Genomic DNA, 121,896 nt, shown 5'->3' with positions numbered 1-121,896 from the left:
GTAACCTTAGAAAATCTCATTATTATGTTGAGATCTAGTTCATGTTGTAAAAGACTTCTCAGCATGCATATACAGGTGAGGTTTTCTCATGTGCCTGCACTTATACCACAGGCAGATCTCTTAACGGGGTCTGGCCAAGTATGGGAGGTGAGACTCTGCCATTTAAGTATGTGTTTTAGTATGTTTTCAGCAGTAGCTGTGGAAGAGGTGCCCTCGTGCCTTCCCCAGCACACATTCTCAATTCTAACTTACTCCAGTAATAATTCTAAATCCAGCCTTTGAGCATCCATCATCGCTCCTCCCCCCTTTTCTGAATGAGACCTATGATAATCTGGCATTTTCCCCTTCCTCATCTTTCCTTTACCATATTTCTGATGTCCTGTTTACATAGACTTTCCAATCACAAGTCCTTCATCTCTTTTTTTTTAACATTTCCTTCTTTTTTCTCCATTTGCTCTTTTTTTGTGTGTGTGGAAGAGATGCATGTTGGGATACCTTTGATAAATGCAGTTCTGCTAGAATGCGCATTTGGAATATTGTAGGAAAGCTTTCCTGTAAATCTAAAGCATTAGTAAAGGCCTAAAATGGACTCAATCTTTTTTCCTCCAGCACTGAGTAGATGCTGTTACAAAGAAGATTCTGGGTTCTTTATATAAGAGTTAACATTCCCCCAAGAATTAATCAGCATTAACGTCTTCCCTGTTTGCATCTGGAAATCATGGCAGAATAAAATAAAATGCAACAGACAACCTAGCTACTGGATGGTAAACTTTGCTTTTTGTTTGTAACACTAGTATGTTATGCTTCTAATATACCTAACCTGCAGATACTAAAATGTCCTGTGAAAGGAAGAAATAATTTGTCCCAATTTTAAAGCCTGGCAGCATTTCAAGAGTGGGGTTCATGAAGGCCCAACAGGAACGAAAAGCAAGCTGACTCTTCCCTGCTCCTGTGCAGACAAGATGTGGCCAGAGAGGCACAGTGCGGCGGACCTAGTTGGGGGCATCACTAACCCAGGGATGGAGGGTTGCATCCCTGGGGAGAGACACAGCCCTGGCTCCCGCCTTCCTTGCTGCTCACCTGCCCAGTGCAGTGAGGGAAAAGTTTCCCAGAAAGTGGGAAAATGGTGCTAACAGGAGACTACTATAATCCTTTCTTCTCTTCCCTTCAGGTCTCTGCTGTCAAAGCGCAGGTAAGTCAGGTGCCGGAGTGTTCTATACTGTTTAACCATCATTCATTTTACTGAAGTTAATCCCACTGTCAGCCTGGATGTCACTGCAAAACACTGAGTTTATTTCCTGGTTAAGACATGAATATACTCTTCAACTGATACTGCAAGCAATCGCATGTGCACATTCAGTATGACTTCAGCTAGTTTAGCTGTTTGATTGCAGTCACCTGGGATTGTTTGTATTGGTCATAAACTGCAAAGACCACGCCTTAGGCTCTGAAACTGCAAATTGTCTGGGCTGTAAACAGAATCCTTTTCTCTCCTAATCCTGACTTTTCAAACGTTTTGATGCAATTAGCAACATCTGTTAAATAAAAACAATTAGAAAAAAAATCTTTAAAAAAAACTATACCAATACCATGAGATAAAAATTTCTCTCAAAATGCTGATCATAACTGATCCCAGAGGGCAGACCTGTTAGAAAGTCAGTGGCTGAGCTAAATATTTGGAATTCTCATTATTTCAGGTAAACTAGAGAAACAAGAATACCAAGGCTGTTTCATTTTCAGGAGAGATCCACTGTATTTTTAACAGTATCACCTAAATGTATACAGACAAAAGGAATTAAATATAAACTATATCGGTGAGAACAGTAACTGCTGCCAACTGATGGAACAGATGAGAACACAATTTACACTATAACTTGAAATTCAGTCTATGTTAGACATAGACCCCAGTAGTCCTGGACTTGAGAAAAGCATGAGCAACCTATGCAGATCCTATAGCTGGAGCTATACTCAAGAATTCAGCTCTTTAAAAAAAAATCCAGGACGAAATTATTCAAAGTAAATGGACATGACACTAAATTCTTGTATAAAATGAACTAACAGTGTCTTGCTAACTTGGTAAAGTGGATTTTTGGCCCTAGTTTCTCACTTGTGCTGAGGCTTTTTTTGTGTCCTCCTTCACTGTATTTTAATGGCTAAGGAAGATTCTTGGAAATGCCAGAACAGACTGATTTACTAGTTTGCAAGATTACTTATTTATATACAGGTAAATGTAAGTGGTTCCTTACGCTTATGGAAGTTCTGACACATGATGTTGCATTAAATGCACATCCTCTCTATCCAGGATGCAAAAAGGAAAAAGAAATGCTTGTGAGGGAATTGTAGAAGGTTAGTCTTTTATATTCAAATACAGCTAAAGAAATTTCATGAACATGAATGAGTCTGTAGCAATTATAAAAAATAAGTTCTCCAAACATGAGGTTATAAACTCATCTGTAGAATGAGATGTCTGAGGAGCAGAGTAGCGCTCCGCATTTTACTCCCCAGCACCCATAAAGGCGCATAGGTGAACTGTATCAGAAGCATTAGCTTAGCACAGAAGCAGAATTAATCACTAGCCCTAGTTTGTGTGTTTGTTGGAAAGACACCAAACAGCCAATTGTTTACTGCACAAACAAAGACACCAAACAGCCAATTGTTTGCTGCACAAACAGATTAGGTGCTCCAGAATACTCCCAAATTATTTTCACTGAGTGCTGAAATAACTGCTTTCAAAATCAGATGAGTTCTTTGGGGCATCTGTGGGCTTGATAGTTACTGTATCAGGCTCATTCACTCAGCCTAGAACCTCAGTGTGCTAGAACGAAAAATCCGCATCTCAAAATACTGAAAACTCACTCTATAGGAGAGAAATCTCCTACATGATAAGGCAGGGGAAATTTTTGGATCATGATTTGCATTGTCATCAGAATGGTCAGTTCACACCTGCAAAAGCTGAAGAGGGTATCGCAATATTTTCTTTTAAAAGTGACAAAGAAAGGAAATGTCTTGCAGATAACACTTCAAGTTCTGTTTGTACAGTACCTAGCAGAAGAGAGCTCACATCTTAATTGACCTGTATGCTACAAAGACATAAATGCTAATGTATCTGATTATGAATATAACAGCTAAAGTACATTAATCGCTAACACTGACTAATTAAGATAAATGCACGCAATATTGATTTTAAGTCGATGGGCTGTGCTTCCAGTTTACCCTTCTAAAAGGGTAACATTTAATTAAATGTGCATTTAATTTGTTTACGTGGTTAATTAATAGCTGAAAGTGTAATAAAGAATGTAAATGCTTATTCTTATCCTAGCATGCAAGAATAGTAAATGTGAGCATCATAAAATGCAAGTATAACAAGACAGCAAGAATGCTAAAAATGAAAAAAAAGTGGCAGCCTACAGAATATGATGGTAGTAACCCAATATAAATTAGTGCCTGTCCTTATCTGTAGGCACCTGGTCAGCATTATCCTGTTACATAGAAGTATAACAAATGTGTCACTAAAACTCTCATTATAAAGTTTTTTGGATATAAATACAGATTTCTGTGAATGAAACAAAAAATGACGTCTGTTAAGCTTCACTGTCTGTTTTTCTGGGATGGCTATTTTGCATATCCAGGATAACCGATGAAAAATAACCACAACCACACACTGGTTACCTCTACTGTTTCTATGACTGTTGACTTCTCAACTGGAAGGCCATGTAAACTGAGCTGCCTGCAGACGCTTCCATAGGTCTTCCTTCCTCCCTTGTCCCTGCCCTGCCCCACCCCACTCCCAGCTTCTGTTGCATGAGATACAGTCACCATATTGTATTTGTTGTAAGCAAGCTTAAAACTTCTAATTTCCAGGTACATGCCTCTGCTAATTAGCTAACAGAATGATTGGCATGGTGCAGGTTTACTGCTCCAGCATGGGTGAGATTCAACAATGCTAAGTCCCTCCCAGCATCCCTTACCTGTGCCACTTCTTACCTGGCCCCTTGCCCATCCTTGAGGGTTTGTCCCTCCAGGCTTACAGTGCTAGGTCTGGTCCTTCTCTTCCCTTCCAGCTGGATGCATGCTGGTTTCTGTTCCTTCCGGGCCCTGTGTTGGGGCTGCCTCATTTAGGTAAAGCAGCAGCTGACTCTTCCTCCTCAGCATGCAGATGAGGGCAGTGGGGACAGGAGAACAGAGAGCGAGTCCTTCTCAGTTCTGGCATGCAGCATTACATTCAACTTGAGGGCTGGAAGGAGTAATTACATGGGAAGTCTCATTCAGTGCAAATCTAATAAGCCTATACTGAACGTATGCTTATTAAACCAGTTTTTAAGGTAATTTTCAATGAAAAGGAACATTTCCTGATACAAGGGCCTACAAACACAGACTTTGTTATCATTCTAATTTGTGAGCAGTAAATCTATGGGCGGTGAAATTCCTCAGTAATAGTAACAAAAAAGGAATATGCACAAAACAGCAGTACTTCTTAATCAAATTATTGGAAAGGCTGGATTATTTTTGCTGAAAATCTTAAAAGATTTCAGCCCAAATTCTTAGGATGGAAAACTTGTTCCCATGGTTAAAACCTGTAAAGTAGTATGCGCTAAAAATAGGAGCTGAAATTGGAAAGCAGCAGGCAACCTTACCCATGGGAAATGTAACCATCTCCAATTGTACAGACAAGAATGCCATGCCAAAACACAAATGAAATGGTTTGGGGTATTTGGGTTGTTCCACTGTTGAACTGTGCAAGTGCATGACCCTCTTACTGACAGCCTTCCTCTCACTCTTTCCTGCTCATGCTCACACTCAGTGAGCTTCATACACCTTGTCATAAATCAGTTCCTAAGCTCTTTGAGGTATCTGCTTCTTTCCTTTTCCCAAATACTGTTCTAAGGCAAAAGATTGACAATAATCTGTTCATTGGAAAAAACATAATTTAGACCACATTTGTTTTAAATTTATTTTATATTATTTTGTAATATTTTAAGCTCCATATGGAATGAGAAGGACATCTGAAAGAATTTTCATCTTAGATCTGAATTGCTGCATTATAACCATATAATTAATCTCTTCTGCAATGTTTGCTACAGTAATTTTTACACACACACCCACCACACAGCCTACTAAAATTCCCTCTGCCCAAGGGCCCTTGATCCCACAAAGACATGTGCACAGTTTATGCATGGGATAGCCCTTCTCATTTCAGTGGGCATACTTCTATACTTCATACTGAGTTTGTATTATTTCTTCACAGGTCAGAAGTCTGATGCTTACCAATCTTTCTGGGTTTTCTACACTACCCAGGGTAGGAATACATGCCACAGAAAGGTCAAATTGTTAATCCACACTGCTTCTTTTTCATTAGAGAACTGGAGACAAAAAATACCAATATAAAGTCCTTCTTTATTTCTCTGTAAGTGAAGCAAAACCAGTGCTTGAGAGCAGGAGGCTGGCTGTGGAAACACAAGTACGTTGCATCTGTGACCATATAAAGTGATTTGGAGACATCTATTTTGCAACAATTGGGAAGAAACTGGGTGGGTGGTGTAGAAGAGGGGGAACTGTGAAGACCAAATGTTTAGCTGTATTCAACTGTAAACAGACTGATAGTCAGTAAACAGTCTCTCTGAAGAGAGTAATTAATAGGCACATGTGAAGAGATGGAAAAGAAGATATAATCCTTCTCCAGCAGACATCAAAGAGCAGGCTGGACAGTGAGAAATTAAGCATACTCTAAGGAGGCCACGCAGCTGTATGTACATTCAGCTAGGAAATGTAATGCCATGTAATGACATTTCCTTCTAGGAAAAGGAGGAGTGAAGGGGTAAGATAGGCAGTGAAAAAGGAGTCCTAAAGTAACAAAGGAAGGAGCAACTTGCTCTGCAAGGAAGGGAGCAGTAGAGAAGCAGGGAGGTCGAAGCAGGTCAGCTCGTTCTGCGGAGGGGTCAAGTTGCAGAGAAGTTTTGCAGGATTAGAAAGAGTGATAAGATAACACAGTAGGTAGCCTCAAAATAAGATAGGGAAACAGAGGAGGAGCTACTGAAATGAATGGTTCTTCATTGTGATTCGCCTGTCTCTTGCTACATCTGAAAGCAGAACCCTGTGGCAGTTGGCCAGTTTGACAGGGAAGGCGGTAAAAATAAATTACATCCTCCGTTTCCAACACAGGCTGAGATGTTTCCAAGAGAATGGGGGAAGGGAACTTATTTGCAGGGAGGAAAGGTACTTACAAGATCCAGAACTCATTGTCTGTTCTCTATAAATTGGTGTCACAACTGACTCCATAACACGTGTACTTGGCTCCAAATGGGGGTTTGGAACATTCCACCTCTGGGACCAGCTGCTTTCACAAATGTTCAGCTGGAAGAAAAATCCAAGCTCAAAATGAAGGAAATACTCTTTTTTGTCTCTCAAAGAGCACACATGAAGCCGAGAAGAACACATTAGAGAAACTGAGGCCAAGCAGTTTGAGATTCCCAGTGTCCTGGGTGGTCTTGCCATTAAATTATATTAGTGTCATCTGTGGAGAATGTTTTCCTTCAAAACCTGACTAAAAGTGGGCTAAGATAGATTTTTCCCAACTAATATGACTTACATTTTAGCATAAGCAGAATACATGTATGTTAGCAGTGTGGTTTTGGCCTATTGTTGCAAACCAGGTTTTGTGCCCCCAATTTAAATAGAGTCTAAGGAAACAGTCAGGTCTTATTTGAGTTTCTTGGCACAAGTGGATATGCGTTTTTGCTCTAAAAGCAGCTTTCGCAAGGACAACTAAGCTCTCTCAGATAAAGCACTAAACGAGTATTTTTGCAAGAAGCAAAAGAAACCTATGAGAAGGCTGGAACCAGTAGTATCTAAGATGAAATGCTAGTAGGGCCTGTTGTGAGTGGACAGAGGGTAATGGTTTTAAACTAAAAGAGGACAGATTCAGACTAGATCTAAGGAAGAAATTTTTTACGATGTGAGGGTGGTGAAACACTGGAACAGGTTTCCCAGAGAGGTGGTAAATGCCCCATCCCTGGAAACATTCAAGGGCAAGTTGGATGGGGCTCTGAGCAACTTGATCTAGTTGAAGATGTTCATTGCATTTGATTCTATGAAATCCCCTTGCCTGTACTGTCCTCTTGGGTTTGATATGTGCTCTGTGGATCTGTGGAAACTGAGGATTGTCATGCCTTCTCTCATACTTCTGGCTGATGTGTCAGGTGACACACGGAGGGGAAAAAAAATGTGTCTTGTACCATGCAGGGACTGTAACTGTGGGTCACACAAAGCAGGGAAGTACTTTGCATCCTAGTACTCTGTGCTGCGCTTAGGACCAGGCAATTGCCCTGTTAGTTATCTACTATCACTCTCCCAGTGAGAAAGCAGTCCAAGTTCTTTGTTTAACCACATATTGTGGAGTAAGCCATCAGTTCCCCATGAACTGGAAATCAAAAGTAGATCTATCCTTGTGGATCCAGATGAATATTATTCATCTTACCTGGCTGATTTGTCCCATACCACTAGTGATTTTCCCAGAGAAAGATTCTGCATATGACTAATGGCATTTTTTGAGGGTTAGACATTCCAAAGTTGTCTACTCAAGGGAAGAAATTTCATGTTTCAACAACTTAGAAACATTGGCTGTAGTTACTGCAAAGAATGGAATTGCAGTTAGTCTTCTACAAGCTTTATAGGCATGCCTGAAAAAGAGAGATGGCAATATGGCAAGTCTGAGAGGTCAGCAAGGCAGTGTCCTTTGCTGACAGACAACAGACCATGCCTCAGAACTCCCACTTGCTGGACTGGTGGAGATAACATTTAGTGTGAGGCAGAGCAGCTTCAGTTTTAGGGCATGGGTGCTGCCTCCATGGTTCTTTGGAATCCTCTTTGTCGGAAAACAACCCTGTATTATCCTCCAGAGATCAGCCAGGGCTGGTCTCCCATCTGTTCATGGATCTGCACCTGTTTTTCATTTCACCAATAGTGGCCACATGGCTTAAGACTAGGGGGGAATACAAAGAAGAAAATGAATGTTGGATTCAGAAGTTCTGAGTTTAAATCCTGACCTTGGTGAGTCCTTTCATTTCTGTCTGCCTTAACCTCATCTGTAAAGGAGAGGAAGGAGTGATTAATATTCTGGCGTCTTCTCCTTACCTTTTTTTAAAAAGCAATTGGAGAAAATTTGGGTTTTCCTCTTTGCTTGTACTTCACCCAGCACAGAAGTCTTTACAGAAGTGGATCTCTACAAAACACATCACTGATGATTAGGAACATCAAACATGTCTCCCATCCATTTCCTTTGCACTCTGAAAAATAGAAGGGAAGTTCCTAAGAAAAGTTGTTCAGTTTCTGTCTGTGTAAATGACAATGCTGCTTGGACATAGCTCCAGTAGCACAGAACTGGTGTACAGGTATTTTGAGTGCTTATCTGCAACTGGTGCATGTGAATGGCTGAATCACATAATAGTTGCAGCCAGCTTGAGACATACAGAGGCAGCATATATATCAGTTCCCTGTCCGTCTCATGTCTTGCACTGGACATGCCATAGATTTGGCATTGTACATTTTATAGTCCTTACACTTGCTTAGAAAACAGAGGCAAAGTTGTTGCCACCCCCTGCCTACTCATTTTATTGCTTCATCAGCCACGCTCTGTGTGTTTACACTCCAGTACAACAGTTTGGCTGAAGCTTGTGTTGACAGCCCACAGATAACTTGAGGCTAAATAAAGAGGGTAACTGCTGTCAGGTTCCATGTAAGTTCTCAGCTAGGCATGGTAATGCCATGCTAACTGGGGACATGCTGACCTTGCCAAATGCTATCAGCTTCTGCAAGTGTCTCTTAAAGTGCTCAGTGTCAGAGATCATTGCAACTCACTCTTTGTGAGTACTCAACCCAGGCACCACTCATAAAGAATCCCCTCACTTTTTTTCTGTCCTACCTGGGGATTGAGTTGATTATAACTGTTCTCAGCGTTGTTTTTCACCTTGAGCGTCACTCAACTTCTATTGAAAGATGCTGGGGTTTGTCACTGACTTCAATGGCATTAGCCTTAGGCCTTTATCAGAAAGTTTGCTGTTTGCTGCAAGTTTGATTTTCATGTGATATATCTAGAAGCTTTCAATTATCATGCTGCCTTTGAAATGGGAAATTGACAAACTGTTATCTCTGCAAGCTTGTTGGGTTCAGATTGGTTCCCCTGGATCACAAGTGAACATGTGCCAAGCAAGGTTGCTATCGAGTTCTTTATGTTTGATCCCCAAATTAAAATTTACCTGTATGATTGTTTTGCACTTGACAGTATCACTCTTTGTTTTTGTCTGAAATTTGTGACAACAGAAAAGGCAGGTATTTTTTATGACCTATGGATTACGAGTTTTGTGTCAGCTTCAGAAAACCTCAAGAGGCTTGGGATACAATGTTATGCTGAATGCTATTTGCAGGTGCTGTGGCCAGAAAAGACAATTATGATAATTTATTTTGACCTTCTGCAAGCTATGAAGTACCTCCTGAAGTTTTTATAGAGGTCCATACCTCTCAATTTAACCATAGTCATTAGTTTCTAGGTTGATTTAATTACCTCCAGTTATGGGAATTTCACTGCAATCTAAGGTTACTTTTCTCAGTGGTTAAAATTTGTTCCTCATCTCTCATCTGAACTTGTTTAACTTTTGTTTTATGTCACCAGATGTTGCTCTGCTTTCACCTGTGCCTATTGTTGGACTCTATAGCTCTATAGGATCCCCCAGCAGTCAGTCAACTTTTAATTTTCTCTTCTTAACCATCTTCAGAGGTATATATTTCAGAACTCCATTCATTCATAACTCTACTATTTATATATTCAGAATTTGTATTATACCAATTTATCCAGCTTCTGGTGGCCTGAATCACTGTGCTATTTTTAAATGTTGGTGTCATGTTAAATATTATATTTCCATTGAAACTCCTGTGGTTCACACTCACTCTACAGTTTTGTAAGGCCTACTTATAAAATCAGTTCTTTCACACTCAGATGTATAATTCTCATTGGACTCAATGGAAATATCCATTTTACCTAGGAATGGCAAGATCAATGAGGACAATCTTGAGAAAGCCAACTACTGAAATTTTTCCTCTACTTCATGACTCAGCTTTCTTTTATGGCCTATTTTTAAGCTAATTCCATCCGATCAGTTTTTTCATAGAATGGTATAAATGAATTTGCTAAAAGATAAACTAAATCTGGACCCAATGCTATCAAGTCACAGAGTAATTGAAGTGGGAAGGGACCTTTGGACGTCATCCTGTGTAAATCCCCACTGAGAGCAAGGTGAAGTTTGAAGTTAGATCCAAGTGTACTGGTAAATACAACCATGACTACAGGTAGAGGTTGAATGGTCCACATTCACCTTTTAAAATTGACCATTCATAAAGGACATGACTTAACGAATGTTATAACAGATTATTGCAATAGGGATGCTGCTATTATATTTTGCTAGGCACTTTCTCACTGTGCATCCTTAATATATATTTTGGAGCAAAACTCTACTAGTCAATCTAAAATCAACATAAACTGTCTCAAATTACTTTGAAGTCTTCTCTCTCATCAATGGCCCAAGAACTAACCCTTTTGTTTAAGCACATAATGTACAACAAGGTGACTTAAAACCTTTTCTTTAGCTATATGCATTTGTATTTTCATTCTACTTTGTCAAAACGAATATGAAGAATTAGTCTTCCCACTTTTGGAATGATCTTAGTAAAATTAGACATTTGACAGAAATCTGTAAAGTTGGGTTTTTTTGTTTGTTTTTTTTTTATATAATATTTGTAATACTTAATATTACAAATGCTGTTGTAACATTTCCTCTTCTGGTCTTATTCTTTATTTACTACAGTTTTTTGACCTCTGTCCCTGTCTCTTTTCATCAAATATTTATCTGCACAGCTGAAAGAGCCTCATTTGTTTTAATTAAAAATAAGACCACCAAGCTGGGATCATTTCCCTAGCTCTTCCATGGCTTGCACACACAGTAGACCTTGTGAGGTTTTCCTGAGGGTGGCCCATTGACAGGCTTTCCCCCCCTCCCTATATCCTTTTCATTTGCAGCATGTTTATTTTTGGATAGAGAAATGTAATCAGAGCCACATTCCGCACAAAGAAACTTTTTACAGTTAACACGCATGAGAAGGAGGAAGATCATGTTGTGTTTCATTGTAAGAAACCATTTTCTGCTTTGTGGCTTCTCGAATGAAATTATCATTGCCACAGAAACATAGGAATTGTCATAGCAATAAGGTCTCTAATTCAGCATCCTGATACTGACATAAGCAGCAAGACCTTCAGGAAAAATCATAGAAATTCAGCTGAGGAATACCCTACTGATTGAAAACATCTTTTGCACTTTTCCTCATTGGCTAATATCTGTCTCGTCTTTTTTTTTTTGCCCAGTGTTGACTTAGGAAGAGGCAAAACCAAAGAACAAAGAAGCAACATAAAATAACCACTTTGCACATAGTATTCTAAGGTCATGGTACAAACTGATGCCTGTTGCTTCTAAAACTGTTCTAGAGGGTGTTTGGGACATGTTATTTTCAGTTTTACAGGTCCTAGCAAATATTTTTAGAGTGCACAGACAGACTACTCACAGCTTCTAGAGATGGTGAGATGTCTTCTGGTCTCAGGATCCCAATTAAGTTGCATAGCATCACTGATCTTTCTCAGCCATCTTGATTATCTTCATGTTCTTGTTAATGAGACACATTTTTTAATTAGGCTTTTATATTTATTTAAGATGGAGGACACTAATAAGCAAATCTTGTTTTTTTCATACCCTATTTTCACCTCATTCTTCATCTTACATGAAAAGTAAATATTAAAACAAGCCACCCCTGTGAATCACCAAATTAAAACTCACTTGGCAAAAATTACCTTCAAAAATGATCCTACTTCAGTCTCCCCTGGCATAAGTTACAGTAAAGTCATCCAATGCTTAGACAGATATTTCTTACAGTTGTCTGTAGATACAAAACATTGATTAGCTTTAAAATTAAAAGATCTCCTTTCTTTGTAGGTGTAATCAGTTTAAGACTTTACACTCTGATAGTTGGAGTTTTCTAAATTCTGAAAAAAATCTATCAGACTCAAAGCCTGACAGTAACTTGTGTACCTCTTAGTTTATTTTGTATGCAAAGTAGAAAGAAAGGTTGAGGTGATGTTACATATCAAAAATTACCTCATTACAGCATCTACATAAGAAAATGGGTTTAGGTGAGTAAAGAAATTTTTTTCCCTCATAATACACATAAGCAACAGGCATACATATAGCACATTTCAGAACATTTATATAAAAGTTGTTGACTTACCAAGAGGTCAAAGGAGATTTGATCTCAGCATCTTTTCCAATTCACAGTATTATCTCCCATTCCGCAGGACACAATAGTGCAGCTGCATAACATCCTCATGTAGATTGGTTCTGTATTTGAGACATATGGGTAAAACTGACACAGAATTTTAAGGGCAAAGTTTTCAAAAGTAGGCACATATATTAAGCGCACAAATTTAAATGAAACATTGACCCCCAAGTTGTCCTATAGGAATACTTTTACAGACAATAATTCACTATATTATACTTACAGTATTGTACTGTAACTTTCTAAGATCTTGATATTGGCATAAAGGAAAAGAATCAATTATGTAACTTGGAATCGGAATTTAATCCTTTCCTTGCAAGATACTGAGACAGGAGACAGCACCATTGCTGAACAATAGAAGGGCATTCAGGAACCTAGATTTTCTTTCCAGCTTTGCCACTGGATTGAGGGTGACCTTCACCAAATGCTGTTTCAACTCTGTAAAATGTAACTGTAAATTCTTTTTTTAAAAACATTTTAAATTATAAAGTACTGTAAAGTACCCTAGATTTGATGCCGATTGCTTACAATGGTAAGTGAAATCAGAGTTAAACTAATTTAAGGGAGACTATTAACTGGAAAGATTATGAGCTTGTCAAAAAGATATTAATTAAAGTCTGGGGACTGCTTGCCAGTGTCATTCTAAATTAATTGCTAATGAGTTACTCTTAGAAGTGGAGTGCAGCTGCAAGAACATCAGGCTCAAAGGAAACTTGATGTTGTTTATCATTCATTTTTACTTTGTTTAGCAAAGGATTTCTAAATACCAAAAAACTTGAAACTGTTTCTGGCAAGGATATTTTTTATTACAAAAATCTTTCTATAATCTAAATGGCAGGATTCACACACTCACTATAACTTTCTACACTTTTCTCTCTTTCTGTAAATCTCTGAGAATAGAAAAACCTTTAGAACTAGATCTTGTGTATCTGTTAAGAGGCAAAGAAGCCAAAAAAAGCCAACTAGCTTTAGAGCAAGTGGCACACAAAAAAAGGATTGATTGACATGAAATTAGCAGTGGTTCTATTAACCCCCAAATCATGTGTGGTTGATATCATGCTCTTCGGGGATAATATTACCTGTGAGAGCAATTCAGAACAGGCCAGAGATTTCTCCTGTTTTCAAGGTCTCCAGTTTACAGTTATACTGAAGGGCATGGGGTGGGTGTGGGGGTGGGAAGTGACCACTTCTGTCCCTATTTACAGGCTACGTGTTCTGGCTTTTTGTATATGAGTTTTGCTGCAATGTCTCACAAAAATAAGTGCTTCCGGAAGATGTGTAGTTAAAGAAAGGCTGCACTCTGATCAGACTTAATTGGTGCATGTGGGGAATATTCTTTGAAGACAGTATAGTTACACTGGTGTAAAATGTGGGAAAATAGAACCTGGAGATTGCAATCCCTGCTATCAGGCTGAGAGGCCATCCTGGCAAAAGGCCTGCCCTACATTAGAGCTCCCTTTCATGTCAGTGATAGAGATGCCCCTGCTTCTGACTCTAAGACAAGACTTAGTTAAGAGTGTCTTTTCAGTTTAGGCACGCAAGGGGCTTTTGCAGGTACTTTCTTTTTAGTTCAACAGTAGTGAGCAGGCACCCACAACAGAAAGAAAAATGTATCCCATCTGTTAAGCTATCTATTTCCTTATTTTATGCTACCCAATAGTATAACCATTTCATATCAGGTCACTGGGTTAAACAGAAACACAGATCACTATTTTAAAGGAACTTGAGAGTTCTGTGCTACCTCAGACAGAATTTTTTTAATTATTGGGAATTTAGTGAAAACATTTATTTTTGATAGAACTCTGTCACCAAAGAAGGAAGTGATAAACTGCTATCTTTTTTATTCCTACAGTTTCAATTTGAAAATATGAAAGCTATCACTACATATAATTCTACTAATTCAGGTACATTAAATCCTGACAAGACTGTCTGACCCAAAAAGCACAGTTCTGGCCTTGTGGAAATCAGTAACAAAAATATCAGTTGATTTTAAAGGATGCCAAAATTGTACTAAAGTGGTTTGGGGTTTTTTTACCCCGGAAAATAAGAATATGATTTACACCTTCCCATATTGATCCTTCTGTTCAGACAGTCATGATCTTCATCATACTGGGACATTTCTGTGTTTTGACTTTTATTTTGGATGCTGTCATTTTAGCAGCGCAAATACTAAGTGACATGGAATATGGTGCTTTGAAGTGCTGACGACTATTCTGTTAATGACTTGGGAATACAGCTAGCACAGCTGTCTCCATATTGCTTTGTGAACAGAATTCCTCTTCTGTTTGCTTCACAAAACTTGATGACAGGGTATTAGTAAAACTTTTGAAACTCTTTAATATACTAATTAAAAGTCATCTTCCTAATACTTTTGAAAGTATTAAATCATCCCAGGAAAGAGCAACATAGTACTATCACATTAACTGTCCCATTTGAAACATCTGGACTCTAAACCTATAGGTTCAGAAACCCAGCAGAATTTACCAGACATTTCTGCTCAATATTGCCATGACCAACTTAATAGCATTTTCCTAAGAGGGATTTGAACCAGAGCCCAAAGTTTCCCTCCCCATTTGGTAACCTATTTATCATCGCACCATTACTTCTCTACTCTTACACATGTATATATACAGCATATAGACAGTCCCTCTTGTGGTTTCATAGCTGGATGTGCGGTATGCGACATGTTGGACCAAGCAGGGAGAGCACCAGCAGCTGGAGAAATCTTTATCATAGAAACTTTTAGGAGTGCAGTACTAAGTCTCCCCTGGAAGTGGGATAAGCTAGAGTGACAGAACAAATTTCTGTGTGTGATGTGTGAAGACTCTGCACTTCCTAGTGAATCTGCTATTGCACTGAGAAAAAAAGAGGAGAGCCTGTAGTCCACCTTGTTCTTTGGGACTCAGAGACACTGTTTAACCAAAGCAGAATGCTTTGACAACAGAGTATGTCTTGTAAGAATGCCTTAAAAAAATGTAGCTGTGCTTGCTGATCATAATGTAATTAAGTAATAAACATACACTGCAAGGTGAATGCCATGCAATGTCTGGTTGGTATCAGGATTCCTTTAGTAACATATGGGCAAGGAAGCTTAGTGATTCACAGACCATGCTCAGAGTGACTATAGCACCCATGACTACATGAAAGCTAGCAATTGATTCTCATGGAGAAAAGCTAGTAAGTTCCTTAAAATTAAAAAATGTGTTAGAAAAGAAGGGAAGTCAGAGAAACATAGTTAGTATCCTATTGTCCTAGCATGAAAGTATCTTTGAATAATTACTACAGCAACTTATACAAACTGTGAGGTGTATAGATACTTGTAACTCTGATTCATGAGAAGCCTTACTTAACTAGATGCTCCAATTTAAGATTTCCAGGCATTGCATCTAATCTTCTAATCCAATAATCCTAAAATCCAGCAATTAAAGAATGTTTTGACAAAGCAACCTGAGGCTCATTCTTCTAATTATGCCACACAGCTTAAGCTCACTGACTTCAAATACATAGGTTTACCCATGAAAAATATGCATGCAGTGCATCTGAACTTACTAGATTAATAGACACTTCTGCAGAATGCAGCCTATTAACAGCTCATCCAAACTGAAACTAAATCAAGACATCTGATTGCTAAAGAAGAAAATGCTGGGGGAAGTGTTCACTTAAGCAATTCTGTTTCCTTGCTGAGAATGAATGCAATGATACCTCTAACACTAAGTCATATCTGAGAGCAACAATATTTAAAAAAACCAGAATTTAATACGCAGCTTCTAGAAATCCCTTTCATTCTGTCATGTGGGTTGGATTTCTCTTTAAGCTCTGCCATTTTGCTGGTGTTTCCTACCAGAAGGTGCAGAGTCTGATGTGTCAGAATGAGACATGAAATATTGATCAAATACTGAAGCCATGGAGAGACTGGAAACTTCACTGAGGCAGGGAATTTATACTATGTGTTGGTTAATTTAAGATAATAATGAAAATACTTCTATATATTCTTCCTATGGTAGAATTATACTTTATCAAGTATAGTTAATATTCTTTCCTGCTCCATTCCTAGACATGAAATCATTCCTTCCTTTACTGAGCTCGTTTTCTGAGAGGTATGAAAATTAACAGACATCTGACTAATCTCCAGAAAATTTCTCCACCATAAAGGACCTGGGACACTTCTTCTGAGGCATTAGTTTGACAACTAATTTGCAGTCTTGCCACTATACGCAAGATGTCTGAACTGCTGGACCCAATCTATACAGCACAAGTTCCCATGCTGGACTCACTCTCCAGAAAGAGATCCCAGTGACTAAGACCCACACAGAGTTTTTTCCTTGTGCTCCCCTTCATGTCTTGATCATCTACTTTGCTTGTCTAACTGTAGTGGTTCTGTGGGAGGATCCTTAGGGCTGCAGAAGGGACCAAACTAAAGAACAAATTAGGAACCTGACTACTAATATCTGAAATGGCTGGTAGCTGGTACTGGTGGGTGGCTACATTTCAGGCACCATACAAAAAAAGAGTAGAATGAGGGAAAGATGGAGAGGCAGATACCATGCCTCAAATGATACCCAGTCTATTTTCTTTCCCTCAGCTGAAGCTGCAGCTTGATGAGGTTGGAGACTGGCTTTGGAGTAGGGAAAAAAGTTACACAACAGGCCTGGGGGAAGCAAAAGCACTGCTGACCTTCTGGAGAGGAATGCAAAAAGATTTGCGCTATTTGATAACATGCGAGAGAAATTTGGAGTGTATAGGGTTTACCCCAGAAGCTGCAAGAGAAACTAAATGACATATTGAACCTGTTGTAGCAGAAACCCATAGTAGAATCATAGAACCATTTAGGCTGGAAAAGACCCTTAAGATCATCAAGTCCAACTGGGCTGTCTTTTCAGAATTCTAAATTGGACTCAGATTAAATATGAAGCCTGCACTCTGACAGTCTGACACAGTATGTGTCTCCGGTAAAGCTCTAGTTTGCTAGCAAAACAAATTACAATATTTTCTTTGTGAGTTCTGTTGACCTTGAATCTGGTAGGAGGATAAAATGTTAAAAAGCACGGAAATAGACAGGGTTTTTTACAAGTGGAACCTTTGTAATAGCAAGAATATGTCTGTGTGACAGGAAGGCTTGGCTTGTTTGTTGTTTGTTTTGGGGATTTAGTAGGGTAATGAACAAAGCAATTACAAGAAACAAAGATATGCAGCTTTTGCAGTTGTCCCAACAATCTAGGGGAATTGAATCCACTGGCTGACTGGAGTTCATTCTTGTAATCCCTTCATTAACACTTTCATTCAATGAGCCCTCAATTTTCCACTGCAGTTTGCTTGTGTCCATGCCCACATTTTCCTTTCATTTTTATGTTGGGCAGGAATTTTTCTCTGTAGTGTTTTGTTCCTTTTAGATGCATCAGTCTATTATCAGACCATAACCAGCTTTTCCAATGCTGATAGCATTATTATTAAAAACACAGAGTACAGTGACATTATTCAAATGACCACATTGAGTCTTTCCTCTTTTCCTAATGATCTCCCATAACTTCACTGACTTACAATTTTTGTGTTGACATTTTATATGCGCTTTTCACAATCCTTTAACCAGAAGCTAAGGAGTTAATTGGTTTTTATCATATATGTATTGTATGGGCTAAGATGAAAGCCATGGCTCAGCAAAGTCTTGGCTAAACATGCTTATTAGCATCAAACACTCCTCAGTCTAAAAAGGTGTTGCCATGCACCTGCTATTTTAATTCATAGTAGGTTATTAAAATCAAAACAAAATGTCAGACTAGAAACAGAGCAGTGCTATGATCTGCTAGAAGACATCAAAAGTAGACAGATTATAAAGTCTGATATGGCTACTGGAGTAATGTCTAAATTTAGACTATTCTTTCTGTGTAAAATTTTTAGGTAATATTCTCAGCAGAGATAACTGGCACTGAAGCCAACAACGCCATTAGTCTATCAGCAAGATCTGGATCCCTTTTATCTTGCATAAAACATGAATTACTAGCTTTTATGCAGTTGTCCTGCCCACTAGGATTCTCTGAAGAAGAGGCATGGAGGAAATAATTTTTGCAAGGAAATATTGAAAAGCATTTTCCTCTTGCAAGGCACCCACTCTTGACCACTGTTCAAAATAGGATACTGAGCTAGATGGGCTTTTGGTGTAACCCAGGACAGGTGCTCTTAACTTCTTCCATATTGTTTCTTCTTACCTGGAACAAAACCTGTTGTTTCTCTTTTGCTTTTAGTCCTGGCCAGCCAGAACTAAGGAAGTAAATGACTGTGCTACAGTAACTACTGAAACAGTATGCTGGGATCAAATCCCTTTATGTGAGGCACTGAAATGTATCCTTTCTGCCTGAATTTCCCAGTGAGAACTGGGTAAAGCTGGTATGCTTTGAATCTTCTCTCTGCCAACAGGAGAATCGTGCATTTTGTTAATTATAGAGTGGGGGATACAGTTAGCCAACTGGACACTTTGCACACTGATCAGGAGTTACTCCAAGAATACGGAGTGCCTGTTAAAATTGTATCTTGCAATGCTGCTGACATCCTGCTCTGTGTCCCAGAATATGAGATAGCAGTATGTGTTACCTCAGCCAGGAAAGATGAAAAAGAAAACATTGTTTATCAATAGACATGGACCAAACTGTTTCTCAGAAATCAGGTGACCCGAAACACTGCTATAGCAACTCTAAGCCTTGCATTAATTTTCATAATTTGAACAGCACATAAATAGAGAATTTTAAAGGTTTAAGATGAGCAAAGAAGACATTTCAAAAGTACAGAAGTATCAACCAAGCATTGGGATCCAACAGATGCTTAATTGCAATGAAAAAAGGAATGAAATATAAATGTCAAAGTACATACAGAAGGGTACTCCAGGAGTATCTGTAACTACTTAGTGAAAGAACTGAACAGATCAGATCTTCTTTCCAAGTCCAGAAAGTTTTTAGTGCACAGATGGTCTAGAATTCAGTGGAAACAAAAGCATCACATCATAAGTCAGTTGTTTAACATACTCTGTGTTTATATAAACTATGGGTAGACATAGCATTACTGTAATATCTTGGTTGAGAAATCAGGCACTCGGATCAGAAACTGCAGTACAGGTCAAACCACAATCATAATTCTCCCCTTTTCTTGCTTATGCATGAAAATATGAGATTGGATGTTCTACTGACTTAATGTCAGGGGGCCTGAGCGCACCAATAGGATTTAATGGCCCTGACCAGCCTCACCTGGGGCCTCCACCCACACCCCTGTCCCTGGGCCCAGAGGCTTCATTTAAGCTAACCCCGGGGCCTTCAGTCCCTGCCTGAGCTATGTTTTTAGGTATGCCTGTGCTTGGCCACAGACCCTGCTGATGAGATATGAGCTGGGCTGACTTGCCAGGTTCATCTCGACCCTGCCTGTTGCTATGGTCCTGTCTGATGATTCCTAGTCTGACCCTGACCTGCAGACTGCCTGCCTGCCTTGATGTTGCACCTGCCTTGCCACTGCAAACTTGCCTGGTGTTTGGACTTTGGCTTAACCCCTGCTGCCTCCCCTGAGCCTTCCCTGCTCTCTTGCTCTGGTACTGTGGGACAGGGCCCTGGCTGGTAAGGCCTCTGTCATGCTGGCTGTAGTATCATATTTGGCTCCTTTGGCAGGAGCCAGCCCTTGCTATACGCTGACCACTGATACTTTATGCTTCCATTTATATTTCTAAAGAGTGAGAGTGTGATTTTCCTATGAAGTCCTACCTCCCTTGGCAAGACTTGGAGGCTAAGCTTGCATTCAGACTTTGCAGTTATAGACCATTGGTTAAGAGATCAAAATCAATTATTAAAATCTTACAACTACTGCAACAGTATGATAATGTAATACTAATGAATTGTACATTAAACCAGATGTCTTTAGGTAAAAAGTAACTTTCTCAAACCCTTGAAGAATATTTATGTGACACTTTGTCTGAGACTTCACAGAACTATTTTTATTGGTCTCCTAATATTTGGCTATCTCTTTTTTTTTTTTTAATTTGTTTTCAAAAGTTTCTAGACAAGTTATGAAAACTGAGATTTCTTTTAGCAAAAATAAAATTAATTATTTGGACATTGTTTATAAATTTGTGTCAGAAATACAGGAAGTGTTCCACCTCTATTAGTTTTTCTAAGACCAATAGTTCCACAGAAAATATCAAGAAAAGGCTGAAGCATTTTCAAACTGACAAAGCATTGCATGCTTCTAGTCTTAAGTGGTTTTAAAGACAGGAGGGGAAAAATTCTGGCATCTTAGAATTCAGTAGCTCCTGTTGATTTCAGGTGGACCAACACCTTACCCAACAGTTAAAAGAGAGAGACCATTCTGCCAAATGAAATGTTTCTAGAGACCAAAAAAACAGTCAGGAGGTGTCTCCTGGCAAGAATTACAATGCATGGGAAAAACTTAACTGACAAAAGAGATACTGCTCAAAGGCATTCTCATGGACAAAGTATGTGCTTACTTTGCACAGCCAAGGAAACTTAAAGTATGTAAGAGTGTAGGGGGTGTGTGTGAAGAAATCTTAATCTGTTGTATGTTAGTGAGGTATGGCTAGAAAGCAACAATCGGTGGCATTGGCAGTGTGAAAACTTCAGGCCGGTACCTAAGCAGTTTCTAGTCTGTTAAAGTGCATTTGCCAGTTTCAAGATGAAAATGCAAAGACTTTTTCAGAGTTAGAAAAATTTGAAGTCAGAAGAAATTGAAGAGAAAAAAAAAGCATCAGAGGGAAAAAATTGGTCTTTTGACGTTTTATATGTAAGGAAAGACCTGGATTTGTGCCTTTAAAGCAAACCTTCCTGACATTACAAATCCAAAAAAACTCACTGTGGCCAAAAGCCACATTGCATATACTTATCTTTGAGAAGAAGGGGGAGGGAGATCAGTTCACAAGCAGGAAATGGCTTCCAGGTGTTTCTCTCCAGTGCACAACTTGATCACCACAATCCAGTGATGCCAGGCTTAGTAGTCCCAGCTGTCTTGCTTCTTCGCAAAGATTTGGATTAATCATGCATTATCACAGCCCTTCCGGTGACAAAGCACAACCCTGGCTCTGGAGCTGTGCTTGAACTGCTTACAGGCTGTGGGTGATTGAAAAAGTTACAGGTAGGCCTTCTCAATCAAGTATAAGCATGTGGAAATAAGCAGGGTACATACATATATGCCTTATCTGCATATGCACTCATGCCTGTGTGCACAGAAATTCAAACTACATCTGTTTCTGGAACTGGACAACAAAATTGGGTACCCTCCTTCTTGGTGTGTTGTGGAAGCAAGTGACTGAATGTGGCGCTCTCTTTCCATCTCAGCACTCTGTACAGCTGGTGAAGAGGAAGAAAAAGATCTGTTCCATTTATTCTACCTCAATGTTGTCTTTTTTTTTCTCCCCCCTCGCCCCCTGCCCCTACTTTCAGCTACGAAACACTTCCTTGTTGGGTATTATGCTTTCATTGTGCAAATACGGTAGGAGGAACTTTCTGAAGCCTCATTCCAGCTTGTTAGTTAAGAATATAACAAAAAATTAATTAGCTTATATATCTGACACAGTAAGGAAAGTTAGTTTTAAGGAGTACTGTTTAAACATTCTCCTTTGGCCTCTTCCTCATGCAAAAGTTTGAACTCGTAGCCTTAATCAGACAGAAAAGTGCTGCTATTCATTCTACTACAGTATTTACATCAGTATGAGACCATGTCATGATGCAGTAGAAGAGTTCCTTTTATTTGACAATGAAGTCGCACTCCGTGCTGGCTAACTTTACTGTTTCCTGGTTAACCAGAATCAATTTAATATTCAGCAGGGAATGTGACTTTTTTTTTTTGGGGGGGGGGGGGGGGGACGGGACGGGGGACCAAAAGTAATTTTAGTTTGATTGAATATATGGTGCCACAAAATAGCGAGCTGTGGAAGCAATGAATATTTCCATTCTCGGTGCTGATGAAAGCTTCTCCGTTGCTGTCCCAAGAGACATTGTTTTCACTGTGTTCTCTGGAGGATCATTTTGAAAAAAAATTCCTAAGGTCTGCATTTAAGTATAAAAGTTTTAGCGACTATTTTCGTTTTAAAGCTGAATGAAAGTATAGCAGTTCCTTAGCCTGGAAAAGGCTATACAGAATGATAGTTTTCTCAAGATACAGTAGCAGCTTCCCTGTGCAAAAGAATGAACAGATTAGTGAGAAGTTGAACTCTTACGTGTAAATATTTAAAAAAAAAATAAAAATCTGTCCTAGCAAAAAGCAGTCTGAACTGCAGGAAATGGCACCGTATTTTCATGTCAATGCAAAAGATGAGACAGATGGCATAACATCAGCCAGCATCACCCATACTCAGAATGTATCTGTAAGTTGTGGAATGGCGATTGTTACAAGCCTGTATTGTGGAACTTATAAACAATTCTTTAATGTGATGTATTAGATCACATTATATCAGACATATAAGGAGTCAAGTAACCACCTTTTTTTCTGTCATTATGTCTTCTGACAGTAACAAACATCCTGATGATACAATGCTCCTACATCATTGTATGCTGAGTACACCAGCACTCTATATTCAGCTGATGATTTTGTGAAGCTCTAAGACATTTCCACATTGGAGTAGGGTCATGCTTCTGTTTTTATTTTTCCACTAAAGCTTGTAATATTGTAACTTTTAATCTTTATTTCTCAGTGTGTGAGAAACCCTAAAAAGCTTGAAGTTGTAGTCCACATATTCTTTCGTCAAAACAGGAAAACTACATGACTCTGTATATCCAGAGTTTTATTACCCACTTTTTGCCTTATTGCTTAGCTTCTTCCCAGATCTGACTGTTTCAACATTAAGCATACTACTCCTCCACCATATGTTCAGATGCGCCAAGGGAGAAGAGAGTTGTTTTTCAATTGGCTCACTATCTTTTCATGAGGCAGGGGACTTGTGACCTCAGTGCATTTGTGGCTGATAAATGGTAGGATGTACCCACACATACTCGCAAAAAACCTGCAAACACAAATGAGTTGTGGGTAATCTCTAGCCTTTACTAGAGAAAGGCAATCTTGTGGGCAAATACTTAAGCAGAAAGCTAATGCTTAGTAGTATGTGATTTTAAAGCGCCAGTGCACAAGCCTGTCAACATTTATTCCAGGTTCTCTGATCCTCTTTATTAGTTTCCTGTCTTGCTTTCATCTTAATCAAGCCACAGAAATGTTTGTTTTTCTTCTGTTAACAAATACACGATTTTTTTCTTCAAATCTGTTTGCATTTCTCAAGGATCTGAACAGGTTAAAAATGTTGTTTGTGCTGCTGAAGGTAAAGTATGTTCTAAAACAAAAAGTTATGTAACTTATACAGAATAATATCACATGCTAGACCATTATGCTAGGATCTGATCTGATAAGTAAGCTTTGCCTTCATTAAAGGCTTTAATCTTGATTATACTTAGGGCAGCCTCTAAACAATAGCTCTGGAGTTTGCCTCTAAAGGATCTTTCATGCTATGGTCCAGAATTTTTCAAATAACTAACACCATTTTTTTGAGAAATCAAATGCAAAATTTCCCCCCTTTGTTTTTAAAAGGAACAGGGTGATGACAGAAGAGGTTTCCCTTGGCTTTCAACTGGGAGTTATAAATACCCAAAAGCTAAATCCTAGTCTGGGTTGATTTAGTTTATTTTTTTTTAATTTTATTTTATTTTCTCCAAGATCTCTTTTCTGGAGATGGGTTTGAGCCTTAGATCTCTTGCTTGCATTGCTAGAAAACTGATGAAAGCCTGAGATCTCAATCAAAGGCTTAACAAAACAATAATCCTCTATTGCCCTAATTCTTCTCAGAAACATCTCTGACAAGAACAGTCCTTAAGCTTTTACATCTTTTTCTGCTTAAAATTACTTTCCTAATTAGAAGGAATTGTTTCCTTCCCTAGTCTTTGTGCCTGAAGAACACTGGATTTATGGGAAAGCATCACTCAGTCTCTTCAGCTTCCTGCCCTCAAATACTGTGACAGTGATAACACTCTACATCCCTCAAAAATTCCAACTACCTCTTTAAACAAACAGAAGAATTCAATAACATTCTTCACAATCAATCCCAATTCCATTTGAAGCAAAAATCAGAAATAGCAGGAATAATCATGAATCACACAGATTTCATGCTTAATCCAATCACTAATTCTCAAGCACAACATTACAATTTAAAATTAATTCTCTTTCCCAGATATAGTTACTTTATATACTTCCATACTGATCCTGACTGAGTTTTTAGACACCATATTTAACAGGACTTAGAATCAGAATGTGTGAATGCAGTATAGGTAGAATTAGTTGAGTATTAGACATTGAGTAGAGAATGCAAAACAGATTTCCATACCAGAGGATTTGTTTAAATCTTTTTCAACTCAGCAGCTGCTCAATCTTACAGGTGATAGAGGCCCCATTTCAAGAAAGTTCTTATGCAGGAATAGTATCATTATCTTCAAGTAACGGAGTAATTCTGCCCACCTAAGTTGGACACCAGCTCAGATGCCATCCTGACTAGGCTTATAATAAATTTACCTGCATGCAAATTCTAGTGTGCTAACTGCTGACATGGACTACGCTCATGGAAGAAGCTCCTGACAAGCTGCAACAAGATTTGGGAAGGTCACGAAGAACCTATTAAAGCAGATGAATTTGAGTCCAGCTGAATACAAAATAATTCACACTGAATGAGATGACTGTTAACCAGTGTGGTTTGGAAGAGCATTGGAATGAAATTTGTTAGTGCCTTTACAAGGAAGAATGCAGTGTGAAGATATGATGATGGCCGTGGCTTGTGTGACTGGCTGTTATACCACCTAGCCGGTAGGCATGACTGCACTTGATTTGACACACTTTTGTCAGAAGTGAACAGAAATAGCTGTTCAAACAGCGGAATGTCTCTTCCTATGCCTGTGAATACTATTGTTTAAATGTGAGAGGAGTGGTTGAAGCTGGAGTAATGATCTCTCTTGCACTTACCAGTAACCCAGCTTAGAGAGGCTACCGCTGACTCACAACAAGGTCTTAATTTCCCCTGGTTATGGAAGTCTGGGAATAGACCATTTTTCCTCATTCAAATTCACAGCTCAGTAAGGATACTGCAATCACAGAAAAAGTCCAGAAGTTGAGAGTGATTAAAAACCATTTGGAGAGACTTTCATGTGACAAATTTGTGAAAACTTGTGCTACCGAGCTGAGACTGTAAGTAACTAAAATCATGAGGTTACATAAAGCAATGAATATCACTACAAATATTTTTAGTGCTGTCCTATTGGATAAGAAGACAGCATACAATAAAAAAGATCAGATAACAAAATAGGGTTTTACAAAATATCTCTTTCCCTCATCTATGTAACTAAATGCTACAGGATATTAATTAATCTAATGAAATTGAAAATATGGCTAAATAGTTAAATGAATTACAATATCTTCTTACTATATTCACAAGGCCAAATAACTTTTTTTTCCAGAAAAATAGTTGATTATTAGTTGGGAATAGAAAGAAAGTTTCTGCATACTTTGGGCATACATCACATTTTTAATTTAAAGAAAGACAAATGTTCTAGGAAATAATCTTTTTATTCTTGGGGTACTCTCCTACTTTTAACAGTGAATTACTCCTAAGATTGCCTCTGAAATCCTTGAATGCACAGATTTACACCCTGGAATTCAAAGTTTTGTTTGTATACCCTTCTCAACATAAGAAGATGAACATAGAACAGGTTGGTTTTGTTTGCATTGTTATTGGTCACAGTTCTATAAGGGAGTTGTATTTCTGACTAAAGTTCAATATCTATCATTAATGATGAATATAGGTGTCTATGCTCTAACAACATCTTCTAAATAAAGAGTCACCCTAGTAGCTTGTATAGTTTCACAGGTATGCAGTTGGAATATAAGAGAAGGCAGAGGAAGGATTCATTTTTCTCACAGTCTGAGTCTGCTAGGGGCCAGAAGCTAGCAGATTGAGAAAAGAAACTTGTGCATCTGGACAAACAATAGGATCAAAACAGAGAAGTGTTGAACTCATTTGAAAACTAACAAAATCTGTGAAACAGATCTTATTTTTTGAAGAGCCAGTGCAGACCAGCGGAAGTGACAGAGCAGAGAGACCATGCTGAAAACTCCAAGTGCAAACTGACTGCATCATCAGCAGTCACAGCAATGGGAAAACTCTCTGGATTGACAACAAATAAGCCAATCGGGCAAAATAAACTCAGCTATTCACAGGTCCACATGCAAACTTGGAGGAAGCTGAAATGCACAGCAGAGCCAGCTGGCTGTTTCTGAGGGTGGGCCTGCTGCCAGGCAGCTGTGACAGGGGGAGCCAGACTCAGTAGCCACCCCTTGATGACCTGGGCTACCCTGGGATTGACCGATATTCTTTACTGGGAAGGAAGAAGTTGAATACACTTTGTGCAAATAGCACATGTCATATTAACAAATGTGTTAATAATTATTTAAAGATATCTATACAGCCAGTGTCCCACAGTCTGTTGTTTCTATCCCAAAATAATCAAGAGCAGAAGAACCTCTCAGTAAGAGCACAAGAAAAGGTTTAATTCATTTTTCCCCCCAGAAGGAAGTTGGAAATGAAACTCTAAGCAAGAGCTCTGGGACATGGTTATCTTGCCAAAAAGAATTATAGATATTGAGAATGATCCTCTTTGCTGCCAATTTAAAAATTTAGGTTTTAAGCCTCCGCTGTGATGATTTTTTTTTATTTTAAATTTTCTAATGTGATTGTTTATTTTCTAAACATTTAATGCCTCAATTAATTCTCTAGCTTCACATATGGAAAAGTGCATGCCTGGATTTGGCTGGTCATCATTTAAGGACATGTTTCAAAGACAGGCTAACTTTCCGATCACAAAAGGCGGCTGTCAGAGCCACTGCATAAGCACAGGTCACCACATTTGCAAAATGAGATATTTGTCTTTCTTCAAAGATTAGGGGTATCTCTTCAGTGAAGTGTTAGAAGACACATAAGTGCAAACACTGCCAGCTGACCCTGCTATTGCAACAAAACTAAACAAATCATTTCATTGTACTCTGAAAAAGAAACATCACTGCCCCCCCACCACTCTCATGTTTTGTTATGGGGTGTCAAAAAACAGGCAAGCACAAAATATATATTAGGATGCCATCTCTCCTCACATTCCTGGATTTCAGAAAGAAAAAGATGAGTGTTTCCATACATTGTTTTTTCACTCTAGTGAAAAGAATGAAAATAATTTTCAGTATCCAGAGTGTCTGCACCTGGGGCCTAAATGAAGGGAAGTAAGTAAATAGTTCCAAGTAATTAATGTAATGGCTCTGAGGGGCCACAGAAGGAAAGGGGAGTTTCTCCAGTTTAAATGTTTGCATTCATGCTTTGCCTAAAGCAAAACAAGCTATCTGTCTTCTGGTTTGCATTTTCCCAATGAAAGCTTCCATTTGTCTTATTGTCATTCCAACATGTGCATCATTTACAGCTTTCACTGTTTGAAATATGCAAGCACTGTACAATGCAAGATTTTTTTTCTGTGCTTTTAAGATTTTCTAGAATTGTAGTGTGCTTTAAAAAGTGAACCAGTAAAGGCGGAATCAATTTAGAATGTGTTGGGTAATTTTTGTAAGTGGCTACAGGTTAGAGGCTTTGGTACTGTGATGCTTTGCTGCATAGTGGAATCTCCAACCCATACTGAAGTGCACTGCCTATTTCCACACTTGGGGGAAAGAGGATCTACCACAGAAATGACCAAAATTGATAGGTTACACCCAGATTGGCCATTATTAAAGACTGAAGAAAGGGTGATGGGTCTTGAGTTCCATCTCTTTCTGACATTCTGGTCCTTTAATGTGACCTGTAGAGACATGAAATTCTCCAAAATACATTTCAGAACTCTCTCCTAGAATTAATTTATGCCAACCTTTTCTTACAAAACAGGGGAGGAAAAGTATTATCTGTTTTATCTAATAGCTCAGGGAATAGATGATTAGTGATCAGCAGATCTCTGTGTTCAAGTCTTGACTCTTACGGAGGGTATTAGATTTGCGTTTCTAGATTTCCCATTTTAAGAACCTCAGTATAAGGGATGTTTTGGTGAGACACTTTCAGTTCCTCCTATGGAAGTGAGAACACTGCTCACCAGAAATACTGTGATAGAAAGAGAATTAAGCATGACTTTATCTTAATAGTTAGTGTACTCAAGGTTAGGGGAGGGTTAGGTTTCTGTTTGTTCAAATTACTACTTAATAATAAATCCTGACGAAGGAAAGCCCTATGAGACAAACTCCTTGTCTTCGACCTATCATTGTGTTCCCCTGTCACATGACTCGCATCAGAAATATTTTCCACCATCGGACCTCAGACAGTATTACCTCTTCTGTAGAAGAGGCTTGCCTGATGCATGGGGATAGTTAGTTTTGCTACCTCTCACAAAGACAGAATTTCATTTGACTATTCACATGGCAAGCCTGCAATCACAGTCCTAGGTAACATGAAGTCCCCTTCGTATGATACAGTGTACAAACGTGTTAAGGGACATAAAGTTGATAGAGTGATGAATTTGATGTGGAAACTGGAGATTGGAACAGGCCAAGTTCTCATTAGAAGCCAGCAAACATCTGTTAAGCTTGGTCTACACTTAAAAGGTTTCCTAATGTAGTGATCTTGGCAAAATCTCCCTGGAATAGTTGCTGCTCAAGTTACCAAAAAAAGCTCACAAGGCTTCCCCAGACAAAGCGTGCTGCACGGACTTCTATGCTCTAAACTGGGCCTACAGTAGAGCTCTCACAAAAGTGTTGTGAAGTGTCAGAGCCTTTGTTACACTCTAATATATAATAAATATCTTCTGTAGACCTGGTCTGAAAGAGGGTTAATCTTATATGATGTCTAGATCTCAAATGAGTGACCACTGGTGAAAGTCTTATTATCTGAGTTCATGTCTAAGAGTACCTTCTCAAGGTAAATACGCAAATCCTGTATAAGAAGCAGAGTAATTGTTGTTAGGAAAATTTTAGATTGGGAAAACTGTGCTTCTGCAGCATATATTTCATCTCCTCCCAGCATAACAACCTGTTCAAGAGAAAGTGTAGTTTTGCTGTTATAAGTGTATGTTATGGTATAGGCTTTTTTAGACGCAGTCATGTCAGTCAAAGATCACACCTCATCACATCCAGGACTGACAGAGCAGTACTGGAAGAAGCCTATAGCCTAGCTGTGGTCTCACAGGAAAGGTCCTGACCTCAGAAATGTTAACTCTCCTCACACTGCCCTAAAAGTTCTGATTATTAAAATAAAATTCTTATATTTCTGAGGCTTTTAGACTTTACCCTCTCTGGAAAGAGGTAACATTTCTCAAACATACAGAATTAACTCAATCACTTCTTGTCTGTACTGAAGGGAACACATAATTTTATATTAAAAATATACATATATTTTGTGTGGTTGAGGGAAAAATATAGCAGGACAAAGTTTGATTTAGTATCTAGGATTTTTTTCCCCCTACTAATTCAGTTAGAGAAGTATAAAAAACAGGTAGCTTGGGAGTATGGCAGAGCAATCAGCCAAACTACAGACAAACCAAAGTAAGAGAAATTTAAATCCTTCCCAACAGAATTCCAGATAGCACAATGTAGGAGCATCAACTTCATGTAACTAAAGAATTTTTGTGAATATTTAAATTACTTCTTTGGAACAATAAGCTCTTATCCAACTCTGAACAGCCTTGCAGCTAAAAATACACTCTATTTAGTATTTCTTTCAACTTGTTTTAGACAGCATCAATAGTTTTCTCAGAAGATATTATCACTGTTTGGCAGAAACATACTTGCAAAAATAAACTAAATCCAGAAAAGCTTCCAGGGATGTATTTGGATACAAATGTGCATAGTGAGTCTTGCCCACATCCAAAATAAAACACACTAGCTGTACAGCAACTTTCTTTGCTAAATATAAACATCCTAACATTGATAAGCTTTACAGAAAGAGAAACTGATTGCCATCTATTACTACCATCACCAGTATTTTAAGAGCACCCTCTACAGTCACAAAATACTATCTAACCAGGAAAAGCTCTTCTACCTAAAGAAAACAGTATTAACTGAAAACTGGAGTATCAGTTTAGTTCATCAGTATAGTGTCAAATCTATATTAACATATCTCTGTGAGTGCTATAAGCCCCAGTAAAGATGAGCAGACTTCGCATGAGTCTCATGCCAAAGACAGAACCTATTTCATCACTGAAGCCTCCATATTTGAGGATTTAAAACACCTTAAGTATTCTGGGCTGACTCATAATTAGGCTACAAACTTCTCTTAGACAATGGATGGTTGTGGGATCTGAAATGGAAACCTATACAAGACAGTGTTTGTTATTTTCAAAAGAAAGCAAGTAATAAACCATTGTAAAAGCCAGGATGAACTAGTTTTCTTGAGTTCATTTCATTTGCTTGTTTGCTCTTCATTTTAGTTCTCAGAATACTTTTTTGTAAGAGTTGTGCAAAACAAGTACTTAGTTCACAAGTGGAACTGAAAAATTAAAAAAAATTTTCATTCTTCATGAAATGTTTATTACATGCACGTACATTCTACTGTGCAAACACTTATGTCTTGCTTGATGTTGAGTTTTGGTTAGCAGTTCCCATAAAGCAAACAACAGTTCCTTCCTGGAGCTTCAAAGTGAGAGACAGGGTAGTGTGCCTCCGAGGTCTTCATACACTACTTTTCAGCAACCTCTCAATTTCATGCAGACCCTTCTACTGGCTCCTGACATTGTGTTCTATAGTAGTACAATTTGTTGTTATTGCAGTGTAACTCTTTTTTTTTATAGGTTAAAAGTCTGTCTTCTGTTGCTCATTTATTTTTTAAATATATACTGGATATATTTTTTTCAGTAGGGAGAGAGTTGACTTTATTCTGCTATGGTTTCCACCCTTCCAAATGAGTAAAAAAAAGTTGCATGTCTCTTTGCTACCTTTTTTCCCCACACACACACCCCTTGAAAAAGAAAAAGCAAAGGCTTTCCAGATCACTTATTCATTTTCCCTCCTTTTTCCCTGCTTCTGTCTCCAAGTGGTATGTTCAGCTCTAAATATTTTTCCATGTTTAATTTTGAATAACTGTTTATGTCATATTGAAATGAGCAGGATTGAGGAAGGCATTTTAAGTTAAGCACATGCTTAAGCAGTTTTCTGCATCAGTCCTGACAAAACAAACCTATAAAAGTTGGAAATTCCAACCCTTTAAAACCTATCTTTCTTAACCTGTCTTTCTAGCTCTTGCCTAGATTTGAAAAGATACAGATATTTTCTTAAGTCTTCAGTGCATCAGTAGTTAAAATACTGCAGGTGAATCAGAAGTGATGCTTTACCTTTAAAGTGGAAGGATCAACATCTTTGTAAGTCAATCCTCAAAGTTTCTTATACGGGACATTACTGAAATGTTTATATCTCTTCTAAAATATTGTTTCACAAAACTGTTCAAATTATATTACCTCACCTGATTAAGAAAAGTGGCTAGAGATAAAAACAATCTTAAGAATATTAAAGATAATCCTTTTTTCCTGTCTTTATTTTCAAGCTACTCAGATGTATGGTAGTCAAAGGATCAGAACGGTTAAAATGATTGTAGCCATCAGGTGGTGCTATTGCACAACATCATAAAAGTATACTGGCCAACATACCTAAACTAAGTTAGGAGAAAGGCTTTGGATCAGATGCTGCTTTAGACTTCCATCGGCTTGGAAATGTTTCCTTATCTTTGTCCAAAAGCAGAAAAAAAAAAGAAAAAGAAATAATTAAGATATCCATGCATGCCTATAAGAAAAAAATAATTTATTTTTACATGCGATAGTGAGGATTTTATCTCTGTTCCAAAAGTTACCTGGATCTAAACCCAAGAATATATTTAACATTTCACCTCTCTATTGAAATAATTTTATTTCAGTGGGAATTAGGAGCCTAAATTGTTTACTGGGTATTGGCCTTAGTTCTCATCAGACACACACACATTTTGAAGAAAACCGAATATAAGATGCAATGTCTGCATCTCATGTAACTAAAAGGATTAATTAATAGATACATTAAACTAAATAAAACTTTGTCCTGCTATATTTTTAATCAACAGTACATTTTAAAAAATGAAAATGCTAATTTTGTTCTTATGTGCTGTCTTCCTTGGTACACTAGATACATATTAAATTGCCAGCATACCCTAAACCAAGATAATCTTTGATATACATTGTAAACAAAAGAAAGCTACTTAAATAAAACAAGATGTGAAATTAGTATTTCTGAGAGAGACAGAATATATTCTGTCTCCAGGACATAATCTTTGGATGCCAATCTTAAGAATTTAGGCCTTAAGTTTGCAAATATTTATGTGTTAGGTTAAAGTTTAAATACATCAAAAATGCTTAATTTGCTTAACATTACACATATCCATGCTATTTCAGGATGAGAGACAGAATTGTTAAGTTATTCAGAAAGTCCCTGCATTATCTTGCCATGATACGCGTTTTTGGCTTCAGCATAGCACATTCTGTATTCTTTTTTTTTTTTTGTGATTAAATATTTTGTCCACTTAGATTGTAAAGCATTTTTTGGTGTGGATCTATATCTTCATGGAGCTCTACAATGCCTAGTACAATGTCCTAGTACTGAGGGTGTTATAAAATAGGTAAGAGCAATAGTTCTTAAGAGCTACATGCATAAAGAACATAGGAGCTATTTAATTTACTACATTACTATTTCTGTGATAAATTAATCAATGTGTTTGTTTGCAATGACTGAAACAATGCATCCTTTAAGCTTTCTTCAAATAAATACATTGACAATGCCACAAATTACTAACTTTATATATTTGTGAAAAATAGGTACTCACTCTATGCTATTCCCAAAATAATGGTTTGTTCCTACAGTGTGGGCACAGCCGAATCCTATCAGGCTGGACTTGACCAAGAGCAGCTACAAAGACCTCAGCAGAGCAGGTAACAGTTACAATGGTTTCTGGAACTTTAATGTAGATGCACTTTGTAGTACCTAGGATTTCTGCAGGCTCTTCTTGGAAAAACTTTTGTCATTGCTAGTATTACTTGAATAAGGCTAGTGGGAGCAAGGCTGTGTCATTAAGGTGAAGCAAGAAATGTGGTTATAGCAAAAAGTTGTCCAAGGAGAAGAATGGGAGGTCAGAAAGTCTCGTGGTGGCTAGATATAGAACAGTGTCCAAAACCTTGAACTAAAGTTCATATCAGTACTAGTTATTCACTTAATTACTAGTCTATATATTATTTGTTAAATGAATATTGAAACTACCATATTATGTGTGATCAAACTTTGTATTGTATTTTCCCCTCAAGAGCTTTTAAAGTCAATGACATCTTCTCTTCATCTCACCTTGTACCTTTGAATATTTTATCTCATTCTTGATTTCTATGTACATAAGTAAGATTAATAATTGTACAGTCTTATATTCAGTAGGAAGAGCATTTGTAAACCTGAGCTAACTAAAATGAAATTAAACTCCTTAGAAGAAAAGCTACAGTTTAAATCTTCATCTCCTAGCTTTTCCCTTACCATGGATTATCTAACATAAAGTAAACCCAGGTATTTTCCCCTCTTGAAGACATCTGAAAATACTAATCTTTCATTCTACGATTTCATCTGACATTTTATTTACCACATCTTATTCTCCTGCAATGTAAATATGTTCTTGAATAGCTACCTTAATGGCTGAGATTATTCAGGCTTTTTAAAATATTGTTACACACCTCTCCACATTGCGTGCTTGAGTTAGAGATAGAGGGAACCTAGTGCTCTGGGTTTTATCAACAGTACCCTGTGTGTTTGACAGCTGTATATGGAAGAATAGAGAAATGGGAGAACAAAAGATGACAAATGTAAAAGACAGGGGCTATCCCCAAAAAGAAATATAAAAAGGAGAGAGGAAAAAGGAAAGAAAGAAAGAAAGAAGGAAGGAAAGAAAGAAATGCCACTGTAAAAAGAGGGGAGAAAAAATAAGAAAGGTGGAAGATGAAGGGCCTCCCTTTCTGGTTAGTAGTCTTTTGAGGAAAACACAGACGTCATGCATCAAAAACCATCTGGTAAGGGTGTAAAATTATATTTCTTCAAATAACTCAAATCCTCCTCTGAAAATAAATTTACACTACTGTAAATTTACTATTTAAAATAGAACTGTTCCTTGGTGTTCCAGGAGAGCCAAACTGGCCTGATTTTTACAAAAGAGTACTTTCTCATGCCCATATGTAACTCAAAAGTGCTCTGATAAGTTTGTTAAAATGGTTGAGATCCAATTTTACAGATATAATTTTAGAATCAACTCCGTAAACATTCTGTTTAAGATAAAATGTTTTGAGAATACAAGTCAATGAAAATAATAGTGGAGACTAGAAAGACCTGAATTTTGAAGATTATGTTTCTTGAACTAAGAAATAGATAAAAATATCTATTCAATACCTTACTGAATACAGTAATAACAGGGATAATTTTATTTCTTAAGCTACAGACATCCAGTCTTTTATAATAATTTGAGAAAATTTGCAATATATATTGTAAAAAATTAATTAGAAGCAGTGTTTCAATGTAATTATATACTGTGAGAAAGACTTTTTTTTTTCCCTTCCACTGTGATTATTAGATCAGATCCTTTCCTGCAAGGAAATCAGGGGACTATAATAAGGTGTCAAAATTCAGTTCAGTGCGTAGAAAGAGATAAGAGATGCATCTTGCTAGGAGTCAAGCATAGCACTAATAAACCAAGCTTTTGATACAGCCTGACTCAATGCAAAAGGAGAGCTGAATCTAGGGAGTGCTATTCAGTACTGGAGGTGTGCTGCAATAGCTAGCAGCTGCAATTAATCTGCAGCACAAGCTGCTAGGGTATTACTGTTTGGTTTTGCTTTAGCTGCATACTCCATTTTGTATTGTATTTCACAACTGCCTGATAATACATTGCCTGGACAGAGAGACATTAATCATAGTGTCGAGCCAGTTTTGTAAACAAGGACTAAAGCCTTCAATTAAAGTAGAGGAAGAGAAAAGTGGATGAGGGGTGGGAAAGTAAATGGTAGCCTGCACAGAGATGATACTCTGTGTATGACCCAACTCTGTCTTCAGTGCAATTTTAGCTTATTGCTGTGTTTGTATACATTCCTCCGAAAAGTTCTTACCTCACTGGACAACCTTGTACTTTTGCAGTATTCCAGCTGGACTATGGCTCTTAGTGAACAAAGTATTAATGTTTGTAGCATTATTATACCAAGTACTTCTAAAACTCATGTTCAGGATATGCCAAAGATCTGTAGGAAACTGTTTGATTTAAACTACAGTTTTAATGAAAATTTAAAGGTTCTCATTAAAGTTTCCTCAAAGGCTTATAAAGTATAGGATAGAGCTTTGAATCAAAATCCAGTCAAAGCTCTCCTTTTCAGTCTGGGATGCTCACAGCCAATATAAAAGTATTAGCAGTTGTACTGGTCCCACCTTTTTCTCTCTTTTTTCCCCTTCCCTTTAATAGAAAAAATAAAATGAAATTAAAAAAAAAAGAAAGAAAAATGCCTTGGCCTAATTATCGTATGAAACATTTTTTCTGAAACACAATACAGAACAAGAGAACAGTTTTCTAAGCATTTTAATACTGAGCATGCCAGATAGCAATTGAATTGTGTCCTGACCTGTTACCTGATAGGTAATGCATCATGAAAAAATTAATTATAGACTATATAATAATAACTAGTAGTCATCATAGTCTGGTTGTTTTAGCAAGAAATTAATCTTTTATGTTTTTTTCTGGTTTGCTTCTAAATGCAATGGAAAGGTATTATTGTATAACATCATTGATTAACACCTGTTTTAATTAACCTCTAACAATAACCTGAAAATTATAGGTGTATACACCTCTTTAATGAAGTATTTGGTTTTCTATTAAGTTCAATATTACAAAACTACAATACAAGGCTGAACAAACTGTCAGCATATTTCTTCACACATTAATTGTAATAAAATACAGCCACATGTACATGTGTCTGTGAGTTCAACTGAAAACTTTTTGACACATAGCTCATGTAACTCTGAGAAAAAAAATTGTTTCTCGGTTTTACCAGTTAGAGGGGGTGGGAGGTAAACTTCCTGTGCTTTCTGAAAACTACACTGAAAGGAACTAAGCAAACTATGTAAATCTTTTACTTAAACAGCTCCAAGACTAGTCATGGCCTCTGGTTATGTGAAAAAATGTATACGAAAAGCAAATGTTAAATGGCAAAATATGTAGATCAAGATGGCAACTCAAGTTTGGGCTGTTCTGTCTCATGAGCATTTTTCTAACAAGTCAATTTAATACCAAAGGCAAAAGAATCCATACATCTATGACTTTCCTTTCAACAACCATTTTGAAGGAGAATGAATTTAGTACATTATGTAGAAGTGCATTTTTCCACAACAAAAGTCTTTATAGCTCCTGTCACATCTAATACTTACATCCTCTCAGCAAAGGAAAACATTGTTAGATGTCTGCAAACACCTCGCTAGCTGCCTCTTTTGAACTGTTTATTTGTCCAATTCCCACAGTTTACAGTGCTTTCTACAGATCAGCCATCAGTATAGTATTTTATCACAAGCTGTTGCTGTCAGTTGCTGCTTCTCTGTCTCCTTTGCATTTGACTCTTTCTTGCAGCTGTCAGTAGATCCTTATGGTACTGACTAGGAATACTACTGAAATACATGATTTTTAAAATTCTCAGGATGCACTTAGTTTTCTGATGTATCGTAGATTCATGTGAACTCTAACTTTTTTTTCCCCAGCACAGAACCTAAAACTGGATACAGTGCCCCAGAAGTGTCAATATTAATGTTTTATTGGGAACAGTTACTTTTCTGGTTGAACCTCTTCTGTTTATACAGCCTAATTAAGACAGGGTATTCTCTACAGAAAATCCACATGATTATATGCAATACTATAGAATAGTGTTTGCTAAGTGGGCTTGTTTTGAGAGGCATGTAACAGGTAGCAGAGCAGCTCTGACAGAAATTTGAGCAGTGATCTCCAGCACTACTGGATTTGGAAAGAGGATGTGTGCCTATCCGTACTCTGCCTGTAGAACAACTCTGTAAGTGGCTTTCATGGCTTATATACTGAATTTTTCTTTCTTGTGTTCACTGCCCTGCATTTCTCTGTTCTAGACATGGATCTATCACATTTTGTTGTGTTTTGCTCCCTGTATATTCACTATAACCTTTTTCCAGCAATGCTGCTCGGTTTAGGTGGTTCAAATCTGGAGAACAAATTTCTGACGGTGGAAGAAATTAACTGAGGCCCAATTGTTGTGAGATGCTTATAGTCACTGTATTTTTTTTGTATGACACTGGTAAACCACAAGTCCTTAGCACCTAGCTTTCCTTCGCACGCACGTCATGGAAGAGAGACATGCTGCAGTGCGGCAGCACTTCAGTTCTCACTATAAATGTAGAACATTCTGGAAATCTGCAAACACCTTGTTGTGGTATTTCCAGTCTAGCGGAAGAAAATCATCCAAAACGCTGCAGACAGCCTAGGTGTGCCCAGAGGTGCTCGTGACGTTGTTCTCCGAGCACTACGGGCAGGCTGCCCTGTTTGCTCCAGACTGCGCGCCGCGGCCCGGCTCCTCTCTCCTTCCCTCTTACCTCCACCACACGTTCAAAACCGCGCCTGCCCTGCCCCGTCCTTCTGCTGCCTCAGCTCTTCCCCGCCGCGGCGGGAGCCTCGCCAGCCGCCTCCGCACGCCGACGGGCCGCGCTCGCGAGGGAAAACAAACCCGACTGTCAAGCGGCCTCGAGCTGACAGTACCTGGGCCCGGGGCTGGGTTTCTTCTTCAGGCGATTGCTCTAGCCACCCCCTTTCGGCAGCGTTTGCCGCAGCCTGAACAAAGGAGGAGTTGGGTGGTTTTCCCCTCTATTTGTGGGTCATAAGTGTCTGTCGGGGGGGGGTGTGGGGTGTGCAGCCTGACGAGGCCCCCGCGCGCCTCCAGGTAGCCGAACGGCCGCGGGCGGGGCGGGGACGGGCGGGAAACCGCCGCGGCCGCGCGCGCGCGCGAGGAAGGCCCTCGCTCACCTGAGGGAGCGCCCCCCCCGCCTGGCTCCTCCCCGGCAGGCCCCGGGCGCGGCCCCGGCACCCCCTCCCCGCTGGAGGGGGCGGGCAGTCCGCGCTCAGCTCCGGCGGCGAGCGCGGCTGGCGGCGAGAGCGGCGCGAAGTTGACGACGATTCCCCCTCAGAGGGCGAGTCGGCTCGGGACGGGTGAGGAGAGCGGCGGCGGTTGCCGCCGGTCGCGACGGGAAGTCTGGGAGCCGGTGCGGGGGGTACCGCGTCGCCCGCTTCTCCCTGCCGAGATGGTCGGCGCCGGGCCGGCACAGGGCTGTGGCGCGACCTGGCCGGAGCGCGGTGGGCCCAGGGGACGTCGCCGTGGGGTGCCGCGGGGGCTGCCGCCCACGGCGGGAGGGCTGTGGCGGTGGCCCCCCGCTCTGAGGCGCCCTGCGTCGCTGGCTTTCCTCCTCCGTCTCGCTCCGTTAAACACGCTCCTCTCCAAAGGCCAAGGACGCCGAGTCCTCCCGGGCGTGAGGAGAGAACAACGCGGCTGTCCGTGCGTGACCGACTGGTAACGCGCAGGGAGGCTGGCGGAGCGCCGGCCGTGCCGGGCCCTTCCCCCCGAGCGCTCCTCGGGGCTGCGCTGGCGAGCGGCGGCTCTGCCGCCCGCGGGGCGGGCGGAGGGGGGAGCGCTGCCACCGGGCCGCGGAGGGGCGAGGGAGTTGCTGGGGGAACAGACTCCGATAAGGCCTGAATATCGCTTAGTTTTCTCTCGCGATTGTGAAGAGTGGGGGCTGTTTTCCCCGAGCGCGCGTACCGGCCTCGGCTGCCCCGAAGCGGCGGTTGCAGTGCCTCAGCCGGAGGTGCTGCTGCCGGCCTTCGCTTTCAAGTGAACTCGCGCTGCCCTGGCCGGGCGGGGCCGTTGTCCGCTGAGGGTCCGGCTCACCCCCTTCCCCTTCCGCCCCCCCTCCGCGGGCCGGCGGGAAGCCCCCCGCGGGTCGCCGAGATCGCGGTGCGTCGGGGGCGCCGCGGCCGCCTGACCGCACGCATTCCTCCGGGGATTCCTGGCATTCCTGAGCTGAGGGCGCTCCGACTTCTTCATCTCCCTTTTATTCCACAAATTAGCGTGTTTTTGCGAAAGGGTGTGTCCGCATTGTGTGTGTGCTTTTTCCATGGGAAAAGCTTATAATGGCAGTTCAGCCATTTATTCTTCTTCCCAGTTAACTTTGCATCTGATAAAATTTATATCCTTCTCATATGATGAAAACTTTATGGGGAGATCAGTGCTGAGATAAAACTTTTGTGGCGAGTCTGAATTAGCATGTGCGGTTGACAGAAGAATAGTTGTTATGGCTTTTATGTTTCTCCTGTTTTCCCTTTAGCGTGTCAGTATTTAAAAAAAATTACTGCAATGTAGTTTGAATAATTATCAAAGTAGAAATAGTGGAAACCTATCCTTAAAAGTAGTTTTATTTATCTGAACATCTACAATATGTTAAACTTGCACACGCTTACAGAAATTGAATCCTGTAGATGAATCAGAAACACCCTAGGATATAATGATTTGTGGTATACATGTATGAATTTGATAGATTCAGCTCCTGACGCTTATTCTGACAACTAACTGTCACATGTCTCATAGTTAAGGATCGCTTAAGAGCTGGTTTTAACAGAACTTCAAAATTTTTATAGAAATATAATTAAAATGGCAAAACCAAACCACTGCTAACTTTTTAAAGGTGCTTTGTAAGAATTTGTTTGACTAGCAATTACATTTTCTAGAAATGTCATTGTCATTGAATTGTCTCACTTTTTTTCTCATGTTAGACCCAGAATAAATTCACTTATGCTCACAGTGTGTTGTAAGCCAGATGTGGTTACTGCTGTATACCAAGAAGGATACTAAGTTGCTATAAGCTGCTTTTTTTTTTTTTTTAACAATTAGAGTGTTAGTTTGAACTTGCATCTTTTAGGAAAAGATTATAAATGGAAATAAAAACTTTTCATACAGTATAGGAATGCACCTTTAGTAGTGTAGTAAGCACCATGTTTTACAAAGATGAAGTTTGTCATGTTGTGAAAGGCGATTATGCTCCTTTTTATTGTATGATATTCTTTTTGAGACATAGCTATACTTTTTAAACAGGAAACTCGTAAAATTAGAAAGTAATGTTTCTAATTTTTATTAAAAATTCTTGTAGGATATTAAGATGGTCTTTCACATAGGGGAAGATAATTGTTATTAGAATATTTTTTCAGTTTTAATATTCAGATATATTTTAAAAAATTGATACAAGCTAAACAAAAAAAATGCAGTGCTTCAAATGAAGTATCTTATAAAGGGACTGATATTTTTACAGGAATATATTTACAATTTAGAGGTATTTTTGAAATGTATTAAACATTGGAAAAGAATTCCTAGCTGGTTTACATACAGCTTGAATTGCAGCTAACATACTGTTTCTAAATCCCACTTCAGTGCAAATACACACTAGGAAGGATTATTTTAGCAAATGTCTGTAATCTTGTGACACTAATGAAAAGGGAGGGCTTATCATTGCTAACCTCTTTGATTACAGAATTTGTGGTGATATTCCAAAGAGCCTGTCTTCTCCATGGGTGTATCACACAACTGTTTTTATTCTCAGCATCTGACTGTGTTTTGCTTTTCAATCTAATAAATGGGATGGCTGCTTAGGCTGCCTGAATTGCTTCCAAGCAAACCAGCTTATTTTAATATCTGTTAATTGCATTATTAGATCTCACTGTCACTAGTAAAATGTCTGAGAATGTACTTAGGTTCCCCTGACAGGGTATATATGGGGGATGTGGAATTTAATTCACTGCAAAAATAGTCTGTGGTATATCCTGTGTAAGGAATTTTACCTCAATAAAAGGATGAGAAAGCTGAACAGAAGAATTGGTGACAGTTCCTTCTTTTCTTCTGGTTTACCTTATCTAATAGGAAGTTGATCTTTCTGGGAGTATTGGTGAAACTGGTTTGTCTAGGCTTTGCAATGTCATCTGAAATGTGTAGGTAAGATGGCATGACCTCAAACTTGAATTTTTAAAATCATTTGTCATGGAGCAATGCGAGATGAACATATGTGCAAGGAATTTATTCAGCCTGGATCATAGTGGGCAGGTTATTATTTAAAAATAGCTACTTAAGTATTTTGAGGCCAAATAATTCTGATGTCAGAAATTAAACAAAAGTACACCAGCACAGTTTCATTCTGCATCCTGCTGTTTTACCATTTCTGCTTTTTGAAGTCATAGTGATGATGATGTCATTATTTGGCCTTTTTACTATGTTCATAACCTGAAAATGCATGTATTAATACCGAGCATGTGAGCCTGATTATGCAAAACAATGTTCAGCCTGTGGCAGTGTCTACCTGTGTTTATAGAGGGGAACTGGCAAGAATCTGGTCAAGATCACTGATGCTAATAGATTTCTGAGAAATGGGAATGAATGCTGAAATAATGGACCATTTTTCCCACTTCTGCACCCTCTCTGTGCAATTCTGAACAGCGGCAGAAATGATGGAGCTACCTTCTGCCCATGTGTTCAGATAAAGCAGGCTCACTAAATTTGTGTTTCTTCTGTCTGTCCCACTTCTCCTTTTTAGCGGTAGGAGGAGGTTATCTTCTACCTGATGAGTTCAGTGATACAATTCAGAGCCAGGCTTTACAAAGAACTACATCTTTGCAATATAGAGATTAACAACTGTGTCTTGAATGGCCAGGATGAAGTGAAGATGTTAGAATTTCTCCAGTTTTGTTGCCAGGTCTCAGCAAACTGCATACTGAGGAAGATGGTACTGACTTGATGCATCCTCACCTTAGGTTTGGCAGTTGACAGGTTTTTTTAATATATCTTGAATGCAGTGTTGGTTGGATGTGCAAAACCCCAAAAAGGTTGGTTTTGTCATTTCTGTGCTTACTTGGCAAAAGAATGGAGAATCCTCCCAATGGAGAATGCTACATTACCAGGTTATTGTGTGAGGGAAGGTACGTACGTGTTCATGGAGTGTTTATTCCAGCCACGTTTATCTGGAAACATTAACATGTTTCAGAAACTGCTTTGGCCTTGACTCTCTGAGTGGAGTTAACTCTAAATGGTAATATTTTTTAGTATAGCCAAGTATGAATATTTAATGTTTAAACATGAGAAATTAACACATTAGGAATGTATGTGCTAAAGATTTAGTGGAGTGGTAGTCATGGAGTCATCACTGTTTGGGATTAGAGCTCGGTGTATTTGCTGAGACCTTGTACCATCTCTGACAACAGACCTGGCAGCCTCCTTGAAGGAGTGTGTCCAAAAGTAGGCTTATAACCTTCTGGTTTATGTGAAATAGAGTGGATGACAAAATCCATAGCCAAACATTTTAGGTATATAATATAGTTTCTTCCATGAATACCTCAAATTTTTAGCCAAATGAACTCTGTTTTGAATTAAACTGATCCATCTTTTGTATTTCTGAGATGCATTAACCAGATTGACAGTTTGAGATTTAAAATGAATATTCTATAATAACCTTTTCACATTCTACTTGATTTTGGTACAGACAGAGAGCAATGAAGAGTAAAGGTGATTGGAGAAATGTCTCTTGGAAAGCACAATCAGGGAGATTGCTAAGACTGGAAGATGCCTCAATTACTGCCACAACAGACCCTTTCTGTGAGGGTCCCCAGGTGTGCTACGAGTCATTACCATTCAGATAGCTGGGTGACCCTCAGCAGTCTAAGCAATGACAGAGTTTGACTCCAGGCATTTGCAGAAGTTCACAATTCTTTAGCTATATGTACATTACACACACCATTTTAATGTAGCTACAATGTCGATGTGGAAACTGTATAAATACACTATGAAAAGGAGACTTATTGGCTAGGCTGCCCATGCTTACACATTCATATGCATATGTGCCTATGTATTTCTGTGTGTTTGTGTATACATAAACTTTCACAGACACTTGCAGAAGCCTTGTAAGTAATTACCAGCCATTAGGAATGTTTCAACCCTATTTTAAATTCTGTGGAAAGATACCTCTAAGAGCTGTTGAAGTTTATTAGAATGGAAGATGTATTTAATGTACATAAAAACACTCAAAAGTGGGTAATGATTTATGATCTATTTCAACATAAAGCATAATGCAGAAGTGGTGGGTAAAATTTGAGCTTTTATATAGAGATGGGAGAATGTTTTCAGTGATGTGAATCAAGCTCAGAATATTTTGTTAGGCCTTGTTGAAACTGGTAATGGGTTGGAGTATGCCTTCATACAGTCATTTGCACACCATTAGCTGTTATATGCAGGGAGCAAATGTTCAGCAGTAGCAGCCTTTATTTACAAGATCAGTCGGCATGTAATGTTACATTATAATTCCACAAACACTTCAAGCCTCAGAAAGAAGCAGCCCTACCTCTCTCATTTCCCCCCAGTAATTACACTATTCCATTGTGAAGGTGAGAAGAGTGGCAGCTTGTGGGAGCTGGTTAAACCTGTGCTCACTGTACAAGCAGGGTCCACACCAGGCCAGCTTTGGCTGCATAGGCTTCCTAAGACCTTTTAAGTGATGCATTTTGTGATGGAGCAGTCCAGCACACTATGAAGCACCCTTCCTCTGTGGAGTTATCTAGCCTTTCTCTTCTCTGCTCAGCTTATGTCTCTCAGACTGGGTGTGATGATATCATCTTGTTGTCTTCTGGTGGCTGGGCACAGGGCCTGCAGTTCTGACTGCATATTTAAATTTTAAAATGCATGGTTGAGTTAGTTGAAAGAAACTAGATGGGTGTGAAGCCAAGTGTTTAAAGAATACAATGTAATTAAGGCAAAGTTTAACAATAGAAAAATGGGAGCCATAATCAGCTTGAATACGCATGAAGCTGTGGCCTTAAGTTGGCTGGGTAAATAGGACTCCTAAAGTCTATGTTACATGTATTTTTTATACTTAAATGCTTGCATCTCCGTAAAGAATAACCCTTTTCTGTATGTCTTCATATGCGTGAGACCTTGTATGCAGTTGTAGTCATATAGCTCATCCTTAATTTTTTTTAGGAATAAGGTATACTTACATAATCAAGGTTATGCTAGTTGCATCTGTTGTTTTGCTGCAACTGTAATTTCTGTAGAGAAGATTATATTTTTGGGGGGGGTGGGAATATTGACAAGAAGGTCCAGTGATGTGTCGCACCTAAAGCCAAGGAGTAATTTTGGAGTAGGGAAACCTTTTATTTATTTATTTAAGATAATATTATAAATAATTTCGTGTTCTTGAAGCACTGGCAAAACTTTTTAACAAAGGTTGCCCTGTTTCCATTTCTTTGAGAAAGGCTTTCTAAGAGACTCTTTATTTTAACAAACTTGAGATTTTTGCCTGAGCCTCTAAAAATATGAACAGAATACTCTCTTCTATTTAAACAATAATGGTATCATTGGGATGTATTAAGATAATTTCCTTTGGAACAAAATACAAAGTTTCTAACACTGACAATTGGAGGAAAATGTAGTGAAACAACATAGAATCTCTTGTGGAGTGAGTGTAATGATATCAGACGTTTGGATACAAACCAGATATTGTATTTGAAATCACAAACTGGTTTTAGAATCCGCAAGTATCCGTGTGTCACTCAGCTGTTGTTTCTGTCAATACTTCCACAGATATGAACATTTAGATTTTGATAAACTAGAAGAGAGTATATAAAATAAAATTTCTTCCTGGGGATTTTTTTTTTTTTAACCTTCCTCTTTGCAAGTTTGTCATAAAAATGAAGAAAATTTGAGTGTGGTTATATCAGGTATATATAATTAACTCTGAGATAAGTATTTATAAGGTTTTGTTGTTTGCTTCCTTTTTGTATTTGAAGTTTATAAATGTTAACTGTACTGCAATGGTGTCAGGATACTTGAAGTGCAAGTAGATAACCCCAGTAGATTGGATTCTGTGTTAGTGGCAAAAAAGAGCTTGTACAGGTGTATACAAACCTGTGTAGGAGATAAAACAGGATAGTGCTACAAGTACACTTATGCAGGTATTCGTGTCTGCATAAAGCTTGTACCAACATAACTTAATAAACAAATGTAACTCTCCATCTTCCTCCAGTGACTTAACTAGTACCACAGTATACAGGACCTGGGACTAGTCGAGACAGATGACATGAATTAGTTTCTTGGAACTCTATTTCAGATACAGGTTGACTTCTGTTTTAGTATACTTTTAATGTGCTTTTTGTATTTGATTCCCTTTTGTTTATGATTTGGGAGAATCTGGAAACTAATTACTTCAATAGAGAAAAAGAGAGCTTTTTAATATATATTGCAGTGGTAATAGTATAGAATCTTACATGAGAAATTTGGAGTTTTTTAGTATTTTTATCATTAGCAAAAATTAAGGCTTTAATTTCTACTCAGTACACAAGGTTACTAGGTCATGCCATATTTCCTCTGGGGGTAAATCCTGTAAAATTATGACTATATGAATTCATACATAGCAGGTTAAGAAAATGGGATATATATTATGTCGTTGTCTTTACTCAAACTTTGGCAATTTGAGACCTGAGGATCTGCCAAAATGTCGTCTTGTTGACTTACAGCCATTGAAGCAGATTTTCCTTTTGAAAAAAAATCCCCCCCAAATAAACCAACAAAACCTGCTAGTTGTCACACAGCTCAAGCATTTGGCTGATCTGTCACATACTTTCATAGGACTAACAAGATGTTTTACATTTGAGACATTGAGACATCCTCACACACAACATTTTTCAGCCAGAGGGAGTATGAACCAAGCTGTAAGTAAGTGAACAGTATCTTTTGCTTTAACTGCTGTTAATAGTTCTTTCTGCTGATAGTCTTTATTAAATACAGTTTTCTTCCTGGCCTTGAAAGGGTGGCTATTAATACTCTGTTTTAGTGGCTGAGCATCTGAATAAGGTTGTTTAATATTTGGGCAGAACTGAAACTGAAATCCTCATCTCTAAGGCAGCAAATCCAAGAGTCGTCCACTTTGCTATACTACGTTTCAGGAGACATTGATAAAATAATACGTGTAATCCACGCTAACCTAAGTATGGCTGTTTGCTTCCACTAACAGCTATGGAAGAGAAGTGTTACTTGGAATTTTAATCCTGCAGGAAATTCTAACTTGTCATCCCTAGGCTGCCATCTGAAATCAGAACAGAGAATGATATTTTTCACAGAGCAGAAATGAAAGTAATTGATTTGGAAAGGTCGAAATACTCACTCCTAAAATGCATTACTGTGATGGCATGCTTCCTTCTGTCCCCAGAAGACCCTTCTGTCCCCATAGACCCTTCTCTGTGGGTCACTGTTCCTGGCTGGACTTCATTTTTCATTATGCACCCAAAACCATATGACTACCGTATTTAAACACAACTTGGTCAAAGGAAAAAAAAAAAACACAACCCACGTTGCATTTATGGAAGGCACAGACCTACATGGCTTCTGGTGTGGAGGCTGGAATTACTGCTTTCAAAGGGAGGCTTGAGTGACCCCACTTGCAGTGTTGGATGTGTGGTCCTCCAGCAGTTACTTCTCTACATGGGCACCATGTACACCTTGCGCTGGCAATGGGCATGAATTTCATTGCACGTAACAATGCAATGTTGGGTATGCAGTTGTGGGACCATAATGGAATACAGCAGATCAAAATATGGTCCTTTTCTCTTTGCACTGCACCAGTTAGATACAGTCCCTCCTTATACAGTCCCTGCATTCAACTAAGGTAGATGTGATCTAGTACTAAGTTTAGAAGTAGCTTGTGCAGTTCGTTTATATGTAGTGTTTTTGGAAGAATATAAATTGCTAGCTAACTTTTTATGAAATATTTAACATTATTTCTGCCTATAATAAGAGGTCAGCCCTGTCTTGGAGGCTGAAGAGATACCTTGATTTGGTCTTGTGTCTGTGTGATACCAAGCATAAGTCTTTGTGGTGTAACACTGGTATATGGAGTTCTGAGTAACACATGCCATATGGCTTAGGTTCCCTGCAACTCATGATTTTTTTCAAGCAGAGAATTTTTCACAGTCTCTTTCATTCCAGCAAGTAGGAAGAAGAGGCGGGACATGAAGCTTTCAGGCTACTTTTAAAGGGAATGAATATTTTTAAACTCAAGGTTCTCTTTTCCAGTTCTTCATTTGTAGAAATTTTAGGTAGGTCTTTGATGCTGACATCAGAAAAGCTGACCTATAATAAAATAAATCTCTCTCAAGGTAGTTTTTTTTTCCCCACTGCTGCCTGCAGAGAGCCTGCATATACTGAATTATGACATGATATTGTAGAAAATCCTCTGTATAGGCCTTTTGAAAGTTTTGAATTTTGACCACTAGGCAGAGTGACAGTATGGGGAGAAGAAACTGTTGTGGAAGTTTTACTGTGTTCTGTAACTATCATAATTTTCTTTCTAATAATTGTGAGGAGCGACTGCCAGATATGATAATGTAGACAAAAAAATATACCTCAAGTACGAAAAAAATCCTAAATGGGAATAAGGAATCTACTGGAAAGATGGCAGACTTGTTTCAGATGTCTTTCTGTTCCTGGATATTGTCAGTTTGCGCTTAAATGAGTTTCACTGTCCCTTTTTACAGTCCCACGTCTAGAACTTTAAAATTTTGCTTTTCCCCCTTCACCTTTCCTGTAAGCAGTAGATCAAGTAAACTCAGCTGCCCCAGAGCTATCTTCCTTATAGACTAAAAGGAACAGCAACATAGGCACATTTTCCTTTTGCAGAAGGCTCAGATTGTAGGTCGGATTGACGGTGCTGAAGTTTCCCCTCATGCTTGCAAGGCATGTTTGTGAAGTTGTGTTCCAGCAAGTGTAAAACATTGCAGTTTTTGTCTTTCCATGAATTCTCCTGCCTGCTTCCGTTTCTGTACCCTCACAGTATCTAGTTTTCCTTCCTCTTCTTTCCTAAAGTTATTTCCTGTCCTTTTTCCATAACATTGTCATTTATTATTGACCTAACACCCACTTTGTCTTCATGTGATATTGCTGGTACTTTCTGAATAGTCAGCTGCATAGAGAACCCATTATTTAGCTTGGAGAGCAAGCTCAATGTTATGTAAAGCTGGAGGACAAATTTTATAGTTCCTTCCTGGCATTTTGCTCTGCATGTGTAAAAAATCTGGAGTAAACATCCATAAACTGTTACGTGCCTTTTTTTGAAAAAAGGGCACTGATTAAATAATATGGGCAGTGACTTACCTTTTTTTTTTTTTTTTTGTGGTAAGAAAATTTGGAAATAAATTCCATGGAACCAAATGTAATTTGATAATTTAGCCTTTAGTAGCTTGAAATCTTCAGAATTCTGGAAGCTCACTCCTCCAAAGAGAGGGTAGTGTGGCATGACCTAAGCTTCCTTTAATGAAAAATCTTAAGCTGATTCAGTTTTAGGAGTTCAGGATTATGATATTGGATATGAGGGAGTTCTTGTTTTTCTGTCATCAAGGGAGCCAGGGAGGAGTCCTAGTGCCATAGGAAAAGTCAGATCATTTTTTTATTCTTCCATGTTCTTTCACTAGATGTATGCAAAAGAGCATACGTGTAATATGAGGCAGTACCTGTGAAGGACCTGTGGCTTTTTAAGGAGGCCAGGGAGCATATCCACTGGTGGGATAGTGTGTCCCCCCACATGCTGGTCAACATCTTTCCCAGTATTATTATATCCCAGGAGCCCTGTCTGTCCAGTGCAGCTAGGTGGCTCACATGCTGGAAGCAGAATGTGAGATGCTTTATGGCAGATGTGTTAGAGGCATGCTTAGTAATGAGGGTGTATGGACAGGATACAGAAGACCAAGCTTCATGTGCAGAGCATGGCATTTAACAGGATTGGGAACACTTTTTTTTTTAAATAAATCTGTCTTTTAGATTTGTCTAAAGAAGAACTGAAATGGATGAGTGGACACAATTCCATGTCTTTGTGATGCTGTAATGTTAGGAAGGCTGCAGAGCCGCTGAAGGGAACAGCTGCATCTGGCACAGGAGTATGTTTCTCAAAGCACTCTTTCTGCTTATGTTGGCAGGGAGAGCAGTTGGGGTTCCAAATTACGGGGGTTTTCTTTTTTGTAAGGTAGATCTTGCATAGCTCCTGGTAGCCAGCTTTAAGATAGCTGTGAAAGGAAATGTTTTGAAGGTGTTTTTTAAAGGTGTTTTTGACCTGTTAAACCTTCAGTATTCCTCTCCTGTGGTTCTTTGTAAAGTATCATATTACCACTGAAGAACAAACTGCTACAGAAGAACGTGCAGAGTATTGGATTTTCAGACACGAGAACCTCTGCTGACAAGTTCTTTTTATAAACAAAAATGTCATAGTTTCTATTTTTGGCAAAAATAAGTTGTTCAGAAAAATGAAACCACTTCTGAGTAATGATAAAATATGGGATTTTCATACCCACTGGAGTCCAGTATTTAAAATGAATGTTTCAACACCTTTATGAAGGCTTATTTTAAAAAGAAATCCCCAAACTGAAAGGCCTGAACAGCTTTGAGTGCTTATTTTGTTTGTTCACAAAAGTTTTTAAAGGTTTCTGTCCCTGAAAATGGAGTTAAAACACAAATTTGGTTTGGAATTTTGTGATTGCCTCAAGCAGTCCAAGGCCATGTTGCTGCCAAAATAGGTGATCCCATCATTCCCTGGTGCCTTACTTGTTGGTCTGATAGAAAACTGCTCATTTTTTTGCTGGATCGGTAAAGCTGTGTGGCTGCATGGTTGCTGGCTCACAAAAGGAGCAGGGAGGATTGTACAAGCTGAGATAATGGGGTGCTAGAACTGTTTCTTTTGGGGATAACGTGTTACGGCCTACATTTTTTATGTCAGTTGGTAACACACAACATTGAAGTGAAGTAAGACTCTTTCAAACCAACGTATTTGGAACTTTTTAAAGAACTTGATCCTGTAGCCTGGTGAAACTGGATGTGACCACACAGGGAGTACACATAGTTTTCATGGGGTTTCAGAGTGAGGAACTAGCTATGTAGATAAAAAGTCTTAGGCCTGCAGGCTCAGGGAGAGTCTATGGTAAACTCATTGAGTCAGTTTCTTTCAGCTCTTGAAGTTTTCAAGGAGATATTTGATTGAAAATTACTCTTCTGTTGAAATTTCAAATAAAATAACTTGTCTGGGGCATACAGTGAATACACTCCAATGATATTTGTAAAACAATGTGTTATCTAGTGGAGTGAATTTGCTTTGTTTGTGCCTGACTGTGTTTCCTGGATGTTTAATTATGTGTCCTTTTGGACTTGCTCTAGACGATGGCTGGATTTACTGAACTTGTTGATCAGAAAATCCAGCTGTTTAAGTTTATATGGTATAACTATAGAAAATCAGGCTACTTCTTTTCTGGACTGTTCGTAAGTTTTCAGGTGAAACTTTGCTGCTCAATAAAATTTGGCTTGGTATGAACAGCAGATGAAGTTATCAGTCAGATGTCAGTATACTTTCATTGTTCTAAACTGCAGCTGAACTTTCAGTCTCTGAAAGATATTGATGGTTGTTTGTCCTTGACTGTATTATCTGTTGTTTGAGCAAGTAGAATATTTTCAAAAGAAAATAATTTATTGAAGTAGTTATTTCTTATGCCCTGATTAATTTATATATGCTGTTGTGATAGTATTTGCTTCACAAATAGGAGATAAGAACTGATTTTATAAAATCATAGAATGACAGACTTCTACCTAATTAAAAATTTATGCAGTATCATTGCTTCTGTTTTCTGAAAACTGTATTTTTAAACTCCTCTGAGACTGCAAATAAAATTACTAGCAAGACTATATTATTTAAAATGAAAATTATTAGTTTGTCAGAAAACATGGAATTAGAATTTATATCACCTATTAAAAAATAAAAAAGCTTATATCATTTTTTTTTTTTTATAAGTAACTACAAGCAGCCCCACAAACAGGGAAAATCTCTTCCTAACTACTGCTAAAATATCTAACCTCTTTTTGTAAGCTTAGGAGTGAACAAACTGTTCTGTCATAACATTTGAGGGCTTCAGCAGACTTAAAGAAGATTAAAACTGGACAGTTGTAGCTGTCAGTGCCCCCAGCTGTCAGCTCGTCTACTGTATCAGATGTCAGAATTTTAATTGTTAATAGTATGGAACACAAGGCTGATTGTGTTTACCTGAGTATGGCAGTCTGCAAATTTTTGTGGCTGAGGTGTATACTCAACCATCAGAGTTTTCAGGTGTTCTCATTTTTGACATAGTGACATCCTTAAGAGGAGTGGGGCGGGCAGACAGGAAAGGAACAGATTCAGTCCTCATATCTTAATCTATTGCTTTAAGCCTGCTAAAGCCTGATGCCAACTGTACAATGTGTGTGTAGAAATATGACTGTAACTGTAATTAAACAATTAACATCATTAGAGGGTTTAGGTTTTCATCAGAAAGGCTGTGTGTGAGGAAAACCAGCAATGCTTTTTTAAATTTAAAAATGTTTAGAATATTGCAAAACCAGTGTTCTTGTGTATTGTAAAATAACTTTTTGATATTATGAAGTTCATGGGAGTATTATCCACTGTGGCTTGACATCCTATAAAATAGCAACTCTAAGTAAAGCCCTCAAATATTTGAATGGTAGGGCCAGCTGTCTTATTTTCTTGTAGATGCAATGGGGATTTATATATATATATTTTTTTCACAGTTCCAGGAAGAGAAAATCTTTTATTTAAAGAATTGTTGGTTTAGCATTTTGGTTTCTACAAGGTTTTATCCTTCTGTATAGTAAAATCAAGTGTTTTATTAGCATAATGCACATGAAGAAGACAAATACACTTATTTCTTTATAGTTTTAGAGACAAATTAAATACATTAATGGTTAATTTAAGGTAGGCTATTAACCAAAGTACTGTTTTCACTATACACTAGGGGTTTTGGTGTTTTGTGGTTGTTTTTGAGGGGTTTGGGATTGGGTTTTTTGTTTGTTTTTTTTCTGGTTATTTAATATTTTTAGCAACTTTGCAACATATTTGAAAGCACAGCTTTTGCAGTCACATTTGAATTTGACATATTGTAATTTATTGCTTATCTATTCTTTATGCTGATTGATGTGAATCTTTTTTTTTAAGTTTTAGGTTTCTTTTTATTGACCACTTTTTCTTGTGTTTGTTAATAGTTGCCACTATTGGCAAATTCAGCCGAACTTTACTCTTTTTATAGGTCTGCTAATACATACTTTAAAGTGTAGTGTAAATTTTCATATATTAAGTAATTCATCTAAATTTATTGGTGGCATTTCTAATCTTGCTAGAATTGCTGCGGGGAGAGCCTTTTTAAAGACATTCACGTATTAATCTACTGTGGATGTATGCTACCAGCTATGTCATGGGTTTTTTTCATTTACATGGTTACATGCAAATATGCCATGAGTGATTCTAACTTACTCGGAGTAGTATCAGCACACTGTATTCTGCAAACTAGATTTCTTTTTATAAAGTTAGAGTTTTGAATAATTTGTGTTTTCTGAAACTGTTGAGACGCTTTAAACAATTGCTTGCTCTCTAGGAGATACCGAATTTTGTTGATTTTTTTCATGGGCTGTTTGAAGTCTCTTTGTTAGTAATTTTCAGTTACAACATCATGTCTTGTTAACACTTTTTCTCTAGACAGTCATGCAGATTTGATTTAGCAGTCTGAGAAACTTTATTTCAGAATTTTTATTTTGCTAAAACTTAAAATTATTTTTTATTATTTCATTACCTACCCATAGTAGTAACTTCAGGTCAACATCATATAATATAACAGTAATAAAAAAATGGAAAGCATAAAAGCTTCAAAATGTTTACTTTATTTGAAAACAACTTTTGAACTTTTAAAAAGACTTCCTTTTTGTTGCCTTAAGCAAACAAAGAATGATTTTGAGACACTGATGAATGTAGCTGACCCACTCAACAGTTTAAGGAACAGAGTGGAGAGCCTGGTTTCTTTCCTACCTCCAGCAACCATTCATTAGCTTAGTGTGGTCTCGTTCCTTTGCAGTGTATATTCTAAGTTATAACTCTGTACAGTGCTATCTCTTTCTCCTTTGCTTTCTCAGCCACCAGCAGCGGAGCTCAGAAGCTGATTTCAGTGCCCTGGTCAAAAACCCACTAAATCAGTGACCATTGACTCTGGGTGATTATAATTGGCTTCTGCCAATTATATTTTATATTATATTTTTACTTTGTCATTTTTGTCTCAGCTTATACATTGAAACAGTGTAATAAATGTGAGATGTTATGAGTATTCAGAAAAGAAGGTAAAAAAAGTATGGAGAAATACATAGAATGGAGGCCCAAGATAGTGAAGTGTATTCGTCCTTGCTCTTTCCTTCCATTGTTCTTGGTCCTTCGTTTTTCCACCTCCCTTAGTCTTCTCTGGCTCATCTTTGCTTTTCCCTTGTTCTGTTTCTCTTTCTACTCCATGAGGTCTTAAATGGAGATCAAATTTGTGGTGTCTGTTTACTTCCCTTTACTAAGGGAACTTAACCCCAGAGTTAATTTTGGTGAATTTAACTTGTTCACAGAATCTTTTAATATCTAACGAAGACTTTGACAGTGAGACTGCTTTTTTTTTTTCATTAAAACAATCACTTGATATCTAGCATTGTATTTGGAGAAACGTATGCTGATTACTTCAGATGAAGCAAGCCTGCTGTTGAGGAGGAGCTGGAGTTGGTTTTCAGGGAGAAGAGTAGATTTTTTTGAGGGGAGCTGTCCTGCTAGAAGGAAGATTTGGGTGGAAACTAGCATACTATGAATATTGAACCAAACTTTTTAGTTTACTGTCAGGAAAAAATGATAATTCTGCTGTTGATTGGAGTATTTGAGGGAGATGTTCCGTGCCGAGATACGCAGGAGGGTGAAACTGGCTTGCAGAGGTTTGCTTTTCCTTGAGACATCCTGTTTTTGTGTCCTCTTGATGACTATTCACTGTCGTTTAGTGATCTTGGTATTGTCAGACTTCAGTAATGACTCAACCTTCCACCTCAGTTCTAAAGTTTATTCCCTCCAGGTTTTGCATCAGTCTGACAGAGTCTTGTGTTCCATTCTTTTATAGACACAGCTCTTACTGCCACTGCCTTGCCTCTGCCACTAGACAGTTGGCTCATAATATGCAACAGACAGTAAAGTAAAACTACCCACAAAACCAGCTCTTACAGAAAGAAAGAATGGTATTTAACATTAAAAGTGCATTTATTGTTTTCTAGAACTGTAACAGTTTTGGCACATATAGGCTAGAGTCAGCATTCCTGTTGCTACTGAAAAAGGTACTATCAGCCTTGGAAATACTAGCAGTATTTTTCCATTTCTGTTGCTCAGCAAAGTATCTGTTTTAAAATAGCAACCGGAGTTTTTTGAACAAGCCCACAGTTGGGGGATTGTTAAATTAATCTGTAGGGAAGTTTATTATTATGGATGACAATGAGATAATAAATGAAAAAAGTTTATTTTCAGATGTCTTTGCAAACAAATGTTGAAAACCAGGTACATAAAAGCGCAACTCAAAGGTATGAGGATATCGACCTTCCTTGCAGTGCTTTACTTACCTAAAACTCTTAACCTAAAACTGCCTGGTTGTATTTTGCTCTTCTGGGTTTATGTTTAAATGTTAATATGGCTGGCTATAAAATGATCATTGATTTGTGAAGGGTACAGTCTTTCAGTAAATAGAGTGGAGATAACCAAAATAAAAGCTGCTTTGACTCAAAAAAAAAATTATACTAGAATTACTTATATTTGAAGTAATTTGATTTCAAAGCAACTAGCACCAACTCTGTGTAGGTAATCTTAACCGTTGTTATTTCTTAACGTTTACAGTCATAAACCAACATTACATTGATCCAGAATCAGTCAGTCAGACGTTTGTCTTTGTATCACAATGCATTTGCTTTGAGCATTGTATAGCTTGTATATTGATTTCTCTGCATATTACTGTTAGTCTTCATAGTTACATTGAATGGTGGAATAAAGTAATTAATGAAATAATTGGAAGTATTTAAAACAATGACATTTCTGTAATTTTTCTTCTATTCAGCTATAATCCTTTGATAATCATGGAGCCATATTTTGCTGGATTTAAGCACGTGCAGCAGGAGTATGAACTCACTCTTGAACTTGCAAGTGAGGAGACTCAAAAAACTAGAAATGCACAAAATTCTAGGACAGGTTCTTATGGTGTCAGTATTAGAGTCCAAGGAATTGATGGACATCCTTACATAGTACTAAACAATACGGAAGGATGTTTGTCAGAAAATCCTCCTCCTTTTGGAAAAGAACAGCAAGTAATTTCTCAGACTGTAAGCAAGCAAGCTACAGACTCCAATACTGCTTTTAAGTTGGAGGACAAAAATGGTGAACACACTAAGTTTCCTGGAACACAGCACATGCAACCCTGTATGCTTAAAAGCCTAAAGATAACCAGTCTGGATGAAAAGGAAAATGGAGTATCAGATTTTAAAGATGGAACAATGAAATCCTCCAATTTGTTGAACTTTCAAAGACATCCTGAACTTTTACAGCCTTATGATCCTGAAAAAAATAACTTGAACTTGGATAATTACCAGTCTTCTGTGTGCAGTAAATCTGAATCTTTTGTGGATGAAAAAACTGAAGCAAAGCCTTGGATTTCCTCATCTAAGGTACTGTCCCTACAAAAAACAAATACATATATTTCAGAGCCAACCAAAGCAAATTCAAAAAAGGTGTATTTGAATAGGTCATTAGAAGTAGAAGACCAAAATAAGCAGCTGTTGGATTGTCCCAGTAGCATGATCGGCCTCAACAAAGTGTGTGTTTCAGAATCATTTTCATCTGCAGGAGGATCCCCATGTGTTAGTCCCACTGCTTATCCAGAGACAAGAAAACCTAGACCAGATGTTCTTCCCTTCCGCAGACAAGATTCAGCTGGGCCAGTATTGGATGACTCACGAAGATCATCGTCCTCATCAGCTACTCCCACTTCTGCAAATTCCTTATACAGATTTTTACTTGATGACCAAGAGTATGCCATCTATGCAGACAACGTCAATCGGCATGAAAACAGAAGATACATCCCATTTTTGCCTGGAACTGGCCGTGATATTGACACTGGTTCACTTCCAGGAGTAGATCAGCTAATTGAAAAGTTTGATAAGAAAGTTGATCCTCACAGAAGAGGTAGGTCAGGAAAAAGGAATAGAATTAATCCAGATGATCGTAAAAGATCAAGAAGCGTTGATAGTGCCTTGTCATTAGGGCTTGATGTAAATTCAGATTATTTAGATGAATTCAGTAAAAGCTTGGGTAAGTCAACTGAGCACTTGCTGAGACCATCTAAAGTTTGCCTTTACAAGCAGTTAGCCAGAGATCAAAAGTCACCTTCCAGAGAGATGAAGATTTCTGCTCGAAGTATTGGAAAACTGCAAATGCCTGATAAAGCCACTCAGAGCAGCAATTTCAATTCTTTGCAATACCATAAACAAAATGGAGCTGATACCAAGAGCTTGATGTTCAGGTCGTCTACACTCCCAGGACAGAATAAAAGAGAGGAAGTTAGAACAGTTACTTCTACTTTGTTGTTGCCAAACCGAATCACAATTCCATCTGATTCAGGAGCCAAGATGATTTCTGCAAAAACATTTTCATCCGTCCCTAATATACAGGTAATTTTGAATTTACTCTTTAAGTTGTGTTTTGCACTCTAGCGTACTAAAACTGTTATACTGTTAAATGCATATTTTTCTGCTCTTCATTAGAACAGTCTCCTAGCACACAATACTTCCAAATGGGATAGCAGAATTGTTCTGGAGAAATATAAATGCAAAAATTACTCCTGTAGTTGCATGTGTAGAAAATGTGGTTTGTAAACCAGCTTGTTCTTGAATGGTTGAAGGTAGATGGTGGAGCCAAAGAAGATCATTGTAAATGATGTTATAATGATTCTTAACCATAAATGCACAAAAGTGGACTACTGAAATGTATGTAACTCCATGCAAAATTATGTTTTCTTTCTTTTGGTGTGGAGTACACTTTATTCTTGCAGTAAGCCAAAACTCCAATGGATCTTTGTGAACTTTAGGTCCACAGTACATAAATGTTTTCATAATAGAATAGAGAATGTCAGTTGTACAGGTTGTATTTAAAATCCTCATAGAATTATATTTTTTGTCATTTTATCTTGTCCTTTTAGGCAACTCCTGATCTCTTAAAAGGCCAGCAAGATCTTGCACAGCAAACGAATGAAGAGACTGCTAAACAGATACTTTACAATTACCTTAAGGAAGGGTTAGTAAATGTAGCTAACTTTCAGAGAGGAGACTTTTCTCAATGTTTATTTTCTATTACATTTAAAATGTGAAACTGTAAAATCAAAGCTATAATTAAACAAAATGTCTGTTTTATAATTCTGTATCTCAGCTGTGTCCTTTAAGGCATTATAGGATCTCAAAATACCCAGGCAATCAGGACTTACATAAGGTATTGTACAGCATTTGATTAAATGTACTTGAAATTTGTGAATCAGAATATGTTTTGTCTTGTTAAATACTTCTGGAGTTAAACTTCATGTGATATGGAGCTTCATGAAGAATTCAAATCATACCTCATGCGAGTTTAAGCTTGTGGATTTTTTAAACAACAGAAAAGTGTTGTTTCTTAAGGTTTGACAGAAGCTTCTCTTGTTGCTGTGTGCATTTAATCCTTTGTCCATCTGTAACTCTTTTACTTGGTATTTTCCAATGATAACTTTATTGAAAGATGAAGGAAGGAGAAATGAATTAAAATACACATGATGCACTTAAATTTCTTTGCATTCCTGATGTAGCAGGTTCTGGGAGCTGTTGAAGTGTTATTTTATGGTGCAGTAGTTGGGACTTGAAAAACCTAGTACTAATTACTCCTAATTTCAGTATGTTTGAATAATATACATGCTGAATACCTGTCCTTCCACAGCTATAGTCTTGTAGAAGACAGTTGCAATTAAAAGAGTTCAGTGATTATTTTTTTTATTCTTTAAAATTTTTTTTAGAAAAAAATTGGATTATTAACAGCCTCTTTTTAAAGTGTTTAATGAAATCATACTTAAGATAATTTCTGACTGGTTCATATTATTTTTATTTTTTTTAATGTTGGTGATTTCCAATAGTTTGGACATTCTTAATTTGTTTTGATGTTAACAAAATAGTACCTTTGATCATATCATTGTATACTTGTACTGTGTTTTAGAAGTGCTGATAATGATGATGCGACAAAGAGGAAAGTCAACTTGGTTTTTGAGAAAATTCAGACTTTAAAGTCAAGAGCTGCTGGAAAGACGCAGGTAAACAGGGTTTTTTTGGCTTGTTTTGTAGTGATACAGTGTTCAAACAGGGCTTTAAAAATTTGAATCCCCTTACTGACTTCAATTAGACTATTCTTGTAGTCCCTCAGTAGTATAGCTTAATTTTAATCATGCACTGAGGTGACTTATGGGAAATCTATTTGTTAAGAATTAAAAAAGAATGTAAAGGAATCTACCACAAGAGCTACATTTTGCTTCTACATTTTAGGAGACAGATGCAAACTTAATGTGAACATCAAAAGGTTGCTGGATCAAAGAAAAAGCTAACATATGTAGCTTTAAAAAATAATGGTGGAGTATCTTCTCGTTATAGTGATATAAATAGATATCTAAGTGGAGAGAGTATTTTAATTTAATTGTAATTTAGAAAAGCAGTAATCTATGATATTGTTTAAAAGCCATATTACAATAATAGCATTTGACAATCTACCTACTGAAGTTTTTGTTTCCTGCTACATGGTGCACTGTTTTTTCAGTTCTAAAGCAAAGTGAAGAAATGCCCAGTTGTTGCAGTGATGGCATAAGAAGAATTAAAAGCTTACTTTTGATGATTATTTTATCCTGGGCTATAATTAGTGAAAATGAAAATATAAAGCACATCTTAAGAAATTACCAAAAAACAGTGTTTGAAAATCTGTCTTGACATATAAGCATGTGTGCCTTTTATGTCCATTTTGTGTAATTGGTGGTATCTCAGTCAAATTTGGCCCCAAGTACTTGTGATTTAATTCATATGTTGCCTAATTTGAATTTTTCTTTAGCTTTGTATATTTTCTGTATTATTGGCAACATGCCTTGAGCAATTACCAAGGAGTTTTATGAAAATCAAATCATGGTTCCTTTGAAAACATTAGCTTGGCTTGACCCATATGAAAAGTCTCTGGTGAGCTCAGGCAGTTGATGCTACACTTTATTAGCCTTGCTTGTAGCTTTACTTTAGATTTTAAAAAACAGTTGTCAAAGAATATCTTGGCTTTTTGGGAACAAATATCTCTAATTGTAGGTTTTGGATTCTTCAGCTGAAGTAAAAGCATTGGTGGAACAAAAAGCAGAACTTGAAAGGAAAGTGGAAGAATTAGAGAAAAAACTGGATCTAGAAATTAGGGTATGGTGCTTCGTTACTATAAAGCTTTTGCCTATTTCAAATATACTTTTCTAAGTAAGTGACAACTGAATCTTTTTTGCTTCATATTGTTTTTATTGCAGATATACCTGTGGTTTTACAGACGACTTTTTGTTTTAAGTGTAGTTGCTCATAGTGTTGTTATCATTTTTAAGAAATCTCTTTCTTCTTAGTATTTGAGAAGTTTGAAACAGTGAATAAAAAAGTTAGGCACATGCACATAAAATTTCCTAGGTATCTGCAGAGGTAAATGTTAATCTGTTGACTGTGGTGAGACAGACATGGAGTGAGAGACTCACTGTATTACTCATGTAGCTGCTGTTTATTAATTACAGCATTATTTTTGCAGTGCTGAATTCAAAGTAATTAAGTACAGCCATGCTCTGAAGACATGAGAACAACAGCTTAGCATCTTTCAGTTTGCATTTTGAGTCTGTGTTAAGAATCAATGTACTTGAAACTGATTAGATAGTACTGAGGAGACTTCACTTCTCACATTTCTAATAAAAATTGAAAAGCAGTGCTTTGTGTGTTTTAATAAACATTCCAAGCTTTAAATATTCATAAATTAATAAGGACTTCTACAAGTGAAAAATACCAAAGTCTTGAAATGGCTTCTTTCATATAATAAAAAAGAGCCTTTAATTTATTTATGATTAGTCTATTATCTTGCTTAACTTTTGGTGTACAAAATTCAGAATCAGCAAAATTCCAAAGAAGAGATTGATGCTACACAAGCAAGCCTGAAAGATCTTCAGTTGCAACTTGATGAAAGTATATGTGAAAAAGAAGCCTTAAAAAAGCAGCTGGAAGAAAGTGAGAAGGAACTCAGGCAAAACCTAGAGGAGTGAGTTAATTCTAGAAAAGTTATTCATTGGAATTTGTACCTTTTCTTAAACCTTTTAGATTAAAAGTACCTGTGTCTTCAGAATATGTTAAGGGAATCAGACAGTGACATTTGTTACTGTAGGAAATGTTTCTACCATTCAGAAGAGGCATGTTTTTAGAATATCTGGAAGAGAAAGATTGCTGAATTTATAGTCTTCCTCTTAGTGCAAATTGCTTTTAATATTTCATGGTCATAATACATAGTTCAACTCTTTAAGGAAACACTTGAATACTTTAGTCAAGAACATAGTACCAGGTTTGAAATAAAATACAAATTTCAACTTAAATATCTACTTTAGAGTTCTCATTTTTACCCCTCTGACATTTTGATTTTCTGCCTCATTATATCCCATTCCCTTGTGGGGAACATGGGAATAGATACTTGTATCTTTTTAGTACTTGAAAGAACAAATTAGTATTTTTACAAATTAAAAAATCCTGTCTGATTTTTCCTGTTGAGGCTTTTTCAAGTGAAGATGGAGCAGGAACACCACCAGACTGAGATCAGAGATCTTCAAGACCAGCTCTCTGAGATGCATGATGAACTGGATAATGCCAAACATACTGATGAAGGGGAAAAAGAGGTTCTGATTGAGGTTAGTTATAAAGTACCAGAAGAAGGATGAAAAAGTCAGAAGAATTGCATGAAAAGTGGGAACTAAGGTACAGGTAGAAGAAATACATGCCTTAGCTTTTCCCATTCTTTCAGTCCAAGATGGTATACCATTATTAGATGACCTAAGAAAGCATGTTATAATAACTACATTAACACTAAAAGGAATACAAAGTACAAGTACCATTGGTTTATAGAATAGGAGAACAAATAACATAATGCTTGAGGGACAGCTGAGTCCTATTAGCAGATAATCATCTCAGTTTTAACAATTAGATAGGATTTTGGGTCAGAACAGGGAAGATCAGTTTAAAGAAGGTGTACGTATTAGCAAGGCCAGGTGAGATTCAACTAAGAAAATTAAAAGAACTCACCAAAGCAGTCTCAAAATTGTTGACTCTCTATTGATGGGACCAGGGAGAGAAGAGAAGGGATAGAGTCTGAAGAGGAACAAAAGAGTTACGGGTTTTCTGTCACCTTGGGATGAAAGAGGAATTGGCTGTAGCCCTGGTTATAGTAATATACTGATGATGAAATAGAGAATACGGCTTATTAAATTTGTTGATAAGGGTGTGTAAGAGCATCAGTGTATAATGGTTCAAAAGGAAGATTAGAATTCAGAATTATCTTAATACTTTGTAATACCGAAACGATTAACTTTGCTTAATACTAGTGCAAAGAACTAGCTTAAGAAATGAAAGCTGAATAAATAGGGAGCAAAAGCATAGACAATAGATCACAGGAATATTAAAGATGTTTCTATGCAAGACATGCTGAGTAGAATAACTACCTTATTTTGTGTAGGTGAGATTTGATTACTCTCTTAAATTACTGTTTTAAATCTCAGGCACTGCAGTTGAAAGTTGTACATAAGTAGGCCAATATCTGGAATGATGGTGATAGTACTGAAAAACATTACCTCTGAAGAAGGACTTGAATCTGAATGGAGGAGTGAGGGAAGAGTCAAAAGCACATCTTATATAATGTTGCTGTAAAGGAGATAGTGATCAATTTTTCTATGTTGTGTGTGGATAGAGTAAGAAATGAGAGACTTGGCTGCGGAGATTTAAAGTAAGCATTGTAAACATTTTCTGTCAGTATGGATAATTAAATAGTGGAACATGGCCATCTGGGATGGTAGTAGAATCCCTTTCGTTGTAGGCTTTGAAGGACAGAATAGATGATGTATGTCAGGAATGGTTTAGATGTACTGATCCTGCTTCAGTGCAAGGGGAGTTTACATTCTTTTTGAAAGTGCAATTATTCACAACTTGAGAAATACCAAATTAGATATTTCTTGAAGCTGTACATTTTTGATTGTTGCTGTTATTTTATTCTGTGTTTGTATACATGCATGTATGTATTTATTCTTCAGATGCACTGACTGCCCACTTCCTTCCCAGCAATTTGGAGAGGGGAAATGACTTCTAGGGTGAACATGGTGGGAGGAGGAAGGGTGTAAAGGCATGGACTCAGTTGGGAAGCACTTGTTTTGTCTTCAGCACTTGCAGAAGCAACTTTCTTTATTCTTTCCAGCAGAAAAGACAACAAGGAATTATCATTGGGTTCACTTCTCTTGCAGTGTGGGGGAAAAAAGGTTTTTCTTCTTATCTACCTCTTTGCTACAGAAGGTAGGACTGGGGGAGTTATTAAATTACAACTTTAGTTTGACTCCTGCTTTATTTACAGACAGCATAACATACACCATCAAAATCTTTTCATAGTTCTACAGCATCAGATACGTTGACCCATTACATAAAACATAGCTATATGTTCTACATCTAATACTCTTAGGATTTAGTAAATTTTTAGTTTACTATAAAAGCTGCAAAAAATACATTGGTGTGAAGTTGGCCTTGGGGAGCTTGCATTTATATGCTTTCCTTCTCTGAAACACAAACTGAACATCCATTGGAGCTATTTGTCATGCAATCGTGTTTAATTTTGTTCTTTAGGAGCTGATGCAAATGAAGCAGGATCTGCAAGAATTATTAATTGCAAAAGATCAACAAGAAGAGATTTTGAGAAAGAGAGAAAGAGAGCTTACAGCTTTAAAAGGAGCACTAAAAGAAGAAGTATCTAGCCATGACATGGAGATGGATAAACTTAAAGAGCAACATGATAAAGAATTGCTCAATCTACAGCAAAGCCTGGAGAAAGCTACAGAGGTGAAATAAGTGATTACAATTAATATCTATGGAAAAATCATACCTCTCACAGATGTTGTGTGCTAGACGCTTTCAGATACTGCTATTTTCTTGGCAAAATAAATAGGTAAAGATTTGGGCTAGGAGATTATTAGCTGCTGAGAATAGGTTTTATTTCATACACTTACATAACGTTTTGATTGTTTGTCACAGCTGAAGTTGTGGCCCTTTCTTCAAGCAGTTATTTACTACGTTTGCTTCATCGCAAACTTTGAGCGAGAATAGATGGAAGTATAGTACAGAGGACTGTTTGCTTGTCTTGGGTTAAATGGAATCACTGAAACCTTGAGGATGCCCTGAAGAGTGCCAGTGTGCTTTGCCAGTGATGCTGTTGAAATTACAGTTTTGGAGCTTCTAGGAGTTCTCTGCAGTTCTTTGCAGCCCACTGTTCCTACCTTCAGCTCCTTGTGTCACATCCTGTTCCCCTGTTAACGTTGTCCCACCTTGTCCCTTCAACTACTTACTACTAGGTTTTTTTGTTTTATTTTGTGTCCTTTTCATTTACTGAGCTTATCTTGTTTACTGAACGGTCAAATGAGTGCCAGCAGAAGGGAAACAGCAGGGATTGGGTGTCTGGAAGCAGACAGGAGGAAAACAGAACTGAAGGAATGCCTCTTTCAGCATCAGCAGAAGGTTTTTGTGAGGGAGAGAATGGGAACAGTTTGCAGATGTGCATATCTGTTACTGTTTTCCAAAAGATGTCCTTTCTGAAGTTATCTTTGCAGAGACAGCAGGTAGGAATTTATTGAAAGACTTTTTTTGTAAGGGGACAGATCGCATAAAATTTTGAGCATTATTTTCACAATGACAGTAATTTGTGTCTTTTTGGTATCCCCTTTCCTCATTTTATTTCTGTTAAATATTTGAGAAAATTTCTACAGACAAACTGTGCTTGACCAATTTAAGTCAAAATTGTAGGCCCCCATTTTGCTTAGAAATATCCGTCCTAATTTATATCTTTTACCTACACCTCATTGGTGTTAGGTGAGTTACAGTTATCCTACTCGTTATGGCTGAAAACATGATGTAGATCTGAATTAAAATTAAGCTTGAAACTTGAAAGAAGTTTCCAAAGCTTTATATGCTTTATAAGCAAAATAGGAGCACATATGGAAGATGCTGGATAGATATTGTATGACTGAGTTCTGATAAAGACTATTCTTTTAAAGGACTGTTTTTAAATGTGCAGTTTTCTTCAGTGGTTAGAAAAGTTTAAATACACTGATTTGTTTATGCAGCCTAGGACTTCCACTTGCAATTGCTTGGCTTTGCTTAAATGTGTTGTTTCTCTTTGTTTACATCATCATGAAGGTATTTGATGCATCTGAGCTGCTTGAGCTGAATTATTTTTTTTCCTTGAGAGAAAAGTAGAACATTTAAATTATTTTTTATTATACAGTAATTGTAGTGACAGCTTAACCTCAGTGAACCATCTTTCAAAGTTACTGCATGGTAATTTACTGTATTTCAATTATGGAACTGTAATTACAACTGACAAGAAATGAAAGAGTAGTCTGTTTGGCATAACAATAAGAGTCTGGGAAATGGCTCTATGATTGGGTTGCTGTGGCTTAGAGATAGTTATAAATAGCATTTATTTACTTACATGACATAGTCTATCTAATAGTAAATTTAATAAGATGTTCAAAAGTGAAATTTAATTAATTAATGTTGCTCTAAGCACCAGTTCTGCTCTTCCAATTTTACTTCAAGTGATTTTTGTTGATTTTATTTTAAGTAAAACTTTTAAAATGCCTAATTGGAAGGTGGTTGTCTTTGTGTTTTTTTTTTTTTTAAATCTTGCTAGTATTAGTACCCTTAATGATTTTTTTGAAGCCCAGCATTATCTCTATGCCTGCTGGCTGAGATTAGTTGCTGAGTTTGATATATCATCTATCAGGAAAGTATAACCAGTCTCTGCAGGGAGTTAGATGAGTGACCTGCTGTGATCTTACGTATGATGTTAATTATTGGGTTTACAATTAATCTCAAATACCCAACAGTGTGTGTCAAGATCATGTTTTATAAAACTGAAGCTGCTTGACCTGTTAAATTATAGTTTTTATATCATTGCAAGCTGGAAAGATTCATACTGGATGGTGGGATACAAGAAATTTACATCAAAGATTGGTGGAAAGGGCCATTCTGTTGTATTTAATGAGGAAAATGAGTGTGTAAATGCTGTAATAGTGGTTTGTCATACAGAAAATATGCATAATGATGTTTGATAGATCAGGGTGTATCAGAGTCTGTATGTACAAGGTTGGTTGTTCTTAGGTTGCTTCTATATCATCCAACTTGGTACACTGAATAAAGGTGTTTTGTGATATGTATTAGGCCGAAAAGGAAGTTTTTGCAGGGAGAAAAAAAAGAAATTTTTGTGCCACTGTTAAATCAACAGATTTATTCAGCTGCTGGAGACGTCAGATAGGTTGGCAAGTAATGTGCAGTATACTTAGTCTGTGTGATTAGAATGCCACATAGATCTGTTTTGCAATCATGTTAGAAACATACTCAAGGTTTTCTGATGGGAGAATAGAGTGGGGTTATTTGTCATGTGTGATTCTGTTCTCATCATGCTCACTGCTGTGGTGGTAGGTTGGGTTTCGTTTTGGTTTTTTCGTTGGTTTTTTTATGTCGTGGTTTCAGCCCAGCCGGTAACAGAGGACCACGCAGCCGCTCGCTCACTCCTCTGCCCCCCTCCGGTGGGATGGGGAGGAGACGGAGGAGAGAAAAGAAAAAGAAACTGGAACCTCGAGGGTTTAGGTAAAGGCAGTTTACTGGGACAAACACAAAGAAATTACAACAACAACAACGGCACTAATGAAAAAGTATACAAAAAGAATGATGCACAGTGCAACTGCTCACCACCCGGGACCTGGTGCTCTGCCATTTCCCCCACCGAAAAACAGAGACCATCCCCCGGCCCGCTCCCCATTTATATACTGAGCATGATGTCCCATGGTATGGAATAGCTCCTTGGCTAGTTCAGGTCAGCTGCCCCGGCTATGCCCCCACCTCCCAGGTTCCTGTAAAATTTAACTCTATCCCAGCTGAACCCAGGATATTTTAAAATAGAGATTTTTATATAAAGCCACAGATATTAAGATATTAATTTTCTTTGCTACAGTTTACCTTTTTAAATTAATTTTTGTGTTATGTCTTTTACTTGTGGTGGTCTTGAGATGGCTGTGATTGTTCTTAACTTCATTGCTTGTTTATTAAGACTGCCATAAAATTTTCTCTTCAAGGCCCAGAATAGTGTTCTGGGCAGTGGCATGGGACACAGGGTATGTTTCCAGCCATCCAGTGGTCGCTTCCACTATTGTAAGCACATGGTACTTGCCTTGGCGTGTTCGTGGGAGTGTGATATAGTCAATCTGCCAGGCCTCCCACTGTTTATATTTCAGCCATCGCCCTCCATGCGACAGGGGTTTTTGCTGCTTGGCTTGCTTAATTGCAGCACATGTTTCACATTCATTGATGACCTGTGCGATAGTGTCCATGATCAAGTCCACCCCTTGATCTCGAGCTCATCTATAGGTTGCATCTCTTCCCTGATGGCCTGAGGTATCGTGGGCCCACTGAGCCATAAATAGCTCACCCCTACGTTGCCAGTCCAGGTCCACCTGAGACACTTCAATTTTGGTGGTTTGATCTGCCTGCTGGTTGTTTTGATGTTCTTCAGTGGCTCGACTCTTGGGTACATGAGCATCTACGTGACGTACTTTTACCACTAGCTTCTCTATCTGAACAGTGATATCTTGCCACAGTGCGGCAGCCCAGATGGGTTTACCTCTGCGCTGCCAGTTGCCCTTCTTCCATTGCTGTAGCCACCCCCATAGGGCATTTGCCACCATCCATGAGTCAGTATAGCGATAGAGCACTGGCCACTTTTCTCTTTCAGCAATGTCTAACGCTAGCTGGATGGCTTTCACCTCTGCAAACTGACTCGATTCACCTTCTCCTTCAGCAGTTTCTGCGACTAGTCGTGTAGGACTCCATACAGCAGCCTTCCACCTCCGATGTTTTCCCACAATGCGACAGCACCCATCAGTGAACAGGGCATATTGCCTTTCATTTTCTGGCAGTTTATTATACAGCAGGGCCTCTTCAGCCCGTGTCACCTCCTCCTCTGGCGACATTCCAAAATCTTTGCCTTCTGGCCAGTCCGTGATCACTTCTAACATTCCTGGGCGACTGCGGTTTCCTATGCGAGCTCGCTGTGTGATCAGTGCAATCCACTTACTCCACGTGGCGTCAGTCGCGTGATGTGTAGAGGAAACTTTCCCTTTGAACATCCAGCCCAGCACTGGCAGTCAGGGTTCTAAGAAGAGCTGTGTTTCAGTACCAGCCACTTCTGAGGCGGCTCGAACTCCTTCATATGCTGCCAAGATCTCTTTTTCAGTTGGAGTATAGCGAGCCTCGAATCCTCGATACCCCCGACTCCAAAACTCCAGAGGTCGGCCTCGGGTCTCCCCAGGTGCTTTCTGCCAAAGGCTCCAGGTAGGGTCGTTCTCCCCAGCTGCAGTGTAGAGCACATTTTTAATATCTTGTCCTGTCCGGACTGGCCCAAGAGCTACTGCATGAACAATCTCCCGCTTAATTTGTCTAAAGGCTTGTCGTTGCTCAGGCCCCCATTTAAAATCGTTCTTCTTCTGAGTAACTTGGTAGAGAGGGCTTACAATTTGACTGTAATTTGGAATATGCATTCTCCAAAAACCCACAACACCTAAGAAAGCCTGTGTTTCCTTTTTATTAGTCAGTGAGGACATAGCTGCTATTTTGTTGATCACATCCGCAGGGATCTGACGACGCCCATCTCGCCATTTTACTCCTAAGAACTGGATCTCCTGCGCAGGTCCCTTGACCTTACTTTCTTTTATGGCAAAATCAGCCTTCAAAAGGATTTGGATTATTTTCTTCCCTTTCTCAGAAACTTCTTCTGCCGTGTTGCCCCATACGATAATGTCATCAATATATTGCAGGTGCTCTGGAGCTTCACCTTTATCTAGTGCAGCCTGGATCAGTCCATGGCAAATGGTGGGGCTGTGTTTCCACCCCTGGGGCAGTTGATTCCAGGTGTACTGGATGCCCCTCCAAGTGAAAGCGAACTGAGGCCTGCACTCCATTGCCAAAGGAATGGAGAAAAATGCATTAGCAATGTCAATTGTGGCATACCTCTTAGCTGCCTTTGATTCCAGTTCATATTGAAGCTCTAACATATCTGGTACAGCAGCGCTCAGCGGTGGCGTGACTTCATTCAGCCCACGTTAATCTACTGTTAGTCTCCATTCCCCATTAGATTTCCGCACGGGCCATATGGGACTATTAAAGGGTGAGTGAGTCTTGCTGATCACTCCTTGGCTCTCCAATTGACAAATCAGCTTATGGATGGGGATCAGGGAGTCTTGGTTGGTGCAATATTGCCACCGGTGCACCGTCGTGGTAGCAGTTGGCACCTGTTGTTCTTCAACCTTCAGCAACCCCACAACCGAAGGGTCTTGGGAGAGACCCGGCAGGGTAGACAGCTGTACAATCTTCTCCGTCTCCAATGCAGCTATACCAAAGGCCCAACGGTACCCTTTTGGGTCCTTGAAATACCGCCCCCCCCCCCCCCCCCCCCCCCGAGATAATCTATACCAAGGATGCACGGGGCCTCTGGGCCAGTCACAATGGGGTGTTTATGCCACTCATTCCCGGTTAGACTCATTTCAGCTTCCAACACGGTTTAGCTCTTGGGATCCCCCTGTCACACCAGAGATACAGATCGGTTCTGCCCCTTTATAACTTGATGGCATTAGGGTACATTGTGCACCAGTGTCTACTAGAGCCTTATATTCCTGTGGGTCTGATGTGCCAGGCCATCGAATCCACACTGTCCAGTAGACTCGGTTGTCCCTCTCCTCCACCTGGCTGGAGGCAGGGCCCCTGTAATCCTGGTTAGAATATCCGTTACTCACTTTCTGCACACATGAATCAGAAGACCCTTCAAGGGGATCAGAAATAAGATCAGCCCATCTACTGCGTCTGGGGGACTGCTCACGGAAAACTGGAGCAGCAGTTTTCCAAGAAGAATTCTCTTTTCTGGTTGCTCTTTCTCGCAACTCCTGTACTTGTGCATCCAAGACTGAGGTGGGTTTTCCATCCCACTTCCTCATGTCCTCTCCATGGTCACGCAGGTAAAACCACAGGTTAGCCCGTCGTGTGTACTTTCTCTCTCCTCTCTCTTGGGCAGAGGAATGCTTACTCCCAATAACTGCGATGCGGACCTGTACAGGTGAGGAAGAGGACAGATCCACTTTGAATTGCTGGAACTCTCGGGACAATTCCTCTACAGCTGAGACACAGGCCCGTAGGGAGGAAGAGAGACTTCCTTCGTATTGCCGGAGTTGGACAGCCAATTCATCCACCGTTTGTCCATAGCCTTCTTTCCAGGACATTACTGCCAATGAGTTGGCATAGGTTGGTGGTGCATTTCGTAGAAACTTCCGCCACGTGGGTTGTGTGCATTGGACTTCATCTGGATCTGTGGGTGACTGTGCATTTTCTGGATCATTATAAATCACCTCCAGCACGGCTAATTCTCTCAGGTACTGGATACCTCTCTCCATGGTGGTCCACTTGCCATGGTGACATGTAACTTCATCCCTGAAGGGGTATCTTTCCTTTACACCTAACAGAAGTCGCCTCCAAAGGCTGAGGACTTGTGTTTTTCTCCCAATCGCCTTGTCGATGCCCCCTTCTCTAGACAGAGATCCCAACTGCTTAGCTTCCTTACCCTCTAATTCCACACTACTAGCCCCACTATCCCAGCATTGGAGCAGCCAGGTAACAGTGTGCTCACCTGGGTGGCGGCTAAAATCTTTTTGCATGTCACGCAACTCACTCATGGATAGAGATCGGGTAATTATTTCAGGTTCTGCCTCTTCCTCCTGTTCTCTTGATGACCCTGGTTCATCTTCATCTCTCATTAAGTGAACTGATTTCTTTGTGTGTTTCTTTTTCTGTACAGGGGCGACTGATACTGGCACAGGTTGGTTCTCTGGTTTAGCTGCAGTATCTGTCACCGGGGTAGGGGCAGCCACGGTGCCTGTTGTCGGGGGAGGGGCAGCCACAGTGCCTGTTGTCCTGTTTTCCATCTTTCCCCCTGAGGGTGCTGCATAATAACAAGCAGTGTTTGGTAGATACTGGCCAGTGCCCAGCACAGTGCAGTGAGTTGTATGTCTTTGGCATAGCCACAGCATTTGTCTTTCAAATATTCTACCACTTCATGAGGGTTCTGTAGTTGTTCGGGAGTGAACTTCCGAGTCACTGGAGATGAGAAGTTCTCTAGATACCTGCCCACATCCTCCCACATGCCGTGCCACCCATGAATATCCAGCTTTGGGACAGATCTCTGAGTGGTACTCTTAAAGAGCCTTTTTGTAGCCCTACACAAGACCTGAAAAATATTCAGGAGGCATAGCACTAACAGCACACTGGCTTGTGCATCCCAAGGATGTTCAAAATTCTCGAAAGCTGTTGTAATTAGTCAGAAGGAGAAAAGGGAGGCGAACGGATGGGGGGAAGTATCCCCCCCTAACTTCCCCATGGATGGGGTGTAATTACCAATAAAATCCGACAGAAGGTGCCCAAAGTATGGAATTGATATCACTGCCTCATACAGATACCAGCTTAACCTCATGACCAGTGATGTAATCATTTCACAAGTCGACATTGCCCAGTACAGCAAAACGATAATCCCAGTCACTCCCAGAGATGAGATACGCAACTACAGGCAATACATAGAGCTTATAAGAGCTTACAAAACGCCACCATGTAAACAAATGAAACAACATTGTGACTAACATGTATTTATCTAAGAAATGCTTTTGACAAATTTGTTTCAACATGCTCTGGCCAGATCTGTCGTTATCTCAACCCTTCGTGCCCCACGTTGGGCGCCAAAAAGGACTGTCGTGGTTTCAGCCCAGCCGGTAACAGAGGACCACGCAGCCGCTCGCTCACTCCTCTGCCCCCCTCCGGTGGGATGGGGAGGAGACGGAGGAGAGAAAAGAAAAAGAAACTGGAACCTCGAGGGTTTAGGTAAAGGCAGTTTACTGGGACAAACACAAAGAAATTACAACAACAACAACGGCACTAATGAAAAAGTATACAAAAAGAATGATGCACAGTGCAACTGCTCACCACCCGGGACCTGGTGCTCCGCCACTTCCCCCACCGAAAAACAGAGACCATCCCCCGGCCCGCTCCCCATTTATGTACTGAGCATGATGTCCCATGGTATGGAATAGCTCCTTGGCTAGTTCAGGTCAGCTGCCCCGGCTATGCCCCCACCTCCCAGGTTCCTGTAAAATTTAACTCTATCCCAGCTGAACCCAGGATATTTTAGAATAGAGATTTTTATATAAAGCCACAGATATTAAGATATTAATTTTCTTTGCTACAGTTTACCTTTTTAAATTAATTTTTTGTGTTATGTCTTTTACTTGTGGTGGTCTTGAGATGGCTGTGATTGTTCTTAACTTCATTGCTTGTTTATTAAGACTGAGACCAGACTCTTCCCGTTTAATGATAGTAAAAGTGTTACTCTTCCATAACATACCTCTGTGGGGTAATAATTGCCTTTAATAATAAATGAGAAAATTCATGTCTTTCTAATTAAAAATGGATTTCTCCATAACTGCAAGTGTTAGAGCAGAAATGAATATGAATCCTTTCCTGGTTTTAAATGTAGTATGAAAATTTATATTATTTAATCTGTTCCTACAACACAACAGGCCAGAATTGTACTACGTGGCCATGAGTGCTCTGTCACTGTAGATGAAGTGCTACTATTTCAGTAAGATTTGGAAATAGCTTTTGGAATGTAATACTGTAGGTAAAAGGTTGTAGCAAATTGCAACTAATACTGTTCAAATTCCACTGAAATTGTATCAGCTTGGAAGTACAGTTGCAAACTGCACAGCACTGTCAAATTTGTCTGTTTTGAGAGGCAGTCTGCACAAATTATGTTGTTTAGAAAAAGCTGTAATCATCACATTATGAAGAGGCTTATCTCAGCCTGACCTTGACTGATTTATTCAGGGTTCATCGTACTTCTGACCTTGTCCTCAAAATGATAAAACAGACACTCAGGTTTAGAAGCTGATTCATTTATCAACACATTCTTATGCAATGAAGCTTGTGGTCATGTGAGCTTTAACTGCCACGTATGTGTTAAGGCATGTGATATGATTAAAAAGAAGGAATTTTACCAGAGCGAGTGGTAGCGACAGCAGAAGACAGTGGTTACCTTCTGCACATGTTATAAACTAAAAGTATACTCCTTTAAAATAAGAAAGTAATATAAAATTTTGAACATTGTAGATGAGAAGAAGCTTTGGGTTTGTTTCTGGATTTTTTCCCTATCTGTATGAAGTGATTGTGAATTTAGGTGAATCTAACACAGAGCTGTAAAGAACTTCGAAATGCAAGTGAATATTGAATCTTTTTCTACCTAACCTGATAATATGGTATTTCTTCTTCAAAGCTAATAAAAATCTCCCACATAGAGCAGAAGCTTAACAAAAACTAGCTTAAGCATTGTAAATGATATTGATACATACTGTGCGCGCCTTTTTTGTAGAAATGGCTTGGCATATATTTTTTACATGTAAAATGTATAAGTTTAGTATATTCCAAGAACCTATTTTGGAGTAATGCTGTACAAACACCAGACAGTGGTCACCCAAGTTACTCAGGGTAAAGTGAAGAAGTAACTGATTGTGAAGCATCACAGAGACACTTTAGTATGTAAAGTGATAGACAAATTGAATATATATAACTGTAAAATTATATATATGGAGAAAACCAATAGGATCCCAACTAACTTGTGCCACTCTAAGGTGAAATCTTGGGGTTATAATAAATAGCTCTATAAAAACATTGTCTTGATAGCAGTAAAAGAAACAAATTATATGATAAGAATTACTTGGGTATAAGAACAACATTATGCCCTTGTGTACATACATCCATAACATCTGAATCTGCATCCTGAATGCTATGTCTGAGTGTAGTCCATTCACCTCAAAGAAGATATACAATAATTGGAAAAGGTTTAGAGAAGATGAACCAGGATTTCAGATGCCACTGGTGAGTTTTTTCTTTCCTCTGCTTGCCTGAGGCAGCGTTTGCCATGTTGAAATAACACTTTTTTTGTTTCAATGGTAGAAGCTGATTGGTAACTGATCTAAACTGTATACAGACTCAAAGAATAATGGAGTGACTGGTCCAAGTCAATGTTTCCTCTTTCATGACCTGCCCCCTCTCCCCTTTTCATTTTCTGCTCTCCTTTACCAGCCTTCTAAAAGCCCAGTATGTTTTTTATTGATTTCCAGTGTGGTCCTACAAACACGGAGTTGGGGAAAGAGAAGGAGGGTGCACAGACGGAAGCGTGATGGCGGAAGGAAGGCTGCAGGCATTCCTTAAATAGACATTGTTACTGGAAACACATATTTTAGAACTGTATATGGAAAATCTGGGAGACAGATTTGATTTGTTTTTCTGTAAGTGTCTGTTCTGAGCATGGAAAGGAAGTTGTTTGGTAATGGCATCGTGCATGTTTTTAGCCACCCATTATACGAAATACCAAACAAATTATGGAATATTAGCTGTGTTGTCAACAAGAATAATAAACATGCCTCCAAAGCACACTGAAAATGTAACTTGGTGACTTTGTCTTTGGTGCTAAAGTAAGCTTTTTAAGTTCCAGCTCCTCTGGTCTTTCATTTCCATGCAATTTACTCCTGCATTTGTTTAGTGGGGACATGTGTGTGTTTGGACACAGGCAGTACCATGGCACTACAACTGAGTGGGTTTTACACTGTGTGTAGAGTCAAGAAAGCCTCTGAGCAAAACTGTCCTGCAAAGTCCTATTTGAGTTGGATTGGATCACATCTAAACAAGACAAAATAAATCTGTTTTATCTGTAATAGTCATTTCACCATTGTGAACCTTATTCAGCCGGGACTATTTCAGTTAGTCTGCGTTGGGAAGGGGGGTTGTTTGTCTGTGGGTTTTTTTTGTTTCTGAAAGTTGGCAAGAGCCTGTGCAGTCAGATATGTCTTTAATACCATCAGAAGGATCTCTAATCCTTATCAGCAGAAGTCAGTATATGTATGTTCAGGTGGTTTGTCCTGTGGAAGTGTAGGTTTGTTTGTGTACGTGTGTTAAGTGTTTGAATGTGTAAGTCCTTTCAGTTGGGTACAATGTGAACACAGAACTAGTTAATATTTTACTCTAGTCTTTGCAACAACTTCTGACCTTGAAAAAACTGTTAGTATAAGCCAGTTAACTGGGAAGATAATATGACATTGGTACAGCTACTGGTTGAGAGGTTATACTTATACTTTCCTGGCTCTGGATTTTATAACTGTGGAAATGTTAGGTCATTCCCCTATATTGGGAAATTTTGTTTAATATGCTCTGTGTAAAAAAAAAAAAAAAAAAAAAAGGGGGGGGGCGCTGTGCATTCTTATTTTTAAAATGTAGGCATGTAAATCTTTCATTACATCTCATAAACGAAAAACTAAAAAGTTTTGGAAATAATATTAAGAATACGATATCGTTTAGATCAATGAAAATGGCCTTGCAAGAAAACAAGTCTTGTCTCTAAACTGGCACAAGTGAATAATTTTTAACCAGTTAATAGAATGGCTCTAGCTGAAATGGAAGGAAAGATAGTCTGACTTGCTTGTAAATTTATGCACTTGCTTACTGAATAATCTCTTGAAGTACAGCTGAGGATTTAAATTGGTTGCAGTGTACCTCACTAAGAAATAAAAACACGCTGACTCTTTTAATAGGTAATGGCAATGGCTAACTTCTAAAGGCGTAGCCACGTGCTGAAGTAGGCTAGGCCTCATTTTGAGATGATGGAACGAATTAAAATAGACAGTGTAAGGTAGGAAGGCAATGAGTAAAGCTATTTAGCCTCTTTTCCAGAAGCTTGGGGGAGGGGGGTTGTTTGGGGCAGGGGAGAAGTTGGTAGTTTAATGCTTCATTTTGCTTTTAAGGAGTTTTTGCATTCCCTTTTTTAGTGGTATGAGATTTTATTATCCATGCTATCCAGTGTTACTGTGTTATTCATCCAAGGGCTTCCAAGTGCTTTAAGAAATAGTGTCTGAGGTTAGAATTGCCTAAAAGTACACAGTGGGGAAAAATACCAGAACTACAAACAGAGCTACAAACAGAAATAAAGACCTGGTTTTTGCTTTCATAAGCTTTAAAACTTAGATGACTATACCTGAATAATACTGATTTCAGAAGCTCTCTTTACTGAAGAGCTAGTAAGGATTACAGTTCAAGGGCTGTGCCTATGTTGAGACTCACTATGTTTGTCTTTTTTCCTTGGGTGTCAGTCTTTGGGTGTAGGTTGGTTTTGGTTTTTTCTTTCTTTGGAAATCATCTGCAGGTTACCTAGGGAAATCAGTGTCTAGTTGTTTATTTAAACTTGATTTGTTTATATACAAAAAGGAGAGGAAAAAACAATAGAAAGGGATTTGGTATCTGCATCACTGCTAGCCCCTCAGGATCATCTGAGGGAGCTGCGTAGATCTGAATCCTTGAAGCCACATGAAACTTTTTACATGTAGTTCAAGAATTTAAACAACTGGTCCAGTATCAACCTAAAAAGGTGGCCCATGAGACTTTAGAGTTGGTTTCAGCAGACAGTATCTTCCTTGATACCCTTAAGTGTTCCACACCAGGAACAGAATGAAGTGAGCAGCCACACCGTTCCCTTTATTTTGTAAGGTTTTGGAATACTATCCTCATAGAATCATAGAATGGTTTGGGTTAGAAGGGACCTTAAAGATCATCTAGTTCCAACCTCCTGCCATAGGCAGGGACACCTTCCACTAGACCAGGTTGCTCAAAGCGCCATCCAGCCTGGCCTTGAACACTTCCAGGGATGGGGCATCCACAGCCTCTCTGGGCAACCTGTTCCAGTGTCTAACCACCCTCACAGTGAAGAATTTCTTCCTTGTATCTAATCTAAATCTACCCTCTTTCAGTTTAAAGCCATTACCGCTTGTCCTATCACTACATGCCCTGGTAAAAGTCCTTCTCCACCTTTCTTGTAGGCCCCCTTTAGGTACTAAAAGGCTGCTGTAATGTCTCCTTGGAGCCTTCTCTTCTCCAGGCTGACCAACCCCTACTCTCTCAGCCTGTCTTCATAGGAGAGTGTCACTTACTTTGATTCCACAAATATGAATATGGAAAGAATATTTGAAAGTCTGTTAGTTCCATTTAAAAAACTTCTATTTGTGCTTTAGCTCATTTTGAATGGAGATTTATTCTTTAGATTTCTACTTCAACTATGGCAATTAAAGGACAAACAGTTAATTGGTTGAATTCAGTTTTACTCAGTTGAACTTGGTTCTGAAAGGAAGTGTAAAGGTTTTTAGAAAAATTGGCTGAGTTGTGCCTGATAAATGACGAATCTAGCCAAAATTTAATAATTCTAATAAGCTGTGAATGAACTACTTGGCTTCCCCTCACTTCAGCTCTTTCTGTATTTTGTAAAAGGACTCTAAAGGTCCTGTGCTGTGCAGTCACTGCCAAAGGGGAATTTCACCAGCTGAAACACTGAGGTCAGCCAAAACCATTTTTTAATGATCAGTTACACAACCACTCTCATGTCTTTGCCAGTGTTGAGGGTGTGGTAAAAAAAGGTGTGGAGCCACAGAACATTTTCTGCATTCCTATTCAAGAGATTTTTCTGCTGTATTCAGGTTGAAATAGAATATTTCATTTGCATCTCAAGGACCCTGTTCGTATGTTTTCTCCAGTTTCTTTGGGGTTACACAATAATGAGTGGTGGGAAGGGTTTTGATGCCTTTTGTACTAACTGAGCTTCATCTCCGATTCTTTAGATCTGTTCACTGCTTGCACCAAAGTTGAGTAGAGTACTGAGTAGAATAGTATATAATTGCTTTACTGAGTTTTTTGCAGCAAAGCAGTTGAAACAGTATTTATTGCTTTATTTAAACTTGGGTTTGACTAATTTTAATATATTTTAAAATATTTCTGGACACGTATGCAACTATATACAAGGACACAAACCCAAACTTTATTAGAATCATTTCTTGTTAAGCAAAACATCTGAAAGGAGCAGGATGAGAAGTGAGGGAATTGGATTTCACTGCTGAAGTTACCTTGTGGGAACTCCCTTATGGAGATTAGTCCCAAAGCTGAAAACTAAATGGCGCATGCACATGAACTCCAGCACCTGTGACTTTGTGGGCTCAGATAAGCAGATCTGCGCTAGGTAAAACTTTATAAATCAGATGTACATACCAAATCCAATAGTACACATATGTATGTGCATGCATTCTCTCACTTTCTTCTCATCCATCTGGTATGAGTTAAAAGTAGTTTTGTACTCACTTAAACACAATGTTAGAATATTTCATTTATCAATGTTTTTCAGACTTTGGTCTGTTCCTACACTCAATACATGCTATTAAAAACTTCTGAAGAAAGAATTTTATTGATTGTTTCACAAACTTTAATTCCTTTTCTCAGCATAACTGCAAGCTTATGAGTAATGTTATTACCTGTATTAAGCATAAGAAAGTAAGAGGTAGAGTGATTACTGTCAAAAGGATCCATTAGTTGTGCATGTTCAAATTGAGGTGTCTAGGTTAACATAAAGTTAACCATTATATAGTCCTTGATATATTCAGGGTACAATTTTTGCTGACTTTTGTTGCAGCTGTGCACTCAAGACTTTGGAAACCAAGCCCTAGTGCTTCAAATCAAGCACAAAGGAAATTAAAGAGCATGCAGTTATTGATCCCCTCTGGAAAGTTTTGGTTGAGTGACTTGCCTCAGGAGTTCTTTGGCAGAGACAAGAATAGACTCCAGTTCTCTTGGGCTGTATTTGGGTACCTTAGCTATTGAATTATCCTTTCTCTTACTGCCTCACTTATTTCTGCAGCACTGCTTTATTTCTGCAGCAACAGCCTCTTTCACTGTAAATTCTTGACTTGTTCTCAGGCCAATTGACTCATCCTTTAAGCTTCAGAATTAGAACGTATGAGAACTATTAAAAGATTTCAGTGGTGATTGACTGCCATAGATTATTTTCCTCCATGTATGATCATTTTTTTGTGATCAGAAACTGATTTTTTGCAGTGGACCTTTCTTTTAGGATTTGATAACTTTAGTTCATGGTGGTCTGGTCCACTGCTGGGTTAGTAAGTAAACCTACTGCATGTGCACTATGGCATAATGACAATGTCAGAATACAGAAGTTTAACTTCAAGCAGTCACAGAGGACTTTGTATTGTGGGACCTCATCATTACAGCTATGTTTTTTTTTCTTCTGGACAGGCTTCTTTTTCTTTTTTTCAGCTTTGTTCAGAAATTTGCAATCTGTTTCCAGCTTCTTTTACCTAACCTCTACAACTTAAGTCTGCTGATAAGTCTTGCTGAGTCTTAAATCATAAGTTTAAACATGATAAAATTTGAGAAAGCACAATAAAATATTTCATGTATTCAAAAATAATAAATCAGAAGAAGGTATGAGTGTGTTTAAGTAGTCTGCAAGGTTGTGGATATCAAGAGGGAAGGTATTATTCCTTCAGAGATTGAAGAGATGGAAATCTGAATGTGAGACAAGCTAGGAGTAAGGAATACAAGGCACTGAATGCCCTGGAGACAGAGTGAGGACAGACAGATTGAAAGGAACGATGAAGCAAATGCAGGCAAACAGATGTAAGAAGGAAAATGCTATAGGGATTTTACCTTACATAAATATAATTCCATAATATAATATAGTAAAAAGTTGGTTTACTAAATCATACTGCTACAACTAGCAAGTGGGAGTAAAAAGAAATAAGCATGTTTTATATATCATAGTGAAGAAACTGCAATCTTGGAATTGAGATATGTTAATTTTAAGCTCCAAAGATCCCACTTCAATGCTTGATACAATTCCCCCCCCCCCCGCCCCCCTGTTTTTTGGGGGGGGTTGGGATTTTTTGTTGTTTCTTTTGAGTGTTCTTTTGGTTTTGGGTTTTTGGGGTTTTTTTTTGTATGGCAAATATGTCTGAATATACAGTATTTTATTCTAGCTTTTGTCTTCCAGATTCTTGTTTAACCAGTTTTGTCTGTTATGTGCTCTGTATGTGTTTGTTGTGGTTTAACCCCAGCCAGCAACTAAGCACCATGCAGCCGCTCACTCACTCCCCCCCCATCCAGTGGGATGGGGGAGAAAATCGGGGAAAAAAGAAGTAAAACTCCTGGGTTGAGATAAGAACGGTTTAATAGAACAGAAAATAAGAAACTAATAATGATAACACTAATAAAATGACAACAGTAGTAATAAAAGGATTGGAATGTACAAATGATGCACAGGGCAATTGCTCACCACCTGCCGACCGACACCCAGCTAGTCCCCGAGCGGCGATTCCCTGCCCCCCCCCACTTCCCAGTTCCTTTACTAGATGGGATGTCACATGGTATGGAATACACCGTTGGCCAGTTTGGGTCAGGTGCCCTGGCTGTGTCCTGTGCCAACTTCTTGTGCCCCTCCAGCTTTCTCGCTGGCTGGACATGAAAAGCTGAAAAATCCTTAACTACAGTCTAAACAATACTGAGCAACAACTGAAAACATTAGTGTTATCAACATTCTTTGCATACTGAACTCAAAACATAGCACTGTACCAGCTACTAGGAAGACAGTTAACTCTATCCCAGCTGAAACCAGGACAGTGTTTATGTACATAATCTCATTTCAACTCTCTGAAGAGGCTGATCCACAATTCTGTGAACTAAAGATCATGTTATATTAACAACATGTTTGTTAATGTTTCATGTTCAACTTCAATCATTACTTTGTGACCTTTACCTGGTTCTGTTACCATGGGTTAAATTTATATAAACTTAGTTAAAACGATTGCCAAAACTTTACCAACATCTCCACATATTAAAGGTAGCAATGTAAAAGATTTATGAATGGGTACTGACAGGAGTCAGTAATTGATGTAGTATCATTAAACCTTAAGGACCTTTTGTTAATTCACATTGTTTATGTACAGCACCATTACAAATAAGTCATGTGTGGACTGAAGGATGTGGATCCACAGCACAATCTGTACATGTGAGTTCTCCCTGTCTGGTTTTCTTCCTCATTGGTACTTAATTAGCACTATAGTGTTCAGTTACCCTTCTGCTGTCATCCTCATCACTCTAACCCACTCTAATGCAGTGCTTTTGCAAAGAGCTTTCAACTTGTTTTTTGAATGTGTGAGCCAGTCACTGAATTTTAAATGAAAGCTGTGCCTTCTTGCTCATGTAGACAGAACCAAAGAGAATAGGATTACTGCTGGCTGTTAGCAAATACCATCTGTTGTACAGTTTAAACTGTCTATGCAGTTGCCACTTTCAGTTTTAGGCTATGAAGTGCAATAATTGGCATTCAAAATTTATCAATGTACATAGTAACTTCTCTGTAATTTCAGTGCAGTAGTTTTCATTTCTTCTACTGACATGTTTTATTAGGGGAATTTTATACAGAATATAGTGGGCCATCTCTAATGGCAGAGTGGTAAATTTAACATATAGTGTCAACATGAGTAATATTGCCTTCTAGTTGCTTCGGGCTGGTTGAGTATACAGCCTGTGGGCTAGGGTTCCATGCTCAAAGGGCGCAACAATCTATTCTGCTTCAGCAGTGTCCATGTATGATTTGACAGCTGCTAGCCTGAACTTTATGTAACTTCAATATATGGATTAGGATCTCTCTCCACCAGGTTCTCCCCTAATGGTGTTGCTACAAGGTCTGTCAGAACTACCTTACAGTGCTTGTTTCCTTTGCATATCCTTTCTAATGATACCTGGGCTCTTTTCTATCATGTTCACCTGTCCTCCCAAGAGAAGACCTAGAGGGAAGGTGGAAAGTGATGTGGCGTGCCAGATAAGACTAACAGTGGAGAATAGGAGAAGGGAAGAGGCACGGAGTTTTATTATACCCTAACTTTCTGTGGCAGTATGCTACAGGATATGTCATGTATTGCCAAGTGCTATTATAATCCAGAAGCGTCATTTATGCCAGTGAAGAGCTCTACATGCAATTCTGATTACAACGGTGATAAATGAATATAGGCTTTTTTTCTATCTAAACCCAGCTGTGTAATTTGACTCTTTGGAGAAGTGAAGCTATGTGTGCTATTTTCTACTCAACATCTAAATTGTATTTGTGCAGTTTGACTTTATTTAAATTTCACTATCAAATTGAAGATACTTGTGTATTGTTTTTTCTAATATCATCCTGAATGATAACCTGAAGGTGATCTTCCATGCCTTATGTGTATAGTAGAACTGTGTAAGGTAAACTAACAGGATAGATACTCCTTTGTTTCTTTTCAGTCTTATCTGAAACAAGTTGAAAAGATGTTGAGACAATAGTGTACAGACAAATGTGCATTGTGAAGAAAATTTCTCCTACTCTCCCCAGAAGATATGTAAGAAGAATGTCCACTCTCCAACTACAATACAGTAAAGCTCCCCATACATACTGAGAGTTTTCCTACCATCTTGAAAAAGAGTGTGTCTGTGACTGTATATACTTATTGTTGGTATTTTTTTAAAACATACTCCTTCCAGGTGAAAGAAGGGAATTTTGTACTCAACATGTTAGAGAATTTGTTTGGGAACGGTTCATTCCTGTGAAGGTGTAACCCTTGTAATGATGCCAGGGTCATCGGAGACCTGTGGAGATCTGCTGGTTAAGTGCTGGTCACTCAGGCAGCTGGAACTTTAAGCAGGTTGTACTTACATACCCATTTATTTCCAAGATTTTAAATCAGGTTAATAAGGATAATACTTGTAACTTGCCCTCTATATTTCTCTACCTTTTATATATATTCACCTAGCATCTTGCTTACTTACTGAAATATGTAGTCAAAAAGGAGAGAGAATACCAGTTTAGTTTTTAGTGGCTGGAACAGTATCCTAAAATACATACTGCAAAAGGCAGACTGGTACAGATCTCCAGATACGACTGCATGAGGGTAGGATGAACTTAATTTTGAACCTGTTAAGTATATACATATATGTATGTATTTATGGGTATATTTATGTATGTAGATCTGGGGGTTTTGTTTGGTTGTTTGCTTTTGTATGTGTGTGCATGTGTACTTCCAAGTAAATAATGAATGCTTCCTGTGTTGGGAAAGTAGAGCAAACCATAATAGATGAGATAGTGGAATCTTCAGGTACAGTGTGGGTCTGCTGCAGTCCTCTTACTGTGCAACCCTGTGTAGGCGGTTGGATGAAAAAGAACAGACAAATCAACATTCCTTTCCCTGAGCTCCCCAGCATGCCTCAGCTGCTTTCACTCAGCTCCAGAAAGAGGAAATGAGACAAAACAGAGCCACTGGTGGAGTACTTGCTAATTAGTAAAACTGCTGTATGCAAAAAGCAAAAACTAAAGGAATATATAAATGCTATTGAAATTTTAGTATGTGAGAACTTAAAGCATCAACAGAGATTTATTTCAGAGCTTTTAACTAGTCGTGTACTTAGAAGAACAAGTTTTTTCAGTATTTTCAAAAGACCAGAACTTGCCAGCCTGCTTATGCTGCCAGTTTTTGTATAATAAGTTCATTGACCCTGTAGACAGTCTGAGTGTTTTCTGAGTTACCACTTTATCAAACTAATTTGCATGATTTTAAAGCTGTTGCTTGCTAGGAAATAATCTAGTGAGGGCGCACTTTGTAAACACCCTTTTATATAACTTTGCTTATTCCTTTTGGGGGTGGGGAGGGGAAAATGGGGAGCTACAATCAAAAATAGCGTAACTGAAAAGTGATTTTCATGCTTTCATAAATTATTTCACAAAACAGTTTCTTACCAAACTACTCTGTAGGATTTCTTTTGTTTTCACCCACATAAACACAATTTCACATGCAAAAATGTTATGCTTCAGTAATTAATGTCCTATTAATTAATTACCTGTTGTCACCAGATAATGTAGAGGCCAAAGGTATAAATGGATTCAAAAAGGATTAGAGAAATTTATGGATGATACATTCATGGAGGAAAAACAGTCAGAGCTGGGAGTGTTTAATGGAGAAAGGATTGCCCTGTAGTTGTTCTTCCTCTTTTTGTCCATAAACATCAGCTATGGCCCCTGGAGAGAATACTGGTCTGGATTGACTCCAATGTCTTTTCTGGTGTTCTTACTATTGTTTAAGGTCTTAATGTAGAAGGCAGTGGGTCTATACATGAGAACCAGATCTTTGTACAGAGTATTGCTTTGTATCAGACCCTGAATGCCCAAGAGCAAGAAACACAACTTACATCTCGGATTCTTTGATGTTCTTTGGAGTCAATGAAGAGCAAAGACAAGTCAATAAAGAGCAAAGATTAAATCCTTCTAGCTCTTTACTCCACAGAATTAAATGTTTACAAATACATAACTGGTCTATGTTATAACAGTATAGATAGTACAACAATACTATACTTCCACTCTTGGTTTCCGCAATAAATGGTAGGACGTTTTGGAGAGGGTGAGTGGTGAGACTAAGGTGGTGATTAGCTCTGAAAAGTTATATGCTGTAGCCAGTTGCCCTGCCAGACAAATATCTATCACCACGTGTGATAAATTGTGATGAGTAGTTTATTATAATTTGTCTTTGTGCTGTATATTGATTTGAGTTTCTGAAAAAATACAAAGTGTATCTTTTTGAACACAAGTTGAACTCAGTAGCTAAACTCCTTCCATCTGCAGGCAGTAACTGAAAACCAAGCAGAACGTCTACTGAGTAAGTAGAGCCCCAAGTGTGGGTCGTATGATATGCAGGTAGAGCTGCACCAATACCATGTAAGGTACTTCTAGTCTATTGCTTTTTCATGCCTGATCACTGTCTGCTTTTCTGTGCTGGCACAGCACTTTGTGGCACCATGTTTTGAAAAGGATTGGGGCTTTTTTTCCAGTAACATCCTCCCTCCCCCCCCCCCCCTTTTTTTTTTGTGTCAAGATCTCTTTATATTTATCTGTGTGTATCTATATTACAGTTGATCCTGTTCCCTGAGTTTACTCTGCAGCCCCACAAATAGTTGCATGGATGTAGAGTGTTGTATATTAGTGCTTGGAATAAGCAGTGGAGTGAGACTGCCTAAATTTGGTGTTTCTGTGGAAGACACTCTTCATCAATATGTTCTTCCTTAAAGATCCATATGGCTTCTGATGTCTGTTAAGTTTTTTAGATTACTTGGAATTACCTAATAATGGGATTTGGTAATGAAAATATTATAGGGCAATAAAGAGGAAGATGTTAAGGTGAAAATATGTGATGGCAGGCATGAGACTGTTCAGGTATTGTATGTTACTCTAGCACATATGTATGTGTCATGCCCAGCCAGCAACTAAGCACCATGCAGCTGCTCACTCACTTCCCCCCCCCCCCCCCCCCCCCTTCCCCGGGATGGGGGAGAGAATCGGGAGGAAAAAAAAAAAAAAAGGTAAAACTTGTGGGTTGAGATAAGAACAGTTTAATAGAACAGAAAGGAAGTAAATGATAATAATAACAATGATCAAATTACAATAATAATAAAAAAAGAATTGGAATATACGAAACAAGCGATGCACAGTGCAATTGCTCACCACTTGCTGACCGATGGGCAGTTAGTCCCCGAGCACTGATCCTGCCCCAGGCCAACTCCATCCAGTTTATATCCTGGGCATGACATCACATGGTACAGAATACCCCTTTGGCCAGTTTGGGTCAGCTGCCCTGGCTGTGTCCCCTCCCAACTTCTTGTGCCCCTCCAGCTTTCTTGCTGGCTGGGGATGAGAAGCTGAAAAATCCTTGACTTAGTCTAAATGCTACTTAGCAACAACTGAAAACATCAGTGTGTTATCAACATTCTTCTCATACTGAATCTAAAACCTAACACTATACCAGCTACTAGAAAGAAAATTAACTCTATCCCAGCTGAAACCAGGACAGTGTGCCTGAGGAAAAAAAATGCTCCTTGTGTGGTCTTTCACAGTAATATGAATAATAAAAATGCATGGTTGTAATGTATACAGACTCGAAGTGAAATTCTTTGTTGACATTTTGATGTTATATCCTAGCTATATTTGCTGTGGTGTCATGTGAAACTTCTGTTGGAAAACAGCATCAATTGTTACTATTTTTTTAAACATGACATAATTTGTTTTCACTAGAGTGCTGCTGTCCTTGCCAGTGAAAGAAACGCTGCACAAGAGATGCGAAATAGTATAGAAAATCAAGTCACAGAGCTGACTAAGGAAAATGAACAGTTGAAGAGAACAGTTGGTGAGCTAGAGAGTAAAATTGAAGAGTTACACAAACAAATTGATAATATGAAAGGAGAAGAAAATTCAGTGAAGGAAAAAATAAAGAGATACGAGGTAAGTTAAGAAAACAGGCCCCTTAAGTAGTCTCCTTCCTGTTTGCAAAGGATACATTGTAGAACAAAAACCAACAAAGAGGAGAATGGGCAATGTCATTGGAAAGGCTAAGCAGAAACCAGCAGGTTGTCAAGAAGCACGATGCAGTTTGCTTATGTGTATAGGAAAGATTTCCCCAGTGTACAACCAAGTCACAGCTTGGAACTGGGGAGATCAGTGACGGGCCAGAGTGAACATACTTTATAGCTCAGTTTACTTGTCAGATTAAAGGCCTTGCCACTATTTCTAAATGTATCAAATCGTATCATTGCAGGAAGAGAAGCAACAGTTAGAAGAAGCTTTGAAACATGCTGAAAAGGAGGCAAAAGAATTAGTAGTGTTAAAAAGTTCTATGGAAAGTCAACTAGAAGATATGCAGGTAAGAATGAGCAATTTGGAATATTTGAATTTTAAATTTCCTGTTTGTTTACCTGAGTCACCATCGCTTTCTGCAGAGTAACATCGCATTCTTTTTGAAGTATGCTTTGTTTTATATTCCAGACATCACTGTGATGTTCAAATGTTTCCTGAAAGCATAGGCATAGCATCATCTAATTAAAACTATTTTCTTGTTAAAGTGGTCCTTCCCCCCCCCCCCTCCCCCCCAATGAGTCTAGCAAAATTACAGGGAGATGAATCACAAAATAAGGTGCCTAAGGTTTTATAAATCTGTTTATTATTTTGAAGGGTCATTCAGCTCTGGTTGTGTGTAGGTATTTACATGTAAAAGAATAAAAAGCTGTACTTGGACATAAATAAAAATATTGGTAGTAGACAAATATCAGGAAATTGGCTTCTCTTTTTTACAAACCTGTTTGTTGTCTCTGCAAATGTTGCATGAAACTGGTATATTTCATCACAAGACCAGAGAAATTTTAACATGTATCACAAGGACTTGCAGCCTCTTAAAACTCTGTATGAAGTCCTCTTTCCACCTTGCTCCTTAGTCTACTCAATATCCAGGAAAGGATATGCTTTCTCCCAGATTAGCCCAGAAATTAATTGTGTGGAGAATGCATATACTTCAGAGCAGCAGAGAGGGGTGTTGGCAATATTGTGTATGAGTAAAGTTGGAATTATTCAGATGGAATGAAAGTTCAGATCTGTTTAGTAAGGAGATGAATGTCCTTAAATCTTAAAACTCTTCTTGTTTACATCATATTCTGTATCTGAAAAAGCTGCAAACATAATCTTTCCTCTTTGTAATTCACCTTTTACATGTAGCAAAGAAGCATCTATTTCTGCAGTATAAGATAGTTTAGAATGCTTAGTTTTGCATCTAGAAGCAAAGTTTTTAGATGATTCTATCAAGTCAGACTCAAAAGTGAAGTACATGTACATTGCTAGCGACCCTTTTTTAATTGAACAGATCGTTTCCCTTGTTGTCTTCAACAAAAATTTTACATTACTGTTCTGAAAATCTGAAAATGAAACTTGGCTATGAGTGGATGGTAAACCAAGGGAAAATAGTGTTAACCAGCATGTTCTCATTGCTCAGTTAATTATGGTAAAAAGAAAAAAATAACAACAACAAGAAAATACTACTATGTCTTTAAAATGGAATGTGCTTCAACAATATAAGGTTTTAACAATATAGGTAAGGAAACTTTATTTCTACAAAATTATGTTTTTAAGCTGATGTTCCTTGTAGCTACATCAATAAGTGTTTTATCTGAGGCTTTTGATTGGGTGTTTTTCTTTTTAAATCTGTTTACCTGTTCAACCTCACTGATTCTCCAAATTTGCTTGTGTGTATTGCTCATAGCCTGCACAATCACAGTAGATGGCCCATTGCTCATCATTGGCTTCATTTATCACTGTTTTCTAAGAACTCCCTTCTATCACAGTCTGGCTTGACCTTCCTGCACAACATGAATAATGCACCATATGCATCTCCTGCATCTCGCTTAGCTTTGGGTCAAGATGCTTGAAAAGTGTGTTCTTTCTTTTCTCTTTACGCATCCTTCAGGGCATCATGCCAAGTAATGCTGCCTCTGGTCTGCGTCTCCAAATTCAAGAAATTTAGGAAAGGTGATAGATAGAAGAGACTGTCTTGTCATTTTATTCATAATTTATGACTAATTTGTAAATCAAATTTAATCCCCTTTCCGATTCTGAACTCTTCTTGTCCACCGGATACCAGCACTAATGGACTTCACAATGTAATCAGTGGTCCCTTTTGTTTAGAAAAATTCAGCCTTTCTGTCTTTAGATTTTTCCTTGTTTTAATGAATAATGTTGTGCAGTAGGCTGATTTGGCCTTGTTTTACCTTTGACAATTTAGATGACAAACTTTGGCACGGTAGTAATGCTTATCACAGTGGAAACTTAATTCCTGACTGGCCCATCTTGCTTTTTACATAATACAAATTACTTTTAATGGTGGACTAGCATAAGAAAGACAATGACAGTATGAACAGAATTGTAACAGTTACTGTAAACATAGCCAAATCTATTCCTCCTCCATCCCAGATTTTTACTCAGAAAAGTTAAAGCTGGAATACCCTTAATTATTATAAGCAATTTATTTTAATGCTTTTGTCTAAACCCAACCTCAGTATATATTGAAATTTTCTTTATGGATGGTCAAGCAAGTAGTATTTTTTGTAGTGTCTCATGCTGTCTCCTCTATGTAGTCCACTGTTTCAAGAAATGAGATACATCTTAACATTTTTGTAACATTGAGAAGACTTTTGGAAGGTGCTTGAGAACTTTCTTGGGAAAGGAAATAATACAATTATTATGCACCTTAACCATAGCATGGATGGTATTCCAATATATTAAAAAGTATCAGGTATACCAACATTATGAATGGTAGTGCCAAGTATTCTGTGCTTTTTAAACTTAACAATCAGAATACAGGATCCTTTTTGGTGGAAGAATATGAAACTTTTCATTGTGGTAAATAATGGTAGGTGCATAGAAATAGTGTTGCAGAGCACTCAAGTTGAAATATGTTCTCAATTTTCAGTTATCAGTTGAAAGAAATTATTAACTTTGTAAAGAGAAGATGAAACTAATTTTTTAAGAATAAGGAAGTATCACAATAATCTTATAGGTTACTATGAAAACAAGTTACTACTTTTGTTTTCCTCCATTTTGTTTTCTTTTCTTCTCTGGGTATGTGGAAATGTGAGTGTGTTCTATTGTTATTTTATGGCTCCCTGTCTTCTGGACCACTGTCTGTCCACCAACCTGAAATTGAGAAATACTGCTGTGGAGTTAGCCTCAGTTGTGCTGAAATAACACTTAAGCTTCTTCACAAAGTAATTAATTTTCACTACAAATTGGCTTTAAATTGGCAAATGATAAACTGTTTACTTGATCTGTGGTTACACTGTAACTGACAGGCCAGCCAATTCCAGTGAAAAGCACTCAAGGATTTGTATATGTGAAGGGGACTCAAATTAGAGCTTATACTTGAGTTGAATTGAAGCTGTCCTATAGGACATCCCAAATTTCAAATATTGAAGTTCAGTATAGTGTATTGAAAGGCTAGATGCTGAGGAAACTGCAGCATTTGGATAGTCAGTAGCAACATTTCCATGGCATCATGTTTTTTAGTACCCGAGTTAAGTGATATAAATGGAAGTTCAGTTGTTTCTAGTATGACATATTAGTCTATCTCAAATATTAATATTAAGCTAGGCATGCTAGTTTTTACCAGTTTTTTTCTCTTTTATCAGCTAATCTAGGAAAGGGAAATACCACATCCTAATTTGTGTTGCCCAGGAAAATGATTGTTGATGAGAAGCTACATGTAATGTGTTATTTCCCCTGAATAATATTACAAGAATGAAGTAGTATCTGTTGTAATGCACGGTTTTTATTAAAACAAAGATAATTTATGTTACAATGCTCAGTTTTCATGAAGAATATATTTACCCTATATCTATGTTACCAAGTTTTCTGCTGGCTACACTTTAGCAAAATGGTAAGGACCTTATTATGCTTTAGTGGTAATTTCACTATTTGAAGAATAAATGATTCTATGGCATAGCTACTCGCTAAATAATGCAGACCATAATGTGGACACCTATTAAATAGATTTTGAGAAGAAAATTATGCAGAGTGGTGGGGTAAGAAAACCACTGTTTCCAGCCAAGTAGAATTCATCAATCCCAGAGAACAATCAGCTATCGCACACTTTTCCAAAGAGAATGGTTGTGCATGTGAACCATCTGATCGTGCATTAAAAACGTGTTGATTTGGTAAGAAACAACACTGCTGTAATTTTTTTTTTCAGTCTTGTACTTTATATGTACCCAGAGAAGCCTTTGCTTTCTCCAGTCACTAATAAATGTGATCACGGTAGAATCTTTATTGGGTCCAGGAAGTGTTTAGTCTTGTGATTCTTATGGCATATCAGGTGGCTCAACAGATTCTGATGCATCCCAAGAGGGACATGGGCATGAGACAATTTAACAGATGTGGGGGGAATGAGTGCATGAAGCACCTGAACTTCAATTCCCATGATACTCTGAAGCAGCACTGCCACTGTCAGTTTATTGTTGAACTAACTAAAAACAAACTCAGGAAAACTGCAAGTTCTCCTTGGAACAGGTCAGTTATCTAGGAATTGCACATTCTATTAAAATAGTTATTATCACAATTTCACACCACTTTCTAATTTTTAGTAATGTACTTAGTATTTGTTTTATCATCCTTCTTGGTAACAAACAGTAAAAATATGTTGATGAAAATATGGAGATGCAATACATGAAAAGAACAGATTTTTCTTTTCAGGGTGCCAGAATATAACTCAAAGGAGAAAAAGCTAAATTTCAGTCTCTAGCATCTCAGTCTGCTACATATCTGAAAATCAGGCAAAAGTTAGCGTGACCTGATGAAAGTGAGGTGATCCACTGCTTGCATCAAGCCTGCTATTATTATTTTCCTTCACTATTGTAATTATTCATACCTGTTATTACTTTGGCAATTATCCGAGTTAGTAGATGAAATTTCTTCACATATTAGTGATTGATTTTTTTGTTTGGTTGGTTTGGGGGATTTTTTTGTTGTTGATAATTCTGAAGTAAAGAGAGTGACCAGATTTGCTCTGGTGTTTACTTCCCTTTTCAGCACACTGGAAATGCAGAACAGCATCCTGCTGGCACAATTATTCTCCCACAATATATTTCACTGATCTGTGTCTGTGCAGTTTGTTTCTCAAGGATGTGTAAACAAACAGTAAAGTTAAATGATCTGTGAAAGGCTAGTGGAGGGGGGCACACATGAGATTTTCATAACTTGTTAAATATGGCACATTAGCAGGCTCCCAAGATTTCAGCAGCTTTTAGAAATGAAGTGCTAAAGTTGAACCTTTTCAAGGTTTTTAAAATCCTTTGGTGTCAGCTAAACCAATTCTGGTGTAGAATTAGACTTTGCAAAACAACATCTGTTAGCCCCCAGCATGTTTTAGGGTTATGTATACACTTAGGCATCCACCATAACTCCTGTTTGTATCAGTGATGTCTTTTGTTGACAGGTTATACAGGAATGTGAGAGAGAGAATGAATCTTAAGAAAACTGTAACTTTTAACTTTTGATGATGTTCTTTCTTTTCTCTCATAACAGAACAATTATTTTTGAGATTCTGATCTATATTGCCTACAGAAATACTACTGTGTTTTCACATTTAAAGTTTTTTGAAGTGTAATTAAGTATCATGGGTATTAGATATTCAACAAAGCTTTGTATTTCCAATATTAAAATGTAAAACAATGTTTTGGAATGCTTTTTACAATTTATGGTGATTTTAATTATTTAGATTTTTCTGTCTGAACAATTTAAACTGTCCATAATCTGGTTTTAATTAATTAATGGTGCCTCTCTGACTTCATAAAAACAACCCCTTTTTCTAGTCTTGTAGTGCCTATTTAGAGTAGGGCCATTACAGTATTCTGTTACAGAAGGAGAAGGAGGGGATGAGAGTCCCAACATGCAAATGGAAATTAAACTGCTTTTCTTGTGTTGGAATGAACTAGTGACAGTCAGTTACTCTGCTGATGGACAGTATTTAGAAGTTGGAGGGTGTTAAGTTCTTGAACATCCTGAATGTGACAGCAGAAACATCTGGAGCTCCTGGTAGTTGAACATACAGTATAGTTCCAGAGTTCATTCAAAATTTAATCCAGATAATGAAGGTCTGGTTTGAACATTAATGGCAAAAGTTCTTTCAGGAAGGGGATTTCTGTGCTAGGAGCTGCGAAGTTCTGCACAGCATCTGTCACAATGAAGCATTGTCTTGATTAGGGTTTCTGGGTGCTATAGGAGCACAACAATGGGGGGGGAAAAATCCCCACTAGTTATTTCTCATTCATTGTAGGAACAGATTTGTATTTTATTTTATTTTACCTAGGAAAAAAGGTTGTTGTTGAGAAGACTTTTAAGGGAGCACTAAAGGGAGCATATAGGAAAATGTGAAACCTAAAAATGGGTATTGAACCTTGTACAGGAGGTAGGATTTGCTGACGTGTGCAACTGCAGAGGAATGTATGCTTTGCATGTAACAGAATCATGAAAAGGGTCTATGTTTGGTCTCATGAATGTTTCAACAGTGGTTTAGGTATAGGAAGGATAAAGCACTGCATCACTAAAATAACGTTTGTCCTATACTGGCTAGCAAACTAACTCCATAAAATTTTTCTTTTTTATTTAAGTTTGTCTTAATATTACAACAGCTGGTGGTATTACTGTTGCACGGAGTGTTATATAACATTCCTTTAAGGCATTAGAAAAGAGGGTCTACATTTCATTATATATATTTTTTAATCTACTTCAGGAGAACATCTGTTGTATTTTGCGGGAACGGCAACAGTTAACTCAGCAGTTAAAAGATGAAACTCACCAGAAGGAACAGTTAAAGGAGATAAAAAATGAAATGGAGAATGAACGATGGCAACTGAACAAGACTGTTGAAAAGTTACAGGAGGAGGTATGAGTTCATTCCAAAGAGGCTGCGGGAATCTAAATATCTAACAGATCAAGAAGAGCTTTCAGCTTAAGCTGAAACAGTGGTTGGAACACCACTATCTCAAAATACTGTTGTAGAACAGTTCTATTTTGTTTAAACAAGATCCCAGATTTGAGTTCAGTTCTAATGTACGCTATAGCAATATTTCAGAGTTTTACAGCTGATTCTCAGAACGCTACTGCATTAGGCTTATTTTGCCGTGTGTGTAGACCATACAAATTAATATTGATGTACTGAAGTGTGACTGTTCAGGTCATTATGTCAGTCAGCTGGAAGAACTGCTGACAGACAGAAAGACAATAGTCTTGCCATACATACTGTTAGAAAATAACCTTACTGTTTTGTGTTTTCACACTTCTCCATAGAAATTAATTTGTTTGCGAACATGTTTGATCGATTTCACATTTGAAAATACTGAGCAGAATATTGAAGCTGGAGAAAAAACCTTTTGGTGTATTAAGCCTGATAGAACCTTTTGTAGCAGTATTTTACGAAAAAAAAAAAAAATGTACTTTTTTCCCAGATGTCTGAAATGGTAGAGGTCTCAAGAACATCAACTCTGGAGCTTCAGAACCAGCTTGATGAATACAAGGAGAAAAATCACAGGGAACTTGCAGAAGTGCAGAGACAATTAAAAGAGAAAACCCTTGAGGTAGAAAAATCACGCCTGACAACCATGAGAATGCAAGATGAGGTAATGACTCATAAGTTCAGTGACAAATTCTAACCTTTGACCTAGAATTCAGCTCAGATAGTTTTCATGACAATCAAAGTTTGCTGTCACGCTTTTGTGTACTTCATCATGAGAGACTGATCTCAGTCAGCGTGCTTTTGAGTTTCATTCTTCATGATGGTGATCAGCATGTTACTTCTGCCAGAGAAATGGGATTTCCTGTTTATGACAGATAAATACAGTGTTTGACAAATTAATGTATCTTCAGTGATATGACAAGGATTCCACTGATGATCTGCTGCTCTTTTAATGCCTGCTACTGAAGGAATTGAGAATGTGGAAACATTCTTGAATTAGGAAAAAAGACCCCAAAACCAACAAACCAAAACCGAATTCTGGCTCTGCAGGAGTTGAGATATATTCTCTTCTTCCTTCGCGTGAGTCACGTTGCAGATTTTAATGACGAAGGTGTCTTTGCGACCAAGAATCAACCACAGTCTTGAAGTGTCTGCCTCTTAGCATGTAAATTTTGTTGTAAAGACAATCCAGTATTTTAAAGATCTGCATATACTTGTTCTGCAATTGAAAAGCTATGAGAATAACACTGGTCACAGATGTTTTCTGTATGTAGAATATTTAATATTTTGATTTTTCCAGTTCAGAACTGGTCTTACATTGCCCTCTCCCCTTAACAAACTTGTTTTAAATTCAATTTAAAAGAACAGCAATAGAAGAAAGTATAGTTCCTGTATATTACTCTGTCTTCCTTCTATATTTATTCCATTTGGGGGTGGAGAGCCTTTGTAAAGGGATGAAGACTCATAATGAAATGTGAATGATAAAACTGGGGATATTGAAAACATGGGTCTTAAGTTGAATAAAAGAATAGACAGCTTAAATAAAAGATGTATATGTGTGTGTATGTAAATATGTATATGAACTGGGTTTACAGTTATGAAAAATACTTCTAGTGTTATCTATTATAACTACAAAACAAATACAAAGAAAAAATTCCAGAACAAAATAAACCTTCATTATTTGATAAAAAGATAATCCAAAAACCATATAAAGGACAAAATATTACTGGTTATGGAATTCCACATCTCCATGAGGCAATATGTAAAATCCTAGGGCTCTAAAAATGTAGTGTGGCAGCTAAGTGCAAAAGAGGAAACAAAATCTGAAAATACAGCATAGGCAGGTTAAACAGCAGACTTTCTAGAGGGACTAAATATTAAGGACAATTGGAGGTCTTTATTATCTCTTCCTCTCTTGGGTTTAACAAGAAGTACAAATAGATAGTCCTTCCATTCAACGTGAAAGAGTCTGTTTTCTGTCAAAATCCTCTTGGGTAGGTGTCATAGTGCACAAAACATTCTTTTTTAATGTCTCATCAAAAGCCAATGTAATGATCATGGTAACACAAGTATCATCTTCCTGTTCTAGCAGAAAAATTATGAAACAGTCTTGCAAGGCAGTATGGGAGTTCTTAATTGCTGTGTCTCTTGTAAGTTCTCTGAGGATACGTAAAAGATATCAATCTTGAAATCTGTCACTCTGATGTCATTCTGAAACATTGAATGCATATGAGATGCTATTACTATACAGACCTCTGCACTTAACCAGCTGTTCACCAGGTCATGCAGATGTCCAGTGTTTTGTTGTCAGGACTTAGCAATAGGTAGCAAACTCTGTAAACAGTCACTAGTACATTATTTTAGCTTCATCACTAAAATAAGAACTTGACTAAACACAGGAAGAATATGAAAGACTGTGTGCTGAAGAAAAAAACTCCTCATCGTATGTTATATACATGTCATGAGTTAAGATAAAAGTATAAGGAATGATCAGAGTCTCACCTAAAACCCCTCTCACTACTTATATTGTTTTTTTTAAAGTACTGTGAACGTTTTAGATCATTTTATTGAGTACACGCTGTTGTTAGAACAGGAAACTTTTATCCTCAGCACATAGCCATACTATATCTAAAAGTTATACCGAGAGAGAGAGAGAGAGATATGTTAGCAATTGTGTCACTGGTAAAATGCTGTCATTGCAGTGCCTCAGAAATATAAACTACATAATCATGTAAAAGCTGAAATATTGGTAGTCCAAAAAAAGAAAGGAATAGTATTGCAAAAGTTGCAAAGATATAACCATTTCGAAAACTGTAAAAATTTTGGTTTGCTGTAACTGCGTAAAAAGAAATAAATAAAAAACCTGCACCATGTATAATTGTCACTGTAGAACCTGTAGTGTGAAGCATCTCTTACAGAGCTGATATTTAATCCAAGTTTATTTTCTTGGTGCCATCTTGTGGATAAAACAAATTACTGTGAAAGCCTGTAATTCAATGCAGTTCCTGTCATGCTTCCAGATCTGTCATGTTTGTAGTCAGTCCCCTTTACTGACATCACTTATTTATAGAAAGTACACTATAAAGTGTATTACCATAATCTTATTGTTTCAGGTTCGTTTTATGGAAGAAAACTTGAGGGACTACCAGAGAGCTCAGGATGAGGCAATAACAAAAACTCAGCTGCTAGAACAGACTGTGAAAGGCTTGGAGTATGAACTGGAAGCCAAAAACCACTTAAAAGATGATCGGGCAAGACAAATCAAACTAATGGAGGTAAAAGATGTTTTTGAGGGTTGGTCTCTTATTAGAACTGATGAAAATAATTTTGGTATTTCACATGGATGCTGCCTGGGAAGAAGCAAAAGAACTTGATGTTGTTGAAAATCCATGTAGTACTACTGCAGGAATTATTCTGGTATATTCTAAAGGTTATCTTAACATATCTAATGTAGCATGATGTGTTCTAAATTGAAATTATTATTCTATCATTTTAATTAATTTTCTCTAGAGTTTATCAGGCAAAACTGTATTCTTTTCGTTCATAGGCCCATCACACAACTTAAAAAGTATTTAGAAGTGTAAGTTCTATTTAGCATCTAATACCAATTCATTTCAGGAGCCTAAATAACATTGTTATTCTAACTGTGTTGTTACAGGGTTAGCTTCATAACTGTTCAGTTCAACTAAGCTGTCATTTGACTTTCATAAACAAACACTTTTTATGCCATTGTATTCATGTGAAATTTGTCTTCCAAATGCATAATATAACTTAGACATTCTAAAAAGTCTCTAGAAACATTACAGATTTTCTCTTATTTTCTTGAAATTTGTGGGAGTGATTAAGAAAGGAAATGAAACTTCTATTTTGCTTCTGTCAGACACACAAGTTCACATTAAAAGCTTATCTACCTGCCATCTCTTTTTCTAGATTATGTGTTTTCAGAGACATTTCACTTTCCAAGCCAAGTCTTTCAAGTAGTTTGAATCCTTGAAGTTTAAGGAAGAATGCCCTGGTAGCAGTCTGAAGAGGATGGGAAAGAAGTGTGTTGAAATTACTTTTCTTTGTTCCACTTAGGACAAGTTATCTCACCTGGAACTTGAGCTTGATGAAGAAAAGACTAATTCAGATTTGTTGTCCGAGAGGATCAGTAAATGCAGAGAGCAGGTACTCAAACAAGTTTTCCAACTGTTGTATACTGTTGAGGAAAAAGTGTTATTAGGATCACAAACAATATTGATTAACTAAATAATGATTAGCAATAGGGTTTATATACTATACTTAAGCAGAATATGTAAATCCAAAAAACAAGGTTCACAAACGTGATAAGATATGATCCTCCACATCATCACAGACCAATTTTTTCCTGTTTTCCTAACTGGAAAACTGACAAAGATTGCATATGAAGACTGATAACCAGTATCATTCTCTGATATTCTTGATGCAGTGAGCTTCATCAAGTAATCTTAGTTTTAGGTGGTGAGGCTATCAGAGGAAGCCTGTTGTAGAAAATATCTTAGATTGAAAGATCACAATTTTTTAACCTTACTGAAAAGTAGGCCAGCATAATAGAGTCTTGATTTCAAAGGAGGAAGAGCTTAGGAAATTGTGGAATTAATTAGTCTTGTCAGCTGAACTGAAGATGCTGGCCAGTTTCAATGGGGAGGAAGCTTTATTTTCATTACAAGTGTAAAAACTGATTAAGGTATATCAAAGATAAGACAGATCGAAAGTGTTTTCCACATAAAAACATCAGTCATTAGTTCCAGAAGTGTTATGTGAGTAGATAGCCCAGAAAGAGGGGAAAAAGGATTTATTAACAAGGTTGTATCTCATAGGGCAGAAAATGTAAAGATGAAGTGGGATTTGCCAAGCTAAGTGAGACCTATCATAGTAATTCAAACAAGTAACAAAAACGTTCTTGACTGCATAAGAAAGAAGTTGTGGAAACTGTATGATGAGGTATCAATCAAGATAAAAAGTAATCCAGGTATGCCTCCTCAAATAAAAGAACATTTTGCCTCTGTCTTCAATAAGGCCAGTGAATGTGCAGGTGGGTGGAAGTGGGGTGGGCTAATTGAAATGAGACCATTGAGCTGGAAATCACCAAGTCTAAGACAATTAGAAGTTCATTGTTCTGAAGAAGGAGGCCTTAATGATATTATTCAAGATTTCGGAATGAAATGACATACAAAATTATAGGTGCTGTAACAAAGATTTATAATAAACCAGAAAAGTAGAGAATAGGGCCTGATGAGTGAAAAAAGTAAGCAGAGCATCCATGGTCGAGTAGTCAGTATTATGCAAGTTCTTGATTAGTCCACAGAAAGGCATATGGTGAGGTCATCATGGAATATCACAGCCTAGACAATGTTCTTTGCCTTAGTTTTACATTCTGAAAGATGTGAAACTAATGCATAACTTATTACAGCATGTCTACTCCCGTAGCTGTACATTAAGTACTATACCTCATTAGTAGTTTCCTAGAAGTCCAGGACACAATTTGCATTGAGGTACCACCCACAATAGTCTGTTCTGTTTTCATTTCTCTTTCTTTCTCCAGAAAAAGAATAATTGCTGACATTTTTTTGAATAGCTTTTAAGTTCAGAGGGAGAACAGAAAGTAAAATCTTCATTTCTATGTCTTTTCAATGAAATTGTATATTCCACTGAGACAGCTGGAGAGTTTTAAGTGAGTTAGAGGTCAGCTTTCTTTCAGCTTTCTTTCATGCATCCTTGAAACACCAACGCACCATTACTATTTTGCTGGGACTCAGGTTACTGAGATTCTGTTTGATTGCAATATAGTCTTTTTGCTATTATTCCATTGATATTGTACACACTCTGAGTCAGTGGGTGAAATAGAATGTAAAGGACCCATAATAATATGGGGTCATGCTGTTGTTAAAATAGGAAGCCTTTAATACTGTAGTCTATGCCTGTGTTGTAAGCCTGGGATAAAAGAACCTTAGTCATAGCTGCATTAGTGGGTACTATAGTAAGTTAATTTGCTACCTGAATGGAAACCTAAAATACAGATGGGTGACCAAAATGTTACATAATGTGTAAAAGAGGTGTTTATTTTGAGGTCTGGAGTTTCTCGTTTCACACATGAGTTACAAAGGTTGTTTTGATTTTATGCCAGAATGGCTAAGTAGTCAAATAACTAAAGAGTATTTCAGGGTCTGCTAAGCATTTATAATGATATGAGAAATTATAATGGATTTGTTTTGGTAATATCTGTATTTCTGTATATTTTTTTTTTAATTATAAATGTGCTATTTTAATATACTGATAATGAACTATAATACACAAGTTTCTAGTAAAAGCACATTGAAACAACTGGTTCCATTTTACATAAAGCTAAATGTTTGAATAAACATTGGCAAGGGTGATAGTTCATATTTCATTTACCATGAAATGTTACCCTTTTTTAATTTGAATACCCTTTGAATTTGAATGTTACCCTTTTAATTTGAATCTGGGAATGGCTGTATGAGACACTGTTCTCTTCCCTACCTTGCTCTTGAGAAGTACCACAGCAAAGTGGCAACAGTAAAAAAAACTTGAGGGAAAGGTGGATCATATCCTATTAGTCTTTAAATGGTAAGGTATTAACAACTCTGGAAAGAGCAAAAACCACACACATAGAGAAAGCTAGAGCGCTCAGCTGCCCTTTGAGTCTAAACAGAGCAGGGCCAGGGCACGTTTTAGTACATGATGGTTGTTTTCCTACAAACAAGTGAAATGAAGTACCTTTTGCCTTTTTTTTTTTTTTGCCAATATAATTGAAAAATACTTAAGATACCTTCATCAATTCTTGTATTTTGTGAAAATGCAAATATGAGTCTATTGACTTCAGAGTTGTTTCCAGTAAGTGTGAAAAATACACTAGTTGGTTTCCATGACAGTTTTAGAATAAATACAGAAGGATAAAATTGCATTGACTGCATCATTCGCTTCCTTTTGGTAAAGCATTCCCAATGGATAGCTGTATAACTGCTCTTTAGCTGTCACCAGGTATGGGAAGCAAACAAATGATAATGTGGACGTGAAGGTTGCTTTTCAATTATGAAGGATCAAAGGGATTTGTTTGGCTTCAGCTTGTTCATTTGTTAAACATTGTTTTTTGGGTCATGTACTTGAGAGTTGTGTATGTAGGTCAATATATATAGGCACATACATGTATATATATATTTTATTTTTCCCTGTTAGGTATTAAGAAGAAACATAGGCTGTGAACCTAGTGCAAGATGTTAAATAGTGGTGATAGCATCTAAAATATTAATAGAAATCAAATTGTTTTCACTAGTAATGAACTCAACAGCTGCTTCTAATCCTAAAGCTGGCACAAAATGCAGTTGTGTCTAATAAAGTTTTGTAAAATCTGATAGTATTGCTTTTGTCAATTCTTTGTTGTTAGCATTCTTCAAATCCAGCTGTGATAACTGTTGCCTTAAGCTGCAGAAATAGTTTATTCTTTTAACATAATGAGAATATATTAGATATAGGAAAGTTAGACTGTGAAGCACAAAGCTCTGCATGGTACATACCCAGAGCCTATCTAAACTGCCCTGAAATAAGTGAAAAGTTTGAGTACATTTTGGCAGACAACTGCTTTTTTCTTTTGTGCATGTTAATTATGTGTTTATTAATGAAAAGTGCAAGGAGGTAAGTGAAAAACAGTTTCCACCTCCCCCAGCAGGAATTGTCCTGCTGCCCTTCTCTTTTTACAAGCTCTTGTATATATTTGCACGTAGCTTTCTGATCCTAATCAGATACAGTACTTTTCCTGTCTCCTACTGTTTTTCTGTAAGGTTGCTTTTACCATGAGGTGTCTAACAACTGTAGCAGTCATCTTGGAAATAAAATAATTTTCCTCTAGAAAATTTCTTAATTTGAGATCTTGGGAAGGTTGCACAAATTTGTCACAGCCTTTGAGCACAGTAAGAGCACAGCAGAACTTCAGAGTTGTCCATTAAGCAAGTTCCTACATAAAACAAAAGCCTTTTCTTCAGTTAACAGTTGCATTTTTAATTAGTCATTCAATTTATTACAAATTTTGCTTTATTTTTTTCTGTGTCTGTCTTCATGGCTAAAGCAATTACAGCAGAATAAATTCTATGTAATCCCTCACATTATAACTTTTTTTCATATATTTCATGAATAAATGCAGGTATTGTGTATATGGGTGATTCTAATTTTTATATATAAAATAATATTTTAATATATAAAATGTTTTACTATATGATGTATAAAACATTATTATTTTTATTAGGTTTCTATGTGACAATGAGATCTTTTAGGAAATTACCCAGCTGTTGAGACCACAGCCACGTGCTAACATTTGTACTCCAGTAACTGTTATGACCTTAGTTTTCAGGAATGCCTTCTACTGTTCTGAAACTGTACTGTGACATAACATAGCAACTGCATGCGTTGCTACTATTGTTTGTGTTCATATATTCATTTCAAAGCTACAGAAACAGTGTAAATGACTTCTTTTAAACATGTGATTAACTAAAAAAATATATTTTAATATTATAATGTCGTTAAAAAAAAAAGGCCTAAGGTAAAATTTTATGTGCTGTACTTGTTTAACCTTCACATTCTTAGCATTGCTTTTGGATTTTTTTAATGCAAGAATTCCCAATGGTTTTTGAAAGATCTTTAGTGAGATAAATCTGTAACTTTGAGCTGCTTAACTGTGATGGTCTGTTTATGCAAGTTCATATGTAACTGTTGTAAAGCAGAGAAGAATGCTGTGGCTGCTGCAACCTTTGTCAGTCTTTTTGCAGGTACAGTTATTGGCATAGATGTTCACTGTGTTCCCCAGCTGATATTCATCATAGTAAACATTGTGCAGGTAATAGCACAAATGCTGTGGTAATGTTAGCTGTGCCTGCAAAGGCGTTTGTAAAGATTTGAGGGCAGTCTCGGCAGGAATGAGAGGCAAGAAAAGTATTTGGGTCCTACAAAATTTTACTTTAGCCCTGAAATTTCAGTAGCAGCTGTTAGGCAGTTTAGAGTTTCTCTTTGATCCTCAGAATTTTTTTTTTCCAGTCAAGTCCAACAGTGAGATAAAACAAACTAATTCTGTATTCTTATCTTGATTCTGTATTGATCAGATAGGTTTTTTAACATCTTGCATATGGAGAATATACTTTCCTTTTGGTTATTGAATATGCAGCTGAAATATTTACAGAAACTGTAGCAAAAGTTGTGTTTTAACAAAACAAACAAAACCCACCCTTTCCCCAAATCCAGAAGACCGTGCTTTCCTGCTATGACAGACATAAATAAAATTGACTGGAGGAGGGGAGCAATATACATATCCAGTATGCATCAGAGTCTGTGGAAAAAGAGCTTCTACTATTTCATAGACACAGGAAACTGTAATTGTCTGTAGAGTGTCTCACTGAGTTCTAGGCCCTTCTCTGAAGTTACCAGTTTGCGTTTAATGAAGTGAAGCTCTAAAGTAGACTAGTCACCAGCTTAAAGGTAAGGTGCCGTTTCAGACCTTCAGACTTAAGTATGAAGAAAACAACTGTAGAAGATGTTTGAAGACTGATGTGATGTTCCGGAACTGAGTTCCCTGCCATGTGATATGCCTCTCATGCTACATTTTAGAGTTCAGTTCCCTGCTACAGAATATATATACTGAACATCAACAATACTCAGTGTGGCTGGAAAGTGCCTAGAATAAGCACTAGGAGTAACATTGGCTTCCCGAAGCAGAAAATTTTGTTCAAGATTGTAATTGTAAACTTCATCTAAAATTATGCGTATGTCTTGAGTTCTAAGAGAGCAAATTTTTTCTCATTGTGTAGGTATATGTACTTTATGTGTGTGTATATATACATTCACACAATATCATATAGATAAATGTAAATTAAATCTTTTATTAAAATTTCTGTTCTTTCTATTATAGATTGAACAAATGAGGACAGAGCTACTTCAGGAAAGAGCTATAAAGCAAGATTTGGAGTGTGACAAAATTTCATTGGAAAGACAGGTAATTATGGCTGGAATATCACCACACTAGCAAGATAACAGGCTGGGTATCTACCTTCATTAGGAAATTCAAATAAACATTTAAGGAATACAGTATTTGGTAGCTGGCACTATCCCACCATAGTGTGCTGCTAAAAGTATGTGTTAGTAAGAATAGATTAAAACCCATGAGTATCTTAATACTGATACTCAAAAGAAAATATTATAATATTGAATTAAGTCTTCTCTTAGTATTTATCTTCTTTCCAGACCCCTCGTTTTAGCTTGAGGTTTGTCACAGTTTATATATTTCATATACCAAACACTCATACTATGCATACATCTGTTTATATAATATAAGAAGACATTTTTGTTGTAGTGAATGTAGGCGTGTCTCTACCACACAAATTCTGTCTATATATTTGAGGATCAAAGACATTAAAAATAAGAAATGTCACAGTTGATATGGTACACTTGTTTTAGAATAAAACTGAGATATCAATATAGAAACTTTTAAAAAGCATATATACAGCAAAGACCATAGAATATCAAAGACACTGTTATCTAGTTTAGCTGTAAACCCTTTGACCACTTTTGGAGGAGCTGTTCTTCAAAGTCTTAACAGTACTTCAGGAACACTGTTGAAGGTAGATTATAATTTCAATGAATAGTGATTTTAGTTGAGTATTTTCTTTTGTAGGAGCAAACAAGTGAAAAAATGACATGCCTCTGGAAAAAAAATACGGATTTGATAGAGAACTCTTACTCTCTGTTGTCTAGGAAGGAGTATGACTCATATTTTTCAGTATCTATGATGGAAAGTACATTAAAAATACTTTCTAGCTTTTTGCAACATTTTATTCTGCAGCTCAGTGGTCTTTGAAAGCAAGATTACTATCATAGCCCCTAACTGAGATCCGGAGGAAAGCTATCTTAGCAAGTCATAGTATTACTGACAGTCTCAAGAATGTAAAACAGATAGTAATGAGTATTTAGAGAACATGTTTATACCGGACACCTGATTTGGTGCCTTAAATTATGTGAAATGAATCCCATATTAATTGTTTGAGAAAAAAGAATGCCACCTGCTGGTAGATCCCATGCACATCCTTATATGTTAGTTCTGACTTTTCTGTCATAGCTTTTATAGTGTTTGAGATCTGAGATCACAGTTTGAAGTTCTGTAATAAAAAGTTTTATTTTCTGTTCCTCCTGGTTTTTTTTTTTTTTTCTGTTAACTTTATCACTAGGTCCCCACTGAAAACTGGAATTACCTAGCCTCCTAAAGTCTAAATCTGAGTAAAATTCTGCTTTTTCAAATCATGGAGCTTGCAAGTTTTTCATACTACTTATGTAGTAGGAGTAGCATTGGATAGTTAAGAAAGGAGGGGAAAAAGCCCACAGTAACAGCTTTGATAGAGTAAAGCGATACTGGATGCAAGCAATTTCTGTCTACTTGTTTTAGCCATACACCAGTGAGTTACTAGGGAGGAATACAGAGTTTTAAAAAGGATTGTGTGGAGAATAAGACAGATCCAATGCTATTTGAAAAATTTTGGCATATTAAAAAATGCTGTTGGAAGGGGCTTGCAACCATCTGAAGTTCAAGGGTCCATTTAAGCCTAAAATTTTAACTCAAGCTTAACACTGAATTCTTTTTAATAAAGCACAGTAATAGAAGATTTGTTTGTAGTAAACAGTGAAATCTCACTGACTCTCTTTTTCCATATTTACTAAATTAAAAATACACTGGTAACCTTGTGTTTGCCTGGAGAAGTTTGTTTTGTGTTAAGGTGATATTTGTTAATACCAGCATATATGTAGTAATCAAGTATGTTCCAACTATAGAACAAAGACTTGAAGAGCCGAATCCTTCACCTGGAGGGTTCTTATCGATCCAGTAAAGAGGGACTTGTTGCTCAAATGGAAGCAAGGATCACAGAGCTAGAAGAACGACTTGAAAATGAAGAGAGGTAAAACTACTTAAGTTAAGATCAAAACATGCATGTTTATATTTGTTAATATGACCTCTTGCTAATATTATGTCTCTGATACAATGAACTTGATTTATTTTTTTGGTCACAAACACCAAATTAAAATGGTTACTGTTTCATACAAGTATTGCAAATTTTCTTTTTGACTGAAAGCACACTGAAAGTTGTCTTATAAGTTTAAAACTGGCCACAGTGCTAACATGGTTCCATACCTCATTATTTTATCAATGTCTAATATAGTAACAGACTTAGAAATATTAACTATAGTTTAACACTTCCATTTTCATGTTCATTTCATTGTTTAATCTTGGAGGAATGTATTTTTTTTCCCAAATCTTGCTCTGGAGACAGAAGAAATTCCCCTTAGTTGTTCGTGCTTTTGAACAAATTTCTTAACATGTTGCATGGAATCAGTAAATCAAAGCAGGGGCCGTTAGTATTTATTTAATTCTTAGAAAATTGCTAAGAAATTATGTCAGCAGGATTGGAAGTATTTCAGTTCCTTTTTAAAAAAGCCTGTCTTTTGTTTCTTTTGTTTTTTCTAGGGATAGAGCTAATTTCCAACTAAGTAACCGCAGACTTGAGAGAAAAGTGAAGGAGTTAATGTTGCAAGTAGATGATGAACATCTCTCACTGACTGATCAAAAGGACCAGGTAGAGGGAAAGACTATTATGCAAATATCTGGTATTAATCCTCCTAGCATAAATCATCATATATAAAAGATATGAGAAGAATATAGCTAGATACTGATTACTCTATTGTTTATGAACTCCCATTTAGTGAGATTTGCAGTTCCCGTTGTTACCATGTTTCTTTGTCTAGTACTAAATTGTTATTAATTTCTAAAATTATGAAAAGGAAGCGCTTAGAGGAGCAATGCTATAATTATTTTAAGAAATAAAGCCAATAACAGTACATGATCCCATAAATATATACACCAGCATATGATTCTATAAATACATACACCAACAAATAATATATTCTGTTTTGCCACCATAAAATTTTGTTTAAAGAACGAAGCTATTTATTATAGCTATAATAATATACCTATATAGGCTAAATATAGGCTATAAGTATTAAACATACGTTGATATTCTGATAGCAATGTGCTCTACCATTCCTGTGGTCTTTGTTGATTCCTTGCTTAAAACATGGTTTGTTTCAGTACGTGAGTCAAATAGTTAATATTCTGCCTAGAGAATGAACAGTATGTTTCAGATTGCAGACATCTGTTAAAGGAACAATCTTTTAAAATCCTATGGGTTTTTAAAACATGTTTTGTAGTATCTGTCTGGTAAAGTTGCTTAACTTAGATACCCTAATAGCTCCAGACTTCCCTTATTGGTAACCAGCTCTTGCTATCACTGCAAGAGTGTCTTACTCTAGCAAAGCTATGTTTGCTTGTTGCTGTTTTTCCTAAAAAATTGTATCGCATCACTTTTCCCAAAGTCTAATGCTGACTTTCAGATATTTCTGAAGCACAGGATTACAGTGTCACTACACTGGCAAAGTTGTGTCTTTATTCTCCCTCTCATAGATGCTGGAAGAATATAATTCCTTTATTAAAATAGTCCTCTAATCAGCTGACATGTAAATATTTCAGTTGAGTTTGCGTTTGAAAGCAATGAAACGTCAAGTTGAAGAAGCTGAAGAAGAAATAGACAGACTGGAAAGTGCTAAAAAGAAACTCCAGAGAGAACTGGAAGAGCAACTAGACATGAATGAACAATTGCAAGGACAGCTTAATGCTGCAAAGAAGGAATTAAGGTAGGATGACTTGTCAGACCTTACAATTATGTATCATACCACCACTCACAAGATTGATCTCTTGCTCCTTTAGTCCATAAACTGAGGGCTTCCTCTAACAAACTTCAAGTTTTTCATAAGCAGACAGAGTTTAAGAGACAGACCTGTGAAACTCTTCTGCATTTCCTTTCTCTACAAATGTTCTCCAACTCTTTCCAGGGTGCTCTAGGTGCCCAAACCTTCTTTCCAATAGCTGCCTGCTGAATAAAGTAATTGAGGCAGGGAATAAAAAATGGGAAAAGATGGTAGGACTCAACAATCTTATCTGTAGTAATAACAATTTCCTGCTAATGACTAAGAGGTACAGCTATCTTGTGTTAGTTTTCGTCAGCCATCTTTGAACATCTCAGTGTGCAATGCTTACAGTTTCCCCTCTCTGTGACTTTAATTGGAGGTGCTTGAAAATACGATTGATTGATCTTCATTCTCTTGCATGTTTCTTTCATGTATGATGCAATCTATGATAAACTACTGCGATTAGAGCACAAGTTTCTTTGACATCCTTTAAAAATGTAAATCCTACCTGTCAATGTTTTAAGCTTTGCGTAAGTGTTCTGCATGTAGATGTGCAGTTTTAATAGCAAAGATGTGTATTTTTGTTTCAGTAGACTGAAGAAGTCGCCAAGTAAAGTGTTGGCTGATTCTGATGATGATGATTTCAGCATGGATGGTGATAGTCTCTGTGAAGTACCTTCAGGAAATAACTGTTCAAAAGATGATGACACCAAAATCTAAATAAGTATTGTATCTGTGATTCCTCGAAAGTACTGGAAGAGTAACAAAAATTATCAAGAAACTGGATATTCTAGAAATCAAATGACATAAAGGGACTTAAGATTTAGGGATATAATGTTTCTATCCATACTGTGCCATTTTCTTATTTAGATCTCCAGTGTTTATTATAGAAAACAGGATTGCATTATAAAACAGCTATAAACCACGGAGATAAATATATATATATATATATATATAATTACTACTGAAAATGCGGGGATAATGTTTCACATTGGAAATGTGATTTTGCTAAAATTCCGTTTAAGTAAAAAGCCATTTGAAAGTAATTCAAAGTTAGTTTGTAGTTATTAAAAACCTTCCCCTAAAATTAAGGAAACCACAGAAGATTATTTAATAATTGTAAGTAGGGGGAAATGATGTATAAAATGTAAATATTTTAAACATCTTTTAATTGGCTACTTTAGTACTATTTTGTAAAGTTTCAAATATTATATAAATCAGTTTCATATGTAAAGTACTTAAATTTATACTGAATGCTATATCTGGGTTTTAACTAAGAAGAAAACAAATGAAAATTAATACATTTTGTACATTACAGAGCAGATTCACAGTTCCTGACCCAGGAAGTACATTCCCATTTTAAAACCAGTGCAAGTTTTATTGTATCTACTGTGTATATTAGAGTTCAAATGTTCATCCTGCCTGTTGACTTTAAAAGGACCATCACATATGCATGATGAGTGAGGCTTGCCTACAGCTTTCTTGTAAACTTCAGGAAGCTTTCTGTTAGGGAAGAGTGAGAATGAGGTCAGTTATTACTTGGTATCTTTCATTTCCTGAAATGGACTCCATACTGCCAGAGGCAGAAAATTATAGGCCTGCTGATTTGAAGGCATCAGGACAGGCTTATCTTGAAGTCTCTAAGGAGTCCCACTTGTTCCAGCAAAATTACTCGTGGTCTTTGAATTAAGTACATGCTTAAATCTGTTCGTTAATTGATCCCAAAATTTTATGCACCTGGCAAGAAATTGCACCAAAGAAACACAAATCATATAATCTGATTTTAATTTCTAAGCTGTTCTTGAGCATCTATTTGTGATATATTGCAAGTGTATGGTCATATATGCAGATGTATATTAGTATTTCAGTTTACAAAAGTATCTGCATTTTGGGTGATCCATCTGTTCAACAAACTTTGCAGGAAATTTAAAAGAAAAAAAAAACAACTGCAGATTTTATTTTGGAAGCATTTTCCATTTTATGGCAAAAAAGTTTTTTTTGCCATTTATATTACATGAGACCATTTTTGCTCCTTTGCAAATCTAGAATTCTAATGAAGGGGCACTACTACATAATTTTGTTAATAAACTATAGCTAAGTCCTGTCTGATTATTAGGATTTGTCCCCACTTACAGGTTAGTGAGTACTTCTTCGTTGAATGGACCAAATAATAGTGTAATGTAATTGTAAAAAATATTTCAGACTGAAGTTGCTTGGAGCTTCCATTACTCCCACAAAGACATCTACTGAATAGAACAAATTTAACAGCTCTGAAAGTGAGGCTGATAGACTTGGTTAAGGCAAAAGTCCTGACAATGGCAGTATCCATTTTCGTACGATTACATGAAATGAAACTCCTGCCTGCGGGATCAGAAATATATTCATGCATAGCAGATTGCAGACTCTTTTGCCATGTAATTCCCTTCCACTTGATTTTGATGTTTTGAGATATGTGGGAAATAATACGAATGGTGTAGTTGTAATACTCTGAATCTTGTATATCTTTTCAAGTGCCATACATCATATAATTTTTTTGTAATACTAGCTTTACTATTCTGACAACATAAACAGCCTTTTCTCCAAGATCTGTGCTATACTGTACTGACAATCATCATATAACCTGCTGTGATTTATTTTTTGTTGTTTCATTTGAATGTTTATGTAGGCTTAACTTTAAACAACTGATTCCAATCTCCAGTAGTCTGTCCTAATGTTCATAGGTGACTATTATTTCAAACCACTGGAAGAAAATATTGCATCTACCTCCAGTTACACTAAACTGTAAAGGAAAAAAATCACTTAAAATAAACAGTCAGTCAGCTCTTTCAGTTCTACTTTGTATGTTCACATACCTTGATATGACAACTGAATTTCATATGGAAGATGCACGTGTTTAAGATGTAACAAGAAAATAATTGTCTGGGAAATACTGATGCTGTAAACAAGTTTCTGCATTTTCTTCTTTTTGGATAGCTGCTTTCTTTGTAACTTGTAAAGCAGGTGGCAGGTATAATATCTAAAAGACTCCTTTTCTCATTTGAACTTACAGTAAGTTAGAAGGAGGGAGACACGTTGCGGACTCCTAGTGGGAGAGATCCTTCTTATTAGACCTTCCTCCCCAACGTGTCTTCATAAAAAGAACTGGTATTTAGTTTGTTCATTTAGACTTGGAAATGGCATTTCCTCTTTAAAAGTCTCAAATGGTACAACTAAAATCAAAGAAAATCTTAAGATGTTGAGAAGGGTATTTCAGCTCATTCACAAAACAGTTGGTAGCTCTGTTTCTCAATATGTGCTAGCTATGGTGAGGGTAAGGTCTAGATCTTGATTGCCACAAAAAACCCACTGATAATAGTTTAAGGACATCCAATTTGTTCACTCCACCTCATGGCAGTTTTTTATCAAAACTCATCTTAAGTCAAGGTTTAGTTTAGTAAAATTTTCCCAATATTTCCATCTAATCTATTTTTAAATGAGTTTCAGAAGAAGCTCTTGACCCATAAAAGGAAGCAAGAGGGAGAATATGAGAAGAAACATGGTTGTGAGACGTTCAGTCCCTAGAAATTTGTACAAACATCAGAGTTTCTGGTGTATTACAGAGACATGGCTTGAATTCTGAGCTGTAGAGACCTCCAGTTTTCTTCGATGATACCATAATATCTCGTAAACAAACAGACCCAAGCTAAATCACTTTTGATATAAGCCTAACCTGATGACTTATATAGTGGATGCTTCTCTCTCAGTGTAAGTCATCTATGATGAAGAATAAACTTTTTGTCCTCTCTGGGATTAATAGCATTTCATATCCCACTAAGATTTTGACCATTTTTATGTGGTGAAAGACTTTCTATAAAAACAATACTTCTTCCCATTAAAATTCTATTCTGCCTAAATATGCATGTTCTTCAAACAGCTGTGTAAGATTAATATTGCCATATTCAATTCCTGACAACTTGTGCCTTAAGAGGACTCATATGGTCATTTATAATTCCTGCTTTTGAGAGTCAAATCCAAGTTCTATTTTGAGCATTTTCACTAATTCATTATACTCTGGCAGATCCTCTTGGTTTTCTGAGCCTACTTTTATAGATAGGAGAATACAAGTTAACTTCTACAAGTGTTTCGATGTTTTAAATCACTAATATTTGGCAAGTGCTCCAAGATCTTTCAATGGCAATTGCTACACAATGCAAAATATGTAAATGTAAAACAAACAAGTGAACAAAATCCTCCTGTCCTCCATAGACTCTTCACTGTCCAAGTACTAAAATTAAGGATATGTGTCACATGTAATGGATTTTAATGCCCTTGAGTTTGGAAGGCATCTCTCTTCATAAAAGCATTAAGGTCTTTCAGACATTATTATGTCTTTTTAGTGCATGGAGAAAGAAAAAGGAAAAGTTGTCATCTTGCTGTCTCCTGTACCTGTTCCCCTGTTCCACTTTATTTAAGGAAAACCCTATGCTATGCAAATACTTTCTTAGTTCAGCATTGTCAGTTGCTTTCTATTGTTCAATCACCAGGCAGGTTCCCCCCCCACAACGTACTCTCTTGATGATGAGACTATAACTTGTTGATTAATCTCTGTATTCCTCTGATTTATCCTCATTCTTCTCAACTTAATGGTTCCCTTTCTCCTGATTAAATAATCTGTTCTGATTTATAGCTGATTTTCTAAACTACTCCAGAAGCCATGTGCATTCCTAATTTTTTTACAGACCAGCTGTGTGCTTTGCTGAGTGAACTATGCAGTGCAATAGCTTCAGTGTTAAGGCCTTTTCTGGATCATGCAGCATATTTCAGTAATTAAGTATTGATGCTTTTAGCTTACTGGAGCTTCCTATCCTATGAGTAGAAGCTACACATTTCAGCTGCTTAATTTCTACCAACTGCAGTTATCAAGTAACATTGCAAAATGTTCAAAGACTTTGCTGAAAGAGCAATATTCTTTAGAGATTGCTAGGGTTTGTAACATACTTAATTTATTCTTTTTTGCATAACGTGCTGATTAGGTCACATATTGAACCCTCTGACCCTACTATGTTATACTGGGGAAAATTTCATTGTTATTTCAAATTTTATTTGTGAGCACTGGGCTATTGAGAAAAAGGTATAGAAATGAAAAGAAAGGGGGGGGGGTTGTATTATAGGTTTTTCTTTTAACATATAAGAACAGAAAGACTTAAGAAGGGGAGTAAAGTTCAACAGACAAGGTCAAGTGCAGTAGTGAATTGGGCTCACCTACCTCAGTAGAAGCATGACAGCCCTTTAATGGTTAGTACCAGCGAATCTCATGTGAGGTCAGCAGAGACTGTATGTTTTATGCAAGAGGGAATATTCGATCTTTTCTCCACTTCTAATAACAATTTGCTGTTTTATTCAGATCCTGAAGCTTCATGCCATTAGCAGAAGAACAGGCAATAAAAAATTTTTTACTTAATTTCTGAGCACAGGTGAATGATGAAAGTTTAAGCTCTCCCAGTTGCCAATAGGAGAATTATAGGAACACTAGATGAGTGCAGAGAAGAGACTCATTACAGGTAACTTGAATTTTCTATGCTTTCTGTGTACTTCTCCTTCTTAAGCAGAATGGGCTTTCTGAACAATGCTTTATTTATTAGGTTACGAAGTTATTTTCACTAGTTCCCATCAGTTCTTTTACTTAGGTTGCATACAGTCTGGCCAGGACAAAACCTACCAATGGCATAATGTGAAGTAAGGGAGGAAATATAGACAGTAAGAAAGATCAACACAGGATCCAGTTCTGTTTAATTTGATTTTGATCTTCCCTTCGCTCCTCTTAAAGAGCCTGGCACTGAATGTTGTTTAAGCCATCTTAAACCTACAGATACTTAACTTAGGCTGGGATGAACGGAAGATTTTATTGCCAGGGAAAGACTGTAAAGGTATCAAGATCAGGATGGTAGGGAGCACACTGAAGTAGTGCATATTGAAGTAGTGCTAGGAAATGCCTATTTCCTGTATGCATTTGCACCAAAGGTTCTCAAGAGAGTCCAGCTGGGACAAATGATAGTGCTGAAAAAGGAGTAGCATATATTTCTGATATTTCTGTGGATGCACTGTTAATGGAGACTGAGTTGCATACCCCTGTGCAGCATGGGTAGTTCCGTTTTGCAGAAATGCTTTCAGCATCTTTAAACCTTGGATACCCAAGTGCCTGCCAGCATCAGAAGGATCTATTTGGTGTGATTCACATTTTATCTTATTCTTTTTCCCAGAAAGAAATTGTGAGTATAGTTCTGTGTTTTCCCTTGGATTTGGCATTTTGTCAAAGATGTGGTTTTTTGTGACAGAGAAAGAAAATATTGCTGCCCTCGGAATAGAGAGATGAGACTGTTTGGGACTCAGCATAGGAGAGCTGATCTGTTGACTAGAAGTTTACCTCTCACACACACAGAGCTGATTCTCAAGTCTTTTGGTTAAAATACAGCAAATACTATTTAAGGAAAAAGGACTCATTGGGTATTTGTGACTAGAGCATGTGAGAGCAAATACACTTGTACACACACACATTCTGAAGGCAGAGAGAGATGGGTGTGCATTGCTGCAAGTGCTGTATCATTTGATTTGGTGCCTGCCTGAAAACATAATCTTGACTGTTTAAAATTGGTACACAAAGTCAGTGGCTATGGTCACACTGTGGTTACTGTAAATCCTTCCCAGTGCAGACCACCTTCATCTGAGCTCTGGCATTTTCTTGGATAACTGCTGTGTAAAAGAGTTTTTTGATAGAGCCCCAACAAGCCTCTTAATTTGTCTTTTAAACACTTTACCAAAAGGAAAACAAAGGAAGCTGAACTATCCAGAGAAGACAGGGTGGTCTAATAGTTAGAAGTAGAGCACTGGGAACCAGGAGGATTCTGGTTTCTAATCTGTTTGAGCTGCTGCTTCAGTCCTTGACCTTCTCGTACTTTTTTCAACATGCCTAGAAAATGGAGCACAAAACTAGACCTTGAAAACTTGATAATGTGTCTGCGTTGAAACTTCCTTTATAAAAAATGTTAGGAGGAAATGCCAAGGATCTGATTTTTCAGCAAATCTGATTTTTTAGCATATCTGCTTTCTGTGCTGTGTTTAGCCTGTTGCCCTGCAGTCTGTGATATGCTGCAATGCTTTCCAAGTGAGGAGCTGTTTTACCTGCTGCACTCTGAGTTTGAAAGTCTTGTGCTGGCTCTGCAGTAACCAGCAGGCTCTGTGGAGTGACTTTGCTACAGAATGCCAGCCTTAAGTCTAGATTTCCTTGCTTTACAGGGAGTTTCAAATTTGTTTTTCTTCAAATAAGAAAATGGTTTATTGTGTAACAGGTAGAATGGCTGTGACAAGAGGAATGGAAAAAATAAAGTCAGTCCAGTAAAACTATGTAAAAGCTGTAACATCAGCCAACCAAAGGAAAGAAGCTTCCTGAATCAGGCTATGTTTACTTTAAAAACAGCTCACTGTGCCTTGCTATTTCAGTACATATTGTGTGTGGTATCCAGCTATTTTAAAGATAAGATCAAATTCACAATTCAGTTCAAAATGTCTCTCCCAGCTGTGAACTTACTAAGCATTACTAAGAGTCACAATGGAAGACCATGGTCTGTGTGGTGCTGTATGTGATACCGCATAAGGGTAAATATTTGTCAGGATGTCCAAAGGCAGTGTGAGCCTCTTATAGAGCTCAAGAGAATTCATCTCTTCCATTTTTCTGGCATCCTTTGGCTAGGAAACTTTTTCAGATGAACTGAATTTAATAAGCATTGTGGGATAAGCAGAGAAGAGAAAAGAATGAGTAAGAAATAGGGCCACTATAGCTGCTACCTATATGAGGGGAAAGGAATCTTGTAGGTGTGCACACGATAAGCCTCCTGTATGCATGTACCACACTGGTGCTATTGATGCAGGGGGGGACTGGCAGAAGGAAAACTGCAGTCAACTTAATCAACCTCCTTTCCTCTTCTGCCCTTATTGCTGTTGCTGGCTTCTTTACTGAGAAAATGAACTATAGTGGCATTGGGAACCCCCTACTCAGTAAGCTGGAGTCCTTCATATTCTGTGCAGGAGAAAGGTAGCTGTAAGTTTGTACGTACATAACAAATCAACTTAAAATGCTCACAAACTCAACTGTTTGTTTTTAAAATTAAACAGGCTCCATTTAAAGAAATGTATATGTCAACAAGTATGTGTTTGCAATAGGTCCCATGAAAGTATTTTTTCAAAGCCAAAACTGGATTTTCATCAGACCTGTTGCCCTGTGACAACTGCCATGAAGCAAGCCCCAGCACCATCACTGCTGGGTTGGCTACTTACCACACAGTAGCCCTACAAAGGTGCAGGTAGGTATCTCAGGACTACCAATTTGTGCTGTGCTGTGCTTTCTAACATTGTACCTGACTGATGGTCTCTCTTGTAATTCCCAGCTGCGGTCCTTCCTTCATCAGTGACAAGTGCAGACACTCTGTTGGAAGATGCAATGCATGGCATTAGATGCACCAGGGTAGAGAGGAAGTGAGGAATCCTGACCACCAGATGTTTGGAAAACATAGAGTTAACATTAGCTTATTCACAGCAAACACAGGTTCCCAGGTGCTGACAGAAAAGTCTGGCTGTTTGATAGGTAGCTGTTGGGACATTCTGCTTTTTTGGGCAAGTTTGGAGTTTTGGGGTTTTTTGTTTTTTGTTTCAGTCAGAGGAAAAAAAAAAAACCCAAAACTGAGCCTGGAGAGGTTTCTCTCCTGGTTGTGTTCTCTAGATGTCTGTTGGGTCTTCTCTCTCTTGTGGGTGAAGTCTTGACTACATGTTTGGGATTTTACTTTACTTATGTTTTTAGCTTACCTTGTGTCCACAAGGAAAGTGAGAGGCAGGCAGTATCTGCAGTCCGCTGTGGTGATGTTGCCAGGCTGGTGATACAGGAAATGTCATGATGCACTGTGAGCATGATATTAAACACCTATCTTTCAGCTTATTTGAGAAAAACAATGAGCTTTTTGTACTCGTGCAATTACTACTTACCTAGCCTCTTGTTGCAATGTGTTTGTATTCACCTGGAAGGCTTTTACTGTAAAGCTTCACAATGCTGTTTCCAGGAAAGGGAGTTGGTTATGGCTCAAAGTGGAATGACACAAACCTCAGGAGCCTGCATATAAACTGCAGCATCTCTAGATGTCAGTGTGCCATCAAATGAATGACGTTATCAGTTGCATCTGAAGGGCAGTGCAGGTGGCAGGAGGGAATTGAATACCTGGCAACTCAGTGGGGCAGGGGGTTTGCCTAGATCTGTTCTATATGGTGTCACACTTACCACCAGTGCACAGGATTAGTAACTCCTGGATAGAGGAGGTCTCCAGACCGAGTGATGAAATAGACCTGTACCTCCTATACATGCCAAGCCTAGAGCATCAGATATGAGGTAACTGAGCTTTGATTCCACAGACTTTTGTTAGGTCTTGTCATTTTAGCTTTTCTGCTCGAGAACGTAAAGATACCATCCAGCCACAGAACATACAGGTGATACCCGCTGCACAGACTGCATTTACACTTCCTGAAGCATACATGCAGTGTGCACGGCTGCCAGAGACCAGCTGTGGGGCCCTTTGCACGTCCTCTGCAACTGAGTGCAGAGAATCAGGTAAAAGCAGCATGTTTTAACTTTGATTGGCACTTTATCTAATCAGTGCAATTGTTCTCATCACCTTTATCATTTTTACAAATTTAGAAGTAATATGGAGGGAAAAAGGTATATTGATACCCATTGACTTCGCTGCTCCTCTTGAAACTTTTCTGTGCCTAGCAGAGCTTGTCATTTCTGGCTCTTGAGAAAAATTTAAAAAAAAAAAAAAAAGCCACAAAAGGGGAAAGCTGATGCAAGTTTTCTGGAGAGAGAAGGACTATTTTTCCGCCGAGAACGTTTGAAAGTCTTAAAAAAACGTGGGAGCTGCAGTCGTGACTAAGATGCCTCGGGTGTCATTCTTGCCACCAAAGGCGCCCGGGGGAGCGTGCCCTGCAGGTGGCAGCAGAGAGCGAGCGGCGTCTGTGCCCGTGGCCGGCGTCGGGGGGTGCCCCTGCCTTGGTCTCCGAAGCCCTGCTAAAAATGTGGGTCCTAATTCCATTTTGCAGGTTTGTTTTAATGCATCGTGAATTGGTTTTCATGATGCGATGCCTTCTATATAACATGACCGTATGCACTTTGCCAAAATACAGGGGTTTGTTGCAAAGAATCTCACACATATCCATGAAGCTCGTGACCACTTCCCATGGGGGTGATAAATTGCCCAGTGGCACTACTGTCTTATTTTGTTGCAGGCATCCTTCAATATAGTGAGGATGGCAAAATTCATCCCTCTGCACTGCTAAGCAGCCAGGGAGTCCTGCTGTGGCTGTCATTGCAGCTGACGTATTGCACCCTCCCTGTTGACTTGTGTTAATTATGCCCTAGTAGAGCAGCTTTTGTCTTGTTTTCCCAGGCAGCAACTGGTGTGGAGCCAGTTGTGATGCTCCGACTGCAAAGAGGGTTCATATATAAACAAATCTAAAAGAGAGATTGACAAGGCAAAGGGTATCTTGAAGCTTTGGAGTCTTGAGATTGTGCTTCTGCCAGAGCACAAGTTTCTTGCAAGAAAGATCAGGGCAATTATTTAATCCTCCTTGGATATCAATTTTCCAGTGCTGAAATACAATATAGAGCAGCCAGGTTGCCATTCAAGAGATAGTCTGTCAGAAAGCGACCTGCTGCTTAACAAATATCCTTTTCAGTATAGAATCACAGTCAAAATAGCATTCAAGATGTTAAGGTGCATGAAGTGACTAACGTGACAAGGGGTATGGTGCTTTCCTTTGAAAGTGCTGCTGCTGTAAGAAGTGCTCCGATACTATTGCATGACTCTAAGTGGACAGAAAACTGAGTGGTCCTGAGTCTGGAAAAATTAAAATTTATGAAGGACAGAAAGAGCATAGATAACATCTACTCTTTACCGGTTTGTAACGCTGTAACGAGACAAATCACCAGAATGGAACAAGGAGAATCAAAATTGGTACTTTTTTTATACAGCAAGATTAGACACGCTGGTGCCGATGGTGATAATTTAGGAAGAAACAAAAGTTCATAGCTGGTAACAATACCCATTATTCATTAAAATGTGTCAGCAGGAGTTACTAAACCTATAGTTCAGGAAGTAAGCCAGTCTCTAATGAATAGAAATCCCAGGAGATATTTGGAGGGAGTGGGAGGATAATTAACATCTATCTCCTGTGAAGTTCTTACATATCTTTCTGAAACAGGAATCCTGGCCACTGACAGAGAAGATAGACAGCAGCTGTGATGCAGTCTGGGCATTTGTACTACTCTGTATAATACTGAGTGATGATCTGGGAGGCAATATGAGGTAGTTCGTGACTATAGCTGGACTATGACTTGACAGAAAGAATTTATTGGAAACCAAGTTGTCTTTTGCCTCAACATTTTAACATGTTCTCAAACAAATGATTTTTGATACCGCCTTAGACCTGTGTTCATTCCACCTAACTTCAGGCACTGACCTAGGAAGATGTCAGCAGTATAAGAAAAGTTATAAGCAGGTATGTTCATGCTTTCATTAGGGGACTGGAACAAGTTCCCCACTTTATATCACCAAGCTCTGTACAAAATCATGCTGTTCTAGCCCAAGGGAAACCTCAGAATTTCTACACAGGGAAAACCTAATATTTTTGGAAGGTTTTACATTAAAATGATCAGATGGTATTTACCAAAAGAGAACTAAAAATTCAGCCACAGCAGTTACGAGTGTCTAGAGCATATGTGGCTACAGAAACAGTGGAATTCAAGTTATATTTATGTAACAGCATAAGTCAGTGAATTATAACCTTTGTGTTGCTGGTACCCAAACATGCTAACTTAAAGGTAGCCAAGGAATCTGGCACTGTCAGACAAAGAGCAACCTAACCACAGGCTGAAACCTTTCCAGAGAATTTGATGGGATCTGTGGAAACTATGCCAAACACCTGCAGTATTAATAGAAATATAAATTAATAAATAACATCAGCCACAAAAGGTTAAAAACTGAAGAAATGTATAGATTCTGTAGATGGGGGAAACAAAAGATATTTGAACTATGCCAGCAGTGCTATTTTGGCAATACAGAAGGAGATTCCAAACAACCTTAAAGCTATGTGGTAGACAATATGCACTCAAGAATTATCTGTGGATGTAGGCCAGTAGCAAGCATGCAAAAAAGCCCACCTTAGTTCAGGTATCCTTAATGCTGGTGTTCATCTGTATGTGTGTTTGTGTGGTTGTCCTGCACTGCAAAAATCTAACCTAGAGATGCAGAAGTTAATGTCAAGTTCCCATCAGTGTCAAAACTATAGCCAAATATCCAGATAGGTTTCAACTCTATTTTTCTAGACTGCCATCACAGAATCACCCTTATTCTGAAATGATTCGAAATCTGAGAGTGAGATCCTGTTTGTGGTTACAGCAGATTTATGCAGAAGAGACATACCATTAAACAGGAAGATTTGGTCAACTGGGTAGGACCCAGAAAGTGTTCCAGTTATACTCATCTTCCATTGTAATTTATACCCACATCGGCCACTGTCCCTTGCGTAAGCCAATAAAAGGAAAACAATATTCTGTTGAGAAATCTGCTTCAACATTGTCTCCCTAAGGACAGGAACAGAAATGCTTAGCAGGAATACAGTTCCAGAGGGCACTTCAGTGTTTGTCCAATGTTTAATTCTGTAGGATCTTTTTGTCTAAGTATTTTATCTCTCTTGTTAATTCATCAAAATACTAAAAGTGTGTTAACACAGGAGACCCACAAAATTCATAGAGATTCCATAACTCCAGTCATATGAGGAGAAGTGGGAAATGTACCAAAACTCCTCCTTAAGAGCTTGCTAGCCTGTCTGCTGTCAGAATATTTTGGTGTACTTTTCATTCTAATGCTTTAGCAAAAGTACACCATATGTCATAGGACAGTGGATGGAAGTGTTTGTTACTCACCCAAACGGTTTACTCAAATAAAACAAGCTAGAGAATGAACAACCATCATATGTTTTCAATGTATCCCAGTGCATGCTATTAATGTATCAATATATTATAGCTTCTGTACAACATCTGCAGGAATTACTGGGAATTTTGCTATTGATTTTATAGAGAGGAAGATTGGGCCTTGTGTTACTGTATTAATAGTTTGGTAAATATTTCTCTAAAAGGTAGGAATATAGAAATTTCCAAGCGCAGAGTGATGGTCTAACATCCTGTTTTCAACAGTGGTCAATTCTCAGGGCCCCACAGGAAGGCAAAATACCCTCCTTTCCTTCCTCCTATGTCTAGTGTCAGTTGTGTCACAGGAGACTCCTGTCAGCCTCTCTCTGATCATTGCTAGCCTCTGATTTCATGCTAGCTAGCTCACCATTTTGTCTGACCCAAACCTCATCCTGTATACATATCTGTATGTCTCTCTTCCTTCAGTGCTAGTGACTTCTTTGTTCAGTGACCTGCAGCAGCAATGGATCTCCAGGTTAATTATAAAAAGCAATAAGATAGTTCCTTTGTACTACTTTAATTCTATTAACCCACATTAATATCCAGAGCACCTCCATTTACTTCTCGGTTATTATCAGACAGATGCTAGTAAAAATGAGAGCAGAAGTAGGGCAATTGTCTTCTAGTGATTTTTTTTGTGTGTCTTTCTGTTCTTGTTCTGCAGCAGGGAGAATAGGTGTTCCAGACAGGTCTGTTCTAAGCATTCATTACTATCCATACCCCTCATATCTGCTTTCTCTGCTTACATTAGAAGAGCATTGCAGTTCTAAAATCAGCAAGATTAAGTTGTACTAACTAAAAGACATTGTTAATCAACTGTCATGCATGTGACTGTGTATGTGTGCATTTAAAAAAAAGCTTTGTGAGTTACACTTAGACAAAGCTAATGGGAAGAGAACACCCCTTGCAGAAGCTGCATTTTGGAATAAATACAGCAGCCCTATAGTGCTCACTTTCCATGCTGAAATACTTATGCAAAAAACAAACCTGCAACAGGGAAGAATTTAAATACGTCTTTTGAGATATGCCATTTCTGTTTCCCCCTGCTGGGTGAAGATGAGATTCTGCCTAAGCAAGCTATAGGATATGTGCCCTATTAGGCCAACTAAAGGAGGCCTAACAGAATCCCATGTGTTGCTCAGTCCAGCCACTCAGGTAGCTTTTCAAGCTTTCAGGTAACTCCTCTCAAAGATTTCCAGAGGTGGGAATGGTGCTCTATTAACCTATAATAAATAAACTTCTTGAAGAAGCAATCTAGGTAGGCCAGAAGTGCAGCAAAATGCCTAAGCATGGTGAAGTTATGAGAAAGAAGAGCAGTTAATCATCCAGGGAAATTCAGTTTTCAAGTTAATGCTAATAACACCTTTTAGAAATCTCTATCTACAAAATTAAATATAACTAAAATTAATTTGGGCAACTAAAGACTTCATCAACAGGCATGGTTTGAAATCTTTTTACAAAGGCATGTCAGAAGCACTAGAGAGAGGGCCAGGCATCTGAATAGAAAAAGTAAGATAAAATGGAGTTAAGAGTGATAGGAAAGAGAATCGGCCTTCCCCAGAGCCTGCAAATAGTTTGTCATAATATAGTCACTGTGCATGGCTTTCTGTGTATTTATTTTTTTTCTGCATTTCCCTTGGATTCAAGTAGTTACGTGAGGCATAGTAAACTTTAGGCACATTCTGAAATGCAGGGAAAGCAAAAGAATGTTATGGAGACTTCTGCCATCCAAATCTCCTGATTGGAATAAATTTATGGAATAAGTCAAAACCCAACAGAAGTGAATGGGTCTTTCAAGTCACTTTAAAGGTCTTTTGATCAAGTACTCACTACTTTTTGTTGTGGTTTTCTCTGGAGAGAGAAACCTGATGGGAATAGTTCCACTACAGAAACATTTAATTTCATAGTAGAAATATTAATTTCTGAATTATGACTGATCTTGCAAACTGGTTTATTTGCTTTTGTAGACCAGCCTTTG

The 121,896-nt window shown here is 37.9% G+C and overlaps 1 protein-coding gene and 1 long non-coding RNA gene across 5 annotated transcripts; one reads left to right on the top strand and one right to left on the bottom strand.

Moving 5' to 3' along the window:
• Positions 1-1,722: 1,722 nt before the first annotated feature.
• Positions 1,723-38,296, bottom strand: LOC126044132 (uncharacterized). Of its 2 annotated transcripts, none has more exons than XR_007507585.1 (6): positions 38,192-38,296; positions 12,322-12,431; positions 11,888-11,973; positions 8,131-8,282; positions 3,985-4,234; positions 1,723-1,771 (listed from the first exon to the last, which is right to left on the bottom strand). It is a non-coding gene; the product is annotated as an uncharacterized LOC126044132 (long non-coding RNA). The 2 variants fall into 2 exon arrangements; XR_007507584.1 differs by having other exon boundaries at positions 38,029-38,282.
• A 225-nt stretch (positions 38,297-38,521) lies between these two features.
• Positions 38,522-109,695, top strand: CGNL1 (cingulin like 1). Of its 3 annotated transcripts, none has more exons than XM_049812658.1 (20): positions 38,559-38,638; positions 54,645-54,704; positions 55,472-57,077; positions 57,605-57,699; positions 58,639-58,732; positions 59,757-59,858; positions 60,575-60,723; positions 61,225-61,360; positions 63,333-63,545; positions 85,813-86,019; positions 86,333-86,437; positions 92,843-92,995; positions 93,558-93,728; positions 96,178-96,339; positions 97,142-97,231; positions 102,996-103,079; positions 104,906-105,030; positions 105,597-105,705; positions 106,656-106,819; positions 107,467-109,695. In XM_049812658.1, the coding sequence occupies exons 3-20, from the start codon at positions 55,491-55,493 to the stop codon at positions 107,591-107,593; spliced, it is 3,873 nt and encodes a 1,290-aa protein (XP_049668615.1). In that variant the 5' UTR covers positions 38,559-38,638; positions 54,645-54,704; positions 55,472-55,490; the 3' UTR covers positions 107,594-109,695. The 3 variants fall into 3 exon arrangements, with proteins under 3 accessions (XP_049668616.1, XP_049668615.1, XP_049668614.1); XM_049812657.1 differs by having other exon boundaries at positions 107,464-109,695; XM_049812659.1 differs by lacking the exon at positions 54,645-54,704 and having other exon boundaries at positions 38,522-38,638; positions 107,464-109,695.
• The last annotated feature ends 12,201 nt before the right edge of the window (positions 109,696-121,896 follow it).

The sequence above is a fragment of the Accipiter gentilis genome, chromosome 10 (assembly GCF_929443795.1).
Source record: "Accipiter gentilis chromosome 10, bAccGen1.1, whole genome shotgun sequence".
NCBI lineage: Eukaryota > Metazoa > Chordata > Aves > Accipitriformes > Accipitridae > Astur > Astur gentilis.
This window is presented reverse-complemented; position numbering and strand designations above follow the sequence as displayed.

Coding starts and splice junctions, on each gene's coding strand:
- CGNL1 (XM_049812659.1), top strand. CDS start 55,491: ATGGAGCCATATTTTGCTGGATTTAAGCACGTGCAGCAGGAGTATGAA. Junction 63,546..85,812: donor GCCTGGAGAAAGCTACAGAG/GTGAAATAAGTG, acceptor TGTTTTCACTAG/AGTGCTGCTGTCCTTGCCAG. Junction 96,340..97,141: donor GACAAATCAAACTAATGGAG/GTAAAAGATGTT, acceptor TGTTCCACTTAG/GACAAGTTATCTCACCTGGA.